The sequence below is a fragment of the Scleropages formosus genome, chromosome 14 (genome assembly GCF_900964775.1).
Source record: "Scleropages formosus chromosome 14, fSclFor1.1, whole genome shotgun sequence".
NCBI classification, from domain to species: Eukaryota; Metazoa; Chordata; class Actinopteri; order Osteoglossiformes; family Osteoglossidae; genus Scleropages; species Scleropages formosus.
Genome location: NC_041819.1, coordinates 23,455,496 through 23,586,527, shown reverse-complemented (window position 1 = coordinate 23,586,527; position 131,032 = coordinate 23,455,496). Strand labels below are relative to the sequence as shown.

General features: G+C 46.2%; 6 protein-coding genes and 1 non-coding gene across 13 annotated transcripts; 3 read left to right on the top strand and 4 right to left on the bottom strand.

Annotated features, from left to right (window-relative positions):
* Nucleotides 1–28,162: 28,162 nt before the first annotated feature.
* On the top strand, nucleotides 28,163–31,058 carry LOC108928962 (hornerin-like). Its single transcript, XM_018743178.2, has 4 exons — nucleotides 28,163–28,264; nucleotides 28,398–28,447; nucleotides 28,559–30,802; nucleotides 30,880–31,058. The coding sequence occupies exons 1-4, from the start codon at nucleotides 28,242–28,244 to the stop codon at nucleotides 30,891–30,893; spliced, it is 2,331 nt and encodes a 776-aa protein (XP_018598694.2). The 5' UTR covers nucleotides 28,163–28,241; the 3' UTR covers nucleotides 30,894–31,058.
* A 22,841-nt stretch (nucleotides 31,059–53,899) lies between these two features.
* On the bottom strand, nucleotides 53,900–59,414 carry LOC108928918 (cytohesin-interacting protein-like). The gene is made up of 8 exons (XM_029257749.1): nucleotides 59,160–59,414; nucleotides 58,365–58,414; nucleotides 58,215–58,269; nucleotides 58,018–58,120; nucleotides 57,794–57,887; nucleotides 56,873–56,939; nucleotides 56,606–56,672; nucleotides 53,900–55,779 (listed from the first exon to the last, which is right to left on the bottom strand). The coding sequence occupies exons 1-8, from the start codon at nucleotides 59,331–59,333 to the stop codon at nucleotides 55,394–55,396; spliced, it is 996 nt and encodes a 331-aa protein (XP_029113582.1). The 5' UTR covers nucleotides 59,334–59,414; the 3' UTR covers nucleotides 53,900–55,393.
* Nucleotides 59,415–66,834: 7,420 nt separating this feature from the next.
* Nucleotides 66,835–80,379, bottom strand: LOC108928917 (activin receptor type-1C-like). Its single transcript, XM_029258139.1, has 9 exons — nucleotides 80,144–80,379; nucleotides 73,373–73,603; nucleotides 71,322–71,564; nucleotides 70,819–71,049; nucleotides 70,475–70,642; nucleotides 70,152–70,308; nucleotides 69,618–69,742; nucleotides 69,297–69,427; nucleotides 66,835–68,462 (listed from the first exon to the last, which is right to left on the bottom strand). Exons 1-9 carry the CDS (start codon nucleotides 80,232–80,234, stop codon nucleotides 68,337–68,339), a joined length of 1,503 nt encoding a protein of 500 aa, XP_029113972.1. The 5' UTR covers nucleotides 80,235–80,379; the 3' UTR covers nucleotides 66,835–68,336.
* A 1,246-nt stretch (nucleotides 80,380–81,625) lies between these two features.
* LOC108928974 (activin receptor type-1-like) lies at nucleotides 81,626–102,843 on the bottom strand. 3 transcript variants are annotated; one of them, XM_018743212.2, is made up of 12 exons: nucleotides 102,784–102,843; nucleotides 102,443–102,591; nucleotides 90,857–90,930; nucleotides 89,620–89,880; nucleotides 89,257–89,523; nucleotides 88,372–88,583; nucleotides 87,219–87,318; nucleotides 86,351–86,497; nucleotides 85,305–85,580; nucleotides 83,980–84,177; nucleotides 83,074–83,204; nucleotides 81,626–82,930 (listed from the first exon to the last, which is right to left on the bottom strand). In XM_018743212.2, exons 1-12 carry the CDS (start codon nucleotides 102,784–102,786, stop codon nucleotides 82,796–82,798), a joined length of 1,953 nt encoding a protein of 650 aa, XP_018598728.1. In that variant the 5' UTR covers nucleotides 102,787–102,843; the 3' UTR covers nucleotides 81,626–82,795. The 3 variants fall into 3 exon arrangements, with proteins under 3 accessions (XP_018598728.1, XP_018598731.1, XP_018598727.1); XM_018743215.2 differs by having other exon boundaries at nucleotides 102,754–102,833; XM_018743211.2 differs by lacking the exons at nucleotides 102,443–102,591; nucleotides 102,784–102,843 and adding an exon at nucleotides 91,131–91,648.
* Nucleotides 102,826–114,974, top strand: LOC108928916 (uncharacterized protein C7orf57-like). 4 transcript variants are annotated; one of them, XM_029257756.1, is made up of 8 exons: nucleotides 102,826–102,886; nucleotides 105,624–105,694; nucleotides 107,262–107,444; nucleotides 107,989–108,091; nucleotides 108,546–108,702; nucleotides 109,831–109,910; nucleotides 113,113–113,213; nucleotides 114,206–114,974. In XM_029257756.1, exons 1-8 carry the CDS (start codon nucleotides 102,840–102,842, stop codon nucleotides 114,271–114,273), a joined length of 810 nt encoding a protein of 269 aa, XP_029113589.1. In that variant the 5' UTR covers nucleotides 102,826–102,839; the 3' UTR covers nucleotides 114,274–114,974. The 4 variants fall into 4 exon arrangements, with proteins under 4 accessions (XP_029113589.1, XP_018598632.2, XP_029113591.1 ...); XM_018743116.2 differs by lacking the exon at nucleotides 102,826–102,886 and adding an exon at nucleotides 105,300–105,332; XM_029257758.1 differs by lacking the exon at nucleotides 102,826–102,886 and adding an exon at nucleotides 105,340–105,432.
* An 828-nt stretch (nucleotides 114,975–115,802) lies between these two features.
* upp2 (uridine phosphorylase 2) lies at nucleotides 115,803–119,901 on the top strand. Of its 2 annotated transcripts, XM_018743088.1 has the most exons (8): nucleotides 115,803–115,902; nucleotides 116,234–116,307; nucleotides 117,050–117,167; nucleotides 117,555–117,713; nucleotides 118,404–118,518; nucleotides 118,628–118,837; nucleotides 118,978–119,124; nucleotides 119,379–119,900. In XM_018743088.1, exons 2-8 carry the CDS (start codon nucleotides 116,255–116,257, stop codon nucleotides 119,519–119,521), a joined length of 945 nt encoding a protein of 314 aa, XP_018598604.1. In that variant the 5' UTR covers nucleotides 115,803–115,902; nucleotides 116,234–116,254; the 3' UTR covers nucleotides 119,522–119,900. The 2 variants fall into 2 exon arrangements, with proteins under 2 accessions (XP_018598604.1, XP_018598603.1); XM_018743087.2 differs by lacking the exons at nucleotides 115,803–115,902; nucleotides 116,234–116,307 and having other exon boundaries at nucleotides 116,682–117,167; nucleotides 119,379–119,901.
* A 1,763-nt stretch (nucleotides 119,902–121,664) lies between these two features.
* Nucleotides 121,665–121,736, bottom strand: trnaa-cgc (transfer RNA alanine (anticodon CGC)). The gene has a single exon. It is a non-coding gene; the product is annotated as a tRNA-Ala (tRNA).
* Nucleotides 121,737–131,032: the final 9,296 nt, after the last annotated feature.

Here is a 131,032-nt window from a genome sequence, read left to right as displayed (position 1 = left end):
TTAATGATTGTGTTTAAATGACACATTTATACCGATGGAAGCATTGGATTAGTTCTTGGAAATGATATTGTGTAATTTCATTTTATTATGCCAAATTGGATTAGTTATATCTGAGACTCGCTTTTAATTTCTAGACCTTTCTGTACACTTGTACTTTTATTGTCGTTAATTTATGTCTCGTTTTAGACTGGTGGAGGCTGCCGACTTTATAGCTTCATCTGTAAATGTACTTAATTGCCTTTCAAACGTAGCGTGAATTGAAAGCATGAATCAACAGTGTTGATTAAATCACACACTGGCCAGCGTTTAAGCCAGTTAATTTCACGCTGTCTATAAATAATATTATTTTCCCGTCAAGACTTTGAGCTTTGTGCCTCTGAAATTACAATTAAAAAGATGTTTGTCTATAATCAGTTTGCGGAAATGTACTTTGTATCTGCCATTTGTCAAAATAATTTTCCAAAAAATGCTGACTAATCTGTCTCACACTGACCATCAGGGTCATTGCAGGGTGAACTCCTGCCTTTCTTTTCTTTACCTCATATTACCTATATACCTTATAATAGCTAATTTTATGGACATGTATGTAAGACACAAATGTACTGAATGTAGCTTCACTAGTTGAAAAGAAGCAGCAGGATGCTGCCATATAACTTGCTTTTTTTGGCAACGAAATCGAAAGTCGGCATAAAATCAGTAAAAACATGAACGTTTCCACAGCAGCTTTTTTTTTTTTTTTTTTCCCCAGGAAATCTGCATTTCATGTTAATTATTTTGAAGGAAGCCTTCTCATATTATTTAATCCAAATCCCTTAGTTCTGCTCCCTTTCAACTGTCTATCAATTTTGCACCCTGCAATAATGTGCAAATAACAAAAGGTCCTTCATTCTCATGCAATTCCCACACACACAGTCTGAAACCGCTTGTCCCGAGCGGGATCACGGCAAAGCGGCGCCCAACCCAGCGACACGGGGCGTAGGGCTGGAGGGGGAGGGGACGCACCCGGGACGGGACGCCAGTCTGTCTGGGATTCGAACCCCAAACCTGCCAGCAAGCAGGACCCAGCCAAACCCACTGTGCCACCATACTCCCTCTTATGCAGTGCTTAAAATTCATTCAGTTCTTAATTCTTGACCTTAGAAAAAAATCAGCATGGCTGTTTGTGCTTCTGTTCATTATGACTCTTGAATCTTGCTGAAAATCTCCATTTTAGTGCCTCTACAAATGACTGGCTGACTTTCTGGCTTTGACATGGTAAAACAAGGTAAGACAAGCAAAGGAAAGTGTATAAAACCCATCCCCTTCTCCCCCATCCCTCTGCGACACGCCTCAAATACTCGGGTGGTTAACGCAATCGTGTTCGGGGAGAAATTAATTTAGAAAAGCTCATTTGTTAAACAATGCTTGGCTTCATGGGGACGCAGCGCCAACGCTGGGGACCAATTAGGCCGCCGGCCCATCTCCGTCCATCATGCTCAACTCGGCGCTCGCCGTTAAAACGGGAGGTGCCCATCATGTACACGTACGTCACCGTCGCACCCTCATCCCCACGAGCCACTCTTCACGGTTCTCTTCTAGCAAAGTCGGAGCATTAACCGCGTTCGAAACGCCTACAATCCCCTTCATGGCTACCTATTTCCGTTAAAAACTAATAGGTTTTCATTCACAGATGGAGGAATTGTACTTAACTTTAGTGTTAAAATGAGCCGGGAACGACCGGTAGGACCCAGGTGAACGAGTGAGGGGCGGAGGCTCGGTACGACGGCCTGTAACGGCCATTAGCGGTAATGGCCTCCGTCCGTACCGCGGCGGCTGCTCCGTGGCAGCGCTAATCCTGACTAATCAACAGTTTAAGCAGCAATGAACCATGTAGTGAAGAGCGGCCAGAAAGGGACACTTTGGATCGGGGTTAATTGGTTATAGTCGGAAACTATACTCAACACTGGGCTACTAATTAAGCGCCCGAGAGAAGCTAATGTAGCTAATGCAGCTAATATAGCTAATGTAGCTAATGTCGTTCAGCTAGCTGTGGTTTGTTTAAAAAAGCACCCCAGCAGAAGCAAACCTTCCATTCCATCTCGTCTAATCCCTCTATTTACATGCGTGTCAATGTATATGTAGATAGGCAATTATATCAAAGCAAACCTGCTTTACTACACATAAATATACAGTACTGCTTGGAAAGTATGCAAAGCCCTTGCGTCCCATAGTTTTACCACAAAATCCTTGTTTAATGAGAAGCAGTTCCTCCTGTGACGTAACAGGTGTGTAATGACAATTACGTATGTTGCTTTGGAGGAAATCGTGTGCGTAGTAGAAACACACAAGTAGCGCAGGTGTGAAAATAAGTGAATTCCGAGTTTTAGTGGTTAAAAACCAAGCAGGTAAGTAGGATGAGGGGTGTAAATCATAGTCATTTATGCATTTTATACGTTGATTTTCAGATTTAACATTTACATTTTGTGAGCTTATTCAGGAATAATGACTGTCCCTGTGGGGGTCACATACTTTATAGCAGCACTGTATGCATCCGTATATGGATATTACACATGTACATTATGGCAGCATAATTAAATAAGGTAAGTCCTAAGGGTGTATGAAGAAATTATGTTTGCCGTGACCTTTGGTACATTTGTTTCTTAAAAGCAACGTTAAAGCAAATGAAGAACATTCATAAGAATTCTTTTGTGTATCTCACACACACACCCAGATATACACACACTGAACTGAATTATTCTCACATTTGTTACCTAAAGGGCTGCTCAGGTTGTCACTGCAGAACTGCACTCGGTCTGCTGTGTGACACTCAGCTTTGTCCTGTAACATATCAAATCACGAAACATCTGGACAGGGGATCAGCCAGAGAGCCAAAGTCCACAAAACGATGTAGCAGAATCGTCTAGAATTAACATTCAAATCATTGTCCGTCCTCTTCTGTTGAAAGAATGCTTCTATCTCGCATGATACTGCCCCCCCAGGCCAAACTGAGAAAAAGTTATATTTTGCCTCGTCCAATTTCCATTGCGATTAATGAATCGATGAATTTTGTGAAAGCGAAAGCTGGCTCTTTGGAATGCAATATGTAACATCGAATTACACTTGGCCTGGTATAAGAGGACACGTTGGCAGCACGAGGGGAACACATAAGCAGCGAGCGGGAGTAAAGCTTGGGGTAAAGAATGAGAGTGCGGAGTGTGAATGGGTGCCAGCGGCCCTTATCAGCCCACCTCACGACGACGACGGTGGGGCACGCGTTGGGAAGAGGACGCACGGGGTACCTGCCTGCGCCTCGGCACTATCTGCGCTGTCCAGTGTGGATGCCTCCCTTCAGCCCCATTCGCTGCCGACCCATCTGAGCTTTGATGCATCTATGACACTCTTCAAATGGGCTCATTTCATTAGCATGAATGGGACACGTGATGCGTTCTGCAGGGCCCCCCCCCGATTAATTCCTCCGACTTACTGCCCCTCATAGGAAATGAGCAACGGCTGTTTGAATGCGATCAGCGCCATCCGGTGCAATTAGGGGTCCGGCGCCATTCTCTGCCTTTAATCCCGAGATAATTTAAATTGCAGTTTGATGGTGCTGTGAACGTGACGTAATTAGGCAGGGACCCAGGTTCAAGGTCTCGGCAAGGTGGGGGGGAGGGGTACACCTGGGAAGTGGTGCGACTGGATTCTTATTGGGCACAGTTAGAGACCACAGTGTATACGTACGAAAATGTACAGTCAGGGTTAAGAAAGGCGAATGAGACCGGACAGAATTTTCCGGAAACAAACGTGAAACCACAGAGCTTGCCACAGGGTGAACTTTCTGAATAACAAAGCGAAGAAAAAAGGATTACGACATGCGCTTTACTAAAAGTCAGTTTTCTCGGAACGGTGGTCTGAATGACATAAAAGGACAGAAGAGGAACATAAATGAAATTCGTTGGGTGCAGTGATGAGAGGCTGGTAGCCCCGCTTCCATATCGCATGTCAATTTGATGGATGACAGTGGGAGGGGCTCTGATGACTGGTCTGGCCATTGTGATTGGCTGCTTTGATGATATGCAACCCAGGTCCTCCAATCGGGAGATGAGGCACAGCAGGTGAAGCAGTGGTTAAGTATCTGACTGGCGAGCAGAGGTTTGGAAATTTAAATTTAAAATTTTTATTCATTTATTTAGCTGACCTTTTTTTTCCCATGGACCTATAATGCTGTTTACTGAGTTTTACCCCTTTATACTGCTGGGAAATTTTTGCTAGAGTAGTTCAGGCTAAGTACCTTGACCAAGGGTGCTACAGGAGGGGGTGTGATTCAGATCTGGGTTCTTTCAGTGCAAGGCAGCAGTTGTAACCACTACACCCTCTGCTGCCAAGAAGGAAAACCCAAACAGATCATGTACAAACCCCGGAAATGACGGATCACAACAGCTTCTCTCTTCTCCAACGTCCATTTTCTGGACCATCTTCATCTGTTGGCCAGGAGTCTCAAGGATGCCATGTCTGACAGAGCAGGTCTAATGCCAAGGATTGTCCTGGAGGCTGGGATTCAAGCTCAGAACCTCCTGTGTGGATGATTGTTGACGCTCAGACTAGAGGTGGACAAGGTTGGCCTATGACCCCCTCATACTGGAGGACTAAAACCAGCTGAAATCCTTGTTTCACTACAGCTTCATCTTTTTATGGACTTACTAGTCAATAATACCCTCTGGTTCCTGCTGTTTAAACATCTGGATAGAGATAGATCCCATTCTGTACTGGTGATTGGTCCTCATGCTAAGCAAGTTCAAGCGACTTTTCGAAAACTGTTTGAACGACGAGGCCCTGTCTGACTCAGCATCATGAGCTGCGACACTCCAAGGCCTCCCTGGGTTCGACCGCAAAGATCCATTAAGCAAACAACCCTCAGGGCCCTTATTGGTCGGCTGTATCGTTTCGCTTATTCGTTTCGCTTATTCATCCCGCTGAGAGTCTGACCTTCTGGAGTCTAATTACACACATGTGAGTTACACACACGTCCCAGGAGGTGTGCGGAGCACTTAGGAGCGAGTAACAGATCATTAAAAGCACCTAGGTGGGGCGTCAGCACAACAGCGGAGCTTTATTAGAGTTGGGGTAAGAACGACAGGGCAGCGATGGGGAACGCAGCCCGTAAAGTGACCGCAGACACACTGACTTTGGACCATTTTGGTCCAACACTCCTGAAACCCAGAGGAAAAAATGAGTATTTTCTGCTAATGTAACGAACGCGTTGTATTTTCTATGAGATGTACGTCGCTTTGCAGAAAAGTGTCTGCTAAATGAACACATGTAAATGTAAAATGTAAGTGGGAATATATACACACACACACACACACACACACACACACACACACACACACAGAGTTTCTGAACCGTTTGTCCCATACGGGGTCGCGGGGAACCGGAGCCTAACCCGGCAACACAGGGCATAAGGCTGGAGGGGGAGGGGACACACCCAGGACGGGACGCCAGTCCGTCACAAGGCACCCCAAGCAGGATTCGAGCCCCTGACCCACCGGTGAGCAGGACCCACTCCAACCCACTGCACCACCATGCCCCCAGTGGAAATATAGTGCTGCTTAAAAGTGCGTGAATCCCTGTGTCCCTTAGTTTTTACCAGGGTATTTAAGGAGAATTAGTCTTTCTCATGTGACATAATAGGTGAGTAATGACCAATTCCATGTGTTGCTTTAGAGGAAATAGTGTGTGTAGTACAAACACAGAAGTAGTGCAGGTGTAAAAATAAGTGAATTTGTACTGGTTAAACCAAGTAAGTGAATAGAATCAGGGGTGTAAATCTTAGTAAATCTATTTATTTTGTAATCTATTTGAAGATTTAACATTTAAATTTAGTTACATTTATTTATTTAGCAGATGCTTTCCCCTGAAACAACTTCCAATGAACTCTGTGCAGTGTTATCAGCCCACACATCTTATTCACCGAGGTGACTTACACTGCTAGATACACTACTGATACTGGGTCACTCATCCATACATCAGTGGAACACACTCTCTCTCTGTCACTCACACACTATGGGGAACCTGAACAGCATGTCTTTGGACTGTGGGAGGAAACCAGAGCACCCAAAGATTTGTACTGCTAGATACACTACTTACAATGGGTCACTCAACCATGCATCAGTGGAACATACACTCTCTCTCTATCACTCACACACTACGGGTGAACCTGAACAGCATGTCTTTGGACTGTGGGAGGAAACCAGAGCATCCAGAGGAAACCCACATACTCTGAGCGGGGATTAAACCCATGTCCTCTCGCACCACCCAGGTGCTGTGAGACAGCAGTGCTACTCACTGTGCCACCGTGCCGCCCGGTGGAAAATATGTATATCCTACTCTTCCCGGGGGCAGCAAATCAAAACAGGAAAGAATGGTTGCAATTTGACCCTTTCCAAGGTCAATGGGTCGGGTGGCCCCGCCCCCAAATGACCCAAAGAGGAGAAGTTTGAGGACAAGAGCAGAACAATGCTCAGTAGGAAGCATAGGAATTTGAAGGCTCCTTCGTTCCATGCCATACTGTCTCGGAATATCCCAGCATTCCTCGGGGCAGAGACCCAGCTTGAGCAGGGCGGGCAGCACAATGAAGAACGGGTGTTGTGTTTTTACACCGCAAAAGGAACACGCAGCCCACTCAGAGTTAGCTGCGCAGGCGGGCGCTGCGGCCCATCAGCCGGTCACACTGATCTCTTTTGTCAACCGAGGCGCCAGCAGGAGTAAAAAATGAAAAACATACAAAGGAAAATATCTGTGGCATCGTTTTCTGGTCATCTTGGTGCATTTTTTTGTGTACGGGGATGGAAATTGAATACAACTTCATTTACTCATTAGGAGTCAGAATTTATTTTCTCCACCACAGTCTGGACGTGACAGTCCCTCGAGCTCCACTTTGTCCTCTGGTTATTGTATCGTAATGAACATCATGGTCATCAAACCACTTCCCGTTTATTAGCCATTCCTGGAACTGAGCGCTGCAAAACCTCACTGGCAATCACCATTAACGCAGACACCAGCACGGGTCCGAATTTATAGCTCCCAAATCTGCTCAGGGGGTGTGGTCACATGAGCACCAGGCGACAGATGAATGGTACATACAGAGGACTGCAGACAGCATGCAAGTTAGCACCATCAGTTACCAATCATATGACATGGGTTCAAATCCCACTTCCTGCCAAACTGATGATTTACTCATTTCATGGAACCTTTTCTCCAAAGCAGCTTACAATGTTAAGATACTTACACACACCATCTGAAACTGCTTGTCCCGTACGGGGTCGCGGGGAGCCGGAGCCTACGGAGCCACAGGGCGAAAGGCTGGAGGGGGAGGGGACACACCCAGGATGGGACACCAGTCCATCGCTAGGCACCCCAAGCAGGACTTGAACCCCAGACCCACCAGAGAGCAGGACCCAGTCCAACCCACTGCACCACCCCATAAGATACTTACAATTATTTACCAATTTAGGCAGCTGGGTAATTTTACTGGAGAAAATTAGGGTAAGTACCTCGTTCAGGGTTATTTCAGCTGGAAGTGGGGTTGAAACCTGCAACCTTTGTGTCTAAAGGCAGCCATTCCAACTACTATACTACTAGCTACTCCATACAGTGAAAATTATCCAGCTGTGTAAATGGGTAAATCACTGTAAGCAGATTATTATACAAAGCTAACAGTCATTTTGGAGCAAAGGGTCAGATAAATAACGATTGATAATTAATCTTAAAAGTGTTTTGAGGAATACGGAAAAGGTCACCAGGAGCCCTCGAGTCACTCAAGGTAGATGTTTGTCGTCTCAGAATTCTGCCAAAAATATAGTCAGTCACATCCCCCGTAGCGGAATACCTGTATTTCACCCCTTGCAAAGGAAGCATGAAGCATTTTTAATGTAATAGAAATATCAAGTCCTCCACATATACATTTACCGGGGTTTGACACTGTTCCTCACCACATTATGTTTGGTTTTGCCAACCCCCCCCGTGTCCCCATGAACACGGCCAGCCATCCCGAGGACTGCAGACGAGTGCTAGCAAGCGTGAGCGAAAACATCCATCACCCAAATATCAAGTCTTCTGCCCTGAGACAAAACAGCATTAATCCGGACCGTTGGTGTTCCGGAACTCTCCGGCTTTCCACAATCCTTATCTGTAATGCGCTGAATGAATGCAGCACCATCTTCTGCCATCACACGTGGAAGAGGAACTAAAGGAGTTGAAGCATGCCCTCCCAAACATCCTGTAGCGGCAGCGTGTTCCACACCGTGACCTCGCATTATGAACTTTCGACTTACACATTTTCCGAGATAGGAACGTGGTTCCGTTTATTTCTTTCTTTTTAATTATTTTCTGCGCTGGCATCTTTTTTCCAAAAGTTTGTCTGTCACAGAGGAAAAGTCCCCTGCGTTTCTGCTGCGTTAGTTGGCAATCAAGAGCATCCAATTCGAGCATTGCGTTTATTCACCTCTCCTCCACAGTGTTTACTCGTATCCAGCATTGCTGAACACTGGAGACCAGTAACAAGGTGAGAAACGTTGCACAATGTCACAAAAATTAGTTGTACACATTTATCAGATACAGTAAGTCACTCAACCATCGGTATTAAATAGGAATTTACAAACATGACCGTTGACGTAAAAAGATAAAATAAAATAAAAATGTGATGATAGAAATCTGAAGTGTTAATTTTTTCATTCAAGCTCTATTTTTTATTATTCATTTAAGCTAAATTACAGATTTTTACAGAACCTACAAAGCAAAGCCAAGGCTTCTCTCAGTTGTTGTGCTTTTATTGGTAATAAAGCAAAGTGACCACATGCTGGGAAATTTTTCATATATTTATATGATGAGTCAGCTGAGAATCAGCACTGAACAGGAGGTTATGGAGATGATGTATTTTCTTACTTTCAGAGTTCAGTTTAAGGTTTTTTCAGTAAAAGATCATTAAAAGTACTGCAGCCACCGTGTTCCCTGTCTCACGCCCTATATTTCCAGGATAGTCTCTGAAACACAGCAACCCTTGCATAAGGTTAACAAAATGAAATGAGTAGAAGTTTTACATCAAATTCTAAGTTCATTATAGTTTTATGTGAGGCATTTACAGAACTCAGATCAGAAAAAGTTCAAGGGATGTCCGTATTATAATAATTTGACTGATTCTGAGGTAGTGTCGGATTTATGAACAAATTGAGTTGCGAACAGACTTCCGGTCCCAGTTGCGTTTGTAAGTCGAGGACCCGGTGTGTAGTTATTTCACCCTGTTAACTCTTGTTCTCTTCCTCGCGAATGTAACGCACTTTCAGCAGTCCCCAGGGCAGAGCGCATCGCTGGCTCCCTTCCCACCTCCGCATCTGAGACTCCTGGCTGACCTGCCGCCCACCTGCATTTCAGAGAGGGAGAAGGAGGAAAAGGACGAAAGACCAATTATGAAGCGTCTCCATGCTGTACCGTGTGAAAAGCCAGGCTCTGCTAAAGGTCAGCCTGCGAAGCATGAATGACAGACAGCACGAGGCCTCCTCCTCCTCCTCCTCCTCTCCCGAAAAGCCCCCGGCGACAAACAGCAGCTAATCGCAACCGACAAGCCGACAAATCCGGACTGACATGACCACACTAATACTCCTGTGTACTAGCGGGACACAGAGAGGGTATCAAGACAGGTCTAGAACTAAGCAGGGCAGAGCAGGTAATCGGGTGATGGAGAACTCCTGGATTCCCGCATTAACAACCAGCTCTTACACCGTAGATCTCCCTGTACACATTGCAACAAACGTCGATACGCCGTCCTCGCCGTTCTGTGCGTAACAGAATGTGTGCATTAAATTAATTGTGCAGACAATTTAGGATCGAAGTGATAATGCATAGATAGTAGATGTTAACAATAATTATTCCATAGACAGATGGACAGATAGATTATCCCCCCCAGCCCTGCAGCCTGTGGTCCCAGGATATGCTCTGGATCACTGTGACCCTGACCAAGACAAGTGGTTAACAAAAGTGAATGAGGATACCAGGATGTGGCCTCATCAAAAGCAGGGAGCCACCAGAGGGGGCACTAGGTGGCATGGTGGTTAGATCCATGGCTTTCAGCTGAAGACCTTGGGTTCAAATCAATGCTGTTGCTGCAGTAGTAGTAGTGCCCTTGATCAAGGTGGTCATCCTTAGTGATGAAAATAAAAATTCCCCAGCTTTAAAAGCTAAATCTCTGTGAGTAGCTTACTGCGAAAACCTAACCTTGGATAAATAAACAATAATAATGTTCAGTTTAGCAGAAAGAAAAGTATTCAGGATACCACATGTGTCACATTCTCTTTACTGAAAAACAAAAAAACCAGCAATGTCTTTACAAAATTCTAGCTCTGTAAAATTCTTTGTTGAACAACTATATAGCCTTTGAGCCCAAAATAAAACAAAAAAAAAACAGTTCAGCATTCAAGCAGCAGTGTAGCCAAGGTGCGTATGCCAGTGTCGTGGCCCCACGCGCTCGGACACAATAGAAGCGGTTAAGGTAAGTTAAGGCTTGTATAAGATATTATCTCGGCTGCATACGCAAACACCTGTGCGCCTGCGCTCTAAAAATACCATGGGAAATCATATCGGTCCCGGTCAGAGTAGAGCAGCGCGGCGCTCAATGGGTCTATTAATGTCTGTAACGACTGAGCCGACCGCTCAGGCAGGCGTTGTTAGCGTTAGGTGGTATTTAGAGTCACCTCGGTATAAATAGAGTAGGTTCCTGCGGTGGAACAATGCAGACCGGGGGGAGCGGACCCTATCGGCAGGCCCACGGAGCTCAGGTGGCGTCACGAGCGCCCTGTTCGGAGCCTGATAAGAGCTGGGCGCAGCGTACACCAACCTACCAGCATGAGTGAAAGTCTGAGTTCGGGACCTCCTGGGGGTGAGGCACAGTACATGGCACACAGGGATCGAGGGCCGAGCAGTGAAAAAAATTATATGCATCATATACACCAGCCTCTCAGCTTACAAACACAACTTGGGTGTGAAGCGTATTTTGAAAACTGCTTTTTCCACATTTCCACAGTCCCTTTTACTTCTAAGTCACAACCGATAGAGCTTAATAAGACAGATGTAGCTTAATCTCTTTACAGTTAACGTTCGGTAAAAATCTCGGATATAGCTGGAAGTTAAGATACTTTGCATTTTATTTGAAAGCGCAGAGGCTCTTCCGTCTGAAATGTTTAATATGGAAAAGACTGTGATACGACCGTCTGCTCGAATTACGAACACAGTTTGTAACTCAAAAGTCACTTTTACGACTATTTCACAATTAATGAAATCTGAATACAAAAGTCCCAAGATTTATTTCTGGATTATATTCGGTAAAAATCACATGTATTGTTATAATAAATTTGAAAAAATCCACTTTAAGATTACACAATATTTTTATTAAATAATTTTTATTGTTATTAAATAATTAAATTTAACTTCTAGCTACATTAAAATTAATTTAAAATGACTCTACAAATACATTGTCTTCTCAAACTCCCATTCAGTGTTGAACGTTGACCAGTTGAAACCATAAACATGTGCAATGCTCCTCATCTTGTTATTGATCACCATCACTCAACAATACCGAAGACCAGCTGTAAACACTGTTGAAGCGAGTTGAATTATGGTACTCTCACTCTTTTATCCTGCTTGGTTGCTCATCAGCTCGGAGGGTAAACACAGGTTGCGATTTCTCTCCAACAAACTGAAATTTCATGAAGCAGATAAGCAAGGAAGATGCAGTTAAATGTTTCAAAAAATGAACACAAAAAATGTTCTTATTTCCGGAAATTCGTAACTCAGCCTTTCTTAAATTGAGAAGCCAGTGTCTATGTAGACAGAGAAGGATGGAAGGATTACTTTAACCACGAAGGGTACATTTCCACCAGAACTAAGGGTCGGGGCTTTGACCCGGGTCCTGACAGCATCATTAACATACCCCTCTACTGAACGGTGAAAAATGGAGCTGTGGAGCCCCTCCCCCTTATGGAAATGCCACTGGAATAGATGATTCACAGGCAACGCTTGTGTTGTAATTGCCAGAATTGAATAATGGCCGCTTTCCCACGAGCCGCTGGCATAGCGCACGCCTAATTGCCGGGTAGCAGGTCTCATTTTCATGTGGGGCGGGGGCACCTAATTAGCATGCACAGCATATCGTCCCACAATGTTTGCATAACCATCACAAGCATTTTCATAAACGATGCTTTAATTAGTCTTAATTAGACGTAGTTTAAGTCAGCAGGGAAGGCAGGGCTCATAAAAGGGTCGCTGTAATAAGCATCAGACTCGGGTTCCGGTCACCTCCCTTCACTGGGAATAGAGCCCATTCGGCTGCATCGCGATAAATTGAATCGGTCACATTCCATATTCTTATGGTATTAATTAAAACGGAAGGGCCTCATTAGTGGGCTATATGGCCAGGAAGGTATTACACCATCCCCGATCGCTTTTAGGACCCGGTGACAGGGTCCAGGTGGGGGTGGGGGCAGTCTGAGTCTCCATGGAACGGAGAAAAGACCTGAGGACAGGATATTAATAGGGTGTCTTGACAGCTTAATTTAGACTTCTCTGTGCTCTTCTGGTTGGTGGACTTCAATAAGAGGGGCGGTGCAATGCCTTGACGAGCTGTCTCGTTGTCCAATCAAAGCTCCTGTTGCTTAGTGGACCTTTTTTTTTTTCCAAAGCACAATATGACAGAAGAGCCACCAGTTCCAGAAAACCATCCTACCCCAGAACCGAACGAAACCTTTGAGCAAGGTGGCCAGATGAGTCTCTTCCCACAATCCACCTGCATTTCACAACACGTGGAGTAAAACTCATCTAGACATGAGAGAGAGAGAGAGAGAGAGAGAGAGAGATGTGAATGTGGAGCAGCTCAAGGGCACAACACCCCAAGCTCACCTTCACTGGTCCCTCATCTCATTCATTCTACCATCTATCAAGATTTGGAGACCACCTGCTAATCTTCACACAACATTCTGCAGAGAGTAGCAAGGCGAAGCAGACGCCAGGGCTGGATTACCACCCCATCCAGACGACTGTCCGGAGATCGTGCACAAATTGCCCCAGTTGGATTTTCATACAATCACCCCCAAGAAGGGATAGTCATTCTGCCACAGGACGAAATAGATCAATATCTTGGGGGAATGCACTCTTGAACATCTTCTGTGTGGTAAATCCCACAAGTATTACTACTGACCAGAACAACTGAAAGTCCTTCATTAGGAAAAATTTTTTACTGGGGTAATAGTTGAGGGTCATACAATGGTCTCTGCAGTCCAGAGCCAGAACATTACTCTCGACACGCGGAGCACCGCACCTTGTACCTCTGATCTCACTCCTCACACACATCTGCATGTTTGATGAATCCCTGTCCCTGCTAATTGCTTGGAGCTTCATAGCAAACTTGTTTTAGCATAAAACTCGTTCCTGATTGGTGTTTTGGGCCAAGCTAGTGGAAGTTACTGCTGTGACCATCACTGGGAGAAACAGTTTCTGAAAGTGAATGAAAGAATGGGGCTGTTTTTTTAAGGAATTACCTTATTTTATCATGTTTTAAGTGACAATTAGTGTGCGAACTCAGCAAAAATGCAGTGCCTGTGCATTTGATCAGTGGCATCCCAACCACTCATCTTTTTATTAAACTCGTCTTTTTTGGTGTGCATATCTACATGTTTATTAAGACCACAGCCTGGAAGATTATTTTTAAGAGAATTTATTTTACATTGATATACCGCGGTAGACAGGATGCTCGACATTAACCAGAATGTAATTTTCAAATGGTGCAGTGAATTAAAAACTTACTGAAAACTATTAAAATTGCAACAAGACTGTAAAATTATCTGAACCCTGATACCTTCAGGACCTCATCATTTCCAGTTTTTGTCCCAGTGAGGTGGAACAAGCGCCCACTGTCCCTCAGAGCTGCTGAATCCCTTGGAAACAATCTCAAAAGACATCTCTTTCAGACCCATTTTTGCACCTCATCAGCTTTCATCTGATGCATCTCATCACCTGTCATGATCAGTTATGTATTTCGCATCAATTCTATATGCAGATACTTGTGTACAAATGGTAAAAGGGGCAAGACTGAACAGACTCATGTCCTTTTGTGTCAGAAAGCTGACTAGAAATGCTTATTTCAGGCAGTATGTTGAGTAAGTAAGGCACTGGACCCCACCTCCGAATGCATGTTCTCATATACCCTTTAACTGAGTTGCTTTAGTATATCACCAATCTGCATACTGCATATGGGCAGAATTGTGAGCTGAAAAAGCATCTTTGGATGAAGCCATTTGTAAGCAAATAATATTGTTTGTGCTGTGAAAGACTGCCAGCGAAATGAATAAATATGTTTGCTCTTTCCATGTGAGCCCTCAAAGAGCGCACAAGATCCCTGGCGTTGCAGAAACCTGCTTGCTGTCGGGGTTTTCGTCTAACATTTGCACTTGTCATCCGGACCGCTCGCCAGTGACACCCGAGTCGAGGTGTTCCTCATAATCCTCTTTGTCCCACAAACTGAAGGACATCGGCTCAGAGGCTCGGAGAGCAATTCCGCTATGGTCGCAGACTGGGCTTGGATGCCCCCCAACCCCCAGTCCGTACCCCCGTGTCACAGCCAGACAAGCTGATTTCCATGCTTGCATCTGATTGGGCTGTCCCCAGATGTCTAATTAGGCGGTGTGTGTTTTGGGGCTAGGCCCCGGTGATAGCTGGCTGGGAGTCCACGACTGGAAGCGGTGACAGGTGGTCTGGGGTTGGGGGGATCCTGGTGGAATTCAGGAGGGCTGGAAGAAGCTAAACTCCCACTTCATTGTTTCCCACCTTCTAACAGTCAGGAATTTGGAAGTAAAACCTGCTACACTAAACAAGCAGCAGGTGGCATAGCGGTTAGGGCTGCCACTTTGAGCTTGAAGGAGCCAGGTTTAAATTCCACTTCCAGTTATAGTATCTTTGATCGAGGTATATTCCCTGAATTGATATGGTAAAAATGACCCAAGTGCATCAATGGGTAAATCAGTCTATATGTATCTGTCTATTTACAGCAGTTTTCAGTGAGCTAATTTTACCTAGTTTTACTCTTTAACTTGCTGCATGCTAAACCCTTTTCTTCTAAAAAGAATTAGCACCATTGGCCTCATGTGGTGGACAGAAATTAGCCAGCATCATATAGCCATTTCACTTTTTGTAATATAACTAAAAAAACCCATGAAAGTATTTCGTAAAAGCCATTTGAATACAGGTCTTACCCATGCTGATGCCTTCCTACAGTTCCAGGTTTCCATGGAAACCATAAATACAATGGCCACCGCAGACACTTCAGGTGAAGCAGTAATTTATGATTGCGTTAAAGTGTTGGAAATGGAAAGCGAGGACCCCAAGCTTCTCAGAAAGCCCCTGCGTAGAGTCCGTCTCCCTGTGAACCTTTTTCATAGTTAAGGAACCATCTCAAAGAGATAGAAAATGCCACCATTCAGCAAGCAGGTGCCGAATCGATGGCCCATTTCAGGATTGACCTGTTTATGTAGCATGTTCAACCAATGCAGTCCATTCCATAGAGTCTTGTGAGGGCGTGGGTTACTCCCGGGATTCTGAGAATAGTCTGTTTCTGCAGCACTGTTGAAGCCTTCAGAGCCGTTGAGTTCAACGTTCAGGTCAAGACAGTCGCCTTTGATGTGATCGCACCTTCATTTTCTCCTTCCTATATGGAGATGTTTCTCCTGCCAGGGTCTCCCATCCCTGCTCCCGATCTTTGGGGACCACAGACAGGGGACAAAGGTTCAGGATGTGATTACAGAGAAGAAAGGGACCCCCTCGAACCCCTATCACTCAAGTTAGTTTCAGCCCCACGCTCTCAATCAAAGCTGGTACACGGCTGACTCATCTGAAGCGGCTGGGTAGTGGGTCGCCGTGTCGACCACCCCTTCTGCTCATTCTAGTTTTCATACACATGAGGGGACGCGGCGGGTGATGAGACGAGAGCCGATCTCAGCTCCTCTAATGGGGTCGACCCGGAAAACTTTTGAGAAGGTTACCAAGAGCCCAGGGGCTTCAACTTGGAGCAAACAGGATGGGATCGAGGAACCAAGAGTCCAACGGGGGTTGTTTCTCTACAGCTTGTTGAAGAACAGCTTAGAGTAACATACCAACACACTTTGGAGCCAATGAAAAATTAAAGGAAGTCATAATATTACATACAATATTATATGGAATCTTATAAAAACTCCAACATTTAACATTAAAGCTTTAATTCAACTCATATCCACAGTGTTTGTAGCTCACATCTTGTGTTCATCAGTGTTTGTTGGCAACAACAAGATAACAAATGATGAGCATATATACAGTATGGCATGATTCAGGACTAAATATGACTTTTTGTAGATAATACATTTTTGTTTTGAAATGTTTTCAATTAGATGTAGTTGTAATGCAGCCCAACTTTTAAAAATTATAACGTATTTTTAAATGCATTATCACAGAATTCATTAATGCATCAATTTATTATTTTATTTAATTTATTATAGTTATATCTGAGGATTTCACAGAAAGTTCTTATTATGATCATTCTAGGGCTTTGTATTATTAGCGCTTTATTGGCTGAGGGTCAGTGTTGAGAAAGATGTTGGAGTTACAAACAAATTACTGACAGCCTGCTCGTAAAACTAGGAGCAGGTGTAATGCTAAACACGTAATGTCTTAAATCTGTGTGGAATGTTAAAAATGTGTGGCAAGAAGGTAAGCTGAGCAGGAAATGCAGTGTAAAAATGGAGTAAAAAGCAGGAGAAAAAAATTATGAGCGTAATGGAAGTGGCTCATGGTTTCCTTCTACAGAATGCGGGATCGGGGGCCTGGGGATTCCCTCCATGGCCCCCTACCCCCACCCTGCCGTCTGGGATGCATTTAAATAGCACTTCAAACCATCTCCTAAATGCCACTCCAGTGACATTCATGGAGAAGAAATACGGACATGTAAATATGGCAAATACTAGCATTAAAGGGATGTCGTAAATAAACAGCTGACAATATAAATCAATAAATCAATATAAATCAATAAAATAAATAAATTAATAAAACTCTGTAGCAGTTCCAAAAATTGTAGTCTAGGAGTTGTAGTGTACACACACAGCCTGAAACCGCTTGTCCCATGCAAGGTTGCGGAAAGCCGGAGCATAACCTGGCAACACAGGGCGTAAGGCTGGAGGGGGAGGGGACACACCCAGGACAGGACGCCAGTCCGTCCCAAGGCACCCCAAGCGGGACTCGAACCGCAGACCCACTGGAGAGCTGGACCCCGTCAAACCCACTGCGCCACGAGTTGTAGGGTAGTGCTTTCTAAAAATAAATCAAAATGGAATTTATTTTTCAAACACAGGAAAGAGAATTTTTTTTTTTTTTTTTTGTAATAATTTTTATGCTTTGTGGCAAAACACTACTGAAATTTCATCAAACAAGCAGTCACTCAATGACTCATACTTTAAGCGTAGTGGTTAGAGATGCTTTCCTGTGTAATCGAAATACTGAACTAACCGGTGCAGTCAAAATACCCAGCTGTATAAATAGGTAAATCACAGTAAGTATCTTAGCACTGTACGTCACTTTTGGGAAAAACATCAGATAAATTCAGGTAAAAAACTGTCGACTGAGGTGTCGGTGAAAGGGTGGGTTGAGAGATCGAGTCCTCTGAGCGCAGTGAACAGGATCATACAAGTCACAGCGGCACTTTCCACACCCATCCAAGCACCATAATTACATTGATAATAAATAATATGACATCTTTGCAAGCTGGTACCTCATAAGGACGAGCTTCATCTTTTTCATCCTGGTTCTGCTCTCCCTCCATGCAGCCACAGCGATCGGTGACCCCAACGCTGTCATGTCAAGATGAATGAATGGGGGAACATTTGTAAGAATCAGAACAGGTACAAATTAGCTGAACACCTCCGGGTTGAGGGTTCGAGTCAGTAAATACCGCACATATATGCAAAACGGGGAAGCACAAGCTCAGCGGGACTCATGCTTAAGGGAGCCCATGCGTGACAGCTCAGAGCACACCATCATCCCCCCTATACCATCCAACACCATGGTTCAGCACCTGCCACGAGAAAATCTTCATTCCCCCAGTGGTGGGGGGTGGGGGTGGGGCACAAATGGAGAAACGTTATTAAAATGATTATCTGCATCAAGCCCCAGCTTTGGGCCTGACATTTCACCGGCACGGGCTTCTCCTGGGGGAACGTCTAGGAAAGGGGGGCAGCAAGCTCTGCAAGGAGGTGGGGGAGGGGTTGCGTGGGGGAATTAAAGCAACCCCCCCACAGCCCAAGTGGCAGCCCACCTCAGTCTCCCCTCACATGCACAGTGATAGATAGCTGAACTCCTCAAGTGACAGTGACGTTGAATGGAAGCTCCAGGTGGGTCTGGGGGCCTTGGACCCTTCAAAATCCATGAACCCTGGGACTACAAATTCAAAAAAACTGAAATGTAAAGAAAATATCATAACTATATCATAAATGAGGATGTTGTTCTGTGTATGAAAGGAAATCAAAGGTATCTCATGTTAAACAGCGCAAGATGATTCCTGAATCGAGTACTTTAATATGAAAGAGGAAAGGCGTCCTGCTGTCCTACGGGGGACGACGGTGTGCGAGTAAACCTGCTGCAAACTGCTAACACACCTGAGTAAGAGCTCATAGCGAGTGCCACATATTAAAATATAATCCATATTTCTGCAGTGCAAGAAGAGCTAATTAGGCGTCCTGAGAGACGTGATCCTTTAACAAGGAGGTTGGCTTCAGGACTCTCTGAAAGTCACTGAAGTCCAAGGTTTTTTCCCACAATGCACCACTACCTGGCCAGTCTTTGTTTTTCCATGTGCTAGACATTTCTCACCAGAAAGCAACGTTGTACTGACACGTGTGTGTATCTGATACACCTTTAACAAGAAAAAACCACATTGCACGTGTATTTCACACTTTTTTCCAGAAGCAACCTACAATTATTTTTCCATATGGGTATTTTACTAGAGCAATTTAGGGTAATCACCTTGCTCAAGGGTACTACAGCTGGGATTTGAACCAGCAATCTCTGGATCCAAAGGCAGTAGCATAGTAGCCAGCATGTCATTTCACCACTTTTTGATATGGCTGTGTAGTGTTATATGTCTTCTTGTTTGTATTGTTTTCTGTTTCGCTGATTTTTATTTTAGAGAATTTCATCTGATACGCAGCTGTCAGACTTTTCAGTTATTGAAACAGAGATGGAAATTTTCTATTCGTGATCATCAAAAAGACTGCATAAACACTGTTCTTATTTCCCCCAAATAAAGCATGCAATATTACCACAATTATTAGCTACTGTTTATCCAGTGCTTTCCTCTAAGGTGATGCATAGAGTGAGCTTTGCACACCAAGCAACTTACACTGATTTATCACTTCATACAACTAAGTAATTTTTTTTTTGCATCAGTTCAGGGTAATGAGCCTTTAAGTGGAAGGCAACAACATTAACTACTATGCTACCAGCTTCCCCATCAATGCATGAAAACATTACTATGATTAACTTTATTTGAGACATGGTTTGGCTTTACAGACACTAGGTTTGTCCAATCGCACCAATTTTTCCAGCAGCATCACATGAGTGTCTGCATTTAGAACTGATAGGAAATGCAGCGGCGATCAGGATCGATGGTGTGACACAAATTTTTGTCATTGCCAGATAGAGGGAAATGGGTCTGAAAGAGGCTTGGGTTTTGAGAACTTTCTTGAATGCTTCTGAGGGATTCAGCAGCTCTGAGGCCACATCTGCACTAAACCATTTCAAAATTAAGCCTCAGTGGAAAACCATTGCTTAACATCGTGATTACAGAGAAATGGTTTCCAGGGCGGGAGCAGGTGAAGAGTTACACTGTCAGCTCCAAGAGGAACACAGAAAGGAGTCTCGGACAGACCAACGGGAGAGGACCGACTCTGCAGAGAGTGGCCAGGGCCAGTGATGGGCACACAAGGCTGGACGGCAGTTAAAATGCCAGGGAGAGCGAGGGGGAGTGAGACAGGGCAATCTCTCTGCCTGAAATTTTATACCCCCCCTCACTTTTCCCCACTCAGGTGAAAACACTCCACTCGCAATTACCCAAAAAAGTGACATTTGCCTCCCAGTTTTCAGACTTTTCTTTATTATCTCAGCGTGCATCTCGAAAGGATGTAATTTAGCCAAGAGTGCCAATTCGGGACGCCGCCGCCAGAGGAGGAGCCCTTCGCCTCCATTAGGAGCAACACATTTCCCAGAGATTCCTTATAAAAGGAGTGGAATTGGAGGCCTGCTGAGTCTACAACTGTCTTCTCCGAAATGCACAGTGACTCTACCCAATGGTCATAATTACAAGGAATGGGGGGCTTCAATGGAAATAACCAGGGTAAAAAAGGTACTAAATTAGTTGCCTTGGCAAATGCACAGTTTAAAAGAATGAATGGATTGACATTGACTGCTAATGAAAAAATAAAGTGTACAGTGCATACGCAAATGACCATGCCTTGGAATTATATTAAAATATCCTTAGATATTGAAGAGACAGAAAAAATTTCCAGAGTATTCTTTCTGAGAGAATGAATGAATGAATGAATGAATGAATGAATCCCAAAGGGAAATTGCTACTTTTGCGTAGTGGTGAGAATTTAATTTCAGGCATGAAATAAGAATAAACATTAACCACTATTGTGTAATAATGTAGTACTAAAGCTATAAAATACAATTTCCAAATGTGGAATAATGAAAACAGGACAGATTATAATCAGATCATTATCATTAACATCATGAATTATGTAATTACTTGAACATATTACAACAGCATTACAACTACAGACGGTCCCCGAGTTACAATGGTCCGACTTATGATTTTTCAACTTTACGATGGTTCTGTCACTCAGAGCAGACCAGGGACCTGGGTGTGGATGGACCCTATCGTGTAGACCCAATCGTGGGATTGTTTATTGCTAAGGTTGTTGGGACAAGGCAGTACTCGTAGTCAAGGACAGTTGTGGTGAATCCAAGGTACAAACATTGAACGTGGGGAGAATCCGAGGACGTGGTCGATGAGTACGTTGTGAGGGTCGATGCCGTAGGAGACAGAAAGAGGGTCAAGGAGACGGGTGAGGGAACTAGGAGGGAGGTAGACAGCGGACAGCAGATAGGGCACTGTGGAAGAGCTGTGATCGCAGGAAGGATGGTTGCCTCAAACAAATTCCACGACTGGGAAAGAGCTGGGGATGATTTTCATAGCTCCGATTGTGTATATCGGAGGTGTATATCGAAGTCAGGTGCTGCTGGTTGCGGTGCAGGCGTGGTCATGACAGTTGCAATAGCGATGCACATTCAGTAGAAACCGTACTGCAGATTTTGAATTTTGATTTTTTTCCCCCAGGCAACTGCATCTCCCAGTGTGCCACGCGGTCGCTAGTGTATAGAACTGATACTCTCCAGTGTTCTGTGTTAACAACGTTTTTTTGGATACCACCCTCCCCTGTATTTATGTACAAAACACCCATCTGTGTCTCCTGCTACTGGTAAGAAGAAGAAGAGGAAGGCAATTACTCTTGAGGAGAACCTCACAGGAAGCCTCTAGCTGTGGCCTAGGTGTTGGTTTTCAACTAAGGCCTGGATCTACACCAACTGGATGGGCCACTGACAGCCTGTCCAGGAAATTCTGGCTCAGCCTTATTCCAGGTGAGGCTTAAAACATTCGGTGTCTGTAAGGATTACTTTTACTGGCATTCAACATTCTCCTTTCTTTCCGTCATAGGAAAAGGACAATGAAGTGGACTTATGGTAAGCTGCATATTGACATAAATTGCTGCCACAATATATTTGGTTATTTCTAAATTGAAGACTTCTCATTTCAGGTGTTGCAGTCATTCACCGTGACCTGTCAGTGATTGCTACTGTAAACTTGAAATAAACATTACATTTCCTGCATGTACTGTGAGTTGTACTCTATAACTATTTGCAGGGCAAAGGTTTCGCTTGTAAACATGATATATTGCAGTATATTCATCCAGTGAACAAATGGCTTGAAGTTTGTCCAACTGCAAAAAATACTGAACTGGGCAAGTTATTGCACTGACTAATGTGCTCCATGGACTGTAGTCATAATTGGAAATCAACTTTCTACTGGGGGAGAAAGCGTACAGGCCAAAAATGACTTATTGGAGCCCTAATGCCACTTTGTTACACAACAATGTAAAGCAGTTGCTGTCACCAAACAGCAGAGGCTGGAACACTCAGTAGAACTGTCTCTCTCCGCAGCAGAGTGGTGTAAGAGGATGTGGGTTTGATCCCTGCTCAGTCTGTATGGTGTTCGTATATTCTCCCCCCACATACCTGCAAAGGTTTCCTCCACCAGTCCAAATACATGCTGTTGGGGTTTACCAATAGTGTGTAACCCACTGTAAGTACTGCATCTTGTAGTGTAAGTCAGCTTGGTGCATAAGGTGTGGGAGCTGACACTACTCAGAACTCGTTGGAAGTTGCTTCAAAGAAGTGTCTAAATGTATTAACAGCAATCCATGGTATACAATGGAAGTTGACACAGGCTGGGGCCAAACTGGCAATTCCCCTGTCAGTATGACTCTAGACCAAATACTGCTAATGACATTCACGAACTAGCCTTTATAAAGGGAAACATACCTTTGATTTCCAACAAAGGCTTCCTAAAGTAATGACACTACTGGAATTCCACTTAAATCAGTAATCCAAGTATCAATGTGAGTAGCACACTCAAATGGTACTTGTCAAACTATGACTTGAAACCATGTTGCTTCCAACAAAACTCAGTATGAACCACCAGCAATGTTAGAACTGCATGTTGCAGATGTTTTCATCTTTACACATTTGGAATAGGTGTCAACTATGACAACACATGTGAAATGTAGGTGAATGGGTAGCGATAACTTTTGGGTTATGTTGACTTTTTATGTAGAAGTACAATTTCTGCAAAAATGTACCTCTGTAACTCATTACTACCTACATCTGGTTAAACATTCCTGTTTTCTGAATTTTACTGACACTGACTATTAAGTGCTGCACTATGGGTGCCATAATTCCTGAGAATTCAACATTAGTGAAAGTAGAGGATGTGATCCCACACACAGACTCAGCATAAAGATGCTCTTGAGCTGCCAAAATAAGTGAAAACAGGCAGAACATTGTGTTAAAGAAAAGAAGCAGCATTTAAAGATTTCAGGGAAATTAAATAGTATATTTCTGAGCCATACCAAAAAAAAACTAAACAGGGAATCATTTGAAAAAGGAATGAAAAACCATGAAAGGTCTTCAGGATGCAACTTTTAAACGGTCATACATGAAGTGGTTGTTCACCAGTCACTAACCACGATCCAGTCAGTAGTTTCAATTGATTCCAGCTGTTCCTGATCACCTTGGAAGAACTTAAAGGCAACAAGTTGGGTGATCAAGAGCTCTCTGTAGGTACTTCTGCATAGGGAAAGTTGCTGAGGTCTTCTGTGCTGAGTTGGGTTGTACTTCAGAGATGGCTCTTGAGCTTTACTTAACGTATGGGTTTTATTGTTTCTTGTTAGTTTGTAGTGGTTTTTCATTTCTATGCTGATTTGTTGTGCTTTATTCCTAAGTGCAAATGATCTATTTTTGTCTCCTGTGTGACCAGAGTGTTTTGTTTGTTGTCAATGAGTATATCCTGTCTAGAAGCCCAGAAAGGTAAGAATTTACTAAAAGAAGAATATAATGGAGACATCATGCTGCAACCATACTCCTCCTTTGTCTTACAAAAAGACTTTCAAGCAGTTCATTACTTCTATGTCTGTTCCAGGTCATGGCTTTGGTGCTCTATATTACCCTAGTGCTGTTGCCACTGGTAGCAGTTCTAGTTCATCTCAGAATGGCAACTATGATCATACTTCATACCAGCCTGTTTTAGGTACATATAGTTCTGACCTGACCACAAACTCCCTCAGCAGCACCAACCCTGTTGCAGTCGAACCAGCTCCTACTTATTTTTGGGCAGGATATCCGAGAGCAGGCAGACACACCCATAATACCAGTAACACAGCTTCAAGTACCTCTAGCTCTCATGCTGCCCAAGTGAGAGCTCAAAATGGCTTTACTGCTACTGGTAGCCTTAGTCCTGCCCAACATGTTGCTACCCAGAGTACACTTGCTCAAGGTACAAGTGCTGTAGCCACTCCAATCCACCTAGGCTTTTTCAAGTGGTCATGTTCCTGACAAAGTTGCTAGTTACCCCCCTGGCATATGGACCAGCACAGAGGACAGGCTACCAGAGGGGTGTGGGGTCTGGCCAGGGCACTGGTGCTCTGCTGTATTATAACATTCTAACTAGCTATAATTCTGCTCCAGGTTTCACCATATGAACTATGGTTCTGGTCAGCCTAATGTACAGGCTGAATATGGTTCTACATCTCTGCTTGAAACAAGCAGATGTGCTTCTTCCCTTATGGTTCCTTCTTAAGGTGGTGTTGGTCCCCCCCAGCATAGCTCTGTTGCTGCTGAAACAGCATTCAAGCCTTATTCTGATATGCCTCATGTCAGCTATGTGCCTTCTCAAGGGAGGGACTCCCAGCTGATTACTGGCTTCCAGACAGCTGGCTCACCTAGCGGCTCCAGCTCTGCCCTGGGTTTGGGATCCCATACTAGCTGTGGCTTTGTTCAGCAAGCAGGAGCCCAAGCTACACCTGGATCTGCACAAGGTGACTCTCTATTGAGTCGTGGCTTGAGCACTCAAGTTTCTGGCTCTAGTCAGACAATCTCCAGTTGTTCACAGGGTGCATATTCTCAGTTGGGCTCTGGTTCAGCACCACATGCTGCTTCTTGGGAGAGGTGTGGGTCTTCCTTGAGTAGTGTCTACCAAACCAAGACATGGCATTCCTGATGGTTCCAGCACTACACAGAACCTCATTTCTCAGCTTGCTCCTCTTAAGCATCAAGTTAGCCTTGGTGTTTCCCATGGAATGAACTCCCAGGGTCTTGCAACATCAGGTTTTGGTTGGATGACACCCTCTGGTTCTGCAGAGGATGTGCTGTCCCACCTTGACCCTGACTCCACTCACCTCAGACACCTGATCAGGCTTCAAGCTCTTGGGGCTCCCATAGTCACAGTGGTTCTACCCAAGAATTACTCACTTCAGTGATCAAAGTGCTGGTTATCCAGAGGATGTTTCCAGTGTTCAGGGTATATTAATGCCAACTGGTCAGTGCAACCCTGCTCACCAAAACTTGGTGTCCCAGCTTTCCTCAAGTATACCTCATCTTGGCTATACCCTTTTTCAAGGACCAGATTCAACAGCTCTGTCTACTGCCCAAGTTGCTGGGACTAGCTACAGTTCTGGTCAGCATGCAACTTCTCAAGCTAGCTATGGGTCCACTCAGAACATGGGCTCTCAGACCAGGTATGCTTTTCCCCAGAGATATGGCATGGAGGCAATGCTTCCTTCTATACAAGGAAGCTCAGGCATTACACAAATCCTGAGCCCTCTGGATTATAGTTTGGGGCATATTGCTGACTCTAGTTCTGTGCAGAGTACAGTCTCAGCTTAGTTCTGGTCTGATCAGTTCTGTACCCAGTTCTTCCTCCCATATGAGCTATGGTTCTAATGTGGGGCTAGGTTCTCAGGTCAGGTATGGTTCCACTCAGGCTAGTGCTGACCATAGAACTGGCTCTCATGGTTCTTCAAGCACATATGGCTTGACCAGTAGTCCTACTTTGCAAAACCTAGGCTCACAAATGTCCTCTGGAATCCCTTAGCTTGCTTTCAAGCAGGGGTTGGTTGCTCAAGGAGTTTCTGGCTCAGCTGGTAAGTATACTTCTGCACATAGATTGGGTTTGTACCATAGTACTGGCTGTGTCCATCTTCCTAGGAAGATAGTGGCCAGCTTGCCTTTGCTCAGCAAATGGCCTCACAGGGATTCTCTAGTTCTGGTCAAGGTGTTTGGTTTCTAGCTGAGGCCTGGATCTGCCCCAAGTGGCTGGCAGTCAGAGCAGGAAATACTGGCACAGCCTTTTTCCAGGTAAGCCTTAAAACACATCCTATCTATAAGGATTGCCTTTCTCTCCATTCAATGGCCTTTTCCTCCACAGGCAAAGGACAATGAGCTTATCTTTCAATAAGCTGTATATCAATGACTCCAGATGTTTTTCAACTACTGCTAATTGAAAGCTTCTGAGCTAAGATTCTGCAATGAGTCACACTGACCTGTAAATGGTTTTCATACAGTACTTCAAATAAACATTTCTAATTTCTGAGCTGAATTCACTTTCAGTGCTGTGAGATGTAATTTGTTTCAAGTGTAAACAATTATGGACCAGTCCAAAAGTGGTAACTGTATTAGATAAGCAGAAAGCTCAATATTTCAGCTATAAGTACATGAAGAGTTCTGCACTGCCACATGGAATACTGTCCTGTCTTAAGTGGTTTTGTTTTTCCCCTCTTAGTGAAAATGTTACAAGTTGGTACATTACTGCACTAAAAAAAAAAAATTCAAGAGTAGTTTGCCTACACTCTCAGATATCAAGGTGTTGCATAGCCAAATGGTATCTTTTTTCCAAAAAAAAAATTGGAACTGTAGCCATGTGGCTTTACATAAAGAGCTTGCTGGGTGTGAGACCTCACCCACTCTAAGATGTATACTATGCAATTCTTATGGCTTTCCAATAAACCTATGTGAAAGACATTGTTCCATTTTATAGATCATAATTTAGCTGACTTAACACAAGGTTATGTGGTATTTTAAAGGGTACAGGTGGGACACCACAGCAGTCATCACAAGGTACCCAGCAAGACTCAAACTCCAGACCGACCAAATAGTAAGACACTAGACAAACCGGCTGTGTCACTACACATTGATTGCACCATCTGAGGCAAACATCAGTCATAACAGTATCATGGGTTCAGCCCTTTTTGTATACAGAAAAAAAATTCATTAAAATAGCCTTTTGAATATCTGTTTCGCTGACCTCTAGTCTCTCTGGTTTATGAGGCACATGCAATTAGTATATCAATAGATAGAAATATTTCCCAACTCTCCAAAACTGATTTCTACAGTTAAATGTTTATAGCTAAGGGAACTTAAAAGTTCCAGACCAATAATATTTCATGTTTTTAAACACTATTTTAACTAATGTATTTCTCAGATATTCAAGTTGTACTTTGATTACAATTGCTGCAAAAAATTCTGAAGTCACACTCAGAATTAAACCTGTTTAACTCATATTACTCCAATACAGAAAATGTCATTATTAATGCAGTAAACATGCTGAGGCAATTTTACACTTGGAGGAAACTTGGCTCTAGCTCTGATTGGTCAACACTAAACTCTGATTGGTTTCACTGCTGGTGAAATTGGTCAATGAAATCAGAAGTCAACTGGTTTTTCCATAACTCTGACCATCAGCCAAGTGAAGCTGGTGGTATCAGAACATGTCACATTTTGCTGTATTACTGATTTGATTGGTTTCAGAGAGAAGATTAAAACATTAAATGTGAAAAATTCAAAAGAAATGAAATGCAATAAATCTTTTCCTTTACAAATGTACAGTGGTAAGGGTATCAGCATCAAAATGTACTCTGAAAAATACATTTTCTCCAAAAATTTACTGCAGTAAAAGTAACTCGTTGCTACTCACCTCTGCTTAAATAACACACCAATTTTCTCAATTTTTCTGACTCTTTTATGAAGCTGAGATATGATCCACTGATTGCTGACAATTGTTCAACACTCATAAAAGCAGAGGATGGGATCAAGAGTCCCAGACACAGACTCAGTAAACATACAGTCCTGAGATGCCAAGATTCATGAAAACAGAACAGCACAGCCAGTGTTCACAATTAAAAAAATGAATGCAGCAATTAAAAAATTCAGTGAAATTACACAGTAAATATCTGGTCCATACCACAATAAAACACCTAGACAAGGAATCATTTATAAAAGAAGGAGAAAAAATATAAAACATCTTTAAGATGTTACTAATCTAAATTGTGATACAAAAATGGGCTGTTCACCAGTAACTAATCCCGATCCAAGTGGTTTCTATTGTTTCCAGCTGTTCCTGTTCAGCTTGGAAGAACTTAAAGGCAACAAGATGCTCCTAGAAAGTATCTAGTGTGTAGTCAAGAACTAAATGTCTGAACTTGTACATAGGCAAGCTTGCTGAGGTGGTCTTTCCTGAACAGGTTTGGCCTTGAGAGATGGCTCCTGAGATTTATTTAAAGTAAGCATTATTGCTTTTTGTTTACTTGTAGTGGCTCTTAATTTCTTTGCTTGATTTGTTGGGGGGGGGGTTTATTTGTCTTTCTTTTTAAAAAGACCTCAAGTGTAAGTAACCTTTTCTTTTCTTGTTCTAGAGTACTTTGCTTGTTCTCAATGAGCATATGCTGTGTTTATACCCAAAAAGGTATGTAAAGCATCTTCACTAAAGACTTGATGCTCCTAATATAATAGTTAATCCAACTAACAAACTTCAAACAGTTCAGTAGCTCTATGGCTGCCTCCACTTGTGTTCCAGGTGATGACTTTGGTACTCTGCATCAATACAACCCTACTACTGTTGCCATTGGTGGCAGTTCCAGTTCAACCCAGAGCAGCAGCAGCAGCTATGAGCCTACCTCAAACCAACCTGCTTCAGGCACATACAGTTTTGTCCAGACCACACACTCCCTCAGCAGCTCCAACCCTGTTGTAATCCAACCAACCTCCAGCAACCTCTTGCTAGGATATCTGAACTCAAGTAGAAACACCTCTAGTGCCAGAGCTTTAGCTTCAAGTACTTTTAGCTCTCACTCTGTTCCTAGTGAGAGATTAAAGTATGGCTTTACTGCTACTGGTGGCTTTGGAGCTGCCCAGAATGTTGGTCCCCAGACGGTACATCACAGTACCAGTGCTGCTTCTGCTGCAGCCATTCCAATCTACCGTCGCCATTCCCAGAGTGCTTCTGCTCAGAGCACTGGTGCTCTGCCATATTACAGCATTCCAACTAGCTATCATTCTGCTCCAGGTTTACTTCAGGAGAACTATGGTTCTAGTCAGACTAATGACATTCAGGCTGAATATGGTTCTGGACCTTTGCTTGAAACAAGCAGGTATGCTTCTTACCTTATGGTGCCTTCTCAAGATGGTGTTGGGCCCCAGCTTACTTTTGGTTCTGCTCAAACTATAGCATCCCGGCCTTACCCTAGTATGCCTCAGTTCAGTTATGCTTCTAATCAAGAGATGGGCTCTCGGCTTATCTCTGGCTTAGCCGGTAGCTCTAGTTCTGCCAGGGGTCTGGGATCGTACACAAACTATGGCTTTGCTCAGCAAGCAGGAACCCAAGCCATACCTAGTTCTGCACAAGGTAGTTCTGTATTGCCTCATGGCTTGAGGACTCAAGGTTATGGACCTAGTCAGACAGCCTCTGGTTGTTCAGAGGGTGCATATTCTCAATTGGGTTCTGGCTCAAGATGGGTCACCAGTGGTTCAGCACCACACCCTGCTTCCCAGGATAGGTGTGGCTCTTCCTTGGGTGCTGCCTACCAGACAAGGCATGGCATTGTTGGTACTTCCAGTGCTACACAGAACCTCATTTCTCAGCTTGCTGCTCTTAAGCATCAAACTGGCCATGATGTGTCACCATGGGAAACAACTTCAGGTTCTGATACAGTGATACCCTCTGGTTCTGCACAGGGTATGCAGTCACACCTTGGCTCTGGTGCCACTCAGCTCAGTTACACATGTGATCAGGCTTCAAGCTCTTGTGGTTCCCAGAGTGCTACTACCCACGGACTACAGAATCACTTTAGTGATCCTGGCTATGCACAGGATGTTTCCAATGTTCAGGGTATATTAATGCCAACTGGTCAGTGCAACCCTGTTCACCAAAACTTGGTGTCCCAGCTTTCCTCAAGTATACCTCATCTTGGCTATACCCTTTTTCAAGGACCAGATTCAACAGCTATGTCTGCTGCCCAAGTTGCTGGGACTAGCTACAGTGCTGGTCAGCATGCAACTTCTCAAGCTAGCTATGGGTCCACTCAGAACATGGGCTCTCAGACCAGGTATGCTTTTCCCCAGAGATATGGCATGGAGGCAATGCTTCCTTCTATACAAGGAAGCTCAGGCATTACACAAATCCTGAGCCCTCTGGATTATAGTTTGGGGCATATTGCTGACTCTAGTTCTGTGCAGAGAGTACAGTCTCAGCTTAGTTCTGGTCTGATCAGTTCTGTACCCAGTTCTTCCTCCCATGTGAGCTATGGTTCTAATGTGGGGCTAGGTTCTCAGGTCAGGTATGGTTCCACTCAGGCTAGTGCTGACCACAGACCTGGCTCTCATGGTTCCTCAAGCACACATGGCTTGAGTGGTAGTCCCACTCTGCAAAACCTAGGCTCACAAATGTCCTCTGAAATCCCTCTGCTTGCTTACAAGCAGAGATTGGTTGCTCATGGTGTTTCTGGCTCAGCTGGCAGGTATACTTCTCCACATAGCTCAGGTGCCCACCAAACCACTGGATCTGGTTATGTCAGTTCTAGCTCTGCACACAACACTGGATCTCACCATGGCTCCATGCCTACTGGCTGTGTAACTTCTTCCCAGGAAGATGGTAGCCAGCTTGCTGTTGGTCAGCAAATGGCCTCACAGGGAACTTCTAGGTCTGGTCAAGGTGTTGGTTACCAAGCTCAAACACTAGGGTTCCAGCTGAGGCCTAGATCTGGTGCAAGTGGCTGGCTCCCTGGCAGTCATAGCAGGAAATACTGGCACAGCCTTCTTCGAGGTAAGACTTAAACCTTCAGTCTATCTATAAGGCTCACCTTGCTATGCATTCAACATCTCCCTTTGTTTCCTTCCTAGGCAATGCTCAATGACATGAGTTTTGAATAAGGTGTAATTTGACAAATCCAGGATGTTTCTGGACTGCTGCCCACTTGAAGGTTTCTGATGTGAGATTGTGCAGTCATTCACACTGACCTGTAAATGACTTTCCTGTGGTACTTGAAATAAACCTTGTTAAGTTCTAAGTTGAATTCATCAATTCAGTGCTGTGAGACTTAAGCTATTATGGACACATCTTATGAATTTCAAACTAGTCCAAAAGCAGTAACTCGGTTAGAGGAGCAAATGGGTTGAATATTTCAACTAGAAGTACATGTACAAGAGTGTCTCTATTCCTATGTAGAATACTATTCAGTCTTAAGTGGAAGTAATTTGAACTGAACTAACTTGTAGAACATTACAAGTTGGTGCATTACTGCACTTAAAATAAAGACCATTTTTCCCCTGCAGTCATCTCAAGGTGTGTTGCATAGCCAAACAGTATTTCACTAACTAAAAAGTAAGACTGCCTACATGCAGCTTTACACAAACCTTTGCAAGGTTATGAAGCCCTAGCCAGGGTAGGATATATATATATAATGCAATTCTTCCATGTTTCCAAGAATGTGAATAGAGAACCAAATGCAAAATACCATTTTATTTGATAAACTATAGTTCCACTGACTTGGTCTGTAGTGACTTAAGATTGTAGTAGTGTGTATTAACTTCAATTTACCACTTAATACAACCTTCAGGTTACAGGTAATTAGCCATAATGGCTACAATATGGATTGCTCTACATGAACAGACTGAGCAGGGATTGAACCCACATTCTCTTGCATCATCCACATGCTGTGAGATAGCAGTGCTATTTGCTGTGCCACCCCTGCCTTCAGCATTTATGCTGAAAAGTGCACTTTCTCCAAAAAGTTAATTCAGTAACAGAATAAAACTAATTTGTTAGTACCTGGTTAAATAACATACTAATTTCCTTAGTTTTGCTAACTATTAAGAAACTGAGAAATGGCCCACTGATTGCTGATAATTGTTCAATGCTCATAAAAGTAGAGGATGGGATCAAGAGCCCCACACACAGCCTCAGTAAATATACAGTCTGGAGATGTCAAGATTTGTGAAAACAGGCAGAACAGCACAGCTAGTGTTCAAAAATTTAAAAAAAAAAAAAAAAATGAAAGCAGCAGTTAAATAATTCTGTGAAATTATGCAGTAAATATCTGACCAATACCACAACAATCTGGTCTTTCTCCCACACCCCCATCCCTTTGGAGGAGGTAGAGGCACAGGCCTGCTTGTCTCTCCCCAGTGGAAATATTTTCTCCCTCTCCACCTTCAAATAGCATGCTGTCTCTCGCTGCCCCAATCACTCTGGCTGTGGTTGTTTTTTGTCACCTTCCTGGCCCTCCCAGCTGCTTCCTGGATGACCTCAACATCTTGTTCAGTTCTTTCCCAGGGGATAACACGCCGTTGATTCTCCAGGGTGAGTTCAACCTGTATGTCGAGGATACTCATGCAAGCGGCCTTTTGCTGCTCCTACAGTCCTTTGACCTGTCCCAGTCCCCTGCTATTCACAAAGCAGGTATTCGCCTTGACCTTGTCTTTTCCCATAAATGTGGCTGTCTTGTCCTCCGTTTCTCCGCTGCATGTCTCTGATCACTTCTTCATTTATTTCCAGCCCTGCCTCACCAGTAATCAATCTCCTTTTTCTGCACCCCTTGTCACCTTACAATGTAACTTAAAATCTCTCTTGTCCCCCTCTTTTGTCTCTGCTACATTGTCCACTCTCCCTTCTGCTGCACAATTCTCAGATCTATCAACAGACGATGCCACTAACATTTTCCTCTCTGCCCTATCTTTCTCTCTTGACTCTCTGTCCATTATCTTCTAGATAAGCATGCTTCAGTGCCACCCCATAGCTGACTAATACGTTACGTACTAACAGAACCAAAGTCCGGGCTACAGAGCAAGGATGGCGAAAACCCAAGACTCACACGGACCTGGATGTCTACAAAGAACTCTTAGTTTTAACTCTGCTGTCTCCTCAGCTCAGACAACCTTCTTCCACAAGAAAATACAGTCTGCAACTTTTTAAAAAAAAAAAAAAAAAAAAAAAAAAAACTTTGCCCTCTTCTCATCCCTACTGTGTTCTCTGCCATTCCCTCCTCTTTCTCTCACTGCTGATGCCCTTGCTTTGTTTTTCAGAGACGAAGTCAACGCAATCACAAACAAGTTCACGGCATCACCCTGCCCAGTTCACGCTAGACCTCCCTGTGAAGTCACGCTCTCCAAATTCAAACCGCTCTCAGAATCTGAAATCTCCAACCTCCTGATATCACACAGAGCCACCACCTGCTCGCTTGATCCGATCCCACCGTCGTTCCTACAGACCACCTGCCCGCAACTCTCCACTTTTATCTCTAAGATCATCAACTTCTCGCTCTCCTCTGGCTGCTTCCCACCTGCCTTCAAAACTGCTCTCATTTCACCTAAAGAAACCCTCTCTGGATCCTAATTCAGTCCAAAACTACAGGATGGTCTCCTTCCTCTCTTCTTCTCTAAAACTTTGGAACGGGTGGCCTGGGATCACCTGTTTGAATTACTCACCCGGAACCATCTCCTCGATGGATATCAGTCTGGATTCAAAGTTAGTCACTCCATGGAGACAGCGCTCCTGGAAGTGTCTGATGCTCTCCAGTTGGCTAGAGTGGCCTCCCTCTCCTCGGTCCTCATCCCCCTCAACCTGTCTGCAGCATTTGACACTGTAAATCATCAAATTCTGCTCTCCTCTCTTAGTCAACTTGGGATCAAAGGAACAGCACTAAGATAGGTAGAGTCCTACCTGTCTGACAGATCCGATCAAGTGGTGTGACGGGACTCCTGTTCTTATCCTCTGCCTCTCTCAACTGGTGTCCCACAGGGCTTGATACTACATCCTCTTCTCTTCTCAAGCTACGCCTCCTCCCTTGGCCCTGCCATTGCCTCCCATGACTTCAAATACCACTGCTACACTGATGATACCCAGCTCCTTCTCTCCTTTCCACATGGATCATCAAACATTACCACACCCACATCACTGTCTGTCTGTTGGACATCTCTGCATGGCTGTCTGATCACCACCTCTCCAAAACAGATCCTACACCTCCCAGCTGGCCTGTCTTCCTGTCACGATCTCTCGATCAAACTGGACAACTCACTCATTTTGCCTACCCCACGGCTAAGAGTCTGGGAGTGATGACTGACTCAAGTCTATCTTTTTCTCAGCACATCGAAGCCACAACCCGGACCTTCTGATACATTCCGCGTAACATCCGCGGGATCCGTCCCTACCTCACAATTGCCTCTGCCCAACAACTTGTTCAGCCTATGCTGACATCCCGTCTGGACTACTGCAACTCTCTTCTGTCTGGTTTCCCAGCTACTGCTATCAAATCTCTACAGCTGATGCAGAATACTGCTGCCAGAGTTGTTTGACTTGCTGAAGCGTTCCCATGTATCTTCTCTATTAGTTTCTTTGCACTGGCTTTCTATAGCTGCACGGATCAAAATTAAGACCCTGGTTATTGCCTACAAATGCATCAAGTGAACTGCTCCCAGCTATCTACAAGACTTGATCAGCAGATACTGATACTCCCCAACCAGACTGCTACGCTCTTCCATATCTGCCTGCTTGGTGGTCCCATGCACGAAAGTTAAAGCATGGAGGTTTTCAGTTCTGGCTCCATTGTGGTGGAACTACCTCTCCCCTTCATTCAGAACCGCTGAAACTCTGTCCACATTTGAAAAGGGTCTGAAAAGTCATCTTTTCCAGACTCGCTTCACCCATGATCTAAGTTCATGTAAGGTGCATCATAATTTTAAGGTCATGCCTGGATAAGCCTTTACGCAGCTACTCCTGTAATGCTTGCAAATGTTTGTGTATATCAAAAAAAAAAAGAGAAATTTTGCAGGAAGGTGATCAGGAATCGTTGATACTCTGAGATTTATGCAGCTACTCCTGTGATGAACGTTGGTGCATATGGTGGAAAGAAACTAACGGGACTTAATCGCACATCTGCAACTGTCTCTCTCTTTCTCATAACATAATGCACAAATTGTACTTTCTATGAGATCCACGTCGCTTTGGAGAATAGCGTCTGCTAAATGAATAAATGTAAATGTGCTCTTGTTGACGAAAGACCAACTATATTTTAACAGGACTCAATAGGCTTGTTTTCCCATCGTGCCGTTCATGGGACCCACCGCTGTCCTCCTCTTCGCGTGTCATCACAACTGTGTGTCCAGAGCTACCGCCGTGAAGCCACTCGTGGCCATTGAGGCAGTGAGGCACCCCCACCTTGCCAAGCCCCACAGTGACAGGTGTCCTGATGGAGGGCGCCCGTCACAGGTCCGCTCTTATCAAGGCCACACACGTCGTCTTAGTCTCACCCTCAGCTTATACATCATCTCTCTTTCAATTAAAAACATTTTTTGAGGATGAGCACTCATTTATGGAAAGAGGGAGGACACATTCGATCCCAGTAGCTGCTTACTGTTCCCTGTACACGTCTGGATCTGAGAGCGCCTGATAACACGGGGCTGTCGGAGACACAAAGCCAAAGGATGGATGACGTACTAAGGTATCAAACTCTACTTTTCAGTTACTCGTTCTTCCAGTAGGAGGACTTCCCACAAATTCTGTGTGCAGTCACACAACACCTCTTCCTTTTTGTCATATTACTAGCATTAGCAGTAGCAGCAATACCAGCAGTAGTAGGATTTTACCGACAGGTTTTTATCTGGAGCATTTTCCAGTTTATTTCAGTGCATTCTTCGCTCGTCCATTCCATATTTTTTTTTTTTCCTTTCTAAGCAAACACAATCTGTATTTACATTCCCAGCTGATAGATGGCAGTAAAGAGCACCTGAATAGAATAAGAATTTGGAACCACGTTAATTCCATTCACTTGCACTGTGTTTACAGCTTGCATCTGGTGTTCCAAAGTGTTGACCAACAACAAGACAGCAGATGTTTGCAATTTTTACAAGTTCATAAAATCCAGGGACCTTCCACTCATTAGTACTTATTTCTTTATATTCCCATTTTGAGATTTTGCTTTTGTCCAATAGTTCTCCATCATGTCTAACCAGTGTTTTGTGTTTAGTTGGAACCCATATATATAAAGCTCAATTTAGATCAAATTTCAAAACTGTCATTTTTAAGTAGGGTTATAAATACTACAATTAAAATATGTGTGAACGAAGTGGATTAACCTCCTGCTGTAGTTCCCTTGATCATGGAACTGACTCAAAAGTGATAATAGTAAAAGTTATCCTGCTGAATAAATTACTAAATAATGTTTCCTTTGAGAAAAGTTACCTAAATGAATAAATGGACATCCATGCTTCTGGTTCTGTTCAAAGCGTGATGTTGTTTTTTGTAGTTGTTTGAAGTACCTTCAATTAGGAGATCTGTTGGCTAAGTTGATCTGACATAGAACATCTTAACTTATAGCTGCAAAAGGAAAAGCGGAACCCTATAAATATTCATTTTTCAGAAGCCTGTGTGGTGGACGCATTCCTCACGACTCCTACACAATAAAATACTTGGCCACATCCTCAGACCCTGGTGTTGGGTGAACACATCTACACATGGAATACCCCATAGGTGTAAATATGCAGTCCAGCATAAAAGGTGCAGCATATAATCCATAGGGTATCGTGTCTGAATGTACCGGTCAAGGAAACTGGTGTCAGATCATTCTATCGGGAACTGAAAGAAAGGGACATTCTCTTCACTCCATTGACCAGTGGAGGTGTCAGAATCACTGAGACTCTTATATCAGTCCTCATGAAGAACTGTAATGCCGCAGCAACACACACACAAAGAAACCCACAGAATATTCATATATTAAGCAAAGAATGTGCCTACAGGCTGTGATCATGCCTGGCAGGAACTGATCCACCACAACTGAAGTTAGCCAAAGACAATGGCACTGCAGCGTGTGTGTGTGTGTGTGTGTGTGTGTGTGTGTGTGTGTGTGTGTGTGTGTGTGTGTGTGAGTGGGGGGGAGCAGTCATTAAGGCACCCTGCCATTATGCGAGCAAAATAATGAACCCGTTGTTGCCGCCCCGTGCTCCCATTTTTACCGCCACACCGACAATGAATAATTCTAGCGGCATTTGCAATGCCGACGCCGCCTATCTGGGCCATTCGGGCTCGAACGATAAGAGCGCAGGATGTGTGTGTTGAACGTAGTGGCCGCCGTCGTTTCAAAGGACACCTGTCATTCAGACAACAGGTCTGTCAGTCGCTATCCTTGACCAATGCCAGGCAAATGCCTACACATATATTCACTGATGTCTGCAGGAAAAAAATTTCCCTCACACTGCAGAAGATGAGTTAGGATTATGGTGATGTGTATTTTACTCTGAAATACACTGTGCCTAAATATTTGAAAATTCTTAGTATACTTTCAGGCACACTTCTTATTCTGTGGTGGATAGAATTGTTGTGTGGAATTTGGTCCTTCACCCTATCATGGTCACTACACTCTTGTCCCTTTGGTGTCTAGCGGTCACCCCCCATAATGGGTCTGAAAACAAAATGACACTGGTTTTTGCCACTGACCCCAGTTTGGAAAAATGAAGCCCCCGCAAGCATTACTGAATCCCACTCTTCCTCAAAAGTCCCAAAACCTAGTTTTTTTAAATATCTTTCAACAACAATGGTGGCACAATTTTGTTATATTTGCTTTTCTGTTTATTTCAGTAATTTGTAATTTAAAAATGCATTAAGTTCAAACAGCAGTGGAATAATAATAATAATAATAATAATAATAATAATAATAATAATTCAGCTGATACCTTTGTCCAAGACAGTTTACAATGTAAAAAATAGTGTGCATGACCAAATAACTGCACTTTTTCATTTCCTCTTATCTGTTAGTTAGTTTGGGTAAAGGTTTAAATACTCAATGAGGCAGCAGGTGTCCATGTGTTTAGAGCTGCTGCCATCCACTCAAAGGACTGAGGTATGAATCTTACATCCTGCTGCTGAACCCCTGAGCAAGGCACTCATACCCTGAATTCACAGAGTAAAAAAAATTACTTAGCTGTTTAAATGAGTAAATCAATGTAAGGGGCTTAGTATACAAACCTTACAGTACAAGCTACTTTGAGGAAAGGGTCTCGAAAATATGTAAATGAACATGAATCACACCATGCAGAAGACTGAGGTCCAGTGCTGGAATGTGCTCAGCAGTGAGAAACGTGGGTCAGGGAATACCCCAGCGGGGCACCCCGTTTCACAGTGTGACATCAACACACACAAGCACTCTTCTGTCACTAAAATAGTTTCCACAGCACCCCCATCATCCAGCCTCCCAACAATCTCTCCTTTGTGGAAACAATGAGGTGGGGAGGAGGTGAACCATGAACATCCACTGTTATACCAGGCTCCAGAGTGGGCTGGTAGGGTGAGCGGTCAACCCAGAGCGATGACTTGCTTCTCCACTGGCCTTCCTGTTCTTGTGGCCTGAAGGGGTACATCTTCAGCTCTGAAGGATCCCCTGACTGCTCATAGTTTCGGTAAGTACCTTGCTCAGAGGTACTACAGCAGGAGGCCACTCTCAAGCCCGTGACCTCTGAATCCAAAGGCAGCTTTAACAACTACACCACCTGCTGCTATGTCAAGTCTTTGCCAAACACGTTGTGTCTCACAAACTTACCCACAGCCTTCAGAGTGATCAGAAAGTGGTGAATGACAGCATACATATCGCGGGAGGTGAGTTCCTAGGGTCCGAGGGGGATACAAACACTGGCGATGTTTAAAGTGGCAGGAAAAGAGGAGTTTAAAACAGGTTAAAGAGGAAAAAAGATTTGTCCCTGTAGGGGCTCCCTTCTGCTTTAGTCTGACATCTCCTCAATGACCCGCTTGCGTATATCACACACTCTCTCTCAGGTCACGATGGGAAAACATTCATCTGACTGTCAGCTTCTAAACCATTTTAACAGCACTTAGCACAGTGGACCAGGAGATGGAGTGACAACCAAACGGGTAGAGGTTTGAGTCCCAAAACACGCAGATGTTCTGACTGAGCAGATCCTTGACTTGAATTTCTCCAGCTGGACAGCGGCAGGTGGAATAGTGGTTAGAACTGCTGCCGTGAATGCAAAGGTCCCAGGTTCGATTCCTACCTCCAGCTACAGTACCCATGATAAAGGTACTTCCCATGAATTGATACAGTAAAAAAAAAAAATTACCCAGCTTGTATGAATGGGTAAATCAGTGTATGCTGCTTTGGATAAAAGTGTCAGCTAAACAGATGAATGTAAAGTGGCAAAGGCTGTAAACTTGAGCTCTTTCACTCCAACAAATTAGTGCCAAGGTAGAGCAAACAGAAGCTTCTGGTACATGGAACCAAGAATACCGTTCCAGCAGGGATACCTTTAATGGTTAGGTTGGCACTTCGACCCTGGTGTCGGAAATATCACCGATCAGCTCATTTCGCACCGCGAGCAGAAAGGGGAGACCGGAAACACAAACGATGGTGCCGTGCGTGCTGAACGTGCGGGTGGGTGGCATCCCCACATGTCTCCGTGTGTCTCCACGTGTCCTGTGTGTTGCGCTTCCTACAGTTTCTGCACATTTGTTCCCTTTAACTAAATCCCATCGGAGAGTAAGTAGACTTCTGTACAAACAGCCGTGGTGGATCAAGACCGAATTAACCCCCGATTCGCTCAAGGCATCGAGAAAAAAACTGTAAGTTGGTGGAGTGCACGCTACGCGTGGAAGGCCTGGGGAAGAGGGTGCGGGGGGTATAGGCGGTTTCATATTTCAACAGATGGACTGTTTCTAGCTATAGCTGACAGAGGGGCAAATAAAAAATAATTTAAAGTAGAGGTCATGGTAGTGGGGGATGAAGGTTTTCGGTGGCAGTCAGGTGCCGACTCGATCCCTGCCGTCGAACGTGCGCCTTCGCGCCTCCCGCCAATTACAGTCGCCTTCGTTGTGTCACACGCCTCATTAGAGCGTTGCATATTCACAGCTCCGAGGGGCAGCTCCTTAACGAGAAGGAGGAGGGGGCGGAGAAGTGGAGCGAGGGTCTTACATGGTGTCATTTACTGCTGCCGAAGAAGGTGTGTTGATGGAACGAAGACGACCGCGCCAACCAGGTTCTGTTCCGTCAAATTACAACCCCAGCTAGTGTTTAAGGTACAGTATAGTGTAAAAGAAAAGGAAAAGGCGGTTAAACTATTCGCATCAAATGCTCCCATCATCATCAGTTGTGTCAAGTTAAAGCAATATTAAACAGTATATAGCCCGTCCCAAGAAAGAGTCTGTAGGTTTTCAGTTTTGTACCCAATATGGTGGGATGAGCTCCGTTGTTCCTCAGAGCTGCTGAATCCCTCCCACCATTCAAACAGTGTCTCAAACCCATTTCTTTCAGATGCACTTCTCTTCTGAGATCTGATCACCTGACAGCTCCATCTGCTATGATTATCTATGTATTTGCTATTTGAATGTGACTTCTATAGGAGCTGCTTGAGGGAGGTAAACCAACAACACGATGGCATCAAACAGAAAAGCTGTGCATTGTTGATCCTGTGTCTGTGACTAAAGCACGTAAACTTTGGAATAGTTTGCCATTTATTATCAGGGATGCCAAATTTGTATCAGCCTCTAAATCCAGGTTTAAGATTTATACATTCATGCTGGCATATCGATAACCAATCTAATTCCTGTTTTCAGTATAAAACTCTCTGATTTCATTATATTGTTAGTTACTAATCCTTTCTTTCTTCTTGAGCATTGTTTCCTGAAGATGAGATCTCAAGAGGTTGGCCATGATACCAGCGCTCCATGTTGATGGAAGCTGATGACTGCATGCCATGACGGAGTCCTGAGTCCTGCCTATGGAAACCAGGACATCATCTTATTAGCATTTAATGACAATGTTATAAATAGCTGTAAATTGACCTAAAAGACCGTTTTTAATCTAGAGAGCCCAGAAGGGATGGGCAGCCACTGGCACTTGGACCTCAAGAGGTTTTTTTTTCTTCTTTGCCTTTCCGTCAGCTTTTTTGTTCCTTTCCGCCATAGCCTGTTGGCTTACTTATAGCATTAATCATTATAGCTATTGTAGTCATTTAATTTACAGTCAACTTTTTATTTATATTATGCCTCTGATCTTTTGTTCAACTCTGTGTCACTGTGAGAAGAGCACTTTCAAAATAAATCGAATTAAAGCTCTTCTTATGTTGTCAGTATGCTGTTATTTAGCTGTAAATCACGTTAGAGAATATCACGTGCTAAATTTTAACACATTTAAAAGTACAGCTTTCTGGAAAACAGGGCAGAGCTCTCGAATCCAGATGATAATTCAGCAAAGAAAAGAAAAAACTGAAGATGAAGCTGTTGTAGTGAAGGGACTCCACTGATGGCTGAAACACAACGGCGCCCTCTGCAGGTTTGGGGCAACACTGTGCCGCCTTCAAAATGTCAGTGGTGCCATGGAATGAAAAGGCAATAAATTCTTTCCCTAGTCGCTTCTTTGTGATCACATAACCTTGTAAAGAGTCTTCAGGCAAGAGGAAAATATGCACAATTGAACAGAATTTAAAGGAAACCCCCAACCCCTGGACCACCCCTTCCAGGTTGTATCACACGCAGCGCACAGATGGATGGACGTTGTGTATGTGTGTGTTTCAAGTTCACAGTCAGGTGCTTCTACATTTACCTTCCTTCATACAAAAATTTTTATATATTAAAAATAAGCATATATTTATATGTACCTTTTTAATACTTTTACTGGAGTAGTTCAAGGTAGGTATTACAACTGGGGGTGGAATTTGAACCCAGGTCCTTTGATTCCGCCCATCAGCTGTAACCACTGCACCACCTGCTGGCCTGACATCACTTTCCACATGATGGGGCAGAGAGCAACGCCTCCCTAGGGTCCACCATGCGGGTACGGTCCAGACTGCCTCGCCTCTGCCCGCTTCTCACACACCCAGAGTACATACACGCAAACACACGTTATTTATCATTAATAAATGCAATAAATGTCCTTCAGCTCTGCGCTGAAAAGCCTTATTGATCCAGCAAATGAAACTAGTCCATATTGATCGATCAAATACATTAATCCCACATTTAAGGCCATTACCAGCAAGTGGAGCCTTAAGGGGTGGCAAAAACAAAAATAGTGAAACAGGGGCACAGAAATTCAATGTCTCGCTCCCAGCCAGAAAAAACATATGTGTTTGTTTCATTTAAAAATGTATATTGTAAAGCGCATGAGTGTGTGTGTGTGTGTGTGTGTGTGTGTGTGTGCGTGTGTGTGTGTGTGTGTGTGTGTGTGTGTGTGTGTGTAGAAAATGGGCTATTCCCTGTGTTTCACCTTGTGCACCTAGAGTCATACACACCTATTTACATTTTTCCATTTATCTGGCACTTTCTCCAAAGCAGCTTACAATGATTTACCCATTTGTACAGCAGAGTAACTTTTACTGTATCAATTCACAGTAAGTACCTTGATCAAGGGTCCTACAGCAGGAGATAGGATTCAAACCTGGGTCCTTAGTGTGCAAGGTGACTTCTCTAACCGCTGCGCCCCCTGCTGTCCCTCACGCAAGGTAGGTGAAGGGTCTGAAAGCAGGTGAGCAAAATTCCAAAATGTGTGTCAGAACCACAGATTCTTCTGCTCTGCAGTGACCCACATGTTCCTTTCACATGAGACACTTTGGAGAAACATCCAGAACATCATTAAAGTTGCAGAGAAGAAAAAAATCTTATTATTAATAACTACATAATCAATGTAGGATCACTGCGGTCCAGAGTCCATCCTGGAAATGCAAGGTATGAGACAGGGTAAACCTCAGATGGGATGCCAGTCTATCACAGGGCAGTCACACATTCACTCTCTCACTGTCACATGCTCACAGTCTCTAAGCTCGATTTACAGCCATCAATTAACTGAAACACATGTGTTTGGACTGTGGGAGGAAACCAGAGCACCCGGAGGAAATCCAAGAAAACACGGAGAGGACATGTAAACTCTACACAGAGCCGAATTCGAACCCATGTCCAAACCCGCAGCCCAGAAGGTCCAGGTCCTTCCTGCCCACTGGCATGACAGAAACTTTTACTAGGACTTTTTTTGTCTAAATTTTATTTATATATTTATGTAAAACAACACAAAATGTGTGATGCCAAATTCCATCCTTTCTTCCTCCTGCCATCTCTCCGACTATTGATAAAATGCCTGAATTTATTGCAGAATAATTCCACAGGAACGCAGATAAAAGGTTCCTGAATAGAATATGAGGCAAGCGCCCCAAATTGGCCAGTGCGCGTCATTTCGCCGAGACGCAGGAGGCAATTTCCATCTGCTACAATCATCAGTGCTTCCTTTACGGCTTAATTATATGTTTAATGCTATCAGATCAAGGAAAGGGCACAACAGACGAGTGAGGAGCGAACGGAGGAGATGCGCCAGTGAGACAAAGGCCTGAGCAAGGAAACGCAAAGGCTGCCCGCGATTTCATTTGTAAAATGGAAAGTGGGAAAAGTTCATCCAAACACAGCATTTCGTCCACCTCCTTTACCACAGTGAGGAAGTAGAGCCGAGAGACGTCACACCAGCAAAGAGAAACCTCATTGTCTCACACCAGGTCAATCAGAGGTGGGGATGTCTATACATTCTACCTCTAATACATTAAACCAATAATAATCATAATCATACAGTTGCTCCTCATATTTTAGTCACAAGTGGGGACCAGAATTCTGTTCGCAATTCAAATTGTTTGTAAATGCAGGGCTACTTTTACCGCAGTCATAGTCAGTCTAATAGAGATGTTCATAATTACAAATGTCCTTTTCTTTGTTTACCAAATATTTAAAATCTCAAATAAAAACAAAATTTAAAAAATGAGGCTTAATTTTAACATCGTTAACTTCAGGCTATATTAAAATTAAAGCCGATTTCAGAACGAAACGTTTTAAAAATTCGTTGTTTCCACAAACTCATTTTCAGTGCTAACTGTTGACGATTCATCCCCTCGCCAACGTTCCTCATCACCAACTCTCTGGAAGACCGAACTGGGGCTCTAAACCTTGTGGAGGTGAGTTGAATTAGGCCACGCCCTCATTGCTGTTTGGGTGCACGTCACTGCCAACTAAAGGCTGGTTGCATAAATACAGGTACATATGTAAATTAGATGTAAATACACAGATGCAAGACAAGGAGAAAAACTGCGTGATGTGATGAGCTACCAAAGAAGTCCACCATCCTTCAATGAGTTATTAAATAGACTGAATATTAATTTTTACTAGCAGAAAACAATTCCTTGGGTCATCAGCATACTGTAACATTCAGGTACTAACCAGGACAAAATATATCACAACTGAATTAGTAAATAACAATAATACAGAGTGTAACATGTTTCACATGCATCCTTAAGCAAATTGATCTTCCGTGTAGTTTAATAATATTTGAACATGTTTGCATTCTTTAACATCCAAAGTATTTAAATATAATTTCATTTTCCTCAATTGTAATTTCTTTAAAATAGCATCTTAGAATAAGCACTTTTAATCTCCAGCATGGAGATAAGGAGAATAAGTCAATCATGAGAGGTGTCAGATAATTGAATACATGTACATATAGTGTGTTCAGTGTACCATCTCCAGAACCATCTTATATGGTCCTTATAAACTTCCTTATTTTAAATATCATGTCAGATAAACTTTATTGCATGATAATTTTCCATGGAATGAAATTATTACAAATATAATTAGCAGACATGTAATTATATTAGCTAATTTAGCTATTCCAGGCTTGCATGGGGCACCGGGGTTCCAGCAGTTAGTTTTTTTTTTTTTTTTTTTTTAAATGGGACATTAACTAAAGACTATACCTTGTTAAAAACCCGCACACACAAGCCCTAACGCCACAGTTTTTAACTTTAAAACTGACACCAGTAAATCCAGCCGAAACACCAAGGAAATGTGGACATTTTTGCGGTAAAATCTTATCCCAACGTGAAGGCAAAAAGGAGGGAAAAGCGACATCTAGTGGCCGACGACGTGAGTGCAGCCTGGCGCAGCGCAGAGAAGGACTGCGGGTCTCTTCCCGCCTTCAGCATTTTGAAAGACAAATTGCAATGAAGAGTAAGCTCAAAAATATTATGTACATGAATAATTTCAGAATGGTGTGTCTGGCTCCATTGTGAAAAATGAGGAAGAGTCAGGAACAGAAGGAATAAGAGGAGACTAAGGTATCTGACTGGTAGGGACTGCTGAAAGGTCGACTCGGCGACACACAGCACCTGTCCACATCCAGCAACTGAGCCACATCCGGAACCAGTAACGGAACCTGAGGGCAAAACGCATGGATTGTTATTAAAACCGACAACAAAAGCCACCGAAATGCTGTGGAACACATCAACTTTAGGGCGGAAATGTGACTTCACAATCCAGACATTACACCTCTGCCTATAGGGGTGGTAATTTACTGCTCCAGTCCATTAAAATTCACACATGTACATCATCTGGTCATCTGATCATACACACACACACCCCAAACATTGTTCACGTTCAAGTTGCTTTTATTGTCATTCCTCTATATAGCTTGTATACAGTGGAACGGAGACCACGGTGCAACACAGAACAGGAGTACAAGACAGTAAATAAATACACAGCACAGGATGTGGACGCGGACATGGGCTGTGCACTGTAGGCAGTTTGTAGCGTATGGAGTCATGCTGGGTTCGCTCTTTGAGCCAGGTGAGCGTTGGGAGTCAGCCGGGTGTTGAGTAGCCTGACTGCCTCGGGGAAGAAACTGCTGCGGAGTCTGCTGGCGGTGGCACGGATGCTTCTGTACCTTCTGCCAGACGGCAACAGGGCGAAGAGTGAATAAGAGGGGTGAGAGGGGTCGTCCACAATGCTGGTGGCTTTGCGGATGCAGAGGTTTTTGTATGAGGTGTCGATGGTGGGTAGAGGAACTCCGGTGATCTTTTCAGCTGTTCTTAGAACTCGCTGTAGGGTCTTGCGGTCAGAGACTGTGCGGTTCCCGTACCACACGGGGAGACAGCTGGTCAGGACGCTCTCTATCGTCCCTCTGTAGAAGGTGATGAGGATGGGAGGGGGGAGTTTGGCTCTCTTCAGCCTCCATAAGAAGTGAAGACGCTGCTGGGCCTTCTTGGTTAGGCACGTGGTGTTGAGAGTCCAGGAGAGGTCCTCCGTCATGTGCGCACCAAGAAACTTGGAGCTTTTGACTCTCTCCACAGTTGTTCCGTTGATGTGCAGCGGTGAGCGATCTACTCGGGTCCTCCTGAAGTCAACAATCATCTTTTTAGTCTTATAGTCTTATCAACATTAAGAGAAAGATTGTTGTCTCTGTACCATTCTGCAAGCTGGTTCACCGCTTCTCTGTGTGCTGACTCATCATTGTTCCTGATGAGACCCACAAGTGTAGTGTCGTCAGCAAACTTGATGATATGATTTGAACTGTACTTTGCCACACAGTCATGAGTCAGTAGGGTAAACAGCAGTGGACCGAGCACACAGCCCTGGGGAGCGCCGGTGTTGAGTGTGGTGGTGGTGCCGGAGGTGGCGTTGCCGATCCTGATGGACTGGGGTCTCCCAGTCAAAAATTCTAGGATCCAGTTGCAGAGGGAGATGGTCAGACCCAGCAGGCTCAGCTTGGTTATCAGTTTCTGAGGGATGATTGTGTTGAATGCTGAACTAAAGTCAATGAACAGCATTCTTACATAGTTGTCCTTTTTGTCCAGATGGGTCAGGGAAAGGTGGATGGTAGCAGATATGGCATCTTGTGTTGAATGGTTGGAACGGTAGGTGTACTGAAATGGGTCCGAGTGGTGGGAAGACTTCTCTTGTGTTTCATGACCAGCTGCTTGAAGCACTTCATGATGATAGGTGTGAGTGCAACTGGTCTGTAGGCATTCAGACAGGAAACAGATGATTTCTTCGATACATAGATGATGGTGGCTGTCTTGAAGCACACAGGGACAAATCATCGAACGCGCCCGGGAGTGAGGCGTCACCGTCACAGACAAGCGACGTGGCTTTGTAGTCTGTGATGGTCTGAATGCCTTGTTCATGCTCCTCTCAAGGCCTCAGTGGTATATCCATCGGGTTAATGTCAGAAAAACACTCATCAGTCACTATGAAATTTAATTAATTAATTCATAGCTAATCTGAGTTTAATGGTTAATAATCATAATAAAAATAAATGCAGCAAACTGTACAGCAATAAAAATGCTGCAAACTGCTGCCAAGTCATCAGACAAAAAACAAAATGCGTGGGAAGCTGAAGTTTTAATTGGAAGAATTAATAATTTATTTGAGTGATGAAGTATTTGAAATGACACTTTTCACTTGTGTCACAGTGCACCATTTTATTTTTTTATTCAATATTATTCACCAGCACAGTATTGTGTCACATCTGCCCCCTCGTGCTCTTTCGGGTCGATGACTCTCTCGGCCACTAGAGGTCAGTGTTGCATCAGTTCGAGTTTTCCCATACAAAGAAATACACTTATTTCTAAAGGGAAAATTTAAAAAAGAACTTTGTTCAATTATCCTTCACAAAAACTCCTTAAACTGCAATTTTAAACAGTTTCCAGAAATTCTAATCAATTCCTACATCAGCGGTGCATGTATAGTAGTGAGACACTTCTGAGTATAAAAACATATTAATTACTCCCTAAAATTTTCTGTCTTCCCCTTTTAGCTACTCTCAATTTAGCTGAAAACTTTAAAAACAATTATTAAACTTTCTTTTGGCTCTGTGATTATCTGAGCTGTAAAGCGGGGCTAAAATGCATATCCTTGAAGATGCACAACGGCTTGTTTAAGTGAGAAAACGTTCGTCCTATATTAACAGTGACTGACGCGCAGAGACACACTAGTGATATGAAAGATGGCGGGAACCAATCAGTGGCAGGGTCAGCGGCAGGAATTCCGATGGACAGCATTCGCGGCGAAGGCCATCGCATCCCGTGCCCCAGGGAGGTTTTCAAACCCGTCTTTCACGCGTGCATCATGGACTCAAACTCGTCGATCCGCTGCTTGGTGTTCCCCTTCCGGATGTGCCGGTAGGACACGCTGTTGTACTTGGGGCAGCCGCTCAGGCTGATTGATTTCTTCCTCTGCCCACCAGGGGGGGTGTCCCCCGAGGACCGGGGCCTGGAGGAAGTCCCCGGCAACTCTCCGTCTTCCGTCTCCCTCTCCCCCACCTTCTCCTGGGCGTCGTCCCCAGGACCCCCGTTGACCAGGTCATCCACGTCTCCCTCAGATGGAGCCGAGGACCCGGGCGCCTGCGTCCCCCCTCGGGGCTCCTCGTCCCCAACTGGAGTGGACAAAGAGGCATTGTGAGCCTTCACGCTGTCCTTTCCCCCATCCCCACCGTCCCTCTTAGGTCACTAATTTCACTGTACATCATGGACTTGGCTTCGTCTTCAATATGCAAAAAAAAACTCAAACTCAAAAGCTCTGTCAAGACAAACATGTTTTTTTCACTTTGGTATAAATTCACTCTGAAAGGATCGCAAACAGTCATAATGAAACTACGAGTTGCCTTATCTAGCTGCTTGTTTTTGCTCCAACGGTCGCCGGGCCGACTGTGCGGCACAAAGGCTCCCATCGCAGGCGCGCGTCCAGCCGGTGGAGCCCGTCCTAATTGGGTTTTATTTAGTAAACAGCTTGGCTCACATCCCCAAACCAAACAGCACACTGGTGCTGGCAAAATCCTTCGGCTCTGCAACTGCGACACCGTCCCAGTCAGTGTGTGTGTGTGTGTGTGTGTGTGTGTGATGATAACATCTATCATATCTACAGCAAATTGGTGCAAACCTTCCAATGTACATGCAGTTTTCTGACACCCTGACCTTAAAAAAAAACGTTATTTAATGACTTTACAAACTGCTTCATTACTTTATATATATATTCAATCAATTAGTTTATGGCGTTATATACAATTACTTAGTTGATTACTTAATTACTTTATAATTACTTATTTAATGTATGATTGTTTAATTACTTAATTGTTTAGATGTGTTTACTTAATTGTTTTATATATAATTTATTCCTTAATTAATTTAAATACAATTACTTAATACTGCACACATCAGCCACACGCAGTGAGGTGAATCTGACACGTGTGAGTGTGACTGTGTGTGACTTCAGTCAGAGCTGAAAAAGTACCCATCGGGCTCAAGAACGGAAAAAAGTTAACAGCTGATCTGTGTGATGCCTTGAATGACCTCTTGGAAATCAAGGCACGTTATTGGATTATCCGTATGACCACAGCTGCCATGTACATCACAGCCCTTTGACCTTGAGCTCTATTATGCACTTGTAAGTATTTGCATGTGCTCAGTATGATCACTCTGCCCCATATTGGAAAAAAAAGAAGGTAAAAAGATATATTCTTGAAATTCTAACAACTAAAAAAACTTTTTCGGTCACAAGGTCATCACGTTACAGTTTGACAGTTACGACGTGCAGTTGCTGCGGTTGGTCCTTTCTGTGGGTGAAAAAGAGCGCCGTCACTTTAAGGAGTTTGGTATTAAATGATTGCTGGTAATTCAGAACCCGGACTGCCCACCTTTCTGTGCTGCTGGTTCGGTTGGTGTTTCCTGTGTTCCGTGACCCAGCTCGTCCCTGGTGGTCTGCGCTCGGGGCTCTGCTGAGCTGCCGTACGTGGACTCGGGTTCACGGGAGGCCGTCCCCACCAAGGGCGGTTCGCGATCCGGGCGCTCGGAACCGGGGGTCGTTGCGGTGCTGCCAGGTCCAGCGTTGGAGTCTCCGCAGGGTCCCGGGTCAGCTGAAGCGCTGGTCCTCATCGTTCCTCCCTGGGACTTGGGAGAAGCCTCTTTGCCTTGCATGTCCATGCTGGAGGCATCGTCCTCCACCTCCTCCAGAGGCTGGAGATCTTCCACCTTGCGGACGTCTTCCGTCCCACGGATGTCGACTTCGAGGGCCAAATCCACTGTGTTCCCATCCATGTCCCGAGAGGTTCCAGCGATGCTCCCAGACATTTTTTGACAGCTTTCTACAAACCCCCGACTTGAAGAGGCAGAAAGTGCATCTACGTCTTACTCTTGGGTTTTGACTGAATAAATGTGTCTGTATCCATAAAGCAAAGATGCCCTCACATCACGGCGAAACCTCGGTCTTACCGCCCTGTCTGATCCAAGCCTGGAACAGCTCTGACGCTTCGCTTTTGAATCCCGATGCTCCTTTCCAGTCCAGCAGCCTGGACAAAAATGCCTTAATTGGACACAATTATCCCGCAGTAACAAGGGAGCGAGCCATGCTCTGCACTGAATATGCAGTGTGCACCGGGTGGTTCTTTGTTCACGTCTCAAAGCGGCGTTGGCCCAGCGACACATTGAGGGGTTTTGTGTTGCTCGGCCATCCAAGGGGCTCTTTGTGACCTTAATTCCTTAGTTTTCTCTGAGTGGCCCCTCTGTTCACAGAACGGTTCAAATGGAGATTAATGTCCTCCTGAAGGCCTTTCGACCGTATTTATGTTGAATATCGTGAGGTCGACCGGAACCCTCTTGAAAAATCCCACAAGTCAAATAAGACTGATATGCATGAATATGGGGGGGGCGCAGTGGCGCAGTGGGTTGGACAGGGTCCTGCTCTCCATTGGGGTTCGAGTCCTGCTTGGGGTTCCTTGCGATGGACTGGCGTCCCGTCCTGGGTTTGTCCCCTCCCCCTCCAGCCTTACGCCCTGTGTTGCTGGTTTAGGCTCCGGCTCCCTGCGACCCAAGATGGGAGAAGCGGTTTAGACAGTGTGTGTGTATGAATATGTATCACATTCTGCTTAGGGGGGCGTGAACATCTGCAGCATGTTTGGCAAAACCAGCATAAGGGCAGTTTTGAAATATGAAGTTATTATAATATTTCCAGGCCTAGAATCCTATCCAGCTCTGAGTCATTCTGGAGGTTTTTACTATGGTGCAGCTGGTGGTGTAGTGGTTAAAGCTGCTACTTTGCACTTCATTATAGTCCAACTTGATCAAGGTACTTACTCTGAACGGATACAGTAAAAACTACCCAGCTGTATAAAAGGGTAAATCAATGTAAACTATTCTGAGTACAAACCTCACGGTCTAAGCTACTTAAAAGAAAAGCACACGGCGCCTGGGCGGTGCGAGAGGACATGGGTTTGATCCCCACTCGGTCTGTGTGGAGTTTGCATGTTCTCCCAGTGTCTGTGTGGGTTTCCTCTGGATGCTCTGGTTTCCTCCCACAGTCCAAAGACATGCTGTTCAGGTTCCCCATAGTGTGTGAGTGAGTGACAGAGAGAGTGTATTCCATGGATGTATGGATGAGTGACCCAGTGTAAGTAGTGTATCTAGCAGTGTAAATCACCATGGTGAATAAGGTGTGTGGGCTGATAACACTACACAGAGTTATTGGAAGTCGCTTTGGACAAAAGTGTCTGCTGAATAAATAAATGTAAATTTAAAGAAACTGTCCCATATACCACTGGCTCAGCAGGGTGCATGATAGTTATAACCATTACTTTGCATCCAGAAGGACCTGAGTTCCTCAGTTCAGCACTTCTGCTGTCGAACCCTTGTTCGAGATACTAACCCTAAATTTACGCAGTAAAAATTATATGCTTAGAAATGTGCTAATGTTGCTGAGATAAAGCAGTTCTGCGTGGAGGAGCATCTTAGAATTTCTCCATTGCCGTGCGAGATCATGGTCAGCAGCTACAGAAAGTGTTTAGTTGCAGTCGTTGCAGCAAAAGGTCACTCATCCAATTCCTGAGTGTGAAATAAAACTTCATGTTTCACACTTGTGATACACATCTTTCACACTGTGGACGTGGCGTAAAAACACGACTGGTACCACCTTCTCTCTCCAGCTATTCATACACTGCACTACTATAACCAACAAAAAGATATGATCAAACTTTATGTGAAAAAATCTGCAAAAAATTAGGAAATTGCAAAGGCGCAAACTTGTTCATCCACCTTTTTTCCTCAAATTGTTGAGTTACCGACAATTATCAACCCATTTGTACAGCAGGGTAATTTTACTGGAGCAATTTATGGTAAGTACTTTGCTCAAGGGTACTAGAGCAGTAGATGAGATTTTGGACGAGCAGCTCCAATCACTGCGCTGTACTGAGGTGTGCTGCAGGAACACGGGCGACACACACGTGGAAGTGTGTGTGCACAGCAGCCAGTAAAAGTTTTAAAGAATTGCTGATAGTCGTTCACCCTCCCGGTACACTGTTACCACGTTTACCACGTAGTTACCGTTGCTGACAGAAGCCAGGCTGCGTTCAAAGCAAACGTGACATCAGCGGAGGTGAAAAGGAGCCAGAGGGGGATTTCGATCAGCTCTGTGTTTGGGATGTGGTTTCGTAGCCGAGAACCTCGCGCTCAGCAGAACTTTCATCTTTTTGGATAAACTTTGTTTCGAAAGCCCCTCTGCAGAGACACACGGGGACCTGCAGGTCACAGAAGCGGAAGGCAGGTGAACGTTTCTCGTTCTGCATCGGGTCACACCCAGGTCGCGGGCCACTGGTCGAAGAACGGTTTCGAGCTTTGAGTTGAAGGTTGCTGTCCCGGGTTCGAAGAGGGAGTACATACCGCCCCCCCGCAAAAAGGTACTTAACCTGAACGGGCTCAGTAACAATGAACAGCTGTTGAAACTGGGGAAATGCTTCTGTCTTTGCTTTTCATCCAGCAGGTGGCGCAGCGGTTAACGCTCTCACTCTCGAAGTACCCGGGTTCAAATCCCTGCTTCTCCTGCTGTACCTTTGATCAAGGATCTGCCCTAAACTGATGTGGTTAAAACATACCCAGTTGTGTAAGTGGGTAAAATCTGTGTAAATAGCTTACTGTCACCTTGGGAAAAAATGCCAGAGAAAACTAAAACCGTTTATATGGTATTGATTGTCTTTAGTTGGTATTGTCTGCTAGCTGTTGAACAATGATAAATAATGAAAAACAATGAATTATAATGGGCTGATAGTTATGGAATAATGATAAATAACAATAAATAATGATCGACTGATATTATTTTTTATTATTATTATGTTAAACATAATGGACTGATAGGTGTAAATAATGGTAAAGAACAATAAACAATGAATAATAATTAACTGATAGGTGTTAAATACTGGTAAATAATAATAAACAATTAATAACAATGGACTGACATCTGTTAGATACTGGTAAGGTGGCTCCATGAGGCCACGGTAAGTTGCAGCCACAACCAGAGTAGAACCCTTAAAAATAGACCGAAACCTGAGGTCCAACGTTTAGACTGTGGTCTGAGCAGAGTGAACGTCAGCAGGGGTGTGACTGGGCTCCCAACGCAACAGAGCCATTGACAAACACCCCCCCCCGATACGAAAAGGTCACTGGTGTGTATAACAGACGTCAGTCGGAGACGATGTCTCTGAACGTCACGCTCAAGAGGAACTGTGCAATAGCAGCCAGTGGGGTTTTATTATATATAGTTCCTTAACCGCATCTACAGCAGAGTTCCAACGTCTGACTTCCACATTTCATGATTTCGATCGACGCGGAGCGGCTGAACGCACTTTTGACAAAGGACGACTCCGGTGCATTAGTCACCGGGGGGACTCGATGGACCGTGATGACCACAGTTGACTCTGTTTTACTTGATCCCCTGCAGTAAACCAGGGATGGCAAGAGGTGTGCTGCTTAAAGTTGTTGCCTTGCAAAAGAGGGATACGGGTTCGAATCCCACCTCTCGCTGTGCTAGTCTTGATCGAGGAACTTACCCCGAATTGACACAGTAAAAATTACCCTGCTGCACAAGCAGATGAATCAGTGTAAGTAGTGTATAAACGTCACACTGTAAGTCACCTTGAAGAAAAGCATCAAATTATGCATCATAATAAATTATATATGAGATGATCAATCCTTGTTTTTTAAACCATCCATGCAGCTATGAAAACTAATTTGCTGCATTTCCATGCAACCTCATTTGCATATAACCTGTGAGAAAGAGGAGAGTTCTGGGATAGGATCACATGAATGTGTTTTATTATCAAACATCACAAAAATATAAAACATATCACTGTGGCAATGATGTAACTGTCAGACAGAACACGACATGAAATATACCGTAAGGCTACAAAAATATACATGAGAAGCAAATATGAGAGGGAACTGCAGTCGTCGTACATTCGGTTGCTCGTGCTGAAGGTTTAAAAAAGGTAAAATCGTTTGCGCGTTAAAAATTGGGTCGCGAACAACAGGGTTGAGCACAAATATCAGCGAGGATATAGAGGACCAGGAAGCCACTACGGAAAATGCGTCTGCACGCTTCGCACCTTTCTCCACCACATCCTGTTTTGAAGAGTGTGCGCAGCGTGCAGCACCTGATGGAGGACCGCAGGGCCCTCGGGTTCTCTCCACCGCCCTCTGTCTCGGAAGGTGACGGCGCTCGGAGCCGAGGCCGAAGTCGACCGGTTTCCCACCGGCCAGCAGGTCCGGTTACAGTACGTAATGATGCAAAATCGTTTGCACACCTTTGCAGCTCTTCACATTAGGAAAGATGGCTATAAAATGTATTCGGTCCCTGCTGAAGGCAGTTCAAGTTCTGCATTCTGGGTCATCTTCACATCCGGATCCTTTGAAGACAGCCCCGCGAGGAAGAACTAGCGACAAGGTTGCATGGAGCGACGAACGGAATAACAGCGTGGGGCACAGAACGCTCGTTTCCCTCTATTAGGTGAATTACGGTACAATTAGTGGAATTAGTGAGGTTTTATGAACATTAATGCTTTCAGGGCACCTCCTCCTGCTCGGAGACCCAGTTTTCGGTCCATTCGCAAAAAGACGCTGCTGGAGACACGTTGCAGAGCGACTGAGAGATCCTTCGCTGAGAGCGTGCAGCTCGGCTTGTCCTCCACGCATCTTCGATTCATGTTTTCCGTTATGAACAGCGAAGAGGCAAATCGAGAGCTGATTGCGCCGCGAGGCCTGCAGCGGACAGCAGGGGGGGCCGCGGTTAAGGGGGATCAGTTCTGTGCCCCAAAAGGAGAGATTCCCTCATTCAGGATGCTCTCTGTTTGTGCAGAAAGCTCATCTGCTGTAAGGTGGAAAGCTGTCAAGCCAACCTGAGTGAAATACCATGCTTTTAACACGGTTTTGTGGTTAAAAAACAGTAATGCTACAAGATGCATATATATATATATATATATGTTTAGAAAAAGATGTGAGAACAGAGTTCTTTCACAGCAGCTCCTCAACCAGCTTGTGAAAAAAACTACCATCGACCATTTGTGTTAACAGGAAGCAAAACTGTATGCATCGCTTGCGGAAAACGATTGTGAAATTTGCCGGAAAAGTCTACAGGGAATATGAGTGACATCTTTGGGGGCCGTGGAAGTTTGCGTCTCAGTGTGCGCGCTGGGGGTCCGGCACTGCAGCCCCAGTCCGTCTCGCCGGTAATGCCATCGTGCTGCTACAGCCGAGAAAGTGTATGGTTCGTCGTCGCGGAAACTCGTTGCCACGGAGACGCCCTTCAGCCGCTCTCCTCCTCCTCGACGGATCGGTGGAGGCCCGGGATGAACTTAAGGAAGCGCTTCCTGACGCTGCCGTGCCTGGGCCGCCGGGGCACCGTGCCGAACGGGGAGGAGGCGTCGGCGAGGTCCCAGCGGGGGGAGGCAGGACCGCTGCTGCCGCCGCTGCCCAGGCTGATGCTCCGCGAGCGCGACACAGCGGCGCCCCTCGGAGGGAAGTCGCCGAAGAAGCAGCCGTCGTACGTCGGGCTCAAGGGGTCTTCGAACACAGGGGGGACGCAGTCCTCGCTGTCCTCCATCATCAGGCTCCGGCAGCTGCTGTCGCTGGAGGAACGCAGACCACCCCGCATACTGGGGGAGGACGGGGACGAGCAGTCGTTCAGGTTGCCTGGTGACAGGACACGTGCATTTATTCATCTCACACTTTTCTCCAACCAGCTTGCGCTGATTTACATTTACTCATCTCCAAAGCGACTAACAGTGTTCGGCTGGAGCAATTTTACGGCGGATACCTTGCTCGAAGGTACTACAGCTGGAGATGGGTTTCGAACCTGCAACCTTTCTGTCCAAAGGCAGCAGCTCTAACCGCTACCAGCTGCCCTTATGATTTAAAAATTATTTACCCATTAATGCAGCAGGGTGACTTTTTACTGCATAAATCAGGGTAAGTACATCTGTCAAAGGTACTACAGCAGGAGGTGGGATTCAAACCCACACCCTTTGGGTCCAAAGGTAGCAACCCAAGTTCTTTGATTAGAAGGCGAGAGCCCTAAGCGCTGTGCCACCTACTGCCCAATTGGTCTGCAACATACAGCAGGGCAGCAATGCTAATTTACCACCCTTAAGAAATCGTTCCCCTTGTAAGATGCGTGTATTTTCATCGTAAATTTACCATGTAAACGTTCAATGAAGTTAATTGGTTCATTAAATTTAATGGAAAACTCATTGATAAAGTAAAGCTTACAGTGAAGTGGCTTTGAATACAGAGTATTTCTCTATTCATAAATAAATGTGCTGAACTGAGCAGCTGGAAACAGTTTTGCTCATGTCAGCAGTCCTGTCTGGCCTTAGTGGAAATGAAGCTTTCACACGAACAGGCGTGGTGTGTGTGAGTGTGTGTGAATGTGAGCGCGAGTGTGTGAAAGGCGAGGCGAGCCGGTGAGAACGCACGAGGTGCGGTTTTTGCTTGTTTTTTTTTTTTTCTTTTTTTTTACCTCCGCCGAGCTCTCTCTCCCGCTGCGCCAGCGTGCGGAGCTCCACCCATTTCTCTCGCAGGCTTTGCTGTGCAGGAAAAGGAGCTGTGAGAAGCAGCGATTGCAGGATGCGCTCAGGCCACCGGCGGGCACCTTTACTTTCGGATCAACTGCTCCTCGCAGTTTCGGGAGTCTTGTAAAGTTTCACTTCACCTCACCAGCACATACAGATGGGGGGGAAGTCACTGGGGGTCGGGGGGCGTGCGGGGACATGGGACGGATACACACCTTCAGCTGTTTCAGCTTCCTCTCCAGCTCGATCCTCTTGACCACGGCACCGCTGACCGTCTCCAACCTGCAGGGGCGAAGCCACGTCTTTCAGGAGGATTTTACTCTGTTACACTGAGGGATTTTACTCTGTCCCTGCCTGCTGGTCACACAGGATAAACACTTAGAGTTTTCAATAATAGGCAGCAGGGGGCGTAGTGGTTACAGCTGTCAGCTTCCACAAGAAGGACACAAGTTTGAATGCCCCGTCCTGCAGTAATATCCTTGATCGGAGAACCCAGAATTGATACAGTGAAAATTACTCCAGTGTCTAAATAGGTAAATCAGGGTAAGTGGCTTAAGTCGCTTCGGACAAAATAATCAATAATCAATAAAAAAAATGTAATGTAATCAGAACTAACCCCGTCTACAACTTATCCTTTGTGGACAGATACGTGTGGAGACAAAAGGAAGAAAGAGACCTGCTGGACCCTCATTCAGACACGTTAAAAATACAGCATTTAAATGTTTAACAACATTAAATTAAATTTTAACAACAATACATTGTCAAAAAAGCATAGCGTTAAAATAAGTTAAATTTGAAGAATATGTAAGAAATACTGTACAAATAGTAAGTAATATGTCTTTGGATGGTGGGAGGAAACCAGAGCAGCTGGAGGAAGCCCATGTGAACACAGGCAGAAGATGCAAACTCCACACAGAGTGAGCCGGATTCGAACCCAAGTCTGAACCTGCAGCGCCCCAGCGCTACCCGCTGTACCCCCCCTCCCCCCATTGAATTACAGTAATATAAATACCACGTCTATGTGCATCTTCCCGTTCTAGGGTATAACAGCAGGCGCCCCACTGGGACTGATCTCCTGCGGCCTTTCGAACCCGAGTGCAGTTTCCTAAGCTCTGCGGCGTCCTCGGCCCACTTACTTTAACGCGTTGGTGGACTTGCGGATGAGATCCACAATGCACTGGTGCGTCGAGCCCTCCGTGCAGACCCCGTTGACCGTGACGATGATGTCGCCTGACGTGTCGAGACAGACAGATGGGGGTTAGGGTTAGTGGTTAGCTGCAGCCTGCCGGGGTGGGGTGGGGTGGGGTGGGGGTTGTTGCGTGGGATGTCCAGGAGGAAGTGGAGCTGGGTGGCGTGTCACCTGCGGTGAGTCCTGCACGCTCAGCCGAGCTGTCCTGCTGCACAGAGCACACGAATGTGCACATCTCCATCTGCGTGCTGTTCTCCACCCGCAGCCCGTACGTCTGCGCAGAGACAGAGCGACAGCCCGGGCGGTTAGAGGTTCGACCGCGCCACTCCGCTCCGGAGGTTGCTCGACTCGAGCGGACGGCTCCTCACCTGGATCTCGAAGCCGAACGTCTCGTTGTCCTGCTTCTCCAGCACGACGGTCGTCCTGGAGACACGCGAAAACGGGGAGGGTTTACGGCATGTTGCGCCACACGGGCTAATCCGTCCAGCAGGCGAAACACAGAGGTGCATGAACCGTACCTTATGGCATCACTGTAGTCCAGCAGGGAGTTGGAGCGAGAACGAGTGACCTGCAACGAGATGAGTGAGGGTTATGGTGGACCAACCGTTTGGGGGGTTCCGAGTCGGTAGCATCAAGAGGAGCTGCACGGGTTCGAGCAGAACTTCACTGTACTGTACACTTTTATTATTATTACCGTTATTATTCACCCACTGTATTGTTACATTTATCACAAAGCAAGAGCGGTAGATTACGAACAGCAGCCAACATGTCGCTTCATTCACACGGCAACCCAACTATGAGATCACATGCAGTCGAAAGTTTGAGTGCACTTTTTAGAAGCTCACACAATAACCGTGTACTGCTTCTCTCCAAAGCATCTTTGACTGATTTACCATTTCATGCAGCAGGGTAATTTTTACTGTATCAGTTCAGAGTGAGTGCCTTCATCAAGGCTGCTGCAGCAGGAGGTGGGATTCGACCCCGCGTCCTTAGAGTCCACAGGCAACTCGAAATAGCAGGTCCCAGAGCAGTAGGACACCTGTGCTTTGCTTTGCCTTCACTCTCTTGTCCAGCTCCTCCCATGCAGGTATCACCCAAGCTGCCCGGGTGTACTCAAACTTTTGACCGGCACTGTATGATAATTACATTTTAACCGCCAGCTCTCTTAAATATCACACACAAACTGGAATTTAAAGCGCAACTATTAACAGCCGTCATCAAGCCATCATGGGCGTCGGTGTGTTTAGGGTGCCGTTTATCTGCCTTTGAAACACACGTTCCGCTCCGTCAGCTCGCGGGGTCGCGTCTCTCACCTGGCTGCGTCCCCTAGGTGAGGTCCCGAGCGCGGCGGCCAGGTTCTGCAGGTTCTTGGTGCTGCCGGGGCTGTTGAGCGAGCGCCTCTGCCACAGCTGGGACCTGCCGTTGGGGGGCCCCTCGAGGAAGTAGTTGTCATGGCTGTTTCGCCGGCGCAGCCTGCCCAGGTTCATGGCTCACAGCCGCCGTGTCTTCGCAGCGTGACGGCGACAGCAACGGGGACTCGCAGATCTGTAAGCGTCCCCAGGGTGCAGACGGCGAGATGGAAGACGGAGGACCCGTCGGCCCGCCCATCCCCCCTGCCCCCTCCCTCCACCCCCTCCCAGACCAAGCAGCACCGCCCACCAGGTCGCACATGTGAACTTCTCGCTTGGCAAGTTTGATGTTTTTCAGTTCCTCAAGCAGGTTCTCAATGATCAGAGTAAAAAAAGTGTGGGAAAGTGACACCATTCGGGCAGCCCCCCCCCACCACCCTGTGGCAAGACAATGAGTACTCGGGTTCAACCGTACGGGTCATGGGATGTCATCTTCATGATCAACTGGCTCCAACTGCATGTCACAAATCCATGGGCCTGATGCTCCTCCTACGTGCATGAGTGTGTGTGTGTGTGTGTGTGTGTGTGTGTGAACGTGTAAGACACACACAGTCCTTGCAGACCATTTAGTACCATCAGTAGGTCCACAGCTTATCAGAAGACCAGTGCATCCAACACAAAGCTAAGAAATCTGAACACCGTAGCTTTATGGATGAGGATGAATGATGAAGGATGAAGAAAGCTTTCCGCTGCAGAAACAGCGCGACAACACAAAATCAGTTAAACGGTTTTTTCAAAAAAATTTGTTATTATCTGAGTGTGAGCCTCGTCACTTAATGAGGTGCGGCCCATAAACCTGCGGCTGGGCGTGGCCACGCTTCACGAGGCCGTACAATCCGGTTTTGAAAAACAGCAGCGTGCAGCAGCCATACACAATTTATAGCAACTGCACTGAAAAATCTGGAAAAGGTCATCAAACGCGTTGACGCGTCTAAAAAATTCAGATCAGAATTGACCATTAGCGGCATTTTCTGCGTCATCATATAGACGTGAAGAAGGTGGGCAGGAAGAACATGGACTCATCTGAACTGCGGTGCTGGAGGAGGCATTTGAGGAGCCTGTGGATAGCCAGGAAGACAAAGAGAAGGACGTTGCGATCAAGTCAAGCCAGAATTCCGACTGGAAGTACAAATGATGAGACAGGTCATCATACTTTGGACTCATCATGAGAAGGTTGGATTCTCTCATCAACACGGTGATGGCTGGAAAAGTCGGTGGAAGAAGAAGAAGAGGAGGATGACCAAGAACGAAGTGGATGGACTCAATCACAGTGAGGACGGACACATCCCTTTCAAGAGCAAGGACACAAGTGGGAGACAGAACATTCTGGAAGAGCTCTACATACATCAGCAGTCAACAAAAGTCAAGATCAACTTGACCGCAATCAACAGCAGCAACAGCAGCAACGCAACCGCAACGCTGAGTGAAAATGCAAGTCGCAGTTCTGCTGCCACGGTGTTTTTCAATCCACAACGTTCTACCGTTCATCTCGACTGCATGATCCGTACTTTATTGGACGTTTCCGTTCTACAGGACAAGATGACAGCGCTGCTGAACCCTGAACCGTTTTCTGGCCTCATTTGCTTGATCTGCTCTCGACGGCTCGACAGCATGTGTACTTCACCGTCTTCATGCTCTCACACATCTACCAAAGAACCACAACATTTATACTTATTTATTAGACACTTTCTCCAAAGCAACTTCCAGTAAACTGTTTGTAGTGTTATGAGTCCACACACCTTATTCACCGCGGTGATTTACACTGCTAGATACACTACTTACACTGAGTCACTCATCCATACATCCGTGGAACACACGCACTCTCTCTCTGTCACTCACACATTATGGGGGAACCTGAACAGCATGTCTTTGGACTGTGGGAGGAAACCAGAGCACCCTGAGGAAACCCACGCAGAAACAGGGAGAACACGCAAACTCCACACAGACTGAGCGGGGATCAAACCCATGTCCTCTCGCACCACCCAGGCACTGTGAGACAGCAGTGCTACTGAAACAAGACCGCTCAGGACACACAGCTGAGGTCATGTGTCACCTCTTCAACGCTCTTATCTGCCTCCTTCCCCTTTCAATGAAAGCATAATCATATCATTTCAATGAGCTAACAATCCATTCTGATCTCGGCGTGAATCTCGACAAACGGCCTTTCAAGACGACGATAAGAATCCGAGAGCATTCGTTGGTTCTGCTGTGAAGCGAGATGGTCGGAACACTTTTAAGGGTATCGCTTGTTGGGCGACTCTTCAAAACACTGGCGATTCTATCAAAGCTCCACATTCACTTGCCAAGTATTTGGTGCAAACCACAGTGCGGTTCCATGGTTCGAGCAGACACCTCTGGGCTGAGAGCTGCCTGACTCTTGTCCCCGATAGCGATCGGCCTGTGAATGAGCTGCGGTTCCCTGTTTGTCACACGGGCTGCTTATCAATGTACCGGTTTTACTCTGCAAAAACAGCCTTCGCCTCGATTCTGGCAATCGCCCACGGACATCACCAACCCTGACCTCCAGTTTATGGAAAGGAGAAAAAACGATCAAAGCTGCAGCAGAGGAAACCCACAAATAACGGTCTAGTCGGGTTGTTCCCGCCACTGCTGCGGTTGCCCGGCAACAGGGCGCCTGGTAAACAAATGAGCTGACTCAATACTATAGTGTTTGCAGTTCAAAGAAGCCCTGCAATGCATTGTCCTTCCTGGTCCTCGCTCGAACCAACACGCTCCCTGCAGGCGTGAGACATCAGATCGCAGCCCCGCATGCGAGAAAGCGGCAGGAATCAGAGGTGCCATCTGAAAAACAGCCTTGTGGGAACCGGGATCACCAGTTTGTCCTACATAGCTCACAGTTCATATGAGTCACTCAACAATGTGGGACCTAAATCACAATCTTTATTTGCAGATTAAAATCAAGGTACAGTCGGTGAATGCGGTCGTCAGTTAGGTGAAAATGTAAGTTGGACAAATCTAATAAAACCATGGTATCGAACTGTACGTTCATACGTGAACCCGTCATTAGCGATACGTTCCATCCAAAGGACAACGGACCCCGAAACAAGTGATTTTGGGAACAACAAGCAGGAGCCATTGTTTTTTCCCCATTGTGTCCACAAGAGTCAACGGGGAATCGACAGAAGAAACTGAAAGCGGTGCAGATACCTTTTCGACCGCTTCGCCCTACAGTTTTACCTCGGTGTTACTGCCTCCCTGGAGCACAACTCTTCACGAGCTTATAGGGTTATTAGAGTAACGTGTCCCCACGTCCGTACGTCCATCCCACACTTTTCTCCGCACTGACTGGCAGTATAAGGTTTGAACAATAACCTGCTCACAATGTTTCACCCATTTTTGCAGTTGTGGAATTTTTACCGTGTCGGTTCAGGGTAAGTACCTTGGTCAAGGGTAGTACAGCAGGAGGTGGGATTGAAACCCGTGTCCTTCTGGTATACAACAGCAGCTGTAACCACTACACTAACTGGTATGAGGAACTTCTAAGCTGTATGCATCTCAGAAAAATCTGTTTATTTATTTACCTGATGTCTTTCTACAATGCAGTTTATGATGTTACACTTCAAATAACACACACTGTCTGAAACCACTCATCCCAAGCAGGGTCACAGCAAGCCAGAGCCTAACCCAGCAGCACTGGGCGCGAAGCTGGAGGGGGTGGGGACACATCCAGGAAGGGGACACACCCAGGAAGGGATGCCACTCTGTTGCAAGGCACCTGAAGTAGGGCTCGAACCCCAGACCCGCCAGAGAGCAGGCCCCTGCCAAACCCCCTGCACCACCGCAACCCCCACCACTTCATACACTTATATACCAGTTTATAAAGCTGGAACTATGCAGTGTAAACACTTGAAAGTAAGCAAGTGAGCAGCACAGTGTCACAGTGAGTAGTGCTGCTATAACACAGCACCTGGGTGATGCGAGAGGATGTGGGTTCAATCTCCACTCAGTCTGTGGGGAGTTTGTGTCTTCTCCCTTTGTCTGCATGAGTTTCCCCCCACAGTCCAAAGACATGCTGTTCAGGTTCCCCATAGTGTGTGAGTGACAGAGAGAGAGTGTGTGTTCCACTGATGCATGGATGAGTGACCCATTGTAAGTAGTGTATCTAGCAGTACAAATCTTTGGGTGCTCTGGTTTCCTCCCACAGTCCAAAGACATGCTGTTCAGGTTCCCCATAGTGTGTGAGAGAGAGAGAGAGAGAGAGTGTGTGTGTGTGTGTGTTCCACTGATGTATGGATGAGTGACCCATTGTAAGTAGTGTATCTAGCAGTGTAAGTCACCACGGTGAATAAGATGTGTGGGCTGATAACACTGCACAGAGTTCATTGGAAGTTGTCTGCTAAATAAATGTATAATAGATACATTATGTACTTATTATAGAATCATATTTAATATAAGTTATTATATATAATAAATAAAGGAGCTTGATCAAGAGTACTACAGCAGGAGGTGGGATTCAAACCTTGGACCCAAAGGTTGCAGCTCTAACCACAATGCTATCAGCTGCCTTGTGCACTGAAATACATCAACTGACTGCAATTCAAGAGAAAAGTATTCAGTCCCAGCTGCAGTATTTTGTCTAAGGTTTTGTTTTTTACACAAATTCCAACGCTTTTCCCTCCGTTTCGAACTCAACAATTTTTTTTAAAAAGGAAAATCCAACACTTCTCGTGTCCTTCACCTCCAGAAAATATAACTTTGGTAGCCTGCTAGGCTTTATAACTTTGGTGGGGGGCGTGGCGGCGCAGTGGGTTGCACTGGGTCCTGATCTCCGGTGGGTCTGGGGTTCGAGTCCCACTTGGGTTGCCTTGCGACGGACTGGCGTCCCGTCCTGGTTGTGTCCCCTCTCCCTTCAGCCTTACGCCCTGAGTTGCCGGGTTAGGCTCCGGTTCCCCGTAACCCCGTGTGGGACAAGTGGTTCAGAAAGTGTGTGTGTGTGTATAGCCTTCTCATGAATCATAGATTTAAAATAACTTTAGCTCAGTGTGCAGACTTGAGATGTGATGCGATGAGAAAAAAATGGGACTCAACACAACAAACTGAGAAGCCCAGACGTTCTGCACCTTCCCATCAGCATCAGCAATCATAAAGTCAACGACTGCTTAAAATGCAACTTCGTCGGATAGTTATTTCTAAGCAGCATAAAAGCGAGCGTTGAACTGATTCTTCCTTCTGAACTGCAGCCTGTAAAGGGATGGAGGTTTAAGACCTTTAAATGTAAACTGACTGCATGCTGCGCTGCATGCAGATCTTATCTGCGTTTCTAGGAATCACTTTCTTCACCCTGGTTTCTCCTCTGCGGTTCAGCGTTCACCTGTTCACCCACACAGCACGCTCTACGCAGTCGCTTCAAATCAGAGTTCGACCGCGAACGTGTCCGTAAACAGGTCGGAATCAAAACTCTGAGCTCGAATTTGTAATTCGATTTACGTGCCCAGTGTGAGAGATGCGTCAGGAGGATGCGTTCGGAAGCAGACCGGGAGTGAAACGCAGCGGTGAGTGGATCACGACTCGCATTTCCTGTTATGGCCTTTGTTCAAAATCAGAAACGCCGAAAACCGCGCTCTCATTTCACTCAGGTAGTATCTGGCTCTGCCGTAAATGGCATTTTTATGAATCGGGGCTCACGCAGAGGTACGGGTGAGGTGTCAGACTCCCTCCGACCCTCACCGACTACCTGTCCGTCACAAATAATGAAATTATTACCCACAATCCTCTGCAGCGTATTCTGCTCACGACATCATCGCCTCGTCATCAGTTCCTACGTTCCGTCAATGATGGTTCAGCAACCTCACCGGATGGCAGGTGTGAGGCTTCCAGTGCCCTCCAATGCAAAATGGAAGCGCAATTTTTACTGGAGTAATTCAGGGTAGAACTCTTGATGGAGGGTACCAATGCAGGAGCCATGATTCAAACCCAAGACCTTTTGGTGGGGGCTCTAAACACTTCACCACCTGCTACCCCAAGACCACCAAACACTCACCCTGCATCTGCTACTAAGGTCAAACATTTCTAAATACCAGCCCTACAATCTGGAATCACCAGTGTGCCATAAATAGGAACGTAACGCTTATTATACACCCTGAATTCATTGTATACTTTTAATATGAATGTCTATTCCTCCTAAAATAACAAAAATATCCCATTTTATTTAACAAAATTATACTTTAATGCACACAAAGCAACAGGTTCTTAAAACAAATCTAAAGACTCATTTGTAGCAAATAGATAAATAATTCCAGCAATGCATAAAAATATAGTTTTAAAATAAACGTCTATTCATTTTAGTTCAAAATTGAATACAACGTGTTAAAGGAATATTTATACAAATATAAAATATAAAAGTCTCTGCTATTTACATTTAGTACACACATTTCACATTGGCAGAGTTCACTCGCTACAGGACTTGGTATTGGATTAGCGGTGGGATCTCAGCCCTGGTCCTTATATCCCACAGGGAGTGCAGGTCTTCTGTCTACCTGAGCTTTATACTCTCAATGATGCTGAACCCCATCCTAGCTGAACTCATTGAGCCCGCGGTACCGAGCCCATGAGTACATCAGAGAAAGCAGGAATACCTGCACACACCTGGACCCACCAGGACCAGAGCTCAGAAAGTCCCGGTCAAAGGCCAAGTTTGGACAGATCAGAACTCCCATTACTTCTGCATTCACATTCAGGGCTCACATTTAGACCTTTAAACTCACAAACTTATGCTGTTTTGATTCTTTTTTGTCCTGAATATTCACCAGAGGCCAGAAAAACCTTTCTAGGATCTTTGTGCCCTTCGACAATTATTAATGATTTCTATATTTTCTTTCTCAAGTGGTCCTTTTGTACAGCGTGACAATTTGGTGTATTAATACAGCTGGATATTTATATTGACATATGTAATTCCATAGTCAGGGTAACAGGGACTCAAAACAACAACCTTCAGATGACCAGCATTCTGACCAGGATTTTACTGCTGCCTCTGGATTTTACTGCTCACTGTTTGGTAATGACTTCAGTACACTTTCTCAAATGAAAAAAGAAACCTGCTGTGTTAAAAATTTCAAAAAAAAAAAAAAAAAAAAAAAACAACATATATTGCCTGCACACTAAGGTTTTAAAAATTCCCTTTCAGAATACAGGCTTCCCTGGGTTAAAAAATACTCATATCATGAGAATTTGCACTTAAAAAAGTAGAATTTGTCCTCTAAAATCAGATATTTCAATTATACATTGGAGCAGCACCGTTGGGTAGCTTGTAAGATCCTCAGATACATCCTGATTTTTTAAATAATGTAATGAGCCATGTAACGAACCACAAAACAGGAAAGTTTTAAAGAAAGTAGTAAAAAAAAAAAAAAGTTGAACAGGCAAAGAAAAGCCTTACCTGTCGGTTTAAAAGCTGAAGTGATAAAACACACAATTCTCCCGAAAGGCAATATCACTAGGAACTACTGTTTTGTATGATTTCGTATGATTTCATTTACTATTCATTTATTGAACAGTATACGTTACAGACCATATAAAACAGCAAAATAAGAAGAAAAGAAAAGGTAAACTGCGAGAGGGAGAGGGGAGGGGGGATAGAAAAGGATGCAAATGTGTTGTCTGTTAATAATTTTCAGCATGCTGATCTTAAGCCTGAAATTAAAGGTTTTCCAGACTAGATGTGATACTCTGGGCTTGGTTTTGAATGATTTTTTCTCAGTGTTTAAAACATAAAACAGGAATTTTGTGTGGTTGGGATTGGTGAACCATTTGTGACTTGGGAATGCTTTAGATTTACCATATAAATTAGTAGTAATAGGTTTGTTTTAACAAAGATTCTCCTTTCGAGAGGTTTTCAGAAATTAATTAAGGTGTTATGTTAGGGAAGCCTGTATTTTAAATTGCTTTGCTGTAACATTTTCCAAACCACACTTCTGTATGGTATCTACTAGAAAACGCAAAGATAAAGAGTGAGATACTTGTACGAGAGAATCTGTAGAATTATAGGCGTCCCTGGATTTGAGCTCTTTATCGAAAATTTCTTGGCTTTTGATACCCAATTTTCAGTTTACGAAACACAATAAAATCACTATCACAGAATTTAAGCAAAAACTGTTTGCGCAGTAACGTACTATGGTGCGTGTCTGTATCCAGAGCTCTTCGTCTGTTGTGACTGCTGCTCCGGGAGAGTGGGGCATTATAGGAAGCGTATGAAATTCCACACGAGCGTCTGCAGGCTATAGTTGGGAGTGTTATTTAATCAATCGATCGCAGAGATAGCAGCGCAATTGGCAGGAAAAGTTTAGCTGACGATTTTTCAGGTATGTAGGAGCATTTCAGCAGCAGTGGGCAGTTTAAGAAAGTTGTTCCCAATAAACGGTACATGTTCAGTGGATCCCTCCCTGGTTTATTCCTCATCCTGCAGAGAACTGACTGATTATAAAGGAAAGTGGGAATTACCCTGGGGCTGTAAGTGTGTAAATGTGTGTTTTATGTTGCACTGAAATCAGTGGTTCACAGTTATATAGATGTTTCACAGCGTTCTAGTCATTTCTGGAAGATGCTGGCAACAAATTATTATTTTTCCCCATTGTTGTCCCACAGTGTTTTCAGGAACTGATTGATTCCATAAACTGAGGGATGCCTGTACCTTCCGCAAGGTCATATAATACAGTGACCGATCCCATGTAAATGGACAAAAAATGGAGCAGATGTCCTTCTTCACGATGGTGGAACGGAGTCTCGTGGAGATGACCATGTGGAGGAACAGATCACGCATATGTCCTGTTCTCAGGCAAGATGGTGCACGCTTGCAGTCAAAACACATTCCGCCGGGCGTCACGCGAATGGCAAACACATCAGTAGAACAGCTTCAAGTTTCGGGCACTTAATTTTGTCTGAGGTAGCATGGAATCCGTACAAATGAACCATCCGTCATGGCCCAGGGGAGCGAGAGTTTGGCATCCGAAGAGATGTACATGACCGGAGGGGCACAACCATGAAATATCAGGAAGTGTCCACTGAGAGCCTTTGGCAGCCAGTGACAGACCAGGCCATATGTGTTCCCACTGACCAAGGGCCTGGCTAATCTGGGATGTCCTTGACCACAGCCACCTGCGAGATGGTCTTCTTGACACGCAGGGCCGTGAGTCTAGCGGCAGCGTTGCCATACCAGCACTCCCGCATGATCTTGCCCATGACCCGCAGTGCCTGACGGATACAAAGAGTCACAATGAGACTGACCTGCAGCTACCATTAGGTGCGGACAGGTATAAAATATGATGATATAATACAAAGTAAGATAGTAAATATTCCGACGCAATCCTTGTACCCTGGCATAACCCATTAGTACTCTGCTGTTGGCTGAGAATCCATCCCCCATCTCGAACATCTACCAGGGGTTTAGAGTGATTCTCCTCTACATCATAACTATGTCACAGACAAGACAGTATCACTCCCCAGGAAGAGCGCTACAATCCCCTCTGGATGTCCGCTGGTCCCACTCACAAGTCCAAAATCAAAAGTCCATAGATTCTCATTGTGATGGAATGAGCTCCCTCTATCGTTCAGAGCTGCTGAATCCCTCCCACATTCAAGAAGGGGCTCAATCTCATCTCTTTCAGATCCACTTCTCTCCTGATCTCCTAACAATTACGGAAATTATTTCAACACTATCTTCCACGATTATCTACGTATTTGATATTTGAATGTTACTTCTCTAGGAGCTACTTGAGGGATGTGAACCAGCAACATAGTGGTATCAGACACACAAGCTGTGTGTCAGTATTCCCGTGTCTGTATCTAAAGCTCCTCATCTTTTGGTGAATGACCTTTTCTTTACACCGTTGTGCACCATTCTGGAGGAAAGCATCTGTTAAACGAATGAACGTAAATGTTAATGTTAAAAATGCTCTCCCCAGTGTAAGAGCCATGCGATTGGTTTAAAAATGCCCCTCCCTTCTTTTGAAACACACCCACTGGTTACCACGTCACTTCTGTCTCATACACAGTATCAACCTTTGACTACTGATGAAGCTCCTTTACCTCACAGCTTTGCCACTGATTAGGAATGCTGGGTCTAAACTTCTGGTCACACACCACCTTCCTCATGTCCTCCACCGATGGATCTGAGGGCACCATGTCGTAGTAAGGCAACTGGTAATCTTCATAGCTCCCTGTGAAGAAAAATACCCAAAACTCAGCTGAGCGACTAAGAAAAATCAGGTTTGCAGCTTCAGAATGACTCTCGTACTTGAGCTGTAAAAGATTCCCATGGGTCCACGCTGAACCGAAATGACATGTTCTCCTTTCTACACTTCTGCTGCCCTTGAAAACGGCTGGCCTGCAACAGCAGAGCCCACCCACCTCCAACGGGACACCTCCGGGCCAGCTCCCAGAACACCAGCCCCAGCGCGTAGATATCCGCCCGCTTGAATGACTCAAAGTTGCTCGTGTTCATTGTGTCATCCAGGATCTCTGGGGCCATGTACCTGAAGTCCACAAACTGGTCACAACCTCATAGTGCACATTTTCCTTTAACAAGGAACACATATTTCCCGTTAAAATGCAAAAAAAAAAAAAAAAGTTGCACAAAGGTCTGAATAATTATTGACAGACTGGGCTACTGAGATGGATGTGTGTATCTCTGACAACTATGAGACAGCTGATAGTGCAGTGGTTAGAGCTGCCTTTGGACCCAAAGGTTACAGGTATGAATCCAACCTTCAGAAAGGTATTTTCTCTAAATCGCTCCAGTAAAACTGGCCAAGCGTATAAATGCGTAAATCATTGCAAGGAGCTTAAAATTACAATTTTCGTTGAAGAAACCGACCAACTAAATGAATGAACGTTGAAGCAGCTCATGATTTTGCTATTTGTCAGAGTGGGCGGAGCTTTCACCTCTTAGTTCCCACTCTGTGATTGGCCGGAATGTCCATGATGTTAGTGACAGAGTCGTGCTTCACGGCCAAGCCCAGATCGGCGATGACGGCCATTCCACTTTTCTTCACCAGGATGTTTTTGGACTTCAGGTCTCTGTGCGCGATGGCAGGTTTACCTGTCCGACGGAAAATAAATAACACGCACAGCAGTCGTTTGAAGGACCTCCTCAGATCTCCACTGCGGTACGAAACTTAGACAAAACATACTGGTTAAAATGTCTTTTGGACACTGCCGCTCCGAAAGGTACTACCCTGCGGTGACAGACAGAGGCTGCAGCTCACCCTGAGTGCCGATGATCTCCATGTGGAGGTGGGCCAGACCGCTGGCCACAGAGAGCGCCAGGACCAGCATCGCTTCCACCGAGACGGTGTACCTGTTCAGGTAGTCGAACAGGGAGCCGTGCTCGTGGTACTCGGACACCAGCCACAGCTGGGTCCACACCCCATTATCTACGACATGAAAAGAGGGACCGCGTACACTTCTGTTTAGCTGTGCAGTCATTTATATGACTCTTTCAACAAGGTGACATACAGGGTCTGTACACTAAGCTCAATAAAAAGGTGCCGCTCATTTGGCTGGATGACGGTGCGACGTTAACGGATCTGGCGCCGGTTTGGAGACGGACCCTTGTTGTCGGCGGCGATGAAGCCCAGGATGTTCTCGTGCCTCAGCATGATGGTCTGATAGATCTCGGCCTCGCGGAACCAGGAGCGCTCGTCTCGAGAGGAGAAGATCTTGACGGCCACGTCCTCACCGCGCCACTTGCCCCGCCACACCTCGCCATAGCGGCCCTTCCCGATGACCTCCTGCAGGACGATGCTCCTGGCAATGGTCCTCTGGACCAGCAGGGGGAGCCCTAGAGAGGAGAAACGAGAGCAACTGGAACGGCAACCTGAGGTCCAATGTCCATGTGCCAAACCAGGGAGGACCCTGTGGCCCTGCATTTACCACCACTTTACCTGCACGTACTGTAAATATCTGGATGTTTTTCTCAAAAGTTAAACCCCTTCTTAGAGGCGTAACGCCACATGCTACAAAATCATCATAGAACCTTAACCGTCAGCTTACAAGCCATCCTACAATATGCTTTAATAGGCTCCATTGAATCGATTCGAGGGCCATCCATACCAGATCCGGACCCAGATGCGCTCAAGTCGCAGATCAGCTCCTGGAGACTCTTGTCAGGGGACATGAGGTTCCGGTCATCCGGGGGCTCCTCTGGGTCAGGCCTGTGGAGTCGGGCCAAGCGGCAGCGCTGCCCCTGCGCCGTGCACACGGCCAGGAGGACGACGGCACACAGCAAACAGGAGGGCACCAGGACCACAGCTGCCACCTCCAGGCTGCCCCAGCCAGGTTCGACCGCCGGTCGCTCTGTGCGCGGAGGGACGGGGAGATGCGGTAATTGGTCGTGGGGCAGCGACCAGCCCCCCTTTCTCAATGCACAATAGACCTTTCTTCACCGTCAGCCCTCTGTGGATGGAGGAATGATGAGCAACGCTGCCCCCTACTGGCCAGTTGCTGCCAACACATTAATTTGAAACCAAGTGGGTGATTGTTCACCTTCATAAAGCTGCTTAGATCCCAGTGGAGTTCGGTCGTTGAGATGCACCGTTAAAAAGTGCAGTTCACGTTCTCGAAGACCTGCTTGTGATCCTGCGGTTCGGCGGTTCATTTTGCGTTTTCTCACTTACTCAGCGTGAGCGTGAACACAGACGCACGCGTGCACATGCAGACACACATCGAGATACCCCGGACGACACGCCTGCTGCTCATCTCGCATTTCGGAGGGGCGCAAGCTGGCGTGTGTTGGGCTGGCGATGCAGAAACTCACATTATGCCCCACTAAGCCTATCTATTGACCGCAGTGCGTCTGAAAACCACAAACCCGACTTTTGACATGAGGTACGAGGACTAGCAAATGAAATCCACTAAAAAATTAAACAAAATCTAAACCTCCTAAATAAACTAAGTTATTTACTGATTCCATCTCCTCTTATTTTGGAAGTGGTAACAATCAATGCCCTTGTGATGGGTGCGATCAATATAGTAACCAAGGCAACGGTCATAACGGACAGAGCCGCCGATCAACGCGAGGCGTCAGAGGCCCGGCCTTCAGCAGCACCACAGTAGAAAACGTGGTAATATTTGAGCACAGGGTAAGAGATTTTGGATGGAAAGAGGGCAAAATGGAGAAAAAAAAGGTTTTATATCAAACGCAGCCGTTCAGCGGGGGGTGTGATTGTGCTGATCAGAAAACATTAAATACTTCGGACAGATACACCATCTATTAATATGTGCGGTTTATTTTTCTACTGTAAATTTTTTAAAGTCTTTCTGCTTTCTGGAACACTGCGGTACGGTAAACTGAGCTTCTACCCTCCAGTCACATCATAGGCAATAAGCTCCAATATTGAACTAATAACCTACCAATAACTAATAACTATCAGCCCGTCTCTCCGTCCGTCTGTCTGCTCCCAGTTAAAAGACGAGGTTTGTGAGCCCTTTGGAATCACCCACATATCTTTAATGGCATTAATGACTTGACGAGGGGGTGTTATTCAGAAGTCACACTAACAGACTAATTAGCATATTCCAGTGACTAATACATTCACATTTACATATTCATTTAGCAGACACTTTTCTCCAAAACGACGTATATCTGACAGAGATGTGTAGTATAACAGAATCTGCTTCAACTAATAACAGACGAACACTGTATTTCTATCCAACGCTGAAAATGGGTGGGGTCTCCTGCAATTAGTCTGACTGTTATTATTATTGTCATTGTTCTTATTATTTATTATTATTATTAGTAGTAGTAGTAGCAGTAATAGTAGTCGTAGCTATTACTGCCATTATTACTGCTCCCAGGTGTCCCTGATCACGGTACGACAGGCAGCTAAGTGACGTGGCTCCATGGAGACGATGTGCGCTCCACAGGTTCCAGCAATCACTGCACACATCTTTCCTTCCCCATCCGTGTTCCTGCACTCGCCGGGGCATTTATGAACCCCGACGGGCCGATCGCACGGCGCCCGGCGGTTAACCTCGGCCGACGTGCTTATGTCACAGGATCTGTCTATCGGATCAGCGCTGCAGGCATCGGAGAAAGGGTCAAAGAGCACTCACACATGCGCGCGCGCGCGCACGCACACACACACACACACGCACGCACGTACCTGGCTGCAGGCGCAGCGTCTCGTTGTTGCAGAAGTCGGTGAAGCAGCAGCTCCTTTTGGAGACGTTGCGGGAGCCGTAGCAGAACACCTGGCCCTTCATCTGCGAGGGGGACAGGCAGGACTTGACGGCCTCCTCCCTCCCGTCGATGAGCGTCACCGAGTTCCAGCAGGCGCCGTCCACTCCGGTCTCGCACGTGTTGTTGGCACACAGCTGGCACACGCATTTGAGGCCTGCGACACGGAAACCACAGCAGCAACTTCACACTCTAGGCTTCCAGGATAGGCTCTGGACCACGGTGACCCTGCAGTGGACAAGGGGTTATTGACGACTGATGGATGGATGGATGGATGGATCTACTCCTTTGTTGGCATGGTGATGCAGTCCAATGAGTATGCTACCTGGACCATCTCCTTCCATAACCCAAGCACCCAACCTAATGATGCCGATCAACAGATGCCAACGCTGACTGACGGTCACAGTGTATTCTGCCTCCCTACCCCCCCCCCCCCCCCCAGCCTTTTCTACCAGACGTCAGTAACTCCACAACAAAAGGCTGCAGATAGAACATGGCGAGGACACTGCTAATCCAGTTAGCCGCAGTCTTCCAGACAGATCCATGTGGCGCAAGCGCTTGGCCGCCCCACCGAGGGGGGGGGGGGGGGGCTTTTCCCGTTACGCAACTCTGGGCTTCAGGCAATTCGGGGAAGAGCAGCGTAATGCAGCTTAGTGGAAGAACTGGGTTATCTGTGGCTTCTGCTGGACACGTGGAGACCCCCCGTTAACCACGGGGGTTGGAGGCATCGCGCTGTGTAGTGGTTAGTACTGTTGGCTTTGCAGTTAGAGATTGCAGGTTCGAATTCCACCTCCTGCTGTAGTTCCCTTGATTAAGGTTCATGCCCTGAACTGATACAGTAAAAACTACTCAGCTGTTTAAATGGGTAAATCAGTGTAAGTAGATTAACACTGTAAGTTGCTTTGGAGAAAAGTGTCAGCTGGATGAATAAAGTTTATGTAAATGAAGCAGGGTCGCCACACATGCCGAGACACGGAGGAAGACCTTCTCCGATCCATCTGTGCAAAACTGTCAGAAACTCTAGTACTTGTGTGATCAGGTTCTGAGCTGATGTACAACTCATGACGAAGGGAAAACAGAACCAGGGGTAAACAAGAACATGCTTTTCTCCAAAGCAATGTTCAAAGGAAAACAGAAGTGGATTCAAGAACATATGATGAGTTTTAGAACACAGCTTGTATGTCTGACGCCACCACGGTGCTGGTTCACATCCCTCAAGTAGCTCCTATAGAAGTGACTTTCAAATATCAAATGCATAGCTAATCATAGCAGATGGTGTTGGTTGCTCATGTATGTAGCTGTCAGGAGATAAGTGGCTCTGAAAAAGATGGGTTTGAGACCCCTCTTGAATACTGGGAGGGATTCAGCAGCTCTGAGGGACAGAGGGAGTTCATTCTATACCTTTGTCCACCCTTCAATACGCCTCGTTCAACCTGCAAGCTAACAGTTTCTCTTCTCCCCAGTGCCAATCAGGAAAAGGAAACGAAAGTGCCTCTTGGGGCTTCGAGCTCACACCCTTCCGATAAGTACAGTATCTCTGGCACACTGTACTCCCAGCTCGACGATGCATTGTACACATACACTAATTCTGGACACCTTTAAGGAAAGCTGACTTCTTGGACAAAGATACCCGATCGCCGTTTCTGAAATATTGTGCTTTTCCGCCCTTGCTTTACACTGTTAGTCTGAAAGCGTCCGCAGCATTACCGCCGGAACCAGAAGGAAATCATTGCCGACACTTTCTGACTTGTCGGATGCGCTCGTGATCTCTCCGCGCTGCCGTTCCGGTTTCTCCGTTGCTCTCACTCAGTGCAGCTGCTGTTACCAATCAATTAAAAAAAAATGTAAAAAACTGCTATCTGACAACCTTATCCAAGTACAAGCAAAAACAGGACCACTTGGCACCTAAATCCATCCACCCCCGACTGCGCCTATCAAGAAAGACAGCTGAGTACGAGAAGCGAAGGATGTGTCTATATATTAAAAGGTGACTAAGCTTGCAGTCGTGACACTGTTTGAGGAATTAATATTGTTACATAACCTGCAGAACACAATCAAAGAAAAAAATAACAAGGGTGGGACTGCACACTTCATATAGCCTAATAATAATATCACACAGCCCTGGCAGTGTCTTTCCAAGGGTGGAAGGTGGGGGCTGTTTATGTGGGAAACTGCCGCTTTGCGGTCCCGTCTGCTCTCACGGTCGTGACCAGTGAGTCGCTCCGGCATCCGGCACAACGGAGCAGCTAGAACGCAGGTCACCGTTCTGCGGACTCCGCTACGAAAGATTGCCTTAGGGGCCAACCCCTTAACCGTCCGTCCGAGTGCCTCGACAGCTTCTCCTGTCCTTAGAGCAGAACCACCAGATGTCCTGGCTTTGGGCACCGAGCGAAACGTGGTACCGCGATCACAGTGGGAACTAAGAACAGAAGGACAGAAAACAAGATCCCAGATCACTCAGAAAAGTACATTCATATGACACCTTTCTTCCAGATGTCCTCTGTCTCCAAGGTAACCTAGAGTGTTAGGTTTATGTATTAGATCTTGCACATATATACAGTACGAAGAGCACAGCGCGCACTCACACACCGACATGTGTTTACCACGTTGGTAGCCATGCCACCCTAACACATACACTTGGGTACCATGAAGAAACACCTAGCTGCCATGCCTCCCCCATTTAAACCTCTGCTTGACAATGAGTAAGGACCTGCTCCGGAGCCACAGGCACGGAAAACCCTTCAAGTCTGTTCCGATTGCCTTCTCCCTGACACCGTACCCAGCCTGAAAGTTCCAGAACATGGACTATTTTACCCAGAAATCCTGAGTCGGTGTCCTCTTGTCCCATGAATCTGTACATTTGTCACACAATTTTTTACCCATGAATACAGCTGGGTAATTTTACTGTATCAGTTCAGCATAAGTACCTTGATCAAGGGTACGACAGCAGGAACAGAGAGTCAAGGCTTGGTCCTGACCTCAATGTCATAGGTGTAACAACAGCAGTACCTGCCACCATACTATTAGCCCTACACATCCCCAGCACTCAATATATACACACACACACACACACACACACACACACACACACACACACACACATTTTCAGAACCGCTTGTCCCATACGGGGTCACGGGGAACCGGAGCCTACCCGGCAACACAGGGCGTAAGGCCGGAGGGGGAAGGAGACACACCCAGGACAGGACGCCAGTCCGTCACAGGGCACCCCAAGCGGGACTCGAACCCCAGACCCACCAGACAGCAGGACCGTAGTCCAACCCACTGCGCCACCGCACCCCCCTCAATATATACATATATATTATAATATTTTATATATTATACTACAGTGGACCATCAACCCGCCCAGGGTGTACTCTCCTTCCGCCTTGCCCACTGATTCTGAAACAGATTTGCTGTGACCCAAGTCAGGACAAGGGAAAATTAAATAATGAAAAAAAATACACACACACACACACACACACACACACACACACACACACACACAAGTACATCAGTGGTGCTTTCAGTAAAAGCTGTTTTCTAGAGGAATGCAAAAAATGGTATATTGGGAAATACCAGAATCACTAATGTAATTACATGTACAGTCCATGGACAGCATACTGAAAAATAAAAGAATATTTCTTCTTCAGTGCTGGTAAAACAGTATTTGCTCAACAGTTGAAGTGGATCCAACTACACGCAACATCCAAAACATAAACAAACACTTTTTTTGATCATTTAAAAAGAAAAAACAGTTCCCTGTTTCTGGTGCTATTTTCACAAAGCACTCACACTGCTGTCTGCTGGGGGAAAGCTGAGTGATGCCAAACAGTTACCGTGATGACACTGGTATTAAAGCCTCTCCAAGGCATTGAAGGCGTTCAATTATCACCACAAACATCCCCTCTGAGATGCCCAGCTGAGGACATACTTGACATCAACATGATCCTCCGGTGTTCAGCAGCGCCATTTGGCACACAGCTACATCCCGTGACAAAATCACAGCGTTTCCGAAAAAAAGTCATAAATACACACACGCAGTTTCGGAACCGCTCGTCCCATTCGGGGTCGCGTGGAACCGGAGCCTACCCGGTAACAGAGGGCGTAAGGCCGGAGGGGGAGAGGACACACCCAGGACGGGACACCAGTCCGCCGCAAGGCACCCCAAGCGGGACTTGAACCCCAGACCCACCGGAGAGCAGGACCAGGTCCAACCCACTGCGTCACCGCACCCCAAGTCATAAATATGACAAACCAAAAAAATTACAAATATGTCATAAGGTTTTTACGCCCAACCTTGTGTATGACTGAAGACACCACAGCAATGGGGCCTAAAATTCCCAAAGACCTGAACAGCGCAAGAAAATATAAAGATCAAAACACAATTCAGCTGTGCAATTTCTTCTGATCCCCGAATTCTTTATGAGTTAAACATGTTCATAGCTGGTATCATATGGAATATCAAGAGCTGCTAAAAATTTTGCTCTTTTAAACATTTTCATGCAATAATCTTACAAATTCACATTAGAGCGGCTTAGATTTTTCCATTCTATCTTTAGGAGGCGTGTCCATGACATCCAATCAGAAGCTCCACATACGAGTCAACAGCCAATCACAGAATGAATTGCATTCTTACATTCCACTGAAATGCGAACCTCTGATTCACTTCACAACTTTCTTAGAGTCCACATTGACAGCTGCCTTTACATAGCAGATAAAATAACCGATTTCAACTGTTGTAAATAATTTAAGATTATTTACATTTATATTTGCTTTATTCATTTAGCAGAGCTTTTCTCCAAAACGACGTACATCTCATAGAAAACGCAATGTGTTCATCACATTAGCAGAAAGAGACTTAGATGCAGATGTGTGATTCTTAAGGACAGTTACTTTCCACCATATGAACCAATCTATATCACTCAAGAAGCTGCAGAAAAGTTTTTCCGAAAATCTACAATTCCTTATTACATTCCTATTATTTTTAATTCATTACTACATTTATACATTACTATAAGTATATAGCATAAATGTATAATACATTAAACATTTATACATTACTAATACATTATCATGATTCTATGTTGTTTTGAATATGTTGTGTTCATTTCACCATCAGGCTATGTTAATATATTCAGAGAACATGAAAAATTATTAATTTCAAAGAGAATTGGGGAAGTTTTTTTTAGACGCTTTGCTGCATTTCAACAGATATTTTTTGAGTGACATTTTTGCAATCAGACCATGATCTCAACTTTGATTTCCTCATCATACAGACTTGTATAATTCAGTCCTATAGCGGTCTTCTTATTCTTCATAACTCCATCTGAAATTATTACACCCTTGAGCAAAGCGCTCAGTCTGAATTACTTCAGGAAGGAAACTGCCAGGAATATGGAAGTAAAGGAATGAACTAAATAGAAATGAAAGCGGTAAAAGCAAAACAGAAACATGACAAATATCCAACGGCAAATATTAATGACTGATAAATTATTGGTTGTTTCATCTTAAAAATTCCTCAAACGTGACTTTCTCTTCTGAAATTTCTGCAGAAATCTATGAGCACCATCCCTTTCTAACGTTCGTGTGCTATCTTTGTACACTTTTTTTACACCTGTCAATACACGCAGCAGAGGAACTCAGAAGATGAGAATTGCAAGTGTTCTTCTGTGTGCCACTCGCACCCTGATTCTTTACATTGGTGGGATATGGTCCCATAGCAGCCCGTGGTGGTGAGGAGGCCTATGAATTCCGAATGGCCCAAATTCTTTTAGGTGGGGGTGGGGGTGGGGTGGCGGGTCCCTTCTCCCTCTTTACTCACAGTGACTCCTACAGTGATCCAAGTCCCTGGTGGGGGGGACTATGACTGGAATGAGTAAGACTCTCCTCCAAGTGTGTTACATCATCCAGTGAAGCCTATACAGCGTGGAATGAAAAGTGTGCGTGTGTGTGTGTGTGTGTGTGTGTGTGTGAGAGAGAGGCTGGTGCTCTGCCTCACATCCTGTGCTTCTAGGACAGGCTCCAGACCACGGTGACCCTGCGCTGGGCCACTGGTTATTGATGATCGGTGGACAGACAGTAGTATGTAGTTAAACTGTGTATTAAAAATAAAATTAATGTGATGGACAGAGATTATCGTTGCTTACAGCTGGTATTAAATAATCATGATTTTAAGGCACTCAACAGAGCACAAAGCAGATATTAATAGTTTTTCTTGAACCGGAGGAGTCCATTCCATTCATTTAAACTATTAGATCACTACTAAACCTTTAATCTATTATGAAATATGAATGACCATAATGTTTATATTATAGAAATTGTGCGTGTATAGTATTACATTAAATCGTTGCATATAAAATGACAGATGTTTAATATTGTGTATATATAAATCAAAATATGTGTTTGTTAGGTTGGTATATTAATTAATAAATTACTGTTTACCTGTCCTTCCTCTTCTTTCCATTATTTACTGCATTGATTGGTTTGCTGTGTCCAAGCCGAGTCTCGAGCCCCGTTAAATCACTAAGACGATTAATATCCGCCGCAGGTTTGTTTTAAGTGACACTTGAGGGGCGAACAAGTTATTAATATCCGAGTTGCCGCTATAATAAACCAGCGCCCAAAGACAATGACACAGAGTGTGGTCGAAGCCCAGCGAGAGTCGCGCAGGGGGAAAGTGCGGCGGCGCGCGTACTACCTGCGCAGAGGTGCGCGAGCGACAGGAGCAGGAGTCCGGGTCCGAGCGCGGGCCGCGCGTGAGCGGGAGCGCGAGCGCCGTGGCGCGCCATGGCCGTGCTGTCATCCGCCCGGCGCGGGGGCGCCGGCGCGCGTCATTGGGGGTCCGGACCGGGAGATGGAGAGTCGCTGTTGCGCGGTCCGCGCGCGCTTCTCCAGCAGAAAGCAGCCGCGGCGGGCGAGAGCGCGCAATCGAGAATGCGCACCGCCTTCCAGCCCCCCCACCCCCCAAAACCACCGACGCGCAATCCCGAGGCCGCTTGAGTGACGGCCGCTAAAGAGGATTAGCGAGTGAGCCGCTCCGCGGGAGGGAGCGCTGCTGGGGGGGTGAGCGCGCGAGCCGGTCAGGAGTCACCCCTCCTGAGAGACGGGTTTACCACATTTCGCGGTAAGTCTGTCCGTCACCCAGCAGGAGCGCTCCGCGTCAGCTAACAGTGTCAGTGAATTGGTAAATGTAAAAGTAAGGCTGAAGGGTGCGGTGGCACAGTGGGTTGGAGCGGGTCCTGCTCTCCGGTGGGTGTGGGGTTCGAGTCCCGTTTGGGGTGCCTTGCGATGGACTGGCGTCCCGTCCTGGGTGTGTCCTCTCTAGCCTTTTGCCCTGTGTTGCCGGGTTAGGCTCTGGCTCCCATATAGGACAAGCAGTTCAGACTCTGTGTGAGAAAGTAAGGCTGTTGGTTCAAATCCTAGCTCCTGCTGTAAACTTGATGAAGGCAATTATCCTGGATAAATACAGTAAAAAATACCCTGCTCTAGACACTGTCTGCTGAGCTTATGAAAGGCCAGCAGCTGTCATGGTAACTCTACAGTTATTTTTACCCCAAATCACAGTCAGTGAAAGCTGAGAAATACAGACATCCCTTATTGGCTGGTTGTTTTCATAGGAATATCAGGTGAAGCTATAATTAATTTTTTCAATTATATATTTTTTATTTCAGTACAGTAGAGTGAGTGACTCACAGGCCTGGGTTGTACAGCTGGATGTCAAGGTCCCACTTCAGGCCTGGGACACAAGTAAACCACTGCCCCCCCCAATGGTGATGTCACTCGGTCTTGTGCTGCTTGAGAGATGCCTTTATTATTAAAGACCATTGCTTCCAACTTCACATTTTGATCTGCTGAGGAGAGACCCTTGGCTTCAAATCCAGCTTAGTCTGGGTGAACATGGCAGGTTCTCCCCATGTTCATACAGATTTCATCCAGGTGCTCAGGTTTCCTCCCACAGCCCAACAATGTGAGTTTCAGATGAACTGGTGACTTCATGTTGCTCTGTCTCTCTCTGTGTGTGTGTGTGTGTGTGTGTGTGTGTGTGTGTGTGTGTGTGTGTGTGTGTGTGTGTGTGCGCCACCACAACTATCCGTTTGTATAAACAGTTATCTACAATGAGTTTTGAAGGATATATTTTTATTTTAAAATAAAAATACAGTTTTATATAAAATTTTGGACATCAAACTACATTAAAATTAAAACTCATCTAAAAAGACTGAAAATATAAATATTTCTTCTCCAAATTCCTGTTTATGCCCTATTGTTGAAGGATTCGTCCTATAAACACATGCAACGTTTCTCATCTTGTTTCTGATCACCGACACTCAGGAACACCGGACAGGAGCTGTAAACACTGTGGAAGCGAGTTGGATTGAGGTGGTCAGAAATTTCAGAAAACAGACTGGCGAACAAAATGCAAATGACAAATAAATAAGCTGAAAAAATGTCCATATCTTCACAAACTTGACCACTGATGATGCGAGGAGCCAGCACACGTGGACAGTTTAACGTACAAAATGAACCTACGACTCCGTGGACAAAGGTGTCGGGAAGGTAAAGAACAAGTCTAAAAACATCCAGCTGCTCTAATGTTCAATTTTATGCATTTAATCAATAAAAAAATTAATGAATATATAAAATATCGAATGAATCAATACTCCCATTTTACAATATGCATTTCAGGGGGACGAGAGCAGGTCTTCCGAGGAACGAATTCCTCTCACACTCACACAAGTCTTTGCTTCTTCCGATCATTCTGGCTTTGACTTTGGATCCAACATCCATACCCATTAAAGCTCATACAATGAAGAATCAAAAACAGGACGCGTATTCCTCGGCTCGGTGATGCGGGAGTCCCAGGGCCAGCTGGAGGTGCTGCCTAAGCGACCTACAGACCCTCCTGGAGATACTACAGACACGAGTGAGACGCAACACAAATGCCGTTTCCGGACGTTTTCTCTAACGGCTGAACAGTGCAAGCAAGAAATGAGGAGATCGCTAGTGCAATAAAAATAATAAATCTGTATTGCTACAAAATATACTCCGTTGAGTCCCAGATCCAAAGTTGCGCTGTGTCGTAGTTCAGTTCTAAGGCAAAACCACCTGCTTCCCGGCAGCCGTTTTCTTCTTCTTTGAAGAACGAGACTATTAGTAAAATTCTCATTTGCTTTAAAAAAGAAAAAAAGAATTAAAAATAAAAAAGGTCATCAGCTAAAATGTCTGAGTTTCAACAATCTTCTTTGGATGCCAAAACATTTATCCCAGTGAGGGATCAGAATAAATAAGGGTTGCCCAATAAGGCCCGTGAGCCGACAACCTCCCGGCGCTCACGTCCAAAGCGCATGGAAGCTCAGCAGTCCACTTTGCTCTTGTCCAGCGAGTTGTTGATCTTGGTCAGCGTCTTCTTGATACGCAGAGCGGTCAGCCGGGCCGACGGGTTCTGGTACCAGCACTCCTTCATCAGCTTCGAGATGGACGTGAGGGTCTGGAAGGTTGGGGGGGGCGGTGTTGATGGCGGCATCGTGTTAGAAATACCATGTGGACCAAGAGCTCGACCACACAGAACATTGTGACCTTAAGCCCTCCTTGGCATCACGCACACAATAGGGTCCGAGACGCCATACTCACCGGGTCCGAGAACCATCGGTTGGGGATGTTGGGCCTCTGCTGGTCTATACACACCACCTTCTTCATGTCCTCGAAGCTCGGGTCGTTGGGAACCACGTCGTGGAAGGGCGGTTTGTAGTCCTCCACGATGCCTGAGCATCAGGAGCCCCAGAGAACGAGAGTCAAATGGACACACGTTACACCAGTGCGCCAAAACATGGTAAACAGTGGGGAGTTTAGGGCTCGGTTCTGATTAACGCTCCTCCCGCGTCTCAAACAAGCGTCCCATCTGCTGGAGGACCGTGAGCCAGCAAGGGCTACGATGGAACTGAACGTAACACACACACACACACACACACACACACACAGTCTGAAACCACTTGTCCCAAGTGGGGTCCCAGCGAGCCGGAGCCTAACCCGGCAACGCAGGACACAAGGCTGGAGGGGGAAGGGACACACCCAGGACGGGACGTCAGTCCATTGCAAGGCACCCCAAGCAGGACTCGAACCCCAGACCCGCCAGAAAGCGGGACCCGGCCAAATCCACCGCACCCCCAGACTGAACCTAACAGAGGAAATTAATTTAACTGGACAGCAGGTGGAACAGCAGTTAGAGCTGCCACTTCTGGACTTGAAGGTCTCTGGTTCGAATCCCACCTCATGCTGTAATAACCTTGATCGATGCTCTTACCCAAAACTGACACAGTAAAAAAATACCCTGCTGTATAAATAGGTAAATCACTAAGTCGCTTAACTTTGTAAATCATTTTGGAGGAAAGTGTCTGCTAAATAGAGAACTATAAATGTGAATCACCAAACTGTAAGTTAAAAATAATGCAGCGTCTGTGTCCCAGCGGACGATGTCCCGCCGAAAGCACTGCGGACACGTGACCGCTGTTTCACAGGGTCCATAAGCACGGCACTGACCGTTGCTGACCGTCCTCCTGGCGATCTCCCACAGCACCAAGCCGAACGCCCAGATGTCCACCCTCTTGTAGGACTCGAAGCAGTCGGCCTGGATGCTGTCGTCCAGCACCTCCGGCGCCATGTAGCGTTTGGTGCCCACCTTGGGATTGTTGCCCACGTCCAGCTCGTTGGTGTCCTGGTAGTGCATCACGGCCAGGCCTAGGAGTGGACAGGAGGACGGCGTTTAGCGACAAAGGCTGGTCGTCCCTGTGCAGAATGACCGCATTTCACATTAAAAAAAAAAAAAAAAAAAAAAAAAATCCTTAAAGAAAAAAAAGGAGCAAAGTTAAATTTGTTTTTAAATTCAGTAAAAGACTAATATTGAGTGATTCTGAAATACCGCAAAATCATGATCGTGAACACGTTTATATTTAAGAATTCAAGCATCTCCATAACACTTCTCTGCTGCGTTAAGAGATTTCTCATAATTCAAACAAAGTTTTGTTTAGTGAAGTGGTTAAAGATACTGTCTTTGGACCCAGAGATCGCAGGTTCAAATCTCACCTCCAGCTGTAGTACCGTTGAGCAAGGTACTTACCCTAAAATTGCTCCAATAAAATTATGTTGCTGTAATAAATGGGGAAATAATTAAGTAGCTTCCCGTGGTAACTCATTTTGGAGAAAAGCATCAGATAAACAAATAAATGTAAACATAAACCACTGGAATAAACACTTTTCTCACAGCTGCCTTGAAAAAGCAGGTGCTGCCCCCTGGTGGATAACACTACACTAACAGTGTCCACTGGAGGGGACAGTTACTGTAGAAAATTTGGACACCCCAGCAGGTGTCAAAAAGCTTCAGAGCAATAATTTGCTGTTAATATAATATATCAGGACTGTGGCAGATAAATGGAATCTTTATAGTGAAATATGTAACATGACACCGGTAAGGAAAACATACTTCAAATACAGCAAAATACTATTCATTGTCTGCAATATATGTCTAAATTTGAAGCAGGAATTTCTTTTTTGCAGCAATGTTATTCATTCAGCTGAGTTATTTATGCTTGATTATACTGCTTTTACAATTATTAAGATTTGTTTTGACAGTACAGAACGCCCTTAAATACGAGGGCGAGTCAAAAAATATCTGCAGTAACATGCCTTCCATTGAGACTGGGAATATTGCGGATACTTTTTGACTAAACCGTATGCGCCTGTTTTCTTTATCCATTTTATTATTTTCAAGCACTCTGAGGCGGCTCATCTTGTGACGCTGAACTGATGCCGTCAGCAGCTTGTGAGTTTAGGTCAGAGGTCACGGGGGGTCAGAGGTCACAGCTCACCCAGGTCAGCGATGCAGCACTGCCCATTCCTGTTCACAAGGATGTTCTTGCTCTTGAGGTCGCGGTGGGCGATGGCGGGTTTGCCCTGCGTGCCGAAGATCTCGACGTGGAGGTGCGCCAGGCCACTGGAAACCGAGAGCGCCATCCGCAGGCAGCCAGCAGCATCCAGCGTACTCTGCTGCAGGTAGTCGTAGAGGGAGCCCAGTTCATGGAAGTGCGTGATGAGCCACAGCTGCGTGCTGGAGTTGCGGGACGTCATGTCCGAGGCGATGAAGCCTGCAGGACGACAAATACAGGGGGTCAGGAGGAGATCGATTTTTGACAATTTCTTCACCTGCGTTTAGCCTCCAAGCCAATAGATGGCAGCAAAGAGCAGGAGAAAATATGAGGTGAGCGGGACCGCCTCGGTTCAGCTCACTTCCACGGTGTTTACAGCTCTCGTGTCCTGTGTCCTTAAGGCAACTAAGTAATAAGATGCTGAATGCTTCTCGTACTACGGGACGAATCGGCATAAGAACGAAAATAAAAAATATGTAGTCTCCATACGCAGTCATTGTAAGTTACCTTCAGTTTTAAGTCAGCTCAGAGTTGTTAACCTATTAAAGACAGCTTTTTCATTATAGTTATAACGCTATAATATAGCTATAGACAGTTACATTATTAGAGCAAGATTTCCCCCGCAGAAAATCCAGTATTTGAATTACAGGAGGTCTGTATTCTTACCTTTTACAGGTTGTGACACAGTAGTGAAAGTGACTTCGGAGTTAAGAACAAACTGACATGCGAACAAATCTCCGATCCCCATTGTGTTCATAAGTTGAGGAGTGCGTACATGGCATAGATATTCAACGTTGTATCTAAAGGGTTTCCAGCTCCCCTCACATCAGGAAGGGCTCGGAAAGAGACTAATTAGCTCAGGCAGGACATGGACGTTAAAGGAGGTGGGGAAAAAAGGGTCCTGGACCGAACGGTCAACTTGACAAAGTCCACTGGACAAAGAGTAGCATAATGAAACAGAGCAAAATCCCACACACACAGGTACCGACCCAGGATATTCTCGTGCCGCAGCAGCACTGTGTTGTAGATCTCCGTCTCGCGGAACCAGGACTTCTCGTCCCTGGAGGAGAAGATCTTGACGGCCACGTTCTCGCCCTGCCACTGGCCCCTCCACACCTCGCCATAGCGTCCCTTTCCTGCGGGGGTGCGTTCACACAGAGTCAGCAGATGGTGGGACGCGTCCGCCACAAGTCTGTAACCTCGGCGGGGAAATTGACGGCTTTCCGCTTCGATAATTAATGCACCGCGTGTTTACGTGACGCAGGCGATGGATGATGGCGCAAAACCCATCTGGGTTTGCGTGCAAGAAGAGCCCTGATACTAATGGCGCAACCATTTTCCAACAAGGTGGGAAACAGTTGATTCGTGCATGACTGCAGCTCACTGACCAGATACTGGAATGACCAGATGGTCCGGTCCATCACAATATATTTTTTTTTTTTAAAAAAAAAAAAAAAAAAAAAAAAAAAACCTCAATAAGTAATTTACATTTAGAAATTTTTAATAACAAAAGAAAAATATTTCATTTTCAATCAAGACATTTGGTAAGGGAATGTTTGCTGTGCCTATGTGGTATCATGACCCCTGGTAATTTTTCTTTTGAATGGTTTTTTTAATTGAAGAAATGAAACCCAAATAAATAAATGTCTCGTATGTGATGGATTGGAATGGGGAGTCAATCCACTGACCTGACCCCCCCCATTAGCCCTATCATGGAAGATAAACTGTTCTCGCAGAGTTTCCAATACATACTTTTCAAACTTAAAAAAAAAAAAAAGAAACTTTTTTAAAATATAAAAAAAAAAAAAAAAAAAAAAATCACAGCACATGGTCGCAGTTACAGCAGTGGCCACTGACCCACACACTCGTTGAGCGTGATTTGTCGAGCGACGGTCCTCTGGACCAGGAAGGGCAATCCGGAACCGCTGCCTGATGTACACGATTGATCCAGCAGGTCCTGCGGGGGTGGAGAGAATGGAGGAGGCAGCGGCGTTACCAAACCAAGCAATCAGGTGCCAGATGAGCAACATAGGCGATAAGCGGGTATTAGACGCAGCGCAGACGGCCACTAATGCAACACACATTTTGGGTGGTATTACCGTAGCATTCCAAATCCACTCCAAAACCATTCCTAAATTCTGCACCGGAAGCCCGAGATCCCTTGGGGGCGGAAAAACAGCACGGTCAGAGCCAAGCCTGTCCTCCACGATTAGTGAGCGGGTGAGAGATTTGATCTAATCCCCTCCCCAGACTCCAGCAAGGCTCAGTACTAAGCCTTTTATTTATATCTCCTCTCCGCATGAATTGCTTGCGCAGTCCCTTCGGCACCAGCTGCTGCCACTAGAGAGCGCTGTTGGGGGGGGGGAGAAGAAAAAAAAACTATGAATTTTGGAGGGAAAACAATCATTCCAAAGGGGGGAAAAAAAAGAGAGAAAAGGACTGGGATGAACATAAGTGCACCGTAAAAGTGAAAGGATGAGCTTGTATCTAGAAAAACATGTGAGGAACGGGAGGAGGGAAGAAGGAAATGCGCAACGAGTCGTCGGCGCCGCGAGAGAACTGTTCCTGAGGTCGCTAATGACATTGCAGGCCTCCGCCTGTGGGCGAGAGGCGGTGCGGCAGTAGGGGACTGGATCATTGTCCAGACTTCAAAGCTCAGGGTTCGCCAATTCAGGAGCGGGGTGGGGGTGGAACCCAGGTGGGTGGAGAGAGCAGTCACTTCCCCTAAACCCGCTTGCGAGAAGCGAGAGCTCTTTAATGACACGTACAAACGTCCCCCTAACCGTACTTCTGGGATCTGGTTGAAGCCTGGACTTGCCTCCGGTATCAAGAGATCCCAGGAGGACTACACAGCGGTAGAGAACCCAACACACGCAGTCAGTAAAGACAGACAACCAAACACCTGAGACGTGTAGATCAGCAACTTCAAGCCATTCCACGGTTCCTTCCTTCACTAGAGGTAAACCGCTGTCACGGAGGACAGGTAGGAGGCGCCATGCCGCTCGCTCACCGCCAGCGTGCTGTCGCCCACGTTGGAGGTGATGAGGCCGTCGATGGTGCTGTACTCGGCCTCCCGCGCCGTCAGCCTCTCCATCTGCTTTTGATGGATGCGCCGGAACACCAGTGTAGCGAGGGTTGACAAGACAATGAGGACGACGACGGGGGCCACGACCGCCGCGGCCAACGTGGGGGCACTGTAACCAGGATCGCCTTTCGACGCCTCTGCGGGAAGAAGGGGTGAAACGAGCAGAGAATTGTGGGTCGGTCAGATCCCGCACAACCTGAAGAACTGCAAACAGCAAAACCGAATGAGGAAAACAGCAGAAGAAATTTACACTAATTCACCCCAGTTTACCTCCCCCCCCCAAGCAAGGTAGCTACGCTCCTTCACCTCTGGTCACTTAGCGGTCCCAATACTGAGGGATCGAGAATGGAAAGCCCATTGGTTCACAGTGCTAGCCCCATTGAAGTGAAATGACCACCCTCTGTCCCTCAGAGCTGCTGAATCCCTCTCACATTCGAAGAAGGGCTTCAAATATCCTTCAGAGCAACTTCTCTCCTGATAGCTACATAAATCAATGTAACTTCTATAGGAGCAACAGGAGAGATGTGAACCAGCAACATGGTGGTGTTAGACACAAAAGCATAATCCTGTGTCTAAAGCTCTTCATCTGTTATTGAGGGACAGTTTAGTGAGCTGTGTATCATTCTGGAGAAATCATCCGCTAAACGAATAAGGTAACTAAACTCAACCGATCGATCGTCAATAAAGGATCAATCCGATACTAAACCTCCCAGCAATGTTCCCTTAGACACGTGTTCAATTCGTACCCTGTTGCTGTGCCGCATCAGTGTAAAACCCACTAAATGCCAACATCAACGGTCCAGGCCTTACTTCGGACAGGTAGCTCCACGCTCACGTTGAGGTTGCACAGGTGACCCTGGCAACACTCGACCACCTGGTCGGGGGACGGCGGCGTCTTGCAGGTCATGCGGCCCTGTTCATAGACCCGGAAGCATCCTTTCTGGTAGACGCGCGCACCGGCGCTCAGCGTCAGCGACGAGAAGCACTGCTGGCCCAAGCAGCGGCCGATGGTGGCGCACAAGCTGCCCTCACACACGCACTCGTATTCGCGGGGGGTGGGTTTCACTTCCTCGTCCGCTGTGGAGGGCGGAGCCAATCGGTCAAGGCGGTAACGGATTCACAGATGGAAGAGGGGCTTACTCCAGAACAGCGGGTCAGAGAGCGACATCTCACCTTTCTCCAGCGCTTCCGCGGTCAGGTTGGCGTTGCACAGGTGACCCCGACAGCAGACCGCCACCCGGTTGGTGGAGTGCGGCGCCTTGCAGATCGCGTCCCGCTCACGGCCCTTGACGCAGCCCTTCCGGTCGACACGTCTGCCGACGCTTAGAGTCAACGAGGAGAAGCACTGTTGCCCGAGGCAGCGACCGCCGTCGGCACACGACGGCCCTTCGCACACGCACTCGTGGGGTCCGAGACTTGGCTCGACGTCGCCCCCTGGAGGTGAAGCAGAGGAAAGGCAAACTTGGCAGTTTTGTTACAAAATCTGGACCAGAAACGGCATGATACAAAAGATCTGTTGCCTTATATATCATATAAATATCATACGACACATCGGTGCAGCGTATCTTTGTAATATCGTATCTCCGTAGCAACTAAAATTGTCGCTCAGTGCGGTAAATAATTTATATGCATTTGCTCCTTTAACCACCTTCAGTCTTTATAATAATAAAATAAAAATAACTTTTCTTTTTACGTGTGTTTATATATATATATATATATATATATATATATATATATATATATATTTAGAGTGTAAATTACATTTGTAAACTAATTTTATTTGCCCTTTGTATCTATGTCAAATAAATATATATATTTCTCATTATACATACGATAAATATCAATTATAAAGATGTATATACTAATCAGTCCAGCAACACTTAGCCAACACACGTGGCTTCTTTAATTTACAGGTAGAAGTCGTAAGTGTTGCTAGACTGATTCTTGCCCAGAGGCTCCAAAACCCATAGCACAGGCCCTGGCTGGAGCTCAACAAGATTGGAAGACATGCATTGTGTCATCATGCTGTTGAGGAGCACTTGGAGGTAAGGAGATGTTTCGGGAAAACCCTCACACGTGCGATCGTCATTGCGCACGGTCTCCTGATCTGAACCTTCGAAGAGCAAAAGTCAGCAAATCCAGTCCTTGACAGTGACAAATAAACCATATTTAGGGATTCAAGTTAAGGACTCGAGAATGAAGGTGTCGTGGAGCTTCGTGGAGAGTTGGGGTGAACAGGTCTAATGAAGGCTGAGCTATGAAGGAAGCTGCAGCGAACACTCCGAGGCGCTTCTAGCACCTGAGATACCAACAAATCCAACCACGAAAAGGTCACGGGTGACCTAGCGGCTGGCAAGAGGAGGGCGGTGCTCCTTCTCCGGGACGTGTCCAGATCCAAAACAAGTCTTACCTTCCACGGCAGAAGTGGGCAAGATGAGCACCGTGAGAACCGTGAGGATCATGATCCCATCAAACATGACGGACCTGCAAGAGGGACAGAAGAGCAACGGGTGAGAAAGCACACACGGACTGTGCCAGATCCATCGAGTCACGCGACGAATGGAGGCGGCGTGAGGAGCAAACATCTCGAGCGCAGCTCCGCAAACATCTCGAGAGCGAAGACTCGAGCGTAGGGAGCGCCGCGCAGCCCGACTTGGCCGCAGATGTTGAGACCTCAGACGTACAGAGCTTGGTCTCGGGCTGCTTTCAGCCAAGGCAGCGCTGGCAGGGTTCGAGCGAGGGCGGCGCAGGGGCTCCGAGGGGTGACGGTGCCGCGCTGAACATTTTCACAGTGCATAAAAGACCTTTTTTCCCCTCCTTTCTTTCTCGGTACCGCCGAAGAGTCAAGACCAAGTTCAAAATGCTCAGGCAAAGTGGAGCGCATGCCTCCGTTGTCCCGGCAACAGCGGCTGACGACCAGAACCGTCCTATTGGTTGGGGGGGAGCGTGCAGGAGGGAGTGGGCCCAGCTGCATGGGGAGGACGTGGAAGAGGGAAGAGGCGGGGCCTCAAGAAGCCCCCCCGTGGATGGTCGGTGTTGCCCAAATTTTTTGGGAACATCTAGGTGAATCTTCAGACTAAGACTTTGCAGTCTACAGTCAAATCCAGGAATCTCTCCACCCCTTCCAACTCCTTGCCCCGCCCCCAGATCCTCACACCCCACAGCTACGCTGCGTCCCGAGCCAGTTCATACAACATTTCTTTGTGTGTTGTCAAGGAGGATGAAAAAGCAGCCCTAGCAAGCGGAGGAGTGTGGGGGGGGGGGGGAACCGCACTGGGCAGGAGAAGAGCCTCAAACTCCAAAACCCAAGAGAGGAGGGAGGCGGGGCTAAAACCAGATAGCCCCACCCATATAGGGGCGTGTCATTTTGCTGGGTATGCAAATTGGAACGCAACCAAGCCCCACCCCTCACATCTCACTAACCCTGCCACTCGGTCCCACCTCCTGTCAGTTGGGTTGAGGAGGCGGGGCCAGAAGAAGAGCTACAGGCCAGGGGCGTGTCCTCTGCTCACAGGTCGTTTTGTCAGAGAAACATTTATACTGAAAAGCCATTTTACCTGAATTATTATTAATAATAATATTAATTAAGTTCAAGGATGGACTACAAAGAGAATACGACTGGTGAGCCAATCAGAGGTGAGTAAAATAGTAAACAAACCCAACTGCATCATTTGGCGGGGGCGTCGCCTCGGACCGGGGGAGGGGGTTCGTTTGCTCAGGGACACTGCTGAGTCACCGGTCTGCGGGGGCTGCTTGTACAGCAGGCTGCAGGCTGTGTGTGAGCAGGGGGTGGGATGGGGGTGGTTGCTCCCTGAGAGCTTGGCTGTCCATTTCTGGCTTGGTACACACAACGCCTGGGACACACAGATGGTCCCCTGCACGGGGTGTGTGTGCGCGCGCGCGTGTGCGTGCAACACGTATACAAGCGGACAGTAAGGGGGGAGATACTGCATTACTGCTTCATTTTTACTGAACTACGCAGCAGAAAGTCGTATGAATAAATTAAATGAAGTGCAACATCTGCACTCTGATAAAAACTAAGTGAAAAGTCACTGTATGAAATTCTCTTTATGAAATAAAAATCAGAGCCTTTCCAAAGTCCACCGGGGGCATTCGTTCTGAAGAAGTGCAAACAGGGAAACCATCTTCATGTTTTATGGCAAAAGAGGATTTTGGATCCTCAGCAGAATCTCTGTATTGAAGGGGAGAAAAAAAAAAAAAATAATCATGTACCATATATATATCAAACTTTCTATAACTTCTCATTTGTAACTTTAAGAATAAAATTGTTCCCTTGAGCAATATACTCATTTAAATAGCTGGATAATTTTTACTGGGTAAGTACCTTGATCAAGAGTACTACAGCTGGGGGGGTGGGATTCGAACCCGGGTTCTTAGACTGTATTGGGATTAGAGCAGTTTTTTTTTTTTTTAAAAGCCTTTTTGTAGGCCATGGAGCCCTTTAACGAAAACTCATAACCCCTCCTAGGAAAATGTCCATAAATAAATTCTGAGACAATATTGCGTTGAAAACTGATGACCTTTTACATAGAATTGTGTCACGGACAGTAACAGCACGGTGATATTTTTGTTACAGAATTTTATTCAAACCTCAGAGCCCCCCGAAGCCCATCGACGGACCCCCAGGGGTTCCGTGCACCCCCACCCCCCACCGAAGAACCCTCGAGTCCTGCCGCGTGCCCTGCTGCACAGTGGCTGGTGTAGAAGTGCGCAGACGAGGCGCCCGGCTATGCTAATGAGCTGCAGCGCCAGACGGTGGGGGGATCGGCTACTGCAGTCTCAGTCTGCATGAGCACAGGATCATCCTCCACTGATAGAGACCAGTCATTGGTCGGGGGGGGGGCAGTCATAATGTGCAGGAGAACCCCCCAGGGTAAAACCGCCAAACAACAGAGAAATGACCCCCCCGCCGCACTAGTATATGTACACCACTGCTGTATACACAGACAAGGCAATGGGAGGCATAGTTGTCACTGCCGTCCAGCAAAAGGTCCCGGGTTCGAATTCTTGATGCTCCTACACTGCCCTTCATCAGGTACTTAACTCTGAATCGATACGGTGAAAATTACCCTGTTGCGCCAATGAGTAAATCAGTGTATCTCACTGCACAAAAATCACACAAAGTGTCAGATAAATGAATAAATAATAATTAAAAATAATTCCCTGCATTTGCTACAGTGCAGTGTGACAGTAACAAGTGTGTCCCAATCTCACAGTCCTGCTTCCTGCTGGTAAGAACGGCTGAGAACAAGTCCCCTACCGTTTGCCCATCTGGGCCCTGGGGCGAGGGTGCGCACCCCCCTATTCCATCCCATCCCCAGCCTCCACCCCCATGGCACATGAAGACCACACTGCACACACCCGCACATGCAAAATATCAACATTAGACTTTGACAATTTCAGTATCGAATGAAGCTTGGCTGATAGTCAAAGGATCGGGGTTCGAATCCCACCTCTTGCTTCACTGCCCTTGATCAAGGTACTTACCCTGAATTGATACAGTAAAAATTACCCTGCTGCACAAATGAGTAAATCAGTGCAAGCTACTTAGTGTACAACCCTAAGAAGGAAACACAAGTTTACTACGGTATGTGTGTTTCACACACACAGAGACAGTTATCAGGGGGCTTTGGAATCTGGTATTCTCTCCAGTTCTCTGCTGTGGAGATCGGCCTCGGGATAATTACTGTGAGAAGCTCCCGGAAGGGCTATCATTTCATTCAGGGCACAGCTGGTTGCCAGAGCGGTTGGAAATTGGGGGGGCGGGGGGTCCTGGGGGCGGAGTCACTGTGTGACAGCAGCCAATGAACAGCAGGCGTCTTGGACGGAGATGCTAAGACTCTCCGCTGGGGTGAAGGATGATTACGGACACAGCGAGACTTTATTAACAAGAGTTCACATATCCGGGGTAATAAAATATGAAATATCATCTGTGCGGGTAGGAGAATTAATTCACACTCCGCTTTGGCGGAATTCAAAGTGACATGAAGCGGAAATGTTGGCCTGAGGTTCGAATCCCACCTCCTGCTGTAATGCCGTTGATCAAGGTACATGCACTGAATCGATATGGTAAAATTACCCATCTGGATAAATGGGTAAATCGCTACAAAACAGTGTAAAACTAACCATGAAAATCAGAAAAACACTGATAATAAAATAATGATTAAAATAATAACTATATATGTAGGTAAATCAGTGTAAGTAGCTTAACGTGGTGAGTCGCGTTTGAGAAAAGCATCAGTCAGATAAACGTAACTGGAAAGTGAAGGTAACAGGTTTGATCACTAAGCTGTTTACACAGATTTACCCATTTATACATCATGGTAAATTTACCGTACCAATCCAGGGTAAGTACCTTGCACAAGGGCACTACAGCAGAAGGTGGGATTCGAACCCAGGTCCATGGATGAGAAGGTGACAGCTATAAGCAGTACGCTGCCTACTGGCCTCCCTGAGGAGACTGCAGTGTGAGGATACCATGGTATCAGTATCATAAAAAATGATTATTTGCTACCTGCCAACAGAGAAGAACCTGTGGGATTATGGGATGTCAGATGATCCCGGTATGGAGACCAATCGAGTGCCGAGGGCTGGGAGCACGTTGCGAATCTTCGTCTGAACAGAAACACTCGTTTGCCCTGAAATTTACTCTGAATTTTACACTGAAGTCCAGCTGGGCTTCTCTTTAAACTAATTAGCGCTGAAACAGCAGGTGGAGCAGCAGTTAAAGCCACCTTGTACCAGAAGAGCCCAGGTTCAAATCCCACCTCCTACTGTAGCATGCTACAAGGTACTTACCCTACTTATTTCAGATCAAGATACTTACCCTGAAATGATGCAGTAAGATTTACCCTAATGTATAAATGGGTAAACCACGAAGTTGCATCTGAGAAAAGTATCAGATAATAGACACACACACACACACACACACACACACACACACACACACACACACACACCAGTCTGAAACTGCTTATCCCAAGTGGGGTCGCGCTGAACCGGAGCCCAACCCGACAACACAACACTGGAGGGGGAGGGGACACACCCAGGACAGGACGCCAGTCTGTTGCAAGGCACTCCAAGCGGGGCTCGAACCCAAGACCCACCGGAGAGCAGGACCCAGCCAAACCCGCCCCCATATCAGATGATAATAATAATATTAATATAATATTTTTGCTGACTTGATGTTTTATGAAGGAAAGTGGGTAAAAACATGGTTAAGGTTCTTCTCTTCCTCTTAGGAGACTATCTCTAAAAACAGACGCATTAATAATCTGTTACCAATAACCACACATATGTGATGTGGGGAGTCATCTGAGATGCCTGCCCCACACACACACACACACACACACACACACACACACACACACACACACACACACACACACACCCGTCGCCATGGATCTCCACGGTTCACAGCTGGAACTCCATCTGGAGGTGCTGCCAAATCAAACTGGGCTTTTTGACGCCCCACCGAAAGGCAGCCGTAGAAGGAATGCTCAAAAATCCCCCTGCAAGGGACAGACGCGCCCAGCAGTTGGTTCACAGCCCACCTAAGCGGTGCAGACGATGACCACTAGAGCGTCTTCGCTGATCGCGTCAAGGAGAAGCATCCCCCCCCCCCCCCGATTGTCACTCATGTTTGAATAGGAAGTGACCACAGTGGGGCCCTCACTGAACTTTCACATACACTACAGTTTGGGTTCTTAACCTGGGGTCCATGAAGACATACTTTGAAAATAATAGTGTCATCTAGTTGCATAGTGGTTGGAGCTGCAGCCTTTGGACCTAAAGGTTGCAGGTTCGATTCCCGTCTCCAGCTGTCGTACCCTTGAGCAAGGTACACACACACACACACACACACACACACACACACACACACACACACACACACACACACACACACACACACTTTCAGAACCGCTTGTCCCATACGGGGTCGTGGGGAGCCGGAGCCTAACCCGGCAACACAGGGCGTAAGGCCAGAGGGGGAGGGGACATACCCAGGACGGGACGCCAGTCCATCGCAAGGCACCCCAAGCGGGACTCGAACCCCAGACCCACTGGAGAGCAGGACCTGGTCCAACCCACTGCACCACCGCGCCCCCTCGAGCAGGTATTTGCCCTGAATTGCTCCAGTAAAATTACCCAGCTATATGGGTAAATAAATGTAGTTTATTGTTGTTGCTTTGCAGAAAAGCATCAGTTAAAGGAATAAATGTAAACCCTGCTGACCAGTTTTAAAAAAAAAAAAAATTAAAATATACAGTGGTTGGAGTTGTCACTTTGGGCTCTGATGGTCATAGGTTCAAATCCCACCCATTACTGCAGTACCAGGACTGATGCAATAAAAAATATCAGCTGCATAACTGGGTAAATCAGTGTAAGTAGCTCAACACTAAGTCACTATGGAGAAGTGTGAGAGACAAAAACAAATATAAAAATATATTAAAGGCCCTGAGCTCAACTATTCCCCTGAGTCCAACTATTCCCCTGAGTCCAATTCCTACCCAGCCAGTCAAAATGTTGGAGAAAATCCGGAAAGACCCGGAAGCAAACTGAAGCAAAAGTCACACCTGTGCGTGTGAGTGTGTGTGAGAGAGAGAGAGAGCCATGTCACACAAAATCCAACTTCAGGAGCCACAAGGAACGACACAGCTGCAGAAAGAGCCCAAAGACGGGGTGTCCGCTGTCCACCTGGACGAGAACATCTGCTGACCGGGCGACCGCAGAGCGCTCTCAGCCACTGGGAGGCGCCACGGTTGGGATGTCAATGAACACACCATGGTTAGGTAGTCACAGAGCAGCACTTACCAGCATGTTTAGTCACAGAACAGCATTTTGCAGCACTGCACACCAGAGTGGAGTGTCTCTCGCTCTCTCTCTCTCACACACACACACACACACACAAACTACTACTCCTACTAGAGCCACAGTATCCTGCTGGGACTTGCTGCCCCCAGTCTGTGCGACAGACTGTCGCTAATGACAGACTGTAACCTGAACCCCCCAACCACACACACACACACACACACACACACACACACACACACACACACACACACACACACAGGGAGGGAGTGGTGAGAGGCAATCCACCACCACAGACAAACCCTTCGCTCAGCAATGCTTCACACACCAGAAAGTCCCACAGGGGCAGAACCACCAAGGTTTGAGAGCAACACACACAAGCTTTAGCTGGACCAGCTGCTATTCAGGGTTCAGTTATTTTTTTCAGTCATCATTATTATTAACCATTATTTTTCTGATTTCCATTATGAGGTGTGTTTTTTTTTTTTTTTTTTTTAAACACTCGTACAGCCACTTACACTGATTTACCCACTGCCAGGTAACGTGCCTTTGGACAGAAACGTCACATAAATAGGCCCTCCCGGAAATGAGGGCTTGGAACCTGCGACGGACCGGGTGGGAAGGCTCCGCAACCATCTTCAGTTCAGCCGTTACCACATTTTAACTACCAATCGCAGTGAAGTTCAGTAAAAATATCTGAATTCTAGCTCTGCCACGTGGGACAGCTCCACACACCCTCACAGTTCAGCTGCGCTGTGGTTCTGGAGCTCCTTAACCACACCTCCACTGTGTGGTTAAGGTTTGGCGCCAAAGGAGCCGGTATGCAGAGGAGGATTGTGGGAAATTTCCAATCCAGTTACAGACAGGGACCCGGTGGAACGAAGCTGAAAAACTGTTTCGCGGTGCCCTGGATACCCCACCACCTCATCCACAGCATCGCGGGGGTCCGAAAGGAGCCTGCAGGACCCCCACCCCACTCAACACCCCCAAACCACCCCCTGCAAGGAGAGAAAAGGTAAAAAGGTATCTCCCCTCCCCCATTAGCGGTGGGACAGACACATGCTGACACAGCAGCGGTTCACTACGGTGGCTCCAGAGGCTCATTCCCAGAGCGCTGCGTCTCCAGACCGGGGGGGTGCACACTGGGGTGTTTAATCTCAAGACGAAATCAGCCTGTCGGTTCAGTAAACAAAAGCACCAAAATTTGTTTACAGTCGGAGACTCCCACACGGAAACATGAAACACTTGTCCCGTCCAGTCCGCTGTCTGTGGGACACGTCCACATTTATTCATTCCGACACCGTTCTCCAAAGCGACTTACACTGATTTACCCTTTCATACAGCTGGGTGATATTTACTGCAATAGATCAGGGTAAGTAACTTGCTCAATGGTATTACAGGAGGAGGGAGGGATTTGAGCCCATGTCCTTCGATTGCAAGGTGATGGCTCTAAGCACTATGCCACCTAGTGCCCAATACACAGCAATAAACACAGTAAAGAGAAGGGTGTTGGTTCATCTCACAGACACATCATGCTGGAATTAGGGGCAGAACTCATGTCCAACACAAAGGCCAGGAAAGTCCCCCTAAATTAAATTTTTAAAGTTCCCAGAGTAAATTATTCCTTGAACACAGCATAACGGCTCCACTATATTACACTGTATAGGTGGCCATTGTACAAAATATTATAATTAATGTGATTTTGCTGCTGCTCAGTAGCTTTTTTTTTGGTTGTCCAAAATACCATAATAAGGTAATACCATAATTTGATAAGATAATATGAGAACAATGTGATCAGATGCAACATCAGTTTATGATTATTGTAATTAAACTGTGAACTGCAACATTTAAAAAAAAACTACAGCAATATTTTATCATTATTAAATCATCATTTACCTGCTACTTTTCTCCAAGGAAAATTCCAACCTGAGCATTGTACTCTAAGCTGAGCACAGTGATTTACCCATTTATATAGCAGGGTAATTTTTAACCCTGTGTCAGATCAGGGTAAGTTCCTTGATCAAGTGTAATACAGCAGGAAGTGGGGTTCGAACCCAGGACCTTCAACAAAGTGAGTAACTGCTACACCACTTATAACCAGGCATTCATTTTGCATTTGGAAACAATAGTGCTTAACATTTGTCAGGTCTTAATGGACCGACACTCACCGCGGTAAAAGAGAAGTGCGTACACAGGAGAAAAACACTCCCTAACAGAGTCAGGAGCTCATTCTGAGACCATCATGAACTCCATCTAACTGTGGAGACACCAAGAGAGAACAAATACCCTTCTTGGTCAAGGATTGCAGAGGCTCTCGATGGCTCAACCCACAACGCCACACATTCCTGGGGCTCCATTCAAACCCACAACTGCCGACTTTGTGCTCAAGACAGTAGTTTCACAAGTTGATCAGAGCATCGATCTAAATAAATACCGTTTTCTACTTCAACCCAGCAATATTTTGCATTTTCACCCACTCAGCATTGAAGTAATTACAACAAATCAACAAGAGTGACTCACTGACTCCTCAACTACCCTCTTTTCCAGCTGTCATCACCCTACAGGATCATACCCCCCCCCCCCCATCAATGACCATTTATTCAATGAAGATATGGAGATGCAACATGTTCAATAACACGGTCATTGTTTATTACTATTATTACTTGGATGAAGATTGGAAATCCACTGGATATTGGTGATTAAATTTCCTTTATTTTATCAATATCTGAGTGGAAGTGCAGGTGTGGTTGCCCTGTGATGGACTGGTGTCCTATTCTGTCCCGCTAACCTGCTTCACACCCTATGCTTCCAGGATAGACTCTGGACCACCACAACCCTGCAGCGAACAACCAGCTACTTAAGACGGATTGAATGGATACAATGCTACTTATAGAATCCCGAATTATTCATTTTAATTTTATAGGAGCAGCTGACAACATAGTGCTTTTGAGCTGCTGCTACCTTTGGAACTGAAGGTTGCAGGTTCTAATCCAAAGTCCAGCTGTAGTACCTTTGAGGTACTTACCCTAAGTTGGGGGGGGGGAGACACTGGCACTTAAACATCTAGAGATCTACTTTCCTCTATTTCCTCCTTTGCCCTTTGGTTGGGAGTTTTTTTGTTTTTCTTTTGTTTTCCTCTCCTCAACTATCAGCTGGCTTACTTTATAGCTAATTATTCCTTATTATACCTTTACTGATCTTTGTGCTGCATTTTCGGGAACTTCGTCCAGTGCTCACTGTCACTCCAGCAAGACAGGCGCTCTATGAGAATAATTTGAATTGAACAAGGGGACAAAACCTGTGAGGTCACCTGGTACCAGGAATCAGAGTGGAGAGGCCATCTGCTATCCACATGCCCTACACACACCTGGGCCCACGCAAGAGCAGTCAGCCACCATCCTACCCAAAATGCATGACAAAGCAGTCCCGAAGACTGCAGTTATGACCGTGGGCAAAACAGCCGATGAGTCACCGGTGGGCCGGTGAATGGTGCCCTTTGTGTGCTCCCACCCAGCGGCAACAGCGATTCACACAACAAACATCGCATCACGGCGGAGGCCAGGTGATCAGACGCCGGAACAGATGTGTCTCCTTCCAGGCATAGTTGGTTTAACGTGATCTGGCCGTGACACAGATCCGACCGGATCGCTCACGTTCATCGCAAACTTTACAGCGGCCACAAGGGCGGCAAATGCTTTCGTTGCTCGGGTCACACCGGGGCAGCAGGTAAAAGGTAAAAACCTTCACACATCTACTTCCGACACACTGCGACTGCAGCTCTCCAGATCAGACAACAGCCAGCGGCCCGACACACAACCTGCCTTCCCAACGTGCAGCGTACAGACAGACAGACAGACACACACACACACACACACACACACACACACACAGAGCATAAACAATAATTTGCAGGCCACCATTTGTCCTGACATGTCTGATGCAGATCAGATGGGGCTGCACCACCCTCCCCCCGAGGAAAACTTTCCACCGAAACACACAGGACAGGAGGCGGATTCTTCATTTTTGTAACATCCTCTTTTTAAGACACAAACACATAATATAATGTGTTAGTGCATACAGGCAATTACAGGTGTTTTAGTCCGTTTACACTAAAAGTTTACCAGGATTACCATGTAAAGAGATGGTGGGGAAACCCCTCTATTCTCCACTGCATTTCAGATAAACATTTATCTTATCTTAAAGTGACTCACAAAGCAAAAAATATCAGGTTTTTGTTTTTTTTTTTAAAAAAAAAAAAAAAAAAAGGCTCCCACAAACCTTCACAGCACCATTCAACACTAAAAGACCAGTTTTGGAAGAATTTCTATATTAAGTTCATAAACACAGGAGATGAAGAGCAGTCTGACCAGGGTTACACAACACAGCTTGATCATTTCCTTCTGCACACAGTTCAGCCATCCAAGCATACATGTTTGCAGTGTTGGTCTTAAAGAAGGATTTAAATAAATAAAAGAAACTTTAAAAAGCTGATCTTCAGACCTTTAGCACTTTATTATCTCAAATGTTAACACTCAAGGAATAATTGAGATGTTTTACCGGGAATGGTGCAGGGCCCTCACATGTAATTGCATTAGGACTTTATCTGATTTGAAGTGTGTTTATACCTGGTCCCATTGTGATGGAGAAGTGGGACCCCGACCGCGGGGGGTCTCCCCGACAATAGACCCCCCAGCCGTGTGATAATTGGCCGCAGTTTTGCGCCAAGACTCAGGGACTCGGGACTGCAGTTGGTTCAAACACCAAAGATAAAATTAAATGAAAAGGGTGCCATGCGAATACGAACGAGCATTTTGGAACATATTAAAGACGTGTCACATTGTAGCGAAGGTTTGGTTACATTGCGGAGCCGCGCGGACGAGTCCAGCTACGTGGCTCGATTACGGTGGGAAAAGTGCGCATTTTTTCGGGGTGAAAAACAGCCTCCTCGGGATAGAAAACCCTACGAAAATACGTCTGCGTGTCGAATGCAAACACGCGCGAACGAACAAACAAACAAAAACACAGACACACTCCGCCGCGCTCGCGCGACGTAAACGCGGCGGCTCGCGCCGGGGAGCCGCTCACAGTAGTCACACGTCCCTCGCGCCCGGGAACACGAAGATCCGCGATCGGAACCCACCAAAAAAAGGGACCCAAAACTCACCTTAACGCGGGGCGGACGGTGGAAACGCTTCTCCACATGGTTGTTAGATTGGAACTCCGTGGAGCCGCGGGTTTGCGGAGGAGGAGAGCGATCTCAAAGACAGCCTTCTCCTGCGACTCCACATGTCCCTTCTCCTGCTCTTCTAGGCTCTAGAAAGGAAGCTCGCAGTCCGTCAGAGACCAGCAGAGACCACGGCAGTCCACACAGACGGAGCGCGACACGCAGCTCTCCGACTTCATCCGCATCCCACCCAGGGCGCTGAAGAAACTTCAAACAGATCAAACGCGGAGAAGGAGGAAGTGAGGAAATACCTCCGAGTAGTTAAATAGCCATCAGCATACCATTTCCTGGGTTGAGTCCTTCAACCTGGCCGGGGCACCGAACCCTCTCTACAGTCATGTCTACATCCAAACCCACAAGAGGGAGGAGACAGAGCAGCCCACGGTAATTAAAGAACCATCAACACATCATTTCCTCTGGGTTGAGTCCCTCAACCAGGAAGGGGCACCGAGCCCTCTCTTGCCGGCGTGTCTCTTGCAGATCCAAACCCAAGAATGTAAAATATGAGTTTGCTGCATGTTTCCATAGAGAATACAGGACAGAGCTACACAATGATACAAGATACTGTAGATGTTATGGACAGACAGTTCAAAGTTCCAGCCCTTCCCTCTATCAGTGCTGCTGTACCCTGGAGCGAGGTATTTACCCTGAATTAATACAGCCAGAATACCTGCTATGCAAGTGGGTCACTTTGGATAAAAGCATCAGCCCTGCTGAAAATTTAATAATAACACAGTAATGTAGGAGTTTTACCCTCAAGGCCATGACCTTTTGATGACGTGCTGTGGGCGGTGGACTTTGGTGTTGAAAACAGGGGTTTGAGTCCCACCGCAGGGAGTCGGTACCATAGCACTTGAACACTGAGCTACTGCTATACTGTCTATTAAAATGAGGTATGATGTATTAACGGCGTACATGACTTCAGAAGGTATTTTACTGTTATTAGTTACGGATTTCATAATCTAATGTGCGTAGAGTAGCAGAAAGGAATGAAATGACATCATTTGGACCTTCTTGCTTTTTTCCAAGTATATATCATAGCAATACCTTAACAGAGTAATCGTTAATACATAATGTTCCGGGACTATCCAAAACATGTGTCCAGGCAAAATACGAATGCTCCTTTAAAATATTTTTCCTAGTCAGTGCACAAAAATGTCTTTCGACATTGCATGAAATTCTTGGACACCTCCGATGCGTTCAGCATGAGGTTTGTGCCGGATTTCTGCAGAACCAGTCCAACCGGTGGCACGAGCTGTCAGAAGGAAAAGTCAACATTGCCTTGCCGTGTCTATTACTGTACTCCAGCTCAGAGAAAGGGGGTGGGGTGATGCCCAGGGGGTCCGTTTACCTTACCATACAAGGGTAAAGAGTGTCATCAGCCCTCAGCCCCACCCACACATACCTTTTGAAATAAGCCCCTCCTACCACTGTATCTCATATTACATTTATATTTACTTATTTAACAGACTCTTTTGTCCAAAGCGACTTCCAATGAACTCTATGTAGTGTTATCAGCCCACACACCTTATTCACCAAGGTGACTTACACTGCTAGATACACTGCTTACACTGGGTCACTCATCCATACATCAGTGGAACACACACTGTCACACACACTATGGGGGAACCTGAACAGCATGTCTCTGGGAGAAAATCAGAGCACCCAGAGGAAACCCATGCAGACACGGGGAGAACATGCAAACCCCACACAGACTGAGCAGGGATCAAACCCACATCCCCTCACACCACTCAGGTGCTGAGACAGCAGCACTACTCACTGCGCCACTGTTCCACCACTACCGATACTCCTACTCTTACTGTTACTACTACTCCTGCTGCTACTATTACTACTGCTATTAATACTTTTACCACAGCTGCATATGATATTACAACCATAAGGAAAAAATAGGATAGGAAAGTACTTTATTAATCCCTGCAGGAAAATTCGCACATGGCAGTTCAGTATAACACATAACAAGGTACACAATTATACAAAAAAAATCTATTTGTAACAAAAAATAATTCTAAACAACAACACTCATACTTCTACCACAGCCTAACCCGGCAATACAGGGCATCATGCTGGAGGGGGAGGGGACACACCCAGCATGGGACGCCCGTCCATCCCAAGGCACCCCAAGCGGGACTTGAACCCTAGACCCACTGGAGAGCAGGACCCGGTCAAGCCCACTGCACCACCGCATCCTCGTCTGCTGCTATTATTAAGAACTTAATGTGTTATCTATAATCAGTAGTCTAGGGTCCTGGTGGTCCAGAGCCTGTCCTGGATAAATAGGAAGTGAGAAAGAGCACACACCAGAGACGGGGCACCAGTCCACCACAGAGCAATCACACACGCGCACACATTCACTCATACACCCACAGACATTCACTGTGGGCAATTCAGAGTGACCAGTTCATCTGAAACACATGTCTTCGGAATGTGAGAGGAAACCAGAGCACCTGGAGGAAACCCATGTGAATATGGGAGAACATGCAAACTGCACACAGACTCAGCTGGGTTCAAAACCATATTTTAAACAGAAACAGCCCAGGTACAGTGAGACACTGCTACCAGATGACGTGCCGCTATGACCCCAACTACCATTACTAATTATAATTATAATAAATATTATTGCGTCATTTATGATAATGCATGCTCTTGTGTAGCCACGCAGTATATACAGTAAGTGCAGTAAAGTGCGATCGGTCCTTCGAACTGTAGTTACCACGTGACTCCCCCCTGAGCGGCGGTTCCACGCCGTTTCCATGGTGATGCCGTGTAACTTCCGGAAACAGTCAGAGCTCCGCATCCCCGCACAGAGGAGGTGAGCGCCGCACGTTCGCCGCAGCTGAGCACGAGGGACCGGGTCATTTTCACCAAAGGGCTCGCGGTTGCACCTTATGAGGCACATGATCTAAAGCGAGGTGTTTGACTCATGCGCTGTGGGCGTGTTTGGGGTCGCAGCCTCGGGGTGGTGGTGACGACGACGATGATGATGATGACTATCTATGATGATGATGACGGCGCGATGACGGTGTTTGCCATGCTAGCAGGCCGCCCGTGCTTGTTGTTTCCTCCCGCCGGTGTAATTAAACCCTCCCTGGTGTTTCTGCAGTTCCGCGGGCGGCTGTTGGAGGACATCTTCAGACATGAGTTCCGACACAGACCATCGCCGCAAGAAACACGGCAAGTGAAGTGTCCCAACCACCTCCCCTCCTGCACCGCGAGTCGGGCCGGGCCAAGCCGAGCTGAGCTGAGCCGAGCCGGCCGAGCCGAGCCGGCCGAGCCGAGCCGGTCCATCGCCAGGTGTCAGTTCAGCAGAGGCCGCAACCGGTCCCTTCTGTGTTTTCTCGCCTCGTTCTACGCGGGAGGGCTGGAAACCTGTCACGGTCAAGCTGACTCGGGGTTTTTACGTGCGCGTTTTGCGCAATAATACGGTAGATGGCGTTTTTCTTTTTGCGCACGTAATAGCGTTTATTGAGCAGTTTCTTTCCTTGGATCGCGTAGGTTGGGAAGCCAAGTGTTTCGTAATTAGTGCGCGGAAGTGTACTGAATTATTGTTATAAGACTATATTTATGTACCACAATGTATTATATATGTTCATTAGATTATATTATTCTATGTTTCTACACAATTTTGATTACTGAATTCATATTTTTCAGTAATCTGGAAAAAAATGTTATTTTAACACAAAACTCAACAGAGCATCATTTAAACAGCTATGCATAATAATTATTAGTATTACCTGTATTAATGTGCTACGATATTCTACCTAGTTGTATCTTTTTACTTGAATTTTTATTTCTTTATCGAGGGACGTGAGACTCATTTTCTAAATGATTTTTGCTCCTCGGGTCGCGTTACGAATTATTTTACAAGACAGCTTTCTTAAAATGTACATATTTGTGTCGGATTTGTATCTTCTTTCTGTACTATAGTAAAAGCAACCTGGGGTTACGGAACCAGTCGTTAGATGTCAGTAAAGAGCATCCAAGTGGAGCGGAATCGTGGAATCGCGTTCATTGAAACGGACTCTTTCCGCGTCAGTAGGAGGAGGCGTCCTGTTACCATGGAGACCAACGTGGCGATTATAAACGACGCTGAAAGACCCCAGACCTTACGCATTAATCATTCAGCTGCTGGGCTTCACCCGGACGGAGTTCGTGGCATGTCTTCATTTTCAGTAACTTTAAACTATCTTAAATTTGAATGCGCTCAAAGTTAATGAAAATAAAAGTTTATGGAGTAATTGTAAAAAATCATAACTACATGTCAGATATTTAGGAAAGCTCTAAAATTGTGACTTAGTGGTAAAAGTGAATTTGTGAGCAATAATGAACAAAGCAAGTTCCAAATGGACTCCGTGCCCCAACCGTGTTCGTAAGTTGAGGATCTTGTGTGTGTGTGTGTGTGTGTGTAACCTGGTGGGTGTTTGTGTCTGGCAAGAAATCCTGTACTGTTTAAACTTTTTCTAACAGCTTTGTTATTTATTAACTGTTATAAGGCTTGGAATTCGTTAACCGCTTATCCCGGTCAGGGTCGTGGCGGTTCAGAGCCTATCCCAGAACGTGTGCGCCGAAATGTGTGATTTACGATCTTCGTGGTTGTGAGGATCCCAGTATTTTGTCCAAACTTGATCACAAATGTCAATCATCAACAAATGTCAAACGGCAACATCAATATCTGTTTTTGAGGACAGGTGAAAGTCAAGCGAGATGGAGTTCTGAACCGTCACTTCCCGGCTCTTCTCAGGTATTAAAACGTACCACCTGGGTGAGGCCAGTGGCAATGGGTCGTGGGCCCCCGCCTCGCAGATCCCGGGCCTGTCCCCCTCAGCCGGCTCGGTCCCCCAGGAGAAGGCCCGCGGGCGACGCGTGGGCATTTTGGAGACCGACTCTGATTACGTGAAACTGGCGAAACAAGGAGGGCAAAAGGGTAATAACGGTGTAGGAGGAGTGACCAGCTAAAGTGCCGGATCCGGGGGGGGGTGTGGGTGTGTCTCATGGTTGTAGGGTCGCATATTCTTTTTAGTTTTCCATCCATCGTCAACATCTTATTTAAATGTTTTGTCTGCAGATTGTACCCATCAACATTCATTCAACTTGCACTTTTCTCCAAAGCAACTTACAATTCTAAGCTTTTTACCATGATTTACCCATTTATACAGCTGGGGAATGAAGTGCCTTAATCAAGGAATAAAAATCCTTGTCATACTTCAGGATAAGGGATCAGAACCCGGGTCCTCAAGTACAAGGCACTGCAACTACACCCCCTGCTGCCCTATGCATATATGTACTGTGTGTATATATGTGTGTGGGTGTGAGCAATAAGCTGATAACGACACCTATCATCTTAAAATATTTGTTATATTTGATAGCTGACCATGTGACCTTCCTGTACCCTCTGTACTTTCCCGTTACCCATGCGCTCCCCCTGTGACCATGACCCCCCATGAGTTGTCCCTGTGACCGTGCTACAGGTCTGCTGTGGCATGAGGACACGAGCATGGAGACCAAGACCGGTTCGCAGTATAAAGCCCCCGACTGGTTCTCCGCAGACTCCGACTCTCAGGAGGAATGCAGGTACGTGGAGCATCTCGCACGTACAGCCAGCGGACGCTTTGACTCGAACCCCTTTTTAATGTATTTCGTGTTGGTCCCCATTGGTCACTTCCTATTTCAGCGTTACTATAATTCACATTTTATTACCGCTAATAAGTACATTTCCAAGGCACAGTGCTTGTTTTGGCGTTCAGTCGGTGTGTAATCAGTGTTTCACTCCAAATAGAGACAAACTGCGTGTTTAATGTGATACGACACTTGGAGAACGAGGACCGCTCTTGCACTGACCGCTCTGTGGAGCACTTTAATGAAATATCTCATAGACACTATAAGGTACAAATGCGAACGTACAGTTGCTCACCCTGTAGGACTCTATGTGTATAATTGTATTATGGGCGCCGTGATTAATTGTGCTGTGGGCTGTAAGCGAGCCGCACGGTCCATGTCTGGTCCATGTTCCTCCTGGCAACCGCAGGAAACACGGTTCTCCCGATGGCGTGGAAACCAAGGGCGAGGAGACCAAGCAGAGTCCAGGGAAGGGGACCTTCCAGCCCCTCAGCGCTCCCTTCGGGGGCGATAACAAGTCCGCCTGGGAACGCGACCGAGACGGCGCCATCTCTGGGCCACAGAATGTGAGTGGATTTACGTATCGATCAAGCAGGAGTAATAAAATGAGAAACTATCAGTGTGTTACAATTTATACAGTTATAAAATGATACACGTGTCCTCGTTCTTAAAACTATTTACTGTTTTTAGGGTCATAACAGCATTCGCATCAGCATTCAGGAAGGACAATCTATACAAAATTAGAGGAAGAAAGAACAAAAATTGATAAACAAAAAGCAAAGGGAAAGAGAATGTGTGTATATATATTATATAGAGTATATACATATTATATATTATCTATATATACAGTGATAATATATCATTTATAATATATAATAAACATATTTAGAGGGATACAGATACGGTGCTGTTTGACCCTATGTGAACCCTATAGTACAATAATATAATATATTATTTATAATGTAATTATAATAATCGGTCTGTCCTGAACGAGGGTGACTTCTGCTCGCTGCTACTACAGTGGGGTCTGGTACGATGTATGGTGTGGCAGTTGATCAGGACTCAAGAGGCCTGCAGTAATTTGGTCAAACTGTATCTCTGGCCACATGGTCCCTCTTCACCCCCCCCCCCCCCCCCCATTTGCTCTGACTCACGGCTGATGGGGCCTTTTTGGTGTCTGTTAGGGGCCGAACTCTCTCAGCAAATATATCGTCCATTCGTTATCAATAACCACCTGTCCAGTTCAGGGTCACAGTGGTCCAGAGTCTACCCTGGAAGCATAGGGCGGGATGCAGGGTTACACCCTGGACGGGACGCCAGTCTGATGCACATTCATTCACACACTGGAGGCAATTTAGAGACACCGGTTCTCGTGAAACATCTTTGGGCTGTGGGAGGAAACCAGAGCACCTAGAATGGACCCCACGGGAGCATGAAGAGAACTTCCAAACAGCACGCAGACTAAGCTGGATTCGAACCGGTGTCCAGTCCCCCTGCCTAGGAGAAGTAAGGCACCAGCGCTACCTGCTGCACCACCGTGCCATTCATAGACTCATCGGTTCTTCTCCGCTCTCTTCTCTGCTCTGAAGATCTACAGTAATGGAAGACATACTAGTTATCAACTACCAACCTGGTGAAAAGCTCGAACACAGGATTGACAGACTATTGCAAACCGGTGTGTCTGTGCTCTGCAGGTGTTCCAGGCGAATCAGGCCCTGGAGAAGATGTCTCTGAGCTCTGGAGATGTTCAACAGGCCAACAAGTACAAGAGGATGTAAGTGCTGTTCTGCGGTTCATGCGTTTCCAGCATTTCTCCACAGGGTGGCCCTGCAGCGCTTCCTCTCAGCGCAGGGCTGCAGCCTTATATATTTCCATATTACTGGTCTGTAATTATCAGTATTTAAGGTGGTACACTAAGTATTTGGTCACTGATGTTCTTTGCCCTTGTAGGACATAATTCATATAGGAACATAATTCATATGGGAACATACTTGATATGGAAACATACTTCATATAGGAACATACTTCATATGGAAACATACTTGATATGTGAATATATTGGAACATAGTTCATATAGGAACATAATTCATATGGGAGCATTATTCATATAGGAACATAATTTATATGGGAACATTTTTCATATATGAACATAATTCATATGAGAACATACTTGATATGTGAACATACTTCATATTGGTACATAGTTCATATAGGAACATACTTCATATGGCAACATACTTCATACAGGAACATTATTCATATATAAACAATTCATATGGGAACATACTTGATATGGGAACTAATTCATATGGGAGCATTATTCACATAGGAACATACTTCATATAAGAACATACTTGATATGTGAACATACTTCATATAGGAGCATAATTCATATAGGAACATACTTCATATGGGAGCATTATTCATACAGGAACGTACTTCATATGTGAACATAATTCATATGGGAACATAATTCATATGGAAACATACTTGATATGTGAACATAATTTATATGGGAGCATTATTCATATATGAACATACTTCATATGGGGAACATTCATATGGGAGCATTATTCACATATGAACATACTTCATATGAGAACAAACTTCATATAGGAACATACTTCATATGTGAACATACTTCATATAGGAACAATTCATATGGAAATAAACTTGATAATGTGAACATATTGGAACATAGTTCATATAGGAGCATAATTCATATGGGAGCATTATTCATATAGGGACATACTTCATATGAGAACAAACTTCATATAGGAACATACTTCACATGTGAACATAATTCATATGGAAACATACTTGATATGTGAACACATTGGAACATAATTCGTATGAGAACATAATTTGTATGGGAGCATTATTCATATAGGAACATAATTCATATGGGAACATACTTTAAGACTTGGGGACTCGCTCAGGGAGTCACAATATGTTAAATGCATAAAAGGCTACAAGTAGTGTCAATTTAATGTTTTTGTGTTGTTTCCTTTGTGGGGGGCGTGGTGGTGTAGTGGGTTGGACCAGGTCCTGCTCTCCAGTGGGTCTGGGGTTCGAGTCCCACTTGGGGTGCCTTGCGACGGACTGACGTCCCGTCCTGGGTGTGTCCCCTCCCCCTCCGGCCTTGCGCCCTGCGTTGCCGGGTAGGCTCCGGTTCCCCGTGACCCCGTATGGGGCAAGCGGTTCAGAAAGTGTGTTTGTGTGTGTGTGTTCCCTTTTTTTGCTTTGCCCAAAACTGTGATACGTGAACCACACGGGGAGCTGCTGCGACCTTCAACCGCACGGTCTGAGGATCTGCGGATGAACTTTTCTTTGATGAAAAGTACATTTTATGCCCGTGATTCTTGTCTCGTGCCGTCATAAACAAAAGTGTGGATTTCGAAACCCGACGCAGGTCGACCCCGCCGAGAGCCAGTGTATTCAACCTTGACCGCATGATCGTCTGAGCACAGGCAAAGTCTTCCAGTCAGGGATGGGTGTATGTGACCCCCCCCCCATCCCTGGGGGAGGGAAAAGGGTGCCCCGGAACAGCGGAGCCACACCGACACTGGTTACAGATGAAAAAGCGGTCGCGGTCATTGGCCCTGAAACTCTGGTTTATTGTAACATGGACTTTTTTTAAAAAAAAAAAAAAAAAAAAAATATTCATCACTTACTTCACCTGAAGGTGCTTTAAACTTTTCCTCTCTGTTTTAATCGAACGATCTTAAATTAAACCTCGACATGAAATGTTTTTTTTTTTTTTTTTTTTAATTATTAACGTGAGGGGAAAAAACAAGCAAAGCAATTAGCGGTGAGAAACGCTGACAAATGCACCTTGACCAATTACAACACCGCATTCCTCCAGCTCTGTTTTGACCCTTTTCAGAGTAAATAAATAAAACGGCGTATGAGCTGTATCGACGTTAATGAGTAACCAGTCGGCAGGGTCACCTTTCCGTGCCCAGAAGGCCGTCCGCAGTGGTCAGACCGCTGTTTTTCTCCAGCCGCTATTGTGAGTCGCAGTAGAATGACACTGTGTCAAATGTCCAAAATGTAGACGGCTGGACGGGGGGACACGTACGCAGCTCCACATGTGGGCGCTTTGTGTGTTTATTTAACCTTTTCTGTTTGTCTCTCACTCACTATTTACTCGTAACAAAAGCCAAACAATATTGTGTAAAAGTCTAGGCTGCAGCTACAATAAGTAAATCTGTTTTGATTTTTAAATTATTTTTAAAAATGAATATTGGCTACAGTAAAATTTGATTAAAAGTACATGTTGAACAGCACTACACATGTAGAACTCGGGAACGACGGGTAGGACCTGTAAACGCAGTGGAAGTGAGACAATGAATTAAGTTCGTCTCACGGTGTTTCGGGGGCAGCAGGTGGTGTACTGGTTACAGCGACTGCTTTTCTATCCGAAGGTTGCAGGTTTGAATCCGTCTCAGCGGTACTCGTGAGAACGGTACTCCCTCAGAGCTGCTCTAATAAATAAAATTACCCAGCGGTATAATGGACAAGTAAGGGTAAATAAGTGGTTAAATTAGGGCCGGTTTGCAGTGTAGTAGTTAGAGCTGCTGCCTTTGTAAGTAAAGGTTGCAGGTTCAAATCCTGTTACTGCTGCTGTTTTCTTGAGCGAGGTACTTGGCCTAAATTGCTCCAGTTGTGTTAATGGGTAAATCATAAGCTCCTTTAGAGAAAAGCATCAGCTGAATGATTAGATGGAATTTGACTGCTCTCTACTGCCCCCTGTTGGCTCGGCATGTAAACACAGGCTGTTTTCATTCCGCTGAAATTTTCCCAAAATGTTATGAAAACCGCAAATAAAAATGAGCAAATTAAAAGAACCGGGAAGCTACCGATAACTCGGTGGTACGTAGCATGAGGAGCGGGCGTATTTGGGACCTTTGTTGACCTGCCCTGTGTTTTGAGTCCTTCGATGAAAGAACATTGTCTTGGTGTTTCGCGCCAGATCCTACGAGAAGAAAGCAGCTCCCGTGAACATGTCCAAACTGCTCAGCTTCGGGTACGTCGAAGACGAGAAGAAGTCACCCAGCGAGGACGATGCATCCAGTAAGGGTCCCACCGACCGCACCGTCGTCTTACCGCTCTGCTGCTACAGAATGCAAAGCCGTTTATTAATTAGCTCATAGGACTGAAAGTACATCGAAAGAGGCATCTTGACGCCTTTGTCCGGAAAAGCTTGCGTCGCATGTAATGTGTAACTAACTGTAAAAGGTTTCACCGCTGGCTATTTATTGAACCTGTTTTCACGGAGCACCACTCAGAGGTCTCGGGCGTATCCCAGAATGTCTTTGCACTGTGGGGGGAAACCAGAGTGCCCGGAGGAAACCCACGAAGACACGGGGAGAACGTGCGAACTCCACACAGACTGAGCCGGATTCGAACCTGCATCCAAACAGCCCGGGCGCTGAGAGGCAGGAGCCAATGCACGTATACCATATAGCGTCGGACCGAACTTGTGGATACTTTTTGACGTATCCTGTCATGTGCACAGCTGCGGGTGCTGATGCATCATCATTTGGGCTCGGAGGTCGCAGGTTCGAATCCCCCCCCCCCGCTGTAGTACCCTTGAGCAAGGAGAAAAGCGTCAGCGAGTAAAAATAGTGTAGCCACTAGGTGATCGTCATACTACTAGTTTGGTTAAAGTCACATGATGTCAGTCCCAAAAAAAAGAGGTCCGATTTACGCAATTCTGTAAACGCGTGACGAGTTATTTCTGAGTTTTGTGGAGTTCGCGTTAAATTTTCCCTCTCAAAATTACTCGGGGATGTTATATTTCTGATGAATTCTGCAGTAGATGGACGTCCTTCTGGAAGTTATTACGTAGTTGTACCTGTGATCCATCGTAACCTTTTAACACGGGGTCCTCGCTCTACGTATGTGGACGTATTTGCATTTTCTCAGTCTGCCGTCTGTCCGTGTGCTGCTTTCACTCTGTGCTGTGCATAAAACCAATAAAAAAACATAAGAATATATTTTTTCCTTTGGTAAAGGGGTGGAAGCGAGATTCACCGGTCTCTCGGGGTGTGTCTGTGCCGTAGGTGTCACCTCGGACCCGATCGGCTCCACGGCACCCGAGGGCGACGCGGCACTGGACGCCTCGCAGTGAGACGCGCAAAGAGGACACCCGCTACACCCGGTCCACCCCTCGTTCCTCGTGGACGACGCCACCGCTAACCCCCTCTGTCATTGCCCTGTCCTCCATACGGTCTAGTGATGACTTCCCCGCTTCTCTCCAGAGGACCCCCAGCTCTCGGGTTCGAACGAACGACGGGGAGGGGGGCCTCGTCCTCCCGTCTTGCTACCCTGTCACTCATGTGCCCAACTTTCTACAGCAAAATTGCGAGGCTGCGCGGTAACCATGGCAACGGGAACCATCGCGCCTGATCTATTGCGGAGGGGGCATTTCTCCGGCGCTCGGGGGCCGTGGCCCCGTCTTTGGGGGCAGCCGAGAAGACGGGAGATGGCGTGGAGGGTCCCGGCTCACCCGAGCACCGCTGTGTTGCTGCATGATTATGAATTTCGGATATTGGCAGGGCGCTCCGTGCGACGTTTCGGCGACAACTCATGTCTTGCTCTCCTCATTCGTTCCCTTTGTGCCCAACTGTTTATCCTCTCGGTTGTATTTTTTATTTGTTTGGTAAAAATAATACTTGTATAATATTTTTTTTAAATGGAGCTTGTGGTGTAAAAAGTTCAATCGCACAGCGTTGAGGTCTTCGTTTGTTTTTTATGTTTCAGAAGAGAAAAGGTTGACATCTGTTGTTGCTCGAAACATGTCGGTACAATAAACCTGCATGTGCATGTAAACGGCGTGGGCTTCACTTTCTTCGTCCCCACAAATACTTGTTCGTACGCGGTCCGCGGCACATCGCTGTCATACTGATAGCTCTTGAATCTGTGAAATTGCCGAGGGAAAATTCTGGATGTCCTCATGACACCGTTGGGTCTAAAGTCACCTTCGGTCGGCATCGTGATACTCATTGACTAATTGCGTAATCGCGGTATTCCTCCATCCAAGACATGTCTGTGTTTACAGCGGTGAGTTTGTAACAGGTCCCAAAACAAAACCCCACTGCCCCCCCCCCCCCCCCCCCAGTAAATATTTGTGTCTGTTTTCCATAGCACTTCCAGAAAATTCCCAGCTTTAGACGTGATTCCCACACGTCCCTGGGGGGCTGTCCGCAAATGAACTGGATACTGTGTGTGTAGTACAAGTGTATGACGGCGGGTGGCGCAGCGGTTAGTGCAGTTGCCTAAAGGATAAAGGGTTCAAACCCCACCTCCTGCTCTAGTGCCTTCAAGCAAGGAACTTTCCCTGAATTACTCCAGTAAAAATTACACACCTGTGGGTATATCAGCGTAAGTACCTTACTGTACGCTCCTAAGTGTCACTGAGATGCCTTGGACACGGTGCATCGCCGATGAGGTCAATCGGTCCCGCAGTGGAGTGACAAGTCCGAGTCAGTGGGGGGGAAGCTCCAGGACGGCACGCTCTGGACACATGGCACTAACCCAGAAGAAATTGCCACACGTGTCGGTGCATCATGCCTGCTGGCGAAGGAGGGTGGGGGGCGTGGTCACTGCGCACCTCTCGGACTCGTACCACCGGAGCCGTCGACGCTATAAAAGTCCATAAACCAGTAGCAGGTTTTTTATCTCCCTCCTTCACGGAGCTGACCGGAGCATCGAACCCGAGGCGCTGGGGGACAGATGGGGCACCTGTCTACTGCCAGTGGTGAGGACATTGCTGTTCCTCAAACTCTGCACTGACATGTATGGAGTAATTAAATTGTTTCTTTATTTTTCTCCCTCTTTTGTCCAAAGCGACTTACAGTATTATTACTGTAATGCTGTAAGTACTCAGTTTTTACCCTGATTTACCCATTTACACACTACGTAAGTACCTCGAGAAAGAGGCTTTTAGAGCTGGAGGGGGAATTAAACTGCAGGGCGATGCCTCTAGGCACTACGCCACCTGCTGTCTCATATGCAGCGTGTGTGTGTGTGTGTGTGTGTGTGTGTGTGTGTGTGGCTGATATGTAACTTTCATGCTTCGCTTGTTACAGGAAAACGCCAGACAATAAAACATGCCGCCCATCTTATTCAACACCGTGGGGAATGACAACAGCGATTATATCAAGTAAGAAATATTAAGAAATGTAAACACTGTTATAAACACAATATAAATAACACAATGCAAATAATGCATATACAATGAAAATAAGAAATATATGGCTTCATTCCATTTGAAAAAGATTATAACAATATCAACAAATCTATTATATGTAGATATACAGTACATGTAAAATACATACATATATTTACATAATACATTACACATTCACATCATCTAAACCACTTGTCCCATACAGGGTCACGGGGAGCCAGAGCCTAACCTGGCAACTCAGGGCATAATGCTGGAGGGGGAGGGGACACACCCAGGACGGGACGCGAGTCCGTCACAAGGCACCCCAAGCGGGACTCGAAGCCCAGACCCACCGGAAAGGCAGGACCCGGTCCAACCCACTGCGCTACTGTGCTACCATGCCCCTCTCCATCATACATTAATATACATATAATGAATGTAATACTCCATAAAAGGCAGTTTTTTATTTTGAGCTTGTATGTGAGTTCTACAAACAGGGACAGTGCAAAGTCTTAAATCACAGCCCCTTCACTACGGAATGGTGCCATTGGCTCCGTTCTCTTCACTGTTTGTGTCGGCTCGCCACATGTGTCAATATTTTCAATGTTGCAAAATAATTTCTTTTTAATGTTTTTTGTGAAAGTGCTGTGCTGTTGTAGAGCAGACCGGATCCACGTTGCGCTCTGACTCAGCAGGACCACCTGATTCCATCAGTAAACGGTTTGATGTCCCACAGGGACGAGGCGGTCCACGTGAAAAACCCCCACCTGGACTCCCTCGAAGAGGACATCCTGTACCACTTCAACCTGGGAACGAGGACCCACAACCTCCCGGAGATGTTTGGGGACATTAAGGTGGGCTGCAGTTCCTTTCAATTCAGTACAGCTGAGTTATTGATCCCATCAGCTCCAAGAAGGCCTTACCCCGAGGTAAGGAGACAGTAAAACTGAGTAAATCAAGGTGCCCTTAGCAAGAACATCTCCCAGACTCCTTAGCTTCAGAAATTTATACTGGTGTCTGGAACAATTTTGAGCAGATGAGCAAAAATGACAAAATTATCGAATGTTGAAAAACTACAAATCCCAGAAGACCTCGGTGAGAGGAAAATTCTAGAAAAAAGAGAGAACAGGCTCCCCCTTGTGGCTCGTGGCTTTTGTGGGTCAGTCACTCAAGGGCCAGTCCCAAGGAGCGAGTCGAGGTTCACATGGTGACCAACTTGCCCCCCCCCCCCCCCCCAACAGTTTGTGTGTGTGGGAGGGAGTGCCAACCGCATGAAAGCCTTCGCTCAGCTCATCCACCGCGAGCTGGTGCTGCCCGGCGACGTCAACGACATCCAGGACATCTGCGCCGGGACGGACCGCTACTCCATGTACAAAGTGGGGCCGGTGCTCTCCATGAGCGTGAGTGTTTCTCCCCAGGCCCGTCCCGAGGTTTCCATGGCAACCCTAGGAGACGGGATTCCAGCGTATAGTCATAATACCGTACTACCTGTGATTATTGAAATGATCATTTAAATTAAAGGCTGAATGGACTGAAGATGGCAGGGTGGTCCAACTCATTCGCTCTGGAATGAGCTCTCGTTGGACGAGTGTTTATGTCCAAAGGTCATGGTAGGGAAGGCGGTGTGTTGGAGGGATTTGTGTCCACTAGTCCAGCGCGCAAAGACAATAAATGCAGGTTGTCCAAACCATTGTGCGAAGCCTGCGTGAAGAATGCAGGAACCCCCATTACCGGCGCTGTCCATTTCGGACAGTTTCCAACATTATCCTTTTAGGACTCTGTCCAACACTGTCGTCTTTGGACTGTTTCCGACACTGTCCATCCAGGACTTTTTTTCAGGACTTCACTCGGCCAATCATATGACCATCTATCATATGACAGCTATTACTCAACATTTTACATGTCAGACTGACCCTCAGCATGTAGACACCTGCTCTCCGATGTCCTCTCATTGAGGTAATCGTGTGACCAGTAGCTGGAATCCTGGGTAAACTCTTTACCTTCTCCTGCTGAAGTCCCAGGCCTGCGTCTCACGCGTCCCTCGACCGCCGTCCCCAACAATCACGTGGCTTTTCGCTCTCTTCCCACAGCACGGCATGGGCATCCCTTCCATTTCCATCATGCTCCACGAGCTCATCAAGCTGCTTTACCACGCCCGCTGTCGCGATGTCATGCTCTTCCGCATCGGCACCTCCGGCGGCATCGGTCAGTTACTGCGACCGTTTCATCCATGTTAAGCTCCCCCGGCCGCACGAGGCTTTGAGGACGAGAGCCTCGGCTTGACGAATAAGAGCACGGCGAATGTGTCCCGCAGGCCTGGCCCCGGGGACCGTGGTGATCACGGACAAGGCGGTGGACTCCTCCTTCCGACCGCGCTTCGAGCAGGTGGTCCTGGGCAACGTGATCGTCCGCAGCACGGAGCTGGACAAGGACCTGGCGCAGGAACTGCTCTCCTGCTCCGCCGAGATCCCGGACCTCGCAGCCATCATCGGAGACACCATGTGCACCTACGATTTCTACGAAGGTACCGCCGACACACCGTCCTCCTCCACGGCGCCGCAGCCTCTCGCTGGCGTAGTTTACGAAGGGGGTTACGCAGAAGGACCCCTAGTGGTCGCTTCTGAAGCGGTGTGTGATCCGGGGACGTCGGCTCTCGACCCGCAGGTCAGGGGCGGCTGGACGGGGCGCTCTGCTCCTTCTCGCAGGAGGAAAAGCTGGACTACCTGCGTAAGGCCTACAGGGCCGGGGTGAGGAACATCGAGATGGAGTCCACCGTCTTCGCCGCCATGTGCCACGTCTGCGGACTTAAAGGTATCCGACTCGCTGACGCAGTCGCTTCCAGAGACTAGGGTTCCTCGGGTAGGGTGGCGGGAACAGTGGTTTATTTCGCCAGGTAGCGGTGGAGTGTAAAGGTTACCGCGTTTACCCTATTGTCTCCAAGTGTTCTACACAGTGATGGACAGAGTTTTGTTGAGCAAGTGAACGAGTTAATTAAACGGTCGATTAATTCTGATGAGTCGGTCGGGAACCCGTGACTGAGCGGTTTGCCGGTCGATCCGTTCCAGCGGCCGTCATCTGCGTGACCCTGCTGAACCGCTTCGAGGGCGACCAGATCTCCACGCCCCACGACGTCCTGCAGGAGTACCAGCAGCGGCCTCAGTGCCTCGTGGCCCATTTCATCAAGAAGCGGCTGGGGATTGCAAAGTGACTGAGCTGCTTGACCGCTGCACTCATCCCGGCGACGCCCTCAACTACGTCCACAAACACAGGTTCCTTTGTAAATAGTGTCTATAGCTGCATGTAGAGCGCATTTAAACACTGACTCGTACATTTCATGTCTGAAATTTGACATCTGCTTCTGTGTGACCGACCCCCTTGGGGTTCGAGCCCGATTTTTTCCAAAATGTGCCTTTAAAAAGCACTGTTGTGTGACTGTGAAAGGTAAGCGTTTTCCCATGGATTTTGACTTACCGGTGCAGATTTTATTATGTTTGAAAATATATGGTGTGGGAGACATTGTGCCAGTGTACTTTGCAGCGATAGCAGGGGCAGCTGGTAGGGTAGGGTAGGGTAGGGTAGGGTAGGGTAGGGTAGGGTAGGGTAGGGTAGGGTAGGGTAGGGGTTACAGCTTCTGCCTTTGTGTCCGAAGGTTGTGGGTTTGAATCCACCCTCTAGCTATTGTACCCTTGAGCACGGTACTTACCCTGAATTGCTCCAGTAAAATTATGCAGCTGTATAAATGGGGAAATAGCTGTAAGTAGCCCTGCATAAAAAGTTTGGAATAATTGTATTAGAAATACTGTGTAAAAATGCATGTAAATTGTATGTGAATATATTGCAAGTGAACATGTTGCCGCACTGAGTCTTTGTGTTGGAGTCGAGGGGTTCATATGACAGATGAGCCAGTCAGCCGACGGAAAGTTCCGGAAAGACTCAGTTAAGTGAATGTCAGAACGAGTGTCGCTTCACTGGCTAAACCCGTAGGATGAGGCTCTCGGCTCTTTTCGATCCACACGTAAACAGGAAGGAATCGCGGCTCCAGGTTCGGGACCCTGCCTGGCGGATGGCGTCTGACATCACACACGGGGCATTAGGGCGCCTCCTGCTGAACTGACTGTGATTCACGGAGCTCCGTATTTACATTTACATTTATTTATTTAGCAGTCACTTTTCTCCAAAGCGACTTCCAATGAACTCTATGTAGTGTCATCAGCCCGCACACCTTATTCACCACGGTAACTTACACTGCTAGATACACTACTTACAATGGGTCACTCATCCATATGTCAGTGGATGACACACACTCACTCTGTCACTCAAACACTATGGGGAACCTGAACAGCATGTCTTTGGAGTGTGGGAGGAAACCAGAGCACCCAGAGGAAACCCACACAGACACGGGGAGAACATGCAAACTCCACACAGCTTTTTAAGCTATTTAAAGAGGCAAAGCGCTCCTCTCAGCCCACAAACGTCCAAGTGTTCATCAGCGTTATGCAGCTCCCCCCATTACTCTTTCAAAAGCTGAATAACACACCCTGAACACACTGTGATTTTGTTAAACCCCACGAACAGTGGGGTGCAGGAGAAAAACTGTGAGGGACAAAAGGATGAGGGTACTTTGAAAAAGCTAAACCATAGTCATGAAGGCACCACTGCAGATGAAGTACATTAAGTTGAACCATTATTATTATTATTATTATTATTATTTATCTAACACTTCTCCGCAATGTAACTTGGAGTGTTAAACCACCTACAGCTGTGTTCAAATTTACTGCAATGTAGGGTTATTTTTACTGGAGCAATTTTAGGGTCAGTGCCTTCTTCAAGGGGTTGGTCATCCTCTTTTTCATCTTCCTCCAACTTTTCAGTCATCACCATCTTTTTTTGATTATATAATCTTCTCGGGATAACTCCAACGTATGATAGTTTTGGAAAAAATAAACCTGTTTAGACCACTTCTCATCTTGGGTTGCTCAAGCATGGCAAACACCCTTCTTCTACACCACACTTTTTCTCCACTGGGTCATATGAAGGTGTAATCCATAAATAACCACAGTGGAACGTTGCATGTGACCCCCAAGAAAGTACAGAGTGTAAAAAATGACCCATAAAGCCCTGCTCAGCTCCATGTTGGTGTGATGTTGAACAAAATCTTCTTTTCCCATTCAGTTCAGATGTTTGCACATGCAAATGCAGCTCATATCTTCTCCAGTTCTTCTGCAGCGTTGAGTTGGGTGGAGGTTGACCGCGGGACTCGGCAAACGGTATCTCTTTTCTTTTCTTCACGGATCAGAATGGATTCCCAGCTCACCAAAGGTGCCTGGTTCCACACACTGCCTAAAATGTTCTGGAGATGCCGAGGATTGAACCCAGGACCTCACGCATGCGAAGCGTGCGCTCTACCGCTGAGCTACATCCCCACCTCGTAACTCAATTCACGGTTATGCAACCCTGAAGCAGCCAATGGCGTCCCGCAGAGCGGTCGCAAAATGCAAATAGGTGACATGCAAATGATTTGTATGTTTGGTACGTGGTGGTAAAAATAACCGTTTGACAAGTGAGCGCCGAGCAGTAGATCTTACTTACTGCGCGCCGCTTCGCTGGACAGGAACACGATTAACTCAGCCTGACCTACATAGAGGAAAAGGAAACCTCAGCACTTACTGAACCAATTAATCACGCATATATTTAAATCTCAAGTCCCGAACGCGGAGCTGCAGGAAAGATGGTCACTGCGCAGGACGGTGGCTTTCGAGGTGAGACCCACCGGCGTGCTCACTGAGGGGGGGGTAAGGTGAGGTAAAGGCCTCTACTGTGAATTTACTGGCTCTGCCTCAACATCTGTGGCCCCTCTGTATTGCCACACGGCCTTGATCTTGCAGACAGCATCGCCGCCTGGCATGCGGTTCAGGTAAAGTGCCAGTGAGCGGTCGTGGCAGCCGTGTTTACAGGTTCCATGTGGAGATTTACCCTTAGGAGCACAGTAAACCTCCGATTTTGGTGCTGCAATTCTCTCCTTTCGGGCGGATAAAATGACCGCGTTTCTCCTCACTTCGTCATTTCTAACCTTTCCATTTTCCATCCATCCACTATGTATAGCTCAGCCCCATCCATCCATCCATCCATCCATCCATCCATCCATCCAACCATCCATCCACTATGTATAACTCAGCCCCATCCATCCATCCATCCATCCATCCATCTATCCATCCACTATGTGTAGCTCAGCCCCATCCATCCATCCATCCATCCATCAATCCAACCATCCATCCACCTTGTATAGCTCAGCCCCATCCATCCATCCATCCATCCACTATGTATAACTCAGCCCCATCCATCCATCCATCCATCCATCCATCCATCCATCAATCCAACCATCCATCCACTATGTATAGCTCAGCCCCATCCATCCATCCATCCATCCATCAATCCAACCATCCATCCACTATGTATAACTCAGCCCCATCCATCCATCCATCCATCCATCCATCTATCCATCCACTATGTATAGCTCAGCCCCATCCATCCATCCATCCATCAATCCAACCATCCATCCACCTTGTATAGCTCAGCCCCATCCATCCATCCATCCATCCATCCATCCACTATGTATAACTCAGCCCCATCCATCCATCCATCCATCCATCTATCCATCCACTATGTATAGCTCAGCCCCATCCATCCATCCATCCATCAATCCAACCATCCATCCACCTTGTATAGCTCAGCCCCATCCATCCATCCATCCATCCATCCACTATGTATAGCTCAGCCCCATCCATCCATCCATCCATCCATCCATCCATGTGAATCTGATGATAATTTACCTGCCTTGTACCCATGACTCATGAGGAGGAGGTTCAAAGTCACTTTCGAAGCTCATTTACATGCTGTGCTTACCCCCTTCTTTAATTAGAATGAAAACGGATGTCGGAAGGGGGGTTAGCTGATAGGACACACATTTGTATGGAGACGCTGGAGTTACATTGGAGTTCCGCTCCTTTCAGAGACTCTTACTCGGGTGTGACCGTTCAGAAGATGGAGGGCGTCACAGGGGCTGGATGGAGGGTCCGAATGAAACGGAACACTTTATTAGAGAATCGGGGAGGCAAAGTGAGGACAGGCCCCAAAAAAACCAAAGGACAAAAATGAGCAAAGGAACAAGACAACTGAAAAACCTTCAAACCAAGGTCTCTGATGGCCCCTCCATCTTCCTAGACCAGCCGGTGTATTTATCTCTGCTGTATATCCTGACAGCTGGTCTTCTTTGCTTTAGAGACTGGCTTGGGGCAAGGCATTAGGGAGCTGTCCATCAAAGTTAGTGCTCATAATTCACGTTCGGTGATGAGTGGGCCACAACGTGCTTGTAGGGCCAGCAGGTGACATAGTGGCTAAATCAGGAAATTTAAACCTGGGGGTTAGGTTTACATCCTGGTTACCACTCCTGTTACATCCTTGGGTGAGAAACCCGATAAGGTGTGCTGCTCTAGACAGGAGTCTCTGCGTGAGCAAACACACAATCAGTAAATGTTCTTAAGCTGTTCTCATTTCGCTCAAGAATCCAGATCCTTCAAGGCCATGGGGGCCACCAGCCCCCACCCCCCCATGGCTGCTGCAGGGACCTCTTTCTGCTCGGCGTCCTCGGCATCTTCACGGAACAGCGCATTTCTAGGTCACACCCACCCACCCCTTGTTGGGTTTCTGCTAGGAAGGTGTGGTAAACTCCTTCTGTGCCACGTCCCGGGCTTGAGTGTCTCACTCGTTTACATCCATTCATGTAACAGACTCTTTTCTCCAAAGCGACGTGCGAACAACTCGTAGCTGCAAGTAGAATTGATTGGAAACACAGGTGATTCTGACAGGTGGTGGGATGCAAGATTACGGAGCTGTTAGAAGATCAGGAGAGAAGAGATGAGTTTTGAGACCCTTCTGGAACGCTGGGCAGGAGCAGGGCTGTATCTTGGCATTTGCACGCTCAGGGTAAATGTGCAAAAAGAGGGGTAACAATAAGTACAACAAACTAGATTAAAGTTTTCAAACGCTAAACCACATGTCGGATGTGATGCTCGTAGTTTCTAGAACAGCCGCGAGACAGCGTATGGTTGTTGGTGTGGAGTACCTAGGCTTGTAGTATGGACCAAAGGATATTATAAAAAAGAACTCTTAAATAAATGGCTAGAAATTCAAGAATTATACTATTGGAGTATAATTTTGAAGTTTTAGTTGCACTAAATTTCTAACAATCGTTTTTTTTCTTGTTTTTACCTATTTTTCTGCTTTTTAAACTTGATCCCTCCTTCATAGACCCTAGGCCTTCCTGCATAGGCTCTGGACCGCTATGACTCTGAAATGGACAAGCATTTATTGAAAATGGATGGATAGATGGATGGATGGATGGATGGATGGATGGATGGATGGATGGAAAAATTGCCACTGGCTGGGAGGGATTCAGCATCTGTGAGGGAGAGAGGAATCTCATTTCATCTCATTCTCTCATTAACTTATCTGACATTTTTATGGAATAAGAAGCTTCAGCTACCCGTGACAGCACTGTAGAACCCTTTTACCAGAGTAATACGTGTGTGAGACACAAAGGCCTGTAGAACACGCGGCAGAAGGTACGCAGGAGACCCGGCAGCATCGCCCAACGTCTGCACTCAAGGAGACCGAAGGATGCGACACACGAGTAGCCTCCATCACAAATAATTTGCGCGAAAATACAATTCCTGCGTCCAACAGTGCGAGACAAGGCAAGCAGGAACTTTGCCATGACGTCCTATTGATCCGCAGAGTTCGAAATCAAATAGAGAGATGGAACCAAATCAGTGTGGAAGCCAGACAATGTTTCACTGTCCGCGGGATAATTCTGCAAACGGAAATGTACAGCAATCCATTTCAGCCCGTTTGAGCCCAACTGCCACCATCGATCAGTTCATTTTCTTTGTCTCGGTATTTCTCGGTGACTTAATTAAAGAACCCTGGAACGCGGATCGGGCCTTGCACCATCTGCAAGGAAACAGGTCAAAAATTCGCTCCCCCTACAGACCAGCCCAGGTGGATGCGAGTTCGCACCCTCTCCTTTTGGCCGGCGAAGGGAACGATTCATCACCCTAATGAAAGCAGTGACACAGAAATATATCTCCCGCTCGCTCGCTCCCGGAGCTGCTCGTTTCTCCGCCGAACCCCTGGCAGCGCTCCTGTCCGCCGTGTTGGTCTGGACGGCAAGACCATATGGCGCCCAGGTTTTATGAGCGGCGCTGGCAGTTTGACTTGTACCTCCTCCGCACCTACGGCGCGGTGTAGCGCAGGAAGGGGGCTCCAAATCAAATATTCTCGGATTGTGGCGGCACCTTTCTGGTTTAAAATGGACGGGGTTCTGGAGGTCATGGTTCAGAAGGGCCCCCCAGGGGCTGGTTGAGGGGGTAATGCCATGGGTGGGGGACATGGCTGATACAGTATGGCTCTCCAGCTCTCTAGAACATACTCAAACTGGACAGCAGGTGGCGCAGTGCTTAAAACTGCCACCTCTGCAGTGCCCTTGAACAGGGTACTTACCCTAAGTTAACGCAGTAAGTAGTTTCATCCTGCAAGTTGCTTTGGAGTAAAGTGTCGCAGCAGTGGAAATTCCAGGTCCCCCCTCCCGTCCGAGACCTGGGTGTTACGAGCATCACCGTCGCCCTTCGCTCATCCATACACACACCGACATGTTCTTCTCCCATCATCGTGGGTATCTCTGAATTCCAGTCCCACCCCGTAAACCCCCGAACGCACGAAAGTTGGCGAAACGAAAATTCTTGTACCCAGGTTCACAGGTACACTCCTACCATGCTGTTTTCTCAGTTTACCGCCCTTGCAGGGACATTTTCCTCAACAGCACTTGGCAGTGTTTACATGCACAAGTGCCTGAAAGCTGCCGGCGCTGATTACCCAGGGGGCCGTGCTGTTTGTAATTGGGGCTCGGTGTTTGTGCCGCTGCTGATTCTGGGAAAGGGCTGCAGCCACAGGAACACGGTGCAGAAATTTCCCATTTGCACTTAGTTAACATGTAAGAGGTAATGAGAGCAAGGGGTCGGAGGAAAGGTGTTGGCGTGGGTGGGTGGGCGGGGGGCGCCGGCGATGTCACTCCATGAACCCAGCTAATGAACTCGGCAGGCTGTAGGGGAAAATGATGCCCTTCGGATCATTTACATTGATATTTATTTCTACATTCGTGAGAAACTTTTCTCCAAAGTAACCCAGAGTAAACAAAAGTATGTCAATAAAAGACAAAAAGCATCTGTCTGACACCACTATGTTGCTGGTTCGCATCCCTTCAGTAGCTCGAGTGACATTCAAATAGCAAATGCATAAATAATCATAGCAGATGGTGTTGGAGTCATTTGTAGAGCTACAGGACAGAAGTGGCTTCGAAGGAAACAAGTCTGAGACCCTTCTTGAATGCTGGGAGGGATTCAGCAGCTCTGAGGGACAGAGGGAGCTCATCCCACCACTGTGGGGGAAAACCAAGAACCTACAGACTATTAATTTTCGACCTTTGTTAGTGGAGCCATTGAGCAGCTGTAGGCGGAGGAGCACAGCGCTCTCGTAGGGACTGATCGGGTCCTATAGGGATCACGGTGCAGATCCTTTAACCGTCTTGTAGGCTGTAAGGCCTTGATACGGGCCGCAAAGTTGCTTTCTTCTCGGCCACTGGATTCTCCGAGCGGCGCAGTAGACGAATTTCTCTGCGGACTTCGCTGTTTTCCCGGCGTTTCGTCACAAGGCGCCCGTTTGGAGGATCAACTCATCTCCATTAGCTGCGCCTTCGGAACGACCGCCGACTTCGAACACACCGCCTCTGTAATGAGCTTAGCTGGGAGGCCACGCACACTGTGCGCTAAGACGCGGTTGTGGTGAAATCACAGTAATGCAGGCGGGGAACGACCGTGGCGGGGGGGCTTCGCAGAAGCGGCTGAGTGAATTCACAGCGTTCACGGGGGGTTATTCGAGAGGGTAATAAACGATCCCACCAATTATCGCTCAATGCTGAGAAACACCAGCGCACACTTTAATGGGCTCGTAACCCGAAGGTTGCCAGTTCCAGTCCCACGTGGGGCCCCGGCGCAGTATTACTGAACTCGGCATGAAGCAAATTGACTATTCCGGGCCGGAGAAATGATGAGGAAGCAGGAGAAATATCATATCCAACTGTTGCCACATCAAATCAAATCCCCACTTATTCAACGGGAAAAAACAATGTAAAAAAGAAACAGATGGGGAAACTTCAAAAGCAGTAAATTAAAGTTAGAGATACAAGAAGTCGGTTTTGATTGATTTTTACTTTGAGTGCTATTCCTCAAAGCGACAGAGTCTTTTCATAGATACATCGCACGGAAAGAGGTGAAGGATCTCGGCGACAAAGAGTCCGGCATCCTAAACAGCCTGATATCCCGCTCACATAATTGTGCTATCAATCAAGCTCCGCCCCTGCCTGATAAGATAGCTCCCGAGCGTCTCCGGCGGAGAATCTGCAGCAGTGCGACAAAAACGGTGTGTGTGTGTCTGTGTGTGTGTGTGTGTGTGTGTGAGAGAGACGCCAGCAACCTAGAACAACCTGGTAAGTGTGGAAAGTCTCTGCAATATCTCGACCGGGACCACCATCGCCATCGGGACACGGAACGTCAGGACCACGTTCGAGACTCGCAAGACCTGACAGGTAGCTGCCGAGATGAGGAATTACAACCTCGCCATTCTAGGAATCAGCGGGCCAAGAGTCGAGTGTCTGCAACATCCCATCTGTGGATACACCTGAAAAAAGAGCATGAGAAGGTCAACAAATAGGCGACGACTTTTGACCTCCGAAGGTTTGGCAAAGTGTTTTTCAACTTGCAATGCCACAACCAGACTGCCGGGCTCCTCCATCTCTGGTCAGTCCATGGTCCCGCACACAAGAGGTCCAAAGTCAAAAGCTCAAAGGTTCTCAGTTATGAAAACTCATCGTTTGTAACGACTCGGTTTTGGATAATCATCATATTTTATAAATGTACCTTATAATTTACCTTGTAACATAAGGTAAGTGATATTGATCAAACAACTAAAATATCTTGATGTATAACTTATCATGTGTTATGTTGAAAACCATGTTTATTTTGTTCAGATCTGTATTGTACTCCAGTGTGATGAAATGATCTCCCTCTGCCCCTCAGAGCTGCTGAATCCCTCTCAAAATTCAAAAAAGGGTCTTAAGACACAACTGTTTCTGCCTGATTTCTCATCAGGTCTCCTATCTTCTCCACAGAGTGCCACTGCGTTATATGTAAAAAAAAAAACCTTCTGTACCTGTTCTACATACAACTCCTTATAATGTAATTGAGAGTGTATGCTGGAGAAAAACAGGGTATTGGACTAATTGGCTGTAGTTTGTGAATAATGTGTTTGCATTTGTCTCTGTCGTTGATGCACTTTTGTTTACTCTGAGTTGTAAACCGTTTTGGAGAAAAGCGTATGCTGAAAAAATAAAAATAAATGCAAATATGCAACTCTTTCCTGACAAAACGGGGCCACGGCAAAACTGTGAACATTTAACATTGCGTAGCAACATATTGCATCAACCAGCAGCCGGCTGCACACGTTGGACACCTCTGGAGTAAATTACTGTAATTTAACATTGTAAATTGCTTCGAAGAAAAGGTTCACATAAATGAATAAATTTATAAATAACTGCCTGACCAATGTAGGGTCACGGTGGTCCAGAGTCTATCTTGAAAGCACAGGGAGTGAGGCAAGGTACACCCTGGAAGGGGCACCAGTGAACCACATGACAGTCACACACACTCATTCAGTTACACACACTAGGGGCAATTTAGAGCCACCAGTTCACCCTGAAAGATATTGCATGTACTTCGAATGTGAGAGGAAACCAGAGCAAGAGAAGAAAACCCAAGTGAACAGGGAGTGAACGTGCAAGCTGCGCACAGGTTGAGCTGGATTTCAAGTCTCACCCAAACCCACAGCCCAGGAGCTGTGCGGCACCAGCGCTACCCCCTGCACCGCATTCCTGAACCTCCTTCTCTTTAATTTGGAGAATGAAGAACAGAGCAGCTGCTTTGTTCGCATCTGTGGGGAAAACTCCCAGGGCCTGACATGACGGTTCACTTGCCAGTGCCGGCGTGTTGCCCGCTCAGGAATCCAGGTGGCCCCCACCGCTCCAGCTCAGGGCTGTTCCCCTGGGAGCAGAGTGGGCCGAAGAGGCTGCCGAGACGAGTCCGTGCGGCGCGGTCATTTACACACCCATTAAACGAGCGCGCTATAGAGCCCTAATCTCCCCTCCGCAAACAGAGTCATCTTCACCGTGACTGCTGCCGACAGTGTCCGCGCACCCCTGCTCATTACCATACTCTCCGTCATCCTTTCGCGTAATCAGTAGGCACACTGTCTGGCGAGACACACACCGAAAGAATTTCTTAGCGTCGGTTCGAGTGTGATCGCAAGATCGTGGCAGCGATGGACGTGCTCCGACATTGCGCGGAGAAGAGCCCCTGTGCCACTTCCTGTCCTCGCTACACACACATCGTCCTCTTCCATGCGGAAAACACAGCAGCCACAGATGCATTTACAATAATCTGCTTTGAGCAATTATCTACATAAACTTGTTGACCAGTTCACGCAGCTGGGTAATTTTTACCATATCAGTTCAAGGTAAGTACCTTGAGCAAGGCTACTAGAACAGGAGGTGGGATTTAAACCCAGATCCATCAATTTCAAGGTGGTGGTTTTAACCACTATGCCACCTGCTGCCCGACTGAGAAAATTCAAACTCGTGATGAGTTTTAATATTCCATTGCAGTAATGGTGTGGTTATTATCAACCAGCACATGGCTTCCATCTGTCACCCGAAAAACTGGATCCTTCATATGTGTCCAGCGAAAGTCTTCTGTTCCAGTTCAGGCTGAACACAACAGCCTATTTTTATAATAAGCACATCATATCAGCTCATCAGATGTGGGAAATTAAAACGCAGAGCTCCTGGGTCTCGGGGTAACCATGGCGATGACTTGGCTAAGGAAAGAAACGAGAGAAAACTTCTGAAAGTACGAGAAAACTTTTGTCAGAAAGTAATGAGTGTTTGACGCAGAGGAATTTGTTTTAGAGTGGAATGTCTTACAAGCGCCAAGCCACAGAGTGTGAAATCCTGCAGTATCTGTAAGACAGACTGAGCAGCATGGTGGCACAGTGGGTAGCACTGGTGCCTCACTGCTCTTGGGCTGTGGGTTCAAATCTAGCTCAGTCTATTTGGGGTTTGCCTGATGAATTGAGGTCAGTGGAGTTTGCATGTTCTCCCTGTGCTCATCCAGGTTTCCTCCAGGTGCTCTGGTTTCTTCCCACAGTCCAATGTGTCTCAGGTGAACTGGTAACTCTAAATTGCCTGTTGTGTGTATGACTGTCCTTTGATGGACTGACATCCCATCTAGCGTGCGTGGGCCTTTTCTCTGGGGTCTGGCAAAAAGACCCAAGAAAGGTTTTAAGTGGAATCTCATACACACACATTGTCTGAAACTGCTTGACCCAAACAGGGGTCGTAGCAAGCTGGAGCCTAAGCCAGCAGCACAGAGCGCAAGGCTGGGGGGGGGGGGGCACACAGCCAGGATGGGATGCCAGTCTGTCGCAAGGCACCCAAAGCGGGACTCGAACCCCAGACCCACTGGAGAACAGGACCTAGTCCAACCCACTGCGCCAC

What these genes read in the sequence shown, in the direction of transcription:
- LOC108928917 (XM_029258139.1), bottom strand. Translation starts at nt 80,234, where the DNA reads ATGGCGCGCCACGGCGCTCGCGCTCCCGCTCACGCGCGGCCCGCGCTC. An exon ending in CGCATCTGGGTCCGGATCTG is followed by an intron (nt 71,050 to 71,321) that starts GTATGGATGGCC and finishes TCTCCTCTCTAG; the next exon opens with GGCTCCCCCTGCTGGTCCAG. An exon ending in GGAGATCATCGGCACTCAGG is followed by an intron (nt 70,309 to 70,474) that starts GTGAGCTGCAGC and finishes TCCGTCGGACAG; the next exon opens with GTAAACCTGCCATCGCGCAC.
- LOC108928916 (XM_029257756.1), top strand. Translation starts at nt 102,840, where the DNA reads ATGTCTACATCCAAACCCACAAGAGGGAGGAGACAGAGCAGCCCACG. An exon ending in GAAACAAGGAGGGCAAAAGG is followed by an intron (nt 107,445 to 107,988) that starts GTAATAACGGTG and finishes ACCGTGCTACAG; the next exon opens with GTCTGCTGTGGCATGAGGAC. An exon ending in CAGCGAGGACGATGCATCCA is followed by an intron (nt 113,214 to 114,205) that starts GTAAGGGTCCCA and finishes TCTGTGCCGTAG; the next exon opens with GTGTCACCTCGGACCCGATC.
- upp2 (XM_018743088.1), top strand. Translation starts at nt 116,255, where the DNA reads ATGCCGCCCATCTTATTCAACACCGTGGGGAATGACAACAGCGATTAT. An exon ending in GACAACAGCGATTATATCAA is followed by an intron (nt 116,308 to 117,049) that starts GTAAGAAATATT and finishes GATGTCCCACAG; the next exon opens with GGACGAGGCGGTCCACGTGA. An exon ending in AGATGTTTGGGGACATTAAG is followed by an intron (nt 117,168 to 117,554) that starts GTGGGCTGCAGT and finishes CCCCCCCAACAG; the next exon opens with TTTGTGTGTGTGGGAGGGAG.
- LOC108928962 (XM_018743178.2), top strand. Translation starts at nt 28,242, where the DNA reads ATGGCTCCTGAGATTTATTTAAA. An exon ending in GCTCCTGAGATTTATTTAAA is followed by an intron (nt 28,265 to 28,397) that starts GTAAGCATTATT and finishes TTCTTGTTCTAG; the next exon opens with AGTACTTTGCTTGTTCTCAA. An exon ending in CTGTGTTTATACCCAAAAAG is followed by an intron (nt 28,448 to 28,558) that starts GTATGTAAAGCA and finishes CTTGTGTTCCAG; the next exon opens with GTGATGACTTTGGTACTCTG.
- LOC108928918 (XM_029257749.1), bottom strand. Translation starts at nt 59,333, where the DNA reads ATGAACCTGGGCAGGCTGCGCCGGCGAAACAGCCATGACAACTACTTC. An exon ending in GACTACAGTGATGCCATAAG is followed by an intron (nt 58,270 to 58,364) that starts GTACGGTTCATG and finishes GCGTGTCTCCAG; the next exon opens with GACGACCGTCGTGCTGGAGA. An exon ending in GGAGAGAGAGCTCGGCGGAG is followed by an intron (nt 55,780 to 56,605) that starts GTAAAAAAAAAG and finishes TCCTGTCACCAG; the next exon opens with GCAACCTGAACGACTGCTCG.
- LOC108928974 (XM_018743211.2), bottom strand. Translation starts at nt 91,420, where the DNA reads ATGCAGCTGGGCCCACTCCCTCCTGCACGCTCCCCCCCAACCAATAGG. An exon ending in CGCGGAAGCGCTGGAGAAAG is followed by an intron (nt 89,524 to 89,619) that starts GTGAGATGTCGC and finishes CGCCCTCCACAG; the next exon opens with CGGACGAGGAAGTGAAACCC. An exon ending in TGGGCGACAGCACGCTGGCG is followed by an intron (nt 87,319 to 88,371) that starts GTGAGCGAGCGG and finishes CCACCCCCGCAG; the next exon opens with GACCTGCTGGATCAATCGTG.